This window comes from Acipenser ruthenus, chromosome 33 (assembly GCF_902713425.1).
Source record: "Acipenser ruthenus chromosome 33, fAciRut3.2 maternal haplotype, whole genome shotgun sequence".
NCBI lineage: Eukaryota > Metazoa > Chordata > Actinopteri > Acipenseriformes > Acipenseridae > Acipenser > Acipenser ruthenus.
Window position 1 is genome coordinate 7,945,404 of NC_081221.1, and position 144,179 is coordinate 8,089,582.

General features: G+C 40.6%; 2 protein-coding genes across 4 annotated transcripts; one reads left to right on the forward strand and one right to left on the reverse strand.

The window, feature by feature from the left end:
• Nucleotides 1-7,917: 7,917 nt before the first annotated feature.
• On the forward strand, nt 7,918-52,038 carry ifi35 (interferon-induced protein 35). Its single transcript, XM_059006535.1, has 11 exons — nt 7,918-7,961; nt 11,317-11,394; nt 12,600-12,648; nt 22,909-22,995; nt 23,889-24,047; nt 32,744-32,860; nt 37,416-37,560; nt 40,692-40,798; nt 44,509-44,695; nt 45,333-45,439; nt 51,524-52,038. Exons 3-11 carry the CDS (start codon nt 12,637-12,639, stop codon nt 51,719-51,721), a joined length of 1,119 nt encoding a protein of 372 aa, XP_058862518.1. The 5' UTR covers nt 7,918-7,961; nt 11,317-11,394; nt 12,600-12,636; the 3' UTR covers nt 51,722-52,038.
• Nucleotides 52,039-55,635: 3,597 nt separating this feature from the next.
• Nucleotides 55,636-98,690, reverse strand: map3k14a (mitogen-activated protein kinase kinase kinase 14a). Of its 3 annotated transcripts, none has more exons than XM_034055788.3 (16): nt 98,559-98,690; nt 72,663-72,906; nt 71,572-71,632; nt 70,807-71,008; nt 68,316-68,762; nt 67,230-67,364; nt 64,915-65,044; nt 63,356-63,487; nt 62,319-62,423; nt 61,727-61,890; nt 60,384-60,534; nt 59,806-60,138; nt 59,492-59,598; nt 57,889-58,027; nt 57,314-57,414; nt 55,636-57,090 (listed from the first exon to the last, which is right to left on the reverse strand). In XM_034055788.3, the coding sequence occupies exons 2-16, from the start codon at nt 72,886-72,888 to the stop codon at nt 56,926-56,928; spliced, it is 2,598 nt and encodes an 865-aa protein (XP_033911679.1). In that variant the 5' UTR covers nt 72,889-72,906; nt 98,559-98,690; the 3' UTR covers nt 55,636-56,925. The 3 variants fall into 3 exon arrangements, with proteins under 3 accessions (XP_033911679.1, XP_033911677.1, XP_033911678.1); XM_034055786.3 differs by having other exon boundaries at nt 68,316-68,765; XM_034055787.3 differs by lacking the exon at nt 98,559-98,690 and adding an exon at nt 90,849-91,001 and having other exon boundaries at nt 68,316-68,765.
• Nucleotides 98,691-144,179: the final 45,489 nt, after the last annotated feature.

Sequence of the window (144,179 nt, forward strand, 5' to 3'; positions counted from 1 at the left end):
CTGGACCCCCTGGCGCTCGGGACAGTAGCTCCACCCCAGGCGACGGCGGACCAGCAGCGACCCCAGGCGACGGCGGACCAGCATCCCTAGGAGAAAGCACACTGAGAGTTTCTCTAGACGATGCGGGCAGGCAGGCAACCCCAGGCGATGCGGACAGGCAGGCAACCCCAGGCGATGCGGACAGGCAGGCAACCCCAGGCGATGCGGACAGGCAGGCAACCCCAGGCGATGCGGACAGGCAGGCAACCTTGGGCGGTGCTGTGCCTCTTAGCCGCCGGGCAGTTTGTCCCTGCGCTCCCTTCAGCAGCCGGTACAGAGGCTGGGAGGGACCTCCAGCATCTTCTGCTGGCGGTGGAGGGAGAGACAGCTCCGTCTGTTCCCCCTCTGCTGGCGGTGGAGGGAGAGACAGCTCCGTCTGTTCCCCCTCTGCTGGCGGTGGAGGGAGAGACAGCTCCGTCTGTTCCCCCTCTGCTGGCGGTGGAGGGAGAGACAGCTTCGGCTGTTCCCCCTCTGCTGGCGGTGGAGGGAGAGACAACTCCGGCTGTTCCCGCTCGGGCCGTGGACGCACCGACTCCTCCCGCTCGGGCCGTGGACGCACCGACTCCTCCCGCTCGGGCCGTGGACGCACCGACTCCTCCCGCTCGGGCCGTGGACGCACCGACTCCTCCCGCTCGGGCTCCTCCCCCTCGGGCTGTGGACGTCCGGGCTCCTCCCTCTCGGGCTGCGGACGTCCGGGCTCCTCCCTCTCGGGCTGCGGACGTCCGGGCTCCTCCCTCTCGGGCTGCGGACGTCCGGGCTCCTCCCTCTCGGGCTGCGGACGTCCGGGCTCCTCCCTCTCGGGCTGCGGACGTTCGGGCTCCTCCCTCTCGGGCTGCGGACGTTCGGGCTCCTCCCTCTCGGGCTGCGGACGTTCGGGCTCCTCCCTCTCGGGCTGCGGACGTTCGGGCTCCTCCCTCTCGGGCTGCGGACGTTCGGGCTCCTCCCTCTCGGTCGACGGCAGCGGCTCCACCCCCTTTTCTTCAAGGAGGGGGATCTCCCCCCATGTCTATCGCCAAGTATGCCAGGACCATGATGGCTATCTCCTGGAGGGACCCCGAGTGGTGCTCTCTCTCCCACTCCTCCCACCTCTCCCCATCTCGATGCCACAGCATGCTGAGGGCTGTGGGGAGGTCGTGGAAGAGGTCTGCTTCGGGGTGCACCAACCACTCCCAGATCTCCCGTGATGGTGGTGAAGGTGGTGTTGGTGGGGTGGCTGCCGACGACGGGGTTGGTAGCTGCTGCTTTCTTCGCTGCCTTTGTTTATTTCCCATTCTGCGCACCGCCAAAAAACCTCCAAAAATCCAAAAATTCAAAATTAAAAAAAAAAAATACTGCTCTGAGCCTCTAGGTGGCGCTATCCCGCTTCTGACACCACGTGTGGCAGGATGACAGAGGTTTGAGGCTCAGAGACAGTGGAAGGGGCAAAATAATGATCTTTATTAAACAAAAAATAATCAAATAAATAGGCACAAGGGCCAACAAAAAGGTTCAAACAAAAATACAGAAATGTAGGCTGGGCATTCGCCTTCACTACAGTTTCTTTTTTCAAAACTAAACAGCACAGCACACCAACAAACAAACTCACCCCAAAACTCTTCTCCCTAACAAAGGGTTTCAGCTGTCTTTTATAGTCTGTGGCTGGAGCCCAATTAACTAATAATTAACAATTAAACACTTAAGGCTCCAGCCACATTCTCACATGCATTTTTACAGGGAGGAATTTAACCCCCTCCCTGCCAATCCAAAACAAACCAAGAATCACAAAAACCATAATAAAAATAGTAAAAATACAACAATAACAAAACACAAATTTATAGGGGCGAGCTAGCACCCCATCACAGAGACACAGCAAACATTATTATTATTATTATTATTTATTTCTTAGCAGACGCCCTTATCCAGGGCAACTTACAATTGTTACAACATATCACATTATTTCACATTTTACAGATATCACATTATTTTTACATACAATTACCCATTTATACAGTTGGGTTATTACTGGAGCAATCTAGGTAAAGTACCTTGCTCAAGGGTACAGCAGCAGTGTCCCCACTGGGGATTGAACCCACAACCCTCCGGTCAAGAGTCCAGAGCCCTAACCACTACTCCACACTGCTGCTGCAAACATGTGGACAAAGGTTCTCTGGTCTGATGAGACCAAAATTGAACTTTTTGGCCTTAGCGCAAAACGCTATGTGTGGCACAAAGCCAGCACTGCTCATCACCCTGAGAACACCATCCCCACGGTGAAGCATGGTGGTGGCAGCATCATATTATGGGGATGCTTTCCATCGGCAGGGACTGGAACACTGGTCAGGATCGAGGGCAAGATGGATGGAGCCAAATACAGGAAAATTCTAGAGTAAAACCTGCTGCCCTCTGCAAGAAAGCTGAAACTGGGACGGAAGTTCACCTTTCAGCATGACAACGACCCAAAGCACACAGCGAAAGCTACACTGGAGTGGCTAAGGAACAAAAAGGTAAATGTCCTTGAGTGGCCCAGTCAGAGCCCCGACCTAAATCCAATCGAAAATTTGTGGCATGACTTGAAGATTGCTGTCCATCAATGCTCCCCAAGGAACTTGACAGAGCTTGAACAGTTTTGTAAAGAAGAATGGTCAAATATTGCCAAATCTATGTGTGCAAAGTTGGTAGAGACCTATCCCAACAGACTCACAGCTGTAATTGCTGCCAAAGGTGCTTCCACCAAGTATTAACTCAGGGGGGGTGGAGACTTATCCAATTATGATCTTTCAGTTTCGTATTTTTAATATATAATTTTTTTCTCAATAAAAAATAAGTGGAAAATCACACACACACACACATACATGTTCATATATACACACACACCCCATATGGCTTTAAGTTCTAGAATTATTAATGAAAAAAAGAATGCATTCCTGCTTTTACTTCTGCTTTTGGATACCATTTTTAGTTTTTAAATATGTCAAAACAATCGTTTAAAGACCACGATCGCCTCAGATTTATTTCTGCAGCCCCGTTCACATTTGTGGTTTAAGGCGTCTTTGTGCGTTCACATATGTGACTGAAAAGCAGGCCTAAAATGTGGTGAATTGTTTTTTTTGTATGACATGATATCCTGCACTCAGAATGGAAGTGCTGTCGGGATATACAGTAATCCTTGATTTGTAACAGCTGTTTCTTACTAATATATAATTTTTCAATGCAGTACAATATCAATTTTATGGTATATATTAAAAAACAAAAACAAACAAACATATTATTGACTATTTTGACTTAATGTTATGGTGTGTAACGGGGTGACGGTCCGAGCTTACCCCCACCCACAATCACATTATTCTCCCAAGAACACGGAGATATTTAGAACGCAGAAAACAGCAACTTGCAAGTGTTCACTTATAATATTTCCTTTTGTAATGGATACTTCACTCAGATTGAAAATGACTAACAGATTGTATATACAAGGACTGACATTCACAAGCCATGCTCACAACTGACCACCTAATAATACTACTAATTACAGCCATGAGTCTATTTGGATAAGTGTCTACCAGCTTTGCACATCTGGATCCTGCAATTTTTGTCCATTCTTCTTTGCAAAATTGCTCAAGCTCCGTAAGGTTGGATGGGGACCTTTGGTGAACAGCAATTTTCAACTCTTTCCACATATTCTCAATTGGATTGAGGTCCGGGCTTTGACTGGGCCACTCCAGGACATTGACCTTTTTGTTTTTAAGCCACTCCAGTGTTTGGGGTCATTGTCCTGCTGGAAGATGAATCTTCTCCCAAGTCCCAGGTCTCTTGCAGACTTCAGCAGGTTTTCCTCCAGGATTTCTCTGTACTTTGCTGCATCCATTTTGCCCTCTATCTTCACAAGTTTTCCAGGCCCTGACGCAGAGAAGAATCCCCATAGCATGATGCTGCCACCACCATGCTTCACGGTAGGGATGGTGTTCTCAGGATGATGTGCGGTGTTGGATTTAGGTCGGCGCTCTGACTGGGCCACTCAAGGACATTTACCTTTTTGTTCCTTAGCCACTCCAGTGTAGCTTTGGCTGTGTGCTTTGGGTCGTTGTCATGCTGAAAGGTGAACTTCCATCCCAGTTTCAGCTTTCTTGCAGAGGGCAGCAGGTTTTACTCTAGAATTTTCCTGTATTTGGCTCCATCCATCTTGCCCTCGATCCTGACCAGTGTTCCAGTCCCTGCCGATGGAAAGCATCCCCATAATATGATGCTGCCACCACCATGCTTCACGGTAGGGATGGTGTTCTCAGGATGATGTGCGGTGTTAAGCTTGCGCCAAACATAGCACTTAGCGTTGAGGCCAAAAAGCTCTATTTTGGTCTCATCAGACCATAGAATCTTCTTCCACTTGGTCTCAGTCTCCTACATGCCTTCTGGCAAACTCTAGCCGGGATTTGATGTGAGTTTCCCATAAAGGCCAGTTTTGTGAAGCACCCGGGCTATTGTTGCCGTATGCACAGTGTCTCCCAGCTCAGCCGTGGAAAACTGTAACTCCTTTAGAGTGCCATAGGCCTCTTGGTGGCCTCCCTGACTAGTGCCCTTCTCGCCCGGATACTCGCCCGGAGGACAGCCTGTTCTAGACAGATTCACAGTTGTGCCATATTCTCTCCATTTCTTAATAATGGACTTTACTGTGCTCCGGCGGATATTCAATGCCTTGGAAATGTTCTTATATCCTACCCCTGATTGGTGCTTTTGAAGAACCTTATTCCGGATTTGCTTTGAATGTTCCTTTGTCTTCATGATGTAGTTTTTGTTAGGAAATGTACTAACCAACTGTGGGACCTCCCAGAGACAGGTGTATTTAACCTGAAATCATGTGAAACACCTTAATTAACACAGGTGGACTCCATTCAACTAATTATGTGACTTCTAAAGACAATTGGTTGCACCAGAGCTTATTTAGGTATGTCATAGCAAAGGGGTTAATACTTATGCAATCAATTATTTTCTGTTTTATATTTGTAATTAATTTAGAACAATTTGTAGATTTTATTTTTCACTTTGACATTATGGACTTTTTTGTGTTGATCAGTGGCAAAAACTCCTAATTAAATCAATTTTGATTCCATGTTGTAACACAATAAAATGTGGAAAAGTCCAAGGGGGGTGAATACTTTTGAGAGCCACTGTATATATATATATATATATATATATATATATATATATACACACACACTTTCATACCCACCTCCCCCAAAAAAGTCTATGGTGAAACTTCCCCCGCCATATGAAACAGTGAGATGCAAGTATCAATCACTTTACTTGTCTTTGCTACTCATGGTATCTAAAACAGTGGGCCAGTCACACCATACATTACAGCAGAAGGCCCTGTTCACTCTGCAACATTATTATACCTGGCATTAAAAAACAAGCCTGCATTGGTTCTTTATTATTATTATTATTTATTTATTTATCTTTAGCAAGCTACTGACATTTCTGAAAAAGCTCCAGTAAACTGCATGTACATGGATTTCACAAAAGTGCACAGATTAGATATTTATTGAATTGCTGGTTTTGTTAAGATACAGTTTAACCTGTGGAAATGATGCAGAACAGAAAGAAGGGTTATAGACCCGGAACCACAGAAAGAGCAGCAACGTTCTGTGAACATCCAAAGCCATGAACACATTTGGTTTAAAGAGTCACTTCCTGTGTGTTTGTTTTGTGCTGCATCATTTTCCACAAGTTACTGTGTATTGCAGAAGGGATTTTCGTTAGGATGCACTTACTATCTACTTATATGCTTGGTCTGTGTACAGTTTGTACAATTATGAATATAATTTATAAATTGGAAGGTAACATCCTCAGTATATAATACATATATAATTTCCATGTGTGTTGTATCATTTCTGTAAGAACATGTAGATTGTAAATGCAGTTTAACTATACTGTATTGTTGCTGCAAGTACAACTCTGGTTTTGTCCCTGTTTTAACTGAAATTTATAAATTAAAAAAGTGTTAAATGTACCGGTATTGTATTTGAACAACAACAATAATATATATGAATATACAATATTGTTTGTAAATACTGTAGTACAGGGGTCAAGGTAAGCTGTAAGAACAAGCACTGTTTATTTATTTTTATTCTGGGGTTTATATGGTAGCATAAGTTTTAAAATATAACATTAGAATTGAATAAAGCAATATAAACTTAAGTGATATAGACTGAATTTCCATCAGAGTACATCCTGCTCATCCACATGACTGGCTGTATATTTATATAAATACACACACTCCCATTTTTATTTAAGATGAAGGGAAAACATTCTGTTGCCCAAATGTTTTCCCTTCATTCTAAATACAAATGTGATTTGATATAATTTAATAAATGCTGTTAATAAATTAATCAAACAGCATGGTTAGCAGCAATTAAGTATTCTTTACATGTTTAATAGTTAAAAAGTACAATGCTTATATGGGAGTGTGAACAGGCCCAGGTGTTACTGGGAGGGAGAGAGATTCAAACACAGAACAGCTTTGGTTTTAGCACGATTGCGCAATTTTAATAAACAAAACACAAACAAATGAAAAGAGCCAAAATAAACAGTTTAGCAACAAAAAAAAACACTGTTCAGGCTGGGCAAAGCCTTCACTGAACTTTACAAAGACAAAATAAAATAGCACAAATAAACACTCATTTCTCATGGCTTCTCACATTCCTTCCCTAACAAGGAAAAGCTGAGCCTTATATGGCATGTGGCTGAGGGGTTATTGATTGATCATTAACCATTCAATCAACACCCCCCAGCCACATGCTCACATTGATTTGGCAGGGATTGGCTTTAACCCCATCCCTGCCAAACTTAAATAAATACCAAAAAAAACACATTTATTTAACCCACCACCAAAACACATTTATTTACAGGGCAGGAGACCAGGCGGTGCAGCGACCTGGGAGTCAGGCCCAGCAACCATAGGTCCAGATACGAAGGTCGGGTATCCAGGAGCCCAGGTGAGGGATCCAACTCCCAGGTGCCAGGCTGTAGCATAGTGGTGGTGGTCTCCTCACCAATGCCATTGAAAGTGCAGTTTTTCTTTATTTGATTTGTTATTCATAATTCTTGGTTTGTTCATTACATTTTAAAGTAAAATATTACTGCCCATTTTCATCATGACACAGCACATATGAGTCTGCCTTTAAATCACGCAGACCCTTCTTCACAAGATCTGTGACAGTATCAGGTGACAGTGCAGTTTTTTGTTTGTTTTTTTTAATTGTCCTTTGTTGTGTACGGAGCCTAGGGCGGGACATGAGCAAAAAAAAAATATTTATCTTTTGCGTACATCTTACTATCTTGTGGCCATGAGATAATATCTTGTGTGTAAGTCTTACTATCTTGTGGCCATGAGATAATATCTTGTGTTTAAGTCTTACTATCTTGTGGCCATGAGATAATATCTTGTGCGTACATCTTACTATCTTGTGGCCATGAGATAATATCTTGTGTGTAAGTCTTACTATCTTGTGTCCATGAGATAATATCTTGTGTTTAAGTCTTACTATCTTGTGGCCATGAGATAATATCTTGTGCGTACATCTTACTATCTTGTGGCCATGAGATAATATCTTGTGTGTAAGTCTTACTATCTTGTGTCCATGAGATAATATCTTGTGTTTAAGTCTTACTATCTTGTGGCCATGAGATAATATATTGTGCGTACATCTTACTATCTTGTGGCCATGAGATAATATCTTGTGTGTAAGTCTTACTATCTTGTGGCCACGGGATACCTATCTCGTGCGCACGACTTACTATCCCATGGCTACGAGATATCTCTCGTGCGCACGTTTTACTATCTTGTTGCCAAGAGCTCGGGGGCGTTGTTAAATTCACCGGTGCTCTGCATCGCTGTGTCGGAAGTGACATCACTTGGTGCTCATCGGTGCGGGGAATTTAACAACAGTTTGGTGAGTCAACATCGCTGATAATAATAATGATGATAATAGAAAGGTTGCTGCTGCGGCATGCAAGACTCTGGCTGACCTGTGCGAGCTGAAAGCTTATTGGGACAAAGGTTTAGTTAACTTCAACCGACTAATTAGGAGCTAGCTTGTTGTTACATTAAAATGTAGAAAGCAGCTAGCCTGCAACTGTAAATATTTATAAATATGAATATATTGTAGCGTGCACGGGGGCAGCAGCGGGGCGGGTAGGTGACGTAATCACACATAGACATAAGCCCGATATATGCTCCTTGCAAAGGAGCCGGCTCTTTTGTACAGCGGTATTGCCGCTATTCTTTAGTGTGAGAGGTCCTGGATACGCGCCCGCCCTCCGTCTGTGTGTGGATTGCCTCGCCCTGTGTGATGTGCCTGCCTGCATTAACCGGCATACGCTACATTGGTGTCAGAAGTGGGCACAGGTACCCCGGCACACACTCGTCGGACTGTAGCCTGGTGAGCAAGTCCGGGGTGGACTTGACGCTGGCAGGGGAGAGTGTAACCTGCACGGGGGAAGGCAGCAGCAGGGCTGATGGGTGACAATCAAACACAAAGACATAAGCCCGATATACGCTCCTTGCAAAGGAGCCGGCTCTTTTGTACAGCGGTATCAGTGCTATGCTTCAGTGCGAGAGGTCCTGGGTTCACGCCCGCCCTCCGCCTGTGTGTGGATTACCTCGCCCTGTGTGATGCGTCTGCCTGCGTTAACCGAGATCGCTACAATCTTAATGGATACACTTTCAAATACAGTTCGCAACTTTGTAACATATTTGTTTGAAGTATAAAAAGGACAAATAACATACGTTAAAAAAAAATCTGTTCTGTTCTCTCTCTCTCTCATATCGAATTCTTGTATGTCACCAGCTCAGTCGGCTACTCTGGATAAGTTGGCAAATGTGATATTGTTTATCAATATGATTATTAGTGCTATTATATATTTAAAAATACACAAATCCATATACATTTTTCAGCCATTTTGGTTTTGCTGCAGTTCATGAAGTGTAAAGGAATATCCCCTTGAAAGTGTCCTGAGGGCATCAGATGATTCGAGGGTATTTGCCATTTACTCCCACCTTTCACTTCCAGAGCTTGGCAACTCTACGAAATCAACCCACCCTGCCACTAACCCAACCCCGACCCTCACCTTAAGCAACCCCTGCCCTAGAACCTAGCCTCAAACCCAATACCTTACCCTAAACCTAACCATTAAGAATCATCTGATTCCCTCAGGACACTTTCTAGGGGATATTCCTGTGTGCTGCGCAGTTCACCGATTCTCAACCCTGGTTAATCCGCTGTTTTAGCGGTGACGCAACGGTGTATTTAACAGTTCGTTGAGCAACTCCTGGTGAATTTAACAACAGTTTGGTGAATCCTCTTTACATTGGTGCATGCAGCAGTGAATTTAACAACGCACCCCTCTATCACCGAAGTGCTGTCAGAATTGCCACTGTCATGCATATTCATGAGCAGTCAAGACTGGGTGTGGTTTGGTAGAGGGTATATTAGGCCTAGTATTATTATTGCAATCACGACTACAAACAGTACTAATGCCTCGGAGGTGTTCCACATTTAATTGTGGCAACACAGTAAAAAAAAAAAAAAATAGCAATATCTCCCTTTAGATGCTGCTTGGTAGCCATCAAAAAGTTGTCAATAAGTGATAGGGTTGGTTCCTGTAAATATGTTAATAACCAAAAGTTGTCTTTATCAGAGTTGCTAATAAGTGGCATCTATTGTATAAACTATGTATCTGTTTTTAATGTTTATCTGTACGAATTGACATAATGTCTGATGATTTGAATTGTGATATAAATTGTTTCGGACAAAATAGAGCAATACATAAAATGAAAATTAACATGGATACTAAAGTTGCAAGTCCATTATTAAAAATGTATTGCCTGTTTATTGTCTGTATCTATAATTAATAGCAACTGCTTCGTTTAAAAAGATGTATTCCTTTAAGAAGCTTGTCATAGGCTGAAATCTGTTTCATATCCTTTCTCCTTACATGTATTGTTTACGCATTATTAAAAAGTGTCTTATTAAATACAATGTCTATTATTGAAATGGTGTCTATTAAATACTTTCTATATTTATGACTTATTAAAGCGACTGCTTCATTTAAAAATATGTACTTTTACGTGTCTTAAATGATCAGCTTGTATTTATATTCTTAGCTCAGTTCTCAGTTACGATTGCAATTCATGACTGAACAGTTTTGAATACGCTAACAATAGTAGTTCTTAATGTATTTTAGTATGTTTTACTTATATCATCTTAAACTTTATATTTGACTTACGGATATCATCCTGCGGAAAAATGAAAAGGGAGATATTACTATTTTTTTTCCAATATTGCCACAACCTCCGTGGCATTATACTGTAGTACTAGTTACTACTTATCCTTGACAACCAAACCACGCCCCAGTCTTCACTGCTCATAATATGCATGACAGTGCAATTTCTGAGAGCACTTCGGCGATAAAGAGCTCTTGTCAGGCCAGAGGAAAACATCGATCGTAGAAACAACACGTATGTATTAAGGAGGATGTCTCTAAATAAATCTAGGTGAATCGTGTTAAAAAAAATGTAATCGTTTTAAATAGAGAATCCTGGAATGAAATAAGGCCGATTTTACATTATTCAGATAAGGGGATAAGTCGCTACCGGAACTCTTTGGATTCCCATGATGCACCGGTTCGACAGGGCCGGAAGAAAAGGCGTTGACTAATATATATATATATATATATATATATATATATATATATACACACACACATGCCATTAATGTCTATATATATATATACCTTAATGGCATGTGTCAGCAGCCTTATTTCCTTGGCATGCGCCATAAAACGGGAGCGTGCTCAGAAAATAGCCTTTTCATGATAATTACATACTGTTATAATTTGTTAGTGCTGCCGTTTTCTTCAGAAGACCTTGGGCAAATGTGAAATCTACTTTAAAAGTTTGATGCATTTTTTTCACGGTTCCATTGACGCCATAGAAATAATTTTCCCGAGCTCTCTCTATACAGAATCCTTTGAGCGCAGTGTGACGAGTATCTTGGTAATATCTTTGACAGTACTGTAATATCAACACCTCCATGTGACCTGTTTTGACCAATCAGAATATATTTAAAATACCCATTTCATTAAATATATATAATTTATGAAAACATATAATTTCATTGATATGTTTTATGACAAACGTTTAAACTTTTGTCTTAATTCATAATGTGAACAGAGTTTATTAATCGGGTATCATGAAATCCACCAAGTGCGGGTACTAGTTACTCGTTTCATGATCTGTGTTGGCAGGTTGTTTACCCACACTACTCTAGAAACGAAACTGAAAGAAAGAGGCTTTCGACAGGGAGGCAAAAAGGCACGCACAAGGTGAGTCGGAAAACAAATAAAAATATCGAAACAGGCAATATAGTCAAATTAGAAGTATTCGCAACAAAATAATGCTCCACATAGCCTACTTTTAAGTTCCTGTGTCGTGTGTTGTTTAATTAAAGCTGTTCAGTTCCTCGTAATCAAAACAACGCACATCTTTAGTTTCATATTAGTTGCAATTCGTATGATGTCCTTTATTCTAGGGAGGGGTTGTTTATATAGTTTTAAAATATACATTTAGAATGTACTTTAGTTTAAGGGTGTTTTAAAACGGCTTTACAATATAAACCAAATATGACACCAAACAACATTAGACGTTTCCTGAACGGTAGTACTAAGAAATAGCCAAATAAAAATACATATTTGTTTAAATATCTATCTATCAAGAGAGAGAGAGAGAGAGAGATAGATAGATAGATAGATAGTTAAACGTAAACACAGCAAAATTGGTGAATCTCATTAATCGGGCATTTTTAAAAAGTAGAGAGTTGTGAATTGATGATAGTTGTAAGCCCGGTAAATTCCACTTGACTTTTCAACACTGTAATCACACGCCTGCAGTTAAACAGTAAACGATTGGGTTTTGCTTTATCCTCCTGAGTCCCCATATTAATTTAAATTATGTTATTTTCATTTATAAATCAGTCACAGTGGGGTTGTTGGTGCTGGGACCTAGATGTGCCAAAATCTATTTAAATGTGTGGTGGGACTGAAGACGAGCAGGATATAAAGAATGTAGTATGTCAATCTGTTTAAATGTGTGGTGGGACTGAAGACGAGCAGTGTATAAAGAATGTAGTATGTCAATCTGTTTAAATGTGTGGTGGGACTGAAGACGAGCAGTGTATAAAGAATGTAGTATGTCAATCTGTTTAAATGTGTGGTGGGACTGAAGACGAGCAGTGTATAAAGAATGTAGTATGTCAATCTGTTTAAATGTGTGGTGGGACTGAAGACGAGCAGTGTATAAAGAATGTAGTATGTCAATCTGTTTAAATGTGTGGTGGGACTGAAGACGAGCAGTGTATAAAGAATGTAGTATGTCAATCTGTTTAAATGTGTGGTGGGACTGAAGACGAGCAGTGTATAAAGAATGTAGTATGTCAATCTGTTTAAATGTGTGGTGGGACTGAAGACGAGCAGGGTATAAAGAATGTAGTATGTCAATCTGTTTAAATGATGTCTCACCATTTTATTAGCAGATTAAAACTGAAGACGATTAAGGAGGCGAGCACAGTGATGTCGGACCAGGTAATTTACTAAAGATGAATGTTGAACCATTGTTAAGGTGACCAGATTTTTACTTCCTTAAACTGAGACAGTATGGAAAATAACTTCCAAGCACCGGAGAAGCTCAAGGGTTTTTATTTTCACTTTCATATAGAAAGTGAATGCAGAGACTCATGGTAATACGCAGAGTGGAATATTTTATATCAAACCCTTTTTGTGTGAAAAAATGATCTTACTGTCTTTGTAATTCCATTTCTACATAACAAGTATAGTTATTACATTACACAGTAGCAATTAAATACTGTCAAATTCCGAGATTCTGTTTTATTGCTGATTACTGCTGCAAATCTAGTCCCTTTTCTGCCTAATAAACTGCATCTCTGATTTCCACTCCATCTTGCTCTGTCTCTATGCTATCTTCCAGTATCCAGTCTTTTTCGATCTGAAAAAAGAAACAAGGACCAGGGGTCACAAATGGAGATTAGATAAAGGGGCATTCAGAACAGAAAATAGGAGGCACTTTTTTCACACAGAGAATTGGGAGGGTCTGGAACCAACTCCCCAGTAATGTTGTTGAAGCTGACACCCTGGGATCCTTCAAGAAGCTGCTTGATGAGATTCTGGGATCAATAAGCTACTAAAACCAAACGAGCAAGATGGGCTAAATGGCCTCCTCTCGTTTGTAAACTTTCTTATGTTCTTATGTTCTACTTAAATGTACTAGCAAATGTGTTCCAAGCTGCACTGAAAGGAACATTTCCTTTAAGCCTGTTATAAATTTGTTGAGGTGAGGTCACAGGGAACCTTTTGTGTATCTTGAAGAATTTAGTGAACCAGTCAAGCTACAAAGCCAGATCGGCCCCTGTTAAGCACTAACTGATTGATTGTGTTCACTGTTAAATAAATCCAAAATCATACAAGTTATATTCTACTTTTTTTGAGTGTTTTGTGCAGCGGGGAGGGAGCAAGTAGATTTTTTAAGAAAGACAAGTAGATTTTTCTAGCATTTTGTCCGTTGGACATCAAGTTGTTTTCATAAAATGCACACATATGATCATTCATCCCATGGACATTAAACTTAGTCATGCATCATATTCCACATGTAAAGTGTGTATACTGACATTTTTTCCCCTGATTTTTCCCAATGTTTCAATTAAAAACAAATTTATACCGATTTTATCCCTAATTTAATATGTAAAATAAAATTTGTTAAGATAAAAACTGAAAATGCGGAACACTATGGGCCATTCCATTCTCTAAACAGCAGAAACGTGTTTTTCATGCAGTAAGCCCCTTTACTGCGTTTGCGTTGTATGCGATGAGGACACTGAGGATCAAGGCAGCTGTGTTTTGTACATTATTTTCATCCCACAACTGCTAATTCTGAGGAGTTTACTGCTTACTTAGCAGATACACTGCATCTTGACTCTAACCACACAACAGTAGTAGGTCAGGCTGTCAGTATGACAATTGCGACGAATGGCATTGATTTCAATTGTGTGTCTTAGTTTGTAATAGACAACGTAACAGAGGGAGAAACACTAGCTGTTTACGCCTATGCTTAGTCGTATACAATGTTTTGTGGCATATTTCAATAGCGACTCGAGTTCCAACATGGATTAGCAGTGCTATTATAAAAAAAAAAAACGATAAAGTGAAAAAACCGAGAACCCAAAATACAAACAGAATTGTGATCAAATGAAAAAGCTGAAATAATAAATCAATCCAAATCAAACAATACTCAGTGACCAACAGAGACTAAATAAAAAGAAAACCCAACCACCGGTTCAAACATGTGGCAACAAGAGACGCAAACTAAGAGAAAACCAGATTAAATATTAAATTGCTACTTAATATCAACATAATTTAAAAATAAAAATTAAAATGTACAAAGTAAAAGGTAAAAAGAAACAGCAGCTGACAATTGTTCCGTCTGCAAGAACACAACAAAATGAAAGCTACAAGCAATGTCAGCGCTATGTTTAAAACAGGTCACCTCGGGGAGCTGTTTAACTCACCCTGCAATACCACTACACATTAACTAAGGATTGAACACATTACCTCAGGCAGCGTTAGGCTTCCCTACAAGTACCTGTATACATCACAATAAGTTTTAAACATTACCTCTATGAACAGTAATATCAGCACCGTCTTGCACAGTTAGCCCTACAAATACAGGCAAGTGATTATTGGCAGTTAAAATAAAACTAAAACATTGTACTGGGAAAATAAAACTGCATACCTTCAACACAGGTTAGGACTCGCTTCAACAAACAGCTAGCAACCCCAGCCTTCAACGAAATGAATGATTTTCCTGACAAAGTCGATGTGCCAGCTTATATGCACAGAAGCTGATAATGAGCGCTTGTTAAACACTCAAGTAGAAACGAGTCCCACCTGTTACACAGAGTTAAACATAAATGTTCCATTAACAATTTCTTTCTCTGCTTTGACTGTCTCGCAGGACGCTGTGATTTGGGACAAGACCCCCGCCCTCCTCCTACTGAGCGCATTTATTTTGTCCTTAGTGCTTCATTGAAGTTAATGTTCTCACTGATTCAGCACCAAAAAAACTTTCATAATTCCCCACCACTTCTTTTGCTGGTACATTTAGCTCCTGGGGCTCATTTCTATATCATGAGGTCATATGTGTAAACACGACAAGTCTTTCGACCACTTCTCATCTCCGAACACCACCGGTTCTCGCTTGTTTCTATATACTTGTCGGATCTTAATTGCTGTCGCGTTTGAATACGACAGATAGGCTAGAGCACCGTATTACCTGGCAAAAAGGTCAATTGCGCACCACAATTTTGAATGGGAAATTGCATTCACGTATGTAACTATTGATGAAGGAGACATATACTACTGTATTAAATGTCCTAAAACACATGTTCAGCTACCCTTTATGTAATTGTATATATTCCCATATAATGCAGTCGTTTGGAAGTGCACCATTCACACAGAATTCTAGCTATTACATATCGTTATAGTTAAATTGGTATATATTACCACATAGTAATTACACCTGTCAGAACACGTGTGACACATTAAAACATTTAAATGAAATGATATGAATTCCTAAGGGAATTTGTTCTATGTGTTTGGAGACGAGGGATGATGGAATTTGAAAAGTAAGCTGACCCAGTTTACAAGTGCTGTTAGATCGGTGCGAACAAAAATCAAGCTTTAAACACGTTTTCCAACAAAAGCGTCACAGCAGTCTGTTGACAGTGCTGCTCGCTAATGCTGTGCTTGTACGTACTCAACATATATATATTTTTTTCCTGAAGAGCCTCTGCGGTACGATCAACCAATTGAATATCTGCATTTTCTCTGCGGCAGCCCAATCATAAGTTAGCTGGGAGGGACATAAACTGTGTCTGTTTCAGTTGCAGGTACTGACAGTAAGTTTAACCAATAGGAGAATCAAATATCTGCCAAGTTTTACGCAGCTGTCCAACCATAAGAAACCAGAGGCAGTTCACGGTATTCTGCATGAAAACTGAAGGCGAGTGAGAAGCCAATGGGAAAGTGAAAGATCTGACATCATTCGTGAGCAGAGGCGGGGTGTTAATATGCCAGTTAAGCACTGAATTTCTCCGACTGTTATTGAGAAAAGTAATACATTTCAGTATTTCAAATTTAATTTTCTCTCTCTCTCTCTCTCTCTCTATATATATATATATATTAATTTCACCAGACAAGGGAAACACTGTAGTAGATTTAGTTACGAATCCACTTTCTCTGAATAATTGTACTGGAGATAAGCGATCTTTAAAACAGAGTAGTGTTGACAAATTGAAACAAAGCGAGACGCTATCTATCCTTGTTTATTTTAGTTTATTCATGGTTATCTGTGTAAACATGCTATTTAAAAATATTTGCATTGCATATTTTATATAAATAAAGAATAAGCGCAGCATGCACAATTACTGTCTGAGACTTGGCCTTATCAGAGTGAGCCAAGAATAACTCGCACTAAAACTCTTATATATATATATATATATATATATATATATATATATATATACACACACACAGTGCCTATAGAAAGTCTACACCCCCTTGAACTTTTTTCACATTTTGTTGTGTTGGTGCCTCAGAGTTTCATGCATATAAATGAGGATTTTTTTCCACTTATCTACATACCATAATCCACACTGTTAAGGTGAAAAAAAGTTTTTATTGAGAAAAAAATTATATATTAAAAATACGAAACTGAAAGATCATAATTGGATAAGTCTCCACCCCCCCTGAGTTAATACTTGGTGGAAGCACCTTTGGCAGCAATTACAGCTGTGAGTCTGTTGGGATAGGTCTCTACCAACTTTGCACACCTAGATTTGGCAATATTTGACCATTCTTCTTTACAAAACTGTTCAAGCTCTGTCAAGTTCCTTGGGGAGTGTTGATGGACAGCAATCTTCAGGTCATGCCACAAATTTTCGATTGGATATTAGGTCAGGGCTCTGACTGGGCCACTCAAGGACATTTACCTTTTTGTTCCTTAGCCACTCCAGTGTAGCTTTCGCTGTGTGCTTTGGGTCGTTGTCATGCTGAAAGGTGAACTTCCGTACCAGTTTCAGCTTTCTTGCAGAGGGCAGCAGGTTTTCCTCAAGGACTTCTCTGTACTTTGCTCCATTCATTTTCCCTTCTATCCTGACAAGTGCCACAGTCTTTGCCGATGAGAAACATCCCCATAACATGCTGCCACCACCATGCTTCACAGTAGGGATGGTGTTCTTTGGGTGATGCACTGTGTTGGGTTTGCGCCAAACATAACGCTTTGCATTTAAGCCAAAATGTTCAATTTTAGTTTCGTCAGACCACAAAACTTTTTGCCACATGGCTACAGAATCTACTGAGTGTTTTTTTTGCATATTTCAAACAGGATTCAAGGTGGGCTTTCTTGAGTAATGGCTTCCTTCTTGCCACCCTACCATACAGGCCAGATTTGTGGAGTGCTTGGGATATTGTTGTCACATGCACACTTTGACCAGTCTTGGCCATAAAAGCCTGTAGCTCTTGCAAAGTTGCCATTGGCCTCTTGGTAGCCTCTCTGATCAGTGTCCTTCTTGCTCGGTCATCCATTTTTGAGGGATGGCCTGATCTAGGCAGGGTCTTGGTGGTGCCATACACCTTCTACTTCTTAATAATCATCTTGCTCCAAGGGATATTCAAGGCCTTTGATATTTTTAATACCCATCCCCTGATCTGTGCCTTTCAACAACTTTGTCCTGGAGTTCTTTTGAAAGCACCTTGGTGCTCATGGTTGAGTCTTTGCTTTGAAATGCACTACCCAGCAGAGGGAACCTACAGGAACTGTTGAATTTATCCTGAAGTCATGTGAATCAATACAATTTAACACAGGTGGAGGCCACTTGGGATTCATGGCAGTGTAGCAAGGCGGAAACCATTGCTCACTAAGAAGAACAATTGGTGTGGAAGTGACAGCGTGGGAGAAGTACAGTCATGGACAAGTACAGCGAAGTTAGAAGCAGTTTGAAAGCAGGTTGACAGCTGCCGAAGCTAAACTGAACTTCCAAAAATAAATAAATAAATGAATAAACAAAACATGGTCTTCAAGCCAGTAATCTGTGACAACTGCATGATGTGGGAAATCTGAGAAAACCCAACAGAGCTCAACCAAGTGTGTGTAAAGTGCTGCACGATCCAGGACTTGCTTCACATAAGTCTGTTGGAAATGGAGCTGGAGGAAATGAGGCAGCAACAGGAGCTTGAAGAGCTGACACACCCCTAATTCATGGAAGTCTGCATCCCTAGCAGACTGAAAACCACCAGGGAGATGGAAGAGAGTCGAAAAAGCTGGGTTCAGATAGGTAGAAGCAGGGAAGAAAATAAACTTTGTCAAACACAACCGCCAGAAATCCAAACATGCAACAAATTTGAGCCACTTCAACATTTAGATGACCAAAACCAACATCAAGAGAATGAAAGGAACAACATCCAGGACCCTATAAACAGTGCTGGCCAGGCAGCAAAAAGAAGGGAGGTCATGATTGTTGGGGACTCCATATTGAGAAACGCAGCAAGTTCAGTTCGCAGTTTGGACCCCCTTACTACAACAGTGTGCTGCCTTCCAGGAGCCTCTGTCAAGCACATCACTGAGAACGTGGACAGGCTCCTAGAACGAACAGGAGATGACCCGGTAGTAGTCGTCCACATCGGTACAAACAACATTGGAAGAGACAGGCCAAGATCCCTGCAAAACAAATTCAGAGAGCTAGGAAGGAAATTAAAAGACAAGACCAAAACTGTGGTATTTTCTGGGATACTGCCGGCGCCTTGCAAAGGACCATATGGACAGCTGGAAATACAAAATCAAAATGCATGGCTGAAATCGTGGTGCACACAGGAAGGCTTCACCTTTCTTGAACATTGGAGCACATTCTACAACAAGGATTAGTGGGACGGACTGCACTTAGACAGAAAGGGAATCAATCTACTCGGAGAAAGGATCCTTGAGGAGGTCCAGAAGCATTTAAACTAGAAAGGAAGGGGGGAGAAAACAAAAAACAGAAGGGAGACCACATCAAAACAAGGGCAACAACTCAGGTAAGACACCTATTAAATGTATTTATCTCAATGCTAGAAGTCTCAGACACAAAATGTTAGAACTTGAAGCTACTGCACTAACAAGTAACTATGGGCAGCAGTGTGGAGTAGTGGTTAGGGCTCTGGACTCTTGACCGGAGGGTTGTGGGTTCAATCCCCAGTGGGGACACTGCTGCTGTACCCTTGAGCAAGGTACTTTACCTAGATTGCTCCAGTAAAAACCCAACTGTAAAATGGGTAATTGTATGTAAAAAGAATGTGTTATCTTGTAACAATTGTAAGTCGCCCTGGATAAGGGCGTCTGCTAAGAAATAAATAATAATAATAATAATAATAATTAGGACCTGGGCACCTTGCCATCATTGAAGGAACCGTGAATTCTGCTCTGTATCAGAGAATTCTACAGGAGACTGTCAGGCCATCCGTCCGTGAGCTGAAGCTGAAGCGCAGCTGGATCATGCAGGAAGACAATGATCCGAAACACACAAGCAAGTCTACATCAGAATGGTTGAAGAACAAGAAATTTAAAGTTTTGGAATGGCCTAGTCAAAGTCAAGACCTAAACCCCATTGAGATGTTGTGGCAGGACCTGAAACGAGCAGTCCATGCTCGAAAACCCACAAGTGTCACTGAGTTGAAGCAGTTCTGCATGGAGGAGTGGGCCAAAATTCCTCCACGGCGCTGTGAGAGACTAATCAATAACTACAGGAAGCATTTGGTTGCAGTTATTGCTGCTAAAGGTGGCGTCACCAGTTATTGAGTCTAAGGGGGCGATTACTTTTTCACACAGGGGCATTGGGTGTTGCATAACTTTCTTTAATAAATAAATGAAATATGTATCAATTTTTTGTGTTATTTGTTCACTCAGGGTCCCTTTTATCTAATATTAGGTTTTGATTGAAGATCTGATAACATTCAGTGTCAAAAATATGCAAAAATGCAGAAAATCAGACAGGGGGCAAATACTTTTTCACGGCACTATATATATTTATATATATATATATATATATATATATATATATATATATATACTGTATATGTCGTGGGAAGGCAGTGTTTAAGATAAGAACCTATTCAATAGTCAGCGTGCCCGCAAACAGCCAAGTAAGATCAATTTATGCCTGTGCCCATGTTACTTTGAAGACCACTGTGTTGATGAAGTTGAGAATCATAAGGTTATTTTCAAAACAACAACAAAATAATCTTTTCAGCAAAAAAGATGAAATGGACAGAGATAGTGAATAAAATGAGTGCTGTCAATACCGGGAGGACTAGAACGTGGATGCAAGCAAAAAAGAAATGGACAGATTATAGTAGCATGACCCTCAAAAAACATCAGCAGTGGGGCTAAGAGAGAGAGAGAAAACAGGTGGAGGATCCCCACCCTGCTACATTCTATCTGCAGAAGAAGAGAGAGGAATTCAAATTTTGGGGACGGCTACCACTGATGGTGTTCCAGGTGGATGTGACACTTTGCCATCTCATGTCCCAACTGATAGCAGATGAATGGAGGAGTCAGTTGATCCCAGTGGTATTTATTTTCATTTAAGTATTTAAGGACAGTAGTAGTGTCTATTACATGAGAGGGCTTAAAAGGGTATGTGTTTCATAGGTCAATGGAAAATAATGCATTATCTATATTTCGGAGGAGGGGGAGCGGGATGTCGAAGGACCCGTTACCTCCGGATTACTGTAATCTGCAGCAGTAGCACCAATACGTCCATCGAGAGTGAACGTGTGCAGCTGCAGTGCCGACATGGTGGAAACAGAGAAAGCCCCCTTCAAATAGAAAAGAGAAAATTACAAATAAAAGAAGACATTTTGGCATTGAAGCAGGAAGAGGTTGCTATACAGAAGGAGTATTTGCAGGTTTCAGCAGATACTGCTGAAAAACAGTTGATGGCAACACAGATGTTAATGTGGATGTTGATACACTCCAATCCTTCTCTCCGTGCATCTACAGGAGTTCCATCGATGCCTCCTGAAATGTCTTGTGAGAGTTCTCAGTTTTACATAAACAAAACAGTATCACTTTTGTATTCTACTTGTTCAAATTCAGAACTCACTGTTTTAATGTGTGTTTTTTTATTTTATTTTGCAGATGCATGTTACTTTCCCCCTTTATTTGTATTATGCAAAAAAAATAACGTCTTCAGTCTGTGGTCTTATGTCACGTTTATTTAGCAATGAAAGTGCTTATTTAAATATATAGTTGCATATATAGTTGCAAAAACATTCTGTATAGCCTTAACAATCCTTGTATTGCAGCAATTCAAAATAAAACTAAAACTAAATTAAGTATACTACTTTTTTGTAAGGGTACTGCATACTTTCTCCACTTTTTGTTTAACACTATGGTAATATGTGTCTAGCGACGCATTAAGGTTAAACGTATCTTTCCTGAATTAATATATGTCGAACTTGGTGCCCTTGAGAACTTTCAGAACATGTTCAGGCGGTCATGTTGTTCAAACTGCTGATCTTTGATATCTTCTAGTGTCATATTGCTCTTCTGGGCTATGTTGTGAAGTACACGTACTGCTATAATTATCTTCACACACTTTTCAGGTGAATATTGTAGAGCACAACCAGATGTGTGTAGAACTCAAGTGCATTTTTAGGGCTCCTATGCACCTGTCAATAACCTGCCTAGTTTTGGCATGGGCAGTGTTCTGTTTCTCTCCTGCTCTTGATGGTGTTTATACTGGTGTTAAAAGTCTCCCAATAGCCAGCCACCTTGGAAGCCACCTTCCTCTCCAATGTCTTTCACACCACAATTCCTCCATATTACTGCATCATGTGTGGCGCCCGGACACTTTGCTACCACGTTTGTGAATAAGAGTTGGTGGTTGCATATTATCTAAACATTCAAGGAATGGTAGATTCCTCACTCTGTTCTCCTTTGTGACAGACTCAGAACCGTACTTTTCTTTTGCGCGCCCTTTATAAATTTATATATAAATTAAGAAACGGTATCAATTGAAACTGTATCAACATTCATTTTGTGCAGTTGAACAAACCTTATTTTTCTTGTTGATTTGCTGCGATCTGCGTTTCGATACAATGTGTCTTTGTCAGGCAGTTCATTATTATGACTATTCAAGGGAACCACCCTAGCTTATATACAGGGATGATACAATCATTCAATTAACTGCACTTATCTAGACATCAATTAATTCGCATTAGACATGACATCACTATTACTATTGATTAACATTTTAAATGATCACAATAGAAATCCAATGTTTAAGATCTAGTTAAGGATTTGTTCTCTGTCAATCTGCATGGAGGCTGTGTGGTCCAGTGGTTAAAGAAAGGGGCTTGTAACAGGGAGGTTCCTGGTTCAAATCCCATCTCAGCCACTGACTCATTGTGTGACCCTGAGCAAGTCACTTAACCTCCTTGTGCTGTCTTTCAGGTGAGACGTAATTGTAAGTGACTCTGCAGCTGATGCATAGTTCACACACCCTAGTCTCTGTAAGTCGCCTTGGATAAAGGGGTCTGCTAAATAAACAAATAATAAATGGAACTGAAGAACAGCTTTTGAACTTGTAGTCAATACACCTTAAAACAGTGTTTCAGTAATTACAGTAAGATCCACTGCGAACTATTACAAATATCACAAAAAGATAAGGGAACACTTAAAAAAACTACATACTAATGTTAAATGCACAAAACTGATAATTCATGTTTTTGTTGCAGGGTTTTTCACTTCTCACTTCCATTGGGCCAGACACTTCTCCTAGGAAACATCTGGAGATGATCCAACAAGAAATAAAGAAATACAAGGTGCGTGTCTTCGGATTCCCCTGCTGCCTTGTTGTCCCTGTGCACCCTGGCCCATAGCCCAAGGTCACTCCTATCCACTTAGCAGTTTTGTGCACTGCACCCCTGCCATAACACAATGTATGTTGTCTTGTTAACATTATGCAATCCAAGATTTCAAATATAAAGGCAGGACTATCGCATCTTGTTGAAGACTTCATTTGCTTGATTGCTTACTTGCTTTTGGCAATAAGGTGTTTGGGTTTAACAGTACATTTTTAATTGTTTAGTTTATTTTTAAAGCGTTGACATGATCTAGTTTTACAGAAAAAAAGGAAAGCAAATTTATTTTTTAACCAGTGGACTAGTTCCCTAATCAGACAACAAAAAGGAGCAACATTCATACACACACAATACACTTCTCCCGTAAATCAGTATTCACTCCCGAATAGTTATTAGGAAATTATTCTGTGTTACCTTCTAATAGGGAACTAAAACTAAGTCGCCCTGGATAAGGGCGTTTGCTAAGAAACAAATAATAAATAATAATAATCCAGAACTCACAGTGCAGTAAAATATTATTTGATATTACATTGTATAATGCATTGGATGGAGTACAACTACAGTTGATTTCCCCAAGAGTAAACTACTAGGAAAAGCACAGTAAATAATGTACTTTGGGATCTAAACTGCCTCTGGGGTAGGATAGTTAATTCCAATGTTGGGTGAACTCGCTCCACAATTCCCCCCCAGACTGAAGGGGGTCCCACTTAAGTGCAATCTTGTTGCCATATTAAAGTTTAGGAGGGAATTCTGCATCACAATATCTGGAGTAAAGAGTGTTACGAGTCCTGGTCTGCTATCAGTGCACAGCAGTATGGTCCAGTCTTCCCTATATGTGGCCTTCTTCCTTGTAGGCCACTTGTGAACAGCTGGAGAACGACCAGACAGAACTGAAGGTTGCCAGGGACAACCTGCTGGAGATAACGAAGGAGTTCAAAATGCGTTCAGCAACTGTGCAACAGAGACGCCAAGAGGAAGAGCAGCTCAAAGCCAGTCAAGTAAATCTTCACAAGGTACAAGTTTTTACAAAATAATGCATGTTGGTGGATGTGTGCAGATATCATTGTATTGGTTCAGAAACTAGTATCATGTGTGTCACCCCAGATTCATGATGGATAATTAGAACAGGACTTGGACTGAATACTTGAATATTTAAAAAATCTGTACAATTCCATGTCAGCAGTCCTTGTTGCTGGCTTATTCAGGAGTTCCATCAGGATGATAGTGTAGATAGATGCCCGGAAGTACACAGTATTCTGCAATGTATGTGTGATGATATGGCCTACCCCCTTATTATTATTTATTTCTTAGCAGATGCCCTTATCCAGGGCGACTTACAATTGTTACAAGATATCACATTATTTTTACATACAATTACATTACTTTTTACACATTATTTTACATACAATTACCCATTTATACAGTTGAGTTTTTACTGGAGCAATCTAGGTAAAGTACAGCAACAGCATCCCCCACCTGGGACTGAACCCACAACCCTCCGGTCAAGAGTCTAGAGCCCTAACCACTACTCCACACTGCTGCCCTATGATCACGATTGCTGGGTTACAAAAGGAAACGGTACCACATTTTGTGCCCGGTATACAGTGCCGTGAAAAAGTATTTGCCCCCTGTCTGATTTTCTGCATTTTTGCATATTTTTGACACTGAATGTTATCAGATCTTCAACCAAAACCTAATATTAGATAAAAGGGACCCTGAGTGAACAAATAGCACAACAATTTGATACATATTTCATTTATTTATTGAAGAAAGTTATGCAACACCCAATGCCCCCGTGTGAAAAAGTAATCAACCCCTTAGACTCAATAACTGGTTACGCCACCTTTAGCAGCAATAACTGCAACCAAACGCTTCCTGTAGTTATTGATTAGTCTCTCACAGCGCCGTGGAGGAATTTTGGACCACTCCTTCATGTAGAACTGCTTAAACTGAGTGACATTTGTGGGTTTTCGAGCATGAACTGCTCGTTTCAAGCATACTTATGCTAGGCCCAGATTATGTCAGTCAGACTTGGTTTAGTTCTTGACAGGAGGTGGTTGCCTCGAGCCATTCAATAAATCTTAAATTATTGGTAGCAAACTCAAAAATTATGGTATGACAAGTCATCATGTGTCAGGCTGTACAAACCTGGACAGAAGGTTTTGTTGTTATTACCTACTTCTACCAGCAGCCTTCTCGTCAAATGGCAAGGTCCTTACGAGGTGGTGTCAAAGAAAGGTCCTGTGACATATGAACTTGCTATGCCAGACAAATGGAAAAAATTTCAAATCTTTCACATCAACATGTTGAAAGAGTGGACCACAAGGCCAGAATTGGTAGCGGATTAATTGTTGGCTCAAGCAGTTTCTGAGGAAGAAGAATCTCCATGGGAAATACTGGCCATCATCTAAAGGGAAGTCTGCTCTCCCAAAGATGGAGCACCTGACTGATCAACAGCAGGATGAGATGGAGCACATTATTCCTGAAGGTTTGTTCAAGAAAGAGCCAGGTCGCACTGAGCTCTTAAAGCATGATACCCATCTTTTGTCACCAGGTCCCTGCAGACAGATGTGTTCCCGAGTATCGGCCCGCCTAATGGCATCCCTTGTCTAGGAAATGGACGACATAATAAAAATGGGGGTATTAGAACTATCACATAGTAAATGGTGTAGTCCAGTAGTCCTAGTTCTGAAGTAAAATGGCCAACTATGCTTGTGTGTGGACTTCTCTAAGCTCAATGCCATCTCAGCCTTTGATCCATACCGATGCCTTGTGTGGACGAGTTGGTGGAAAGGCTCAGCAGGGCCACTTATCTTAGTACCCTTGACCTGTGTAAAGGTTATTGGCAAGTGCCACTAACTGAGGCAGTCAAAAAGATAACTGCCTTCAAGTCTCCCCGAGGGCTATACCAGTTTACAGTAATGGCTTTTGGCTTGCACGGGGCGGCTGCCACCTTGCAACGTCTCATGGACCAGGTGCTGCGAGGAGCTGAGGCTTACACCGCTGCTTACATAGACGACGTTGTAATCTTGAGTAACACCTGGGAAGATCACTTACAACATCTTCAAGATATCTTTCACAGAATACACCAAGCCAGACTGGTAGTTAATGCCAAAAAGTGCACACTTGTTCAACTTGAGGTGCAATACTTAGGATATGTGATTGGTGGTGGTTTGATCAAACCGCTAGTCAATAAAGTGGAGGCCATCAGGAATCGACAGCATCCAAAAACAAAGAAACAAGTGCGTTCGTTTTTAGGACTTGTCGGGTGGTACTGCGGGCTCATCCCAGATTTTTCCAAGCGTTCCACTCCACTGACTGATTTAACAAGAAAAAACTGTCTTAACAAACTTGTATGGACCAGGAATGTGACATTGCTTTTACTGACCTGCAAGAGTGCATGTGCAAGGGGCCCATACTTCAGAGTCCTGATTTTGATTTGCCTTTTACTGTGCAGACGGACGCCTCAGGAGTCGGGCTAGGCGCAGTGTTGCTGCAAGGAGCAGATGAAAAGAAGCAGCCTGTTATTTACATTAGTTGTTTCCTTGAGAAATTAGATAATCTACAGTTGAGATAGATTGCCTAGCTATCAAATGGGCCATGGACACACTGAAATACTATTTGCTAGCGAAAGACTTTGTTAGAGACCGACCACCGTGCCTTGCAGTGGCTCCATAAAATGAAAAATACTAATGCCTGCATTACTCACTGGTACCTGGCTTTCCAACCCTTCAAGTATTCAGTGAAATATTGTCCAGGGAAAACCAATGTCATCTCCGACTACTTGTCTCGTCTTCCAGATGGGGACAATGTTATGGAGCGGGGGGGGGGGGGGATGATTTAGCCTACCCCCTTATCATCACGATCGCTGGATTATAAAAGGAAACGGTACCGCGTTTTATGCCCATTACATATAATAGTTAAAAACGATATTGCAAAGAGAAATATCAGCAAAAATGGCAATGATATACATAAGGACAGAAATAATTATACTTACCAAATCCGTGGGTTTGCTGGGACGCCAGCGCTCGTCTGGATTGATCTGCAATAGAGAGAAAAAAAAACACTTGTGGAAAACAAAATAAGACATTTGAATACATCAACTGAATTAGCGGTTTCACTACATCAATGTTTATCTTGTGCAGAATGTTCTTTATTTAAAATGTTATATATGTTGGAAAATATTAACTTTATTGTTTGTTTTGAAAAAAGTGTATTCTCCATTCTCGTGTGTGTGTGTGTGTGTGTGCGCGCGTGCGCGTGGTGGCTCACCTGCTAGCAGCTGCATTACGTCATCCTTAGGGTTGGGCCCGGCATACCATGCTTGATTATATCTATGAAAGACACAACATTATTTTGATGCAGGGGCGATCAGAGAGAAAAAATTAGCAATATCGATAGAATGTGATGATATTATGAAATGTAATCTTGTGACGGTGGACGAGTGGTGACGTCAGGTCAGAAGCAGGAAGGGAAAAAAACTCTGACACCAAACAGTACTGCAGTTCAAAAGAGACGCTGCACGCTGTTTATTTTAAATACAAAAATAAAATAAATATTTTAAACACAAAACACAGTGCTCACAGAGCAAAATAAAAGTTCAAACAAAATCTCGAACACAAACAACACGATCAGGCTGGGCAATAGCCTTCACTGATCCTTTGTTTTTTTTTTAATTTTCGTTTCTCTCTCGCTCCTCTCACTCTCTCCGCTCTCGCTCCTAACACCCCACCCTGTGTGCAGAGAGCTGCAGGCTATTATGCAGGTGACCATCTCCCGATTAGCAACACCTTCTGCACGAGGTTTTTAAATTACTGTGGATGGGACTACCCATCCACGCTACTAAACAAAAACAAACATTCGGCTACACCGTCCTTTAAATACATTTCTAAATAAAATAACAAAACACCCGGCATTTCGGCGTCATATAAATATAAATACAATAATAAATCATAAAACAAAAGAAATACAAAATAATACACCGCACAGGGGCGGAGGGGGAGACCCCGTTCTAAAAATAAACAAATAATACATTTAAACAGCAGGGCTTTCTACCGCGCTGCTACAAATCTATATATATTCCTGCATATTCATGAAATGTTATTTAATGATTAGATCTGAAGTATACAGACGTGCTCAAATTTGTTGGTACCCTTACAGCTCATTGAAATAATGCTTCATTCCTCCTGAAAAGTGATGAAATTAAAAGCTATTTTATCATGTATACTTGCATGCCTTTGGTATGTCATAGAATAAAGCAAAGAAGCTGTGAAAAGAGATGAATTATTGCTTATTCTACAAATATATTCTAAAATGCCCTGGACACATTTGTTGGTACCCCTTAGAAAAGATAATAAATAATGGGATTATAGTGATATAATTAGTTTCTTTAATTAGTATCACACATGTCTCCAATCTTGTAATCAGTCATTCAGCCTATTTAAATGGAGAAATGTAGTCACTGTGCTGTTTGGTATCATTGTGTGCACCACACTGAACATGGACCAGAGAAAGCAAAGGAGAGAGTTGTCTGAGGAGATCAGAAAGAAAATAATAGACAAGCATGGTAAAGGTAAAGGCTACAAGACCATCTCCAAGCAGCTTGATGTTCCTGTGACAACAGTTGTAAATATTATTAAGAAGTTTAAGGTCCATGGAACTGTAGCCAACCTCCCTGGGCGCGGCCGCAAGAGGAAAATCGACCCCAGATTGAACAGAAGGATAGTGCGAATGGTAGAAAAAGAACCAAGGATAACTGCCAAAGAGATACAAGCTGAACTCCAAGGTGAAGGTACGTCAGTTTCTGATTGCACCATCCGTCGCTTTTTGAGCGAAAGTGGGCTCCATGGAAAAAGACCCAGGAGGACTCCACTTCTGAAAGAAAAACATAAAAAAGCCAGACTGGAATTTGCTAAAATGCATATTGACAAGCCACAATCCTCCTGGGAGAATGTCCTTTGGACAGATGAGTCAAAACTGGAGCTTTTTGGCAAGTCACATCAGCTCTATGTTCACAGACGAAAAAATGAAGCTTTCAAAGAAAAGAACACCATACCTTCAGTGAAACATGGAGGAGGCTCGGTTATGTTTTGGGGCTGCTTTGCTGCGCCTGGCACAGGGTGCCTTGAATCTGTGCAGGGCACAATGACATCTCAAGACTATCAAGGCATTCTGGAGCAAAACGTACTGCCCAGTGTCAGAAAGCTCTGTCTCAGTCGCAGGTCATGGGTACTCCAACAGGATAATGACTCAAAACACACAGCTAAAAGCACCCAAGAATGGATAAGAACAAAACATTGGACTATTCTGAAGTGGCCTTCTATGAGTCCTGATCTGAATCTTATCGAACATCTATGGAAAGAGCTGAAACTTGCAGTCTGGAGAAGGCACCCATCAAACCTGAGACAGCTGGAGCAGTTTGCTCAGGAAGAGTGGGCCAAACTACCTGTTAACAGGTGCAGAAGTCTCATTGAGAGCTACAGAAAACGTTTGATTGCAGTGATTGCCTCTAAAGGTTGTGCAACAAAATATTAGGTTAGCGGTCCCATCATTTTTGTCCATGCCATTTTCATTTGTTTTATTATTTACAATATTATGTTGAATAAAAAATCAAAAGCAAAGTCTGATTTCTATTAAATATGGAATAAACAATGGTGGATGCCAATTACTTTTGTGAGTTTCAAGTTATTTCAGAGAAAATTGTGCATTCTTCGTTTTTTGTGGAGGGGTACCAACAAATTTGAGCACGTCTGTATATACATTTGTTGTATAGGGCTATATAATCTATATAATATATACGATTATAATATATAAGATTAGACACTGGGCAGCAGTGTGGAGTAATGGTTAGGGCTCTGGACTCCTGACTAGAGGGTCGTGGGTTCAGTCCCAGGTGGGGGACACTGCTGCTGTACCCTTGAGCAAGGTACTTTAGCTAGATTGCTCCAGTAAAAGCCCAACTGTATAAATGGGTAATTGTATGTAAAAATAATGTGTAAAAAATAGTGTAATTGTATGTAAAAAAATAATGTGATATCTTGTAACAATTGTAAGTCGCCCTGGATAAGTTGTTCTCCATTCTAAACAGTATTTGAAAATAGAAATAGTATTTGGAAATTCTATTTCAAATAAAAATAGAAAGTACTAAAAATAGAAAGTACAGTACCTGTGCCCATCCCTGCTTTGACTGGCATTGGGTATAAGAATCCGGCAGTAAAAGCAATACAAAAACACCATAGCAGCAGCAGCCTGTCACCAAGCCGAAAGCTAAAACAAAGAAAGATCCAAACATGTGGCATATAAAAGCTATAACTAGAGGACACGTATAGTGTACTTGGACAATAGTCTCTCATTACTGTAAAATCTGTGACTTGATTGTATCCTCTCAGGTACTATTATGTGCTCATACACTTGATGCACTCTGCAGGGCAGCAGTGTGGAGTAGTGGTTAGGGCTCTGGACTCTGGACCGGAGGGTCGTGGGTTCAATCCCCAGTGGGGGGACACTGCTGCTGTACCCTTGAGCAAGGTACTTTACCTAGATTGCTCCAGTAAAAACCCAACTGTATTAATGGGTAATTGTATGTAAAAATAATGTGATATCATGTTACAATTGTAAGTCGCCCTGCATAAGGGTGTCTGCTAATAAATAATAATAATGTAATTACTTAAAAAGTGTATCTAATAAAAGAGAAGGCGAAACACGTCATAAGACACTGTACCATTTGCTCAACCTTGGCTTTCATCCTGAATTGTTTTCCCTGATTTATTACGTTTGTTTTGTGCTTGTACTGCCGCCATCTTCGGAAATCTATGTCTCAAAGGTTAAAAATAATAAAACTCTTACCAGTTACGAGATTACAGGTAATCAAAAACTGTTTGTATCTGAGACAAAACCCCAAACAACTTTCTAGTTGAAAGCATAACATCTGATAGAAAACCAAATTAAATGAGGTTAGAACTTGTGGTGTAATCGGGATAGATGATTGGCATTTATCTAAATCATTATTACTGGCGTACACATGTCCTAGAGTAGTTGCACTGCCTTACATAAGTTTATTATGTTGTGTGTCTTTTATTATAGAGATGTTTATTTCTGTGTTAAAAAGAGTTATTAACTTATTATCACAAAATTCCAGGAACTACTAAACTTTAAAATTAAAGTTTTTTTTTTTTTTTTTTTGCCGTGTGTTCTGTCCACATCTACACACAAAATGAGATATGCTGGAATTGTGACAAATCCTTAATGGCATGGATGTCAAGTCTCAAGGTTTACCCGTGAACGCACGGTTTTTAACAATGTTGAGAGTCTCACGGCCGTGCAATGGATTCTCACATTTGCGAAACCCTTTCTACATGATACAGCGGTAAATCTAATACAACTGTCCAAGCATATTATTTCACAGAAATAAAAGAGAAATGGACATCAATGGGAATGTAATTATTAAAGTCAAAAACTATAATGTTCTTTATGATGCCAGTGTCGGTGGTTATAAAGACAATACAAAGAAAGACGCCATATGGTAAGAAATAACAGAACAATTACAAATTGATGGTGTGTCTCTTTATTTCACCTTAATTTTGGTCAAAGTGACGGGGAGCAGCACACACTGGTTTTGTATTTCTGTAAAATGACACTTCTTTGTTTTAATAATGTTGACCAATAATAATAATCATCACATTCACACACTAACGGAAGGTTTTATTAAAACTGAAAATCAATAAAAAAAAGTATATTAAACTAATTCTCAGTATTTACAAAGAAATGTGTAAATGTATTCTTTTTCAATGATTTACATGTTAAACCAGAGATAAACATTCACTGTTAAATGTCATTTTTTTTAGTGTGTGGTGTACCCAGACTATTTATTGGTTTTATTTATTTTATTTTGTCTCCACAAAAGAAGCAAAAAGCAGACAGTGTTTTCTTTGCATGACTAGATACAGTTGTGTGTTTTTTTTATGTACTGGTGCTGTATTCGTGTCGTTTGCTTCGCTCCCGGTGTGCTTAGCTCTATAGGTCAGTGGCATAGCTGTCAGCCATGTGCAAAAATCTTAATCTGTCCCCCTGTCCCCCCCAAAACAAAATCTAGTGGTCCGAAGGTTTTTCAGCAGGGGTCTCACTGGTATGAACACTTAGGGGTTGACATGTATGCAATGGTTATTGGTTGTTTAATTTAATATTTATATAAATATCCTTAAAGTAAGTGTACCTACATGTAACAAAATAGTTCCATTCATTTTCTTAGCCATGCACATCTATTATTATATAGGTCTCGTGCAGTTTTGAAAGAAACACGTTTTAGCAAATTTTATTTTAAAACATGATAATTGTGGTATTACTGTAGGGTGTGAAATTGTCACCACCGTTTCAGTTACTTCTCTCCTGTCGATAACCAATCAACTGCTTTGAATGACATGCTTTCAAACAGTAACATTCTCTGATCCAGAAGACACTGCTGAGGTGAAATGACCCAGGGATTACAAGTGCAAACAGATAACCCAATAATAAGGCATCGAAACTGAGAGCTTCATTTAACCTAAAGTTTCAAATGAAAATACATACATTTGCTGTGTGTGTTTCTTTCAAAACTACACATTTAAGACCTATTTAGCCAAATGGAAATGCAAAACAGAGTTAGATTTGTGGAATTATTTTGTTAGCTACAGTCACTTTAATGCTGCTTATTAAAGAGCACCTTGTTTTTCAGGAGAGATTGGTGAGTGTGCAGGCAGAGCATGCTGAACTGTGCAGGGAGTCAGAGGCACTGCAGAATGAACTGGACAGAATGGAGGAGGAGAACCAGGAGCTGAGACTCCAGACCCAGGTACTAGGAAAATAAAAATATCAAAGTATCATGATTTTTCAATACTATGTGAGTGTTTTTTTTTGAGCTTTTAAAACAAAACTCTTTAAAAACAATATTAACTAAGTTTACTCATTTTACGCTTAGCGGAAGTGACCAACTACCCTACGCATTCTGGGAAAATTAAATTACTGCAGCAGTCATGGTGAATGCCGGAGAAAGAAGCTTGGTGGGGAACTATTTTGGATTTCAGCCAGATGACCACAGCAATCTGGTTGAAGGCAGACAGTCAAAATATCAAAAGTGTTTTAAAGAAGTGAAAAACAAGGAAGGAAACACCACTAATTTATTGAAACATCTTTCAGATCGCCACCCTGATCTCTGCCGAAGTTTACTTTTTTTCTTTTACTGTAGTTTCTTCTTTTAGTTTAATTTTAGGTAAGTGAATACCCAGCGCAAATATATATATATATATATATATATATATATATATATATATATAAAAGGCACAGCAAAGATAACAAATAAAACAGGAATGCGATAGAAGCTGATCAAAAGGGAGTTCATTGATGCTTGGTTTATTCAGATTTCCAGAAAGCTTTTGACAAAGTCCCGCATAAAAGATTAATTCTCAAACTGAACGCTGCAGGGATTCAAGGAAATGCATGCACTTGGATTAGGGAGTGGTTAACATGTAGAAAACAGAAAGTACTGATTAGAGGAGAAACCTCAAAATGGAGCGAGGTAACCAGTGGTGTACCACAGGGATCAGTATTAGGTCCTCTGCTATTCCTAATCTACATTAATGATTTAGATTCTGGTATAGAAAGGAAACTTGTTAAATTTGCAGACGACACAAAAATAGGAGGAGTGGCAAACACTGTTGCAGCAGCAAAGGTCATTCAAAATGATCTAAACAGCATTCAGAACTGGGCAGACACATGGCAAATGACATTTAATAGAGTTTATGTTGACTCAGAAACGTCTTCATCTACAATGTGGGGAAGCTATAAAAAAGGGCCAACAAGATGCTCAGATATATTGTGAGAAGTGTTGAATTTAAATCAAGGGAAGTAATGTTAAACCTTTACAATGCATTAGTAAGACCTCACCTAGAATATTGTGTTCAGTTCTGATCGTTACAAAAAGGATATTGCTGCTCTAGAAAGAGTGCAAAGAAGCTCAACCAGAATTATCCCGGGTTTAAAAGGCATGTCGTATGCAGACAGGCTAAAATAATTGAATCTATTCAGTCTTGAACAAAGAACACTACGCGGTGATCTGATTGAAGCATTCAAAATCTTAAAAGGTAAAGACAGTGTCGACCCAGGGGACTTTTTTTGACCTGAAAAAAGAAATAAGGACCCGGGGTCAGAAATGGAGATCAGATAAAGAGGCATCCCCAGTAACAAGAAAGTTTACAAACGAGAGGAGGCCATTCAGCCCATGAAGCTGACACCCTGGGTTCAAGAAGCTGCTTGATGAGATTCTGGAATCAGTAAGCTACTAACAACCAAACGACCATGATGATCCGAATGGCCTCCTCTCCCTAGTAAAATGTCTTATGTTCTTATTTAAGGTGCACTGGGACATTGTTTTGACTGAGACATTTGGCTTGCAAATGCTTAAACAGAATTCTGTTCTACTAGCACTTAAGAGGAAGGCATCTACATTAGTAACCTGTTTGAATTTTTCACTATTGAATTGTGTATGTTAGCAGCATTTTTAGTACTATCAGAAGCAGTTCTTTGCCAGAAATACATTTTTTTTTTATCCGCTGAACTAATTTTATTAAATTATTTGGAGGGGGTGATTTTCAAAATACCTAACACTATAAAATTGTAAAATGAACGCATATTGATTAAAATTAAGGAATGCAACATTTGTGTGTATTCCCTAATGTAACACATTACAGTGTTAATTTAAAGAAAATGATTTTACAGTGTACATGAATCAATCAGGCTAGTCTAGTTTAGCATTTATTGTCTGTGTTTACTTGTTTTACTTTCTAAAAGATTTGAGCAGTATAGATTCATGGAGATGCTATGTTGTACGTGACTTTTTAAGAACATAAGAAATGTTACAAACAAGAGGAGGTCTATTTGGCCCATCTTGGTCATTTGGTTGTTTATTGATCCAAGCAAGAACCTCATCAAGCCAGTAACTCTATCCTTAATACTGTAATGGTCTCGGTTCCTGTAGGCAGGAGTTTCTCACAGGCGGAGGTGGGACGCAAACTCTGGACCTCCCGAACTGAAGCATAGCGCCGATACCTCTGTACAGAATAGCCGGCTCCCTTGCAGGAGCATATATCGGGCTTATGTCTTTTTAGATTGCGTCACCTACCAGTCCTGACCCTTACCCCTGTGCACGCTACAATACATTAAATACTAAAATACAGGGCATGGTACATTAAATACAAACACTAAAAAACAATGCAAATACATTAAATACAGGCATAATACATTAAATAAAAGGCTAGGATGTGAATTGTAAACATTTTGGATGCGTGTGTCATACAGAATCACACTAATAAGATGGAGTGAAAAACCTGAAATAGCAATTTTATACAACAGCTAATAACAAAGCAAGAGAGAACAAGTGGGTCTTGACAGTTGATTAGAAGCGAGCGACTGTGGGAGCTACACACACTAAGGCTGGGAGAGAGTTCTAGAGAGTCGGGGCCATGAAGCTACAAGAGCGCTCTCCGAATGTGGTGCACTTTTGCTTGGGTATAACAAGCAAGCCAGAGTCAGAGGACCTCAGCTTGCGTGTAGGGACATAGCGAGCCAGCTATGTCTCTGGAGTATTTGAAGTTGGCCGAAACGCCAGAGTTCTCTTTTTATATGTAAGAAATAAAGAAAACGGTGTCTTTACACAAAATGTTGTGCTTTCTTACCAGTTTTATTTGAATTTTAGTCGGTGGCAGTGACCTTTGAATACTCTGGAACTTGTTTTCAGCATTAAAAAAAAAATTATATATATATATATATATATATATATATATATATATATATATATATATATATAAAAACAGCAAGCATTCCACCATGCTGTAGCATTGTTAACTGTGTGTTAGCCTCTTATGCACTTTGTATTTGCAAAAAAAGGAATCTGGCAGCCATTTAACATGTAATGGCCATAAGATCCAAAGTATCGTGATAGTATTGGTGTGGCAATGTGCTCCGCCCCTGTGTGCATTTCTGTGTTGTATGTTGCGTATGGTGTGTTAATTTTGGTGTATAGATATTGCTGCACGGGATATAAATGGATGTGTGCAGCACGAGTTATTTAAGATGTATAATTGTATTTAGGCACAGGATTGCACATCACTTCACGTGCATTTAAAGTATTTAATATGTGAGCACGAGGTTGCACGTAATTAATTCACGTGCAGGGATTCAAGTGAATAATTAATTAGTAATTGAATCCCAGCACAACAGTATATATATAGACACATTTCATTCACTCGGGGTGGTGTGTTCGGTGAGTGGAGAACGGATGTGGAGAGGAGGTAAAGAGAATAAAGAGAATAATTGAAGAATAATAAGTGTTTTCACTCACCGTGTTTGTCTGTTCGTTTGTCTGTATACTGTGTAGTCCGTTTTGTTTATATATTTATTTTGGCTCAAGTGCCGTGCCGTGTGTTTTTGTATGTTACAACCTTTTTATTTTGCTGTTCTGTTTATTTATTAAATGCTGAGCGAGACCATTCGCTCAGCTCCACCAAACTCCACCTCTCTCTTGTTGTTTTATTTCCTGGCTCTGGTCTGACGCCACCCACTCCGGCCGTCTTTGTGACAATTGAATATTATGACACTGTGCGTGGTATCATATCGATGCTCCCTAACTGAAGTATCGCAGAACAGAACCAGCTACACACTCCACAATATTCACACACTTTAATAATGCTTGTTGCTGTTGAAGCCTGTGTTTATTTATCCGCTCGATTTGATGTTTCTGTAATTTGTAATAATTTTTTTAATAATAAAAGCCAAATTTATTTATGTTGTGCTTCTAATTTCGTCTTTCCAACCCCAAATCACCTATGAGTGATTGACGAGTCACTTTGTCAAAACACTTTCAATAGGCAGTCTTAAGTTCTGTAAACTTGTGACCACATTGATGAGGAAGTGTGGGGAGTTTTAATAGTAAACTAATTTCACCACAGCAGTGTCTTCAGAATCAAAGCATGTTACTGGCTGAAAGCATGTCAGCCAATAGGGGAAGCAACTGATTGGTTATTGACAGGAAAGGAGCCAGTGAAGGGGTGGGGAAAGTTTCACTCGTGAACATAGTATTCTTTAACCGAGTGTAGTACCAGATATTCGTTTTTTAAATGAAAATACAGGTTTGTTAACGTGTTTCTTTCAAAATTGCATATTTGAGACCTGTAAAATGAATAGATGTGCATGGTGGAGAAATGCTATGGAACTACTTTGTTGATTTGAAAGAGAGCACCTGTTCTAAAGAGTTCCTTCTGGTAAGATACAAACATGTTTGTTTGGGTTGCTTGAGTTGCTGTACCAGTTGCTGTACCCTAATCCTTCCTGGTACCATGCTGTCATTTCTGTAGGTATCCACTGCAGTGCCTGAGAAGAAAATGGTTTTCACTGGAGTCACAGCTGTGGAGGGGTGCTCGTCTAGCTTCGATGTGAAGCCCCGAATTCTGTACCCCATTGAGGGGGGGACAGCCCTAATCACCTTTGAAGAAGAAGATGGTATGTTAACAGTTTATACACCCCCTCCCATAGCTACACTCCTAGAGTCCTGCGCGGGTCCGATCTTTACAACCCACTTCCAACCCGGACCCGCTACTACAGGACCCGACCCGAACCCGCAACCCGCTGCAACACCGTCTTCTTACCCCGCGACCCGACCCAACCCGCTTTAATAAGACCTGCAACCCGACCCGAACCCGTAAGAGTTTGTCCTTTACCTACTGTCTGCACCGACTGACTCTCTCACGCTCTCATTCACACACAGATATCTCTACCATTCTCCACAGATTGAGTTTATACAATAGGCTATACAAAGTAGTAGCTTTCTCTAGTGGTCTGGATATATTTTAACATTGTAACATTAACTATCTCTTGTGGCTGTCATTCACAAAAACATAATGACAAGCAACGAATCCAGTCACATGTTTATTATTTTCATTCGCTGCGATTCCAAAATAATTCCACACTTCTGATTTACCTTTTGAACTACATGATATAAACCCTGCGCTAGCTTTTGTTTCACCTCGTCCACAGGCATTTTTAATAACACCAAGCAGACTTGATAAAAATATCTTGTGACGTATCAAACAAGCGAGAACAACACTGCTTAGTCAGCTGACTCCTCCCTAATCGCCTCCTGCTTTAGTGCTGGAAATATTGGTACATTTACCTTCTAATATGCTATTTGGGAAAGGATTACAGACGAGTACACAGAAAACATTTTTGGTGATTCAAATTCAATTTTTATTTTACCCGCACCTGAAACGCAAACTGTGAAAAAGTTCACATTCCGACCCACTACTGCGGGTCACCCGCGGGCAAGCTACAAACCAGGAAAAGGCAGACACAGAGAAAACCAATGCCATTTAGCTGTTAAGATGTGCTCTGTTAGTGACACCGGAGCTGTACACTGCACACTGCTCATAATGATTTTCACAGTGTGCAATGGGAGTAGAGAGTGACACAGGAATGAAACTTGAGTTCCGTCCCATCAAACATTTTCCTGTCCCATCCCATCCCATCTCGTCAAAAAATCTTCAATTTAATTTTTGTTCCCATCCTGTCCCACCAGAATTTAAGATATTTAAGAAAAAGAGAAGAGACTGATTTCGTTTACCTCTCGCTGTATGACATACCTTTCAGGCAGGATATTTTTTGGGTTACCCTTTTTTCTTGTGTTTTTCATTCTCATCCTGTTCCTAGTTGAATTTTTACAATGTCATTCACTACTGCCATATTACCTATTGCAAGAACCACACAAACCGACTGCAACTGTTTTATTATGCATAATGTGTTGATAACAGAAAAAACTGTTTATTTAATCCAATTTGCTGAGGTTGACATATTTAAAATGAGTTTAGGTCTTTTACAGTTATTTTAATGGTCTTGAAGCAAGCAAGGTTGAATTGAATGGGTGGGCCAGTGACATCACTAAATGGGGTGTGTCAATTAAGAGTGTCGTTCATACAAGGGTTATAGTGTCTGTCTTGGTAAATATATGGATACCCAGAAGTCAGAGTACGTATTTGATTGGTTTAATTTTACAACATCTCATATTGATTTTTTAAATATTACAGCATCTAATATAGAAAAGCGACTGTGGGCGTGGTTAACGATTCAGGTGGTAAAGCGACTGTGGGCGTGGTTAACGATTCAGGTGGTAAAGCGACTGTGGGCGTGGTTAACGATTCAGGTGGTAAAGCGACTGTGGGCGTGGTTAACGATTCAGGTGGTAAAGCGACTGTGGGCGTGGTTAACGATTCAGGTGGTAAAGCGACTGTGGGCGTGGTTAACGATTCAGGTGGTAAAGCGACTGTGGGCGTGGTTAACGATTCAGGTGGTAAAGCGACTGTGGGCGTGGTTAACGATTCAGGTGGTAAAGTTCTTGTAGCTCATCTAAAGTTTGGTACTGTGCTTCCCGCAGCCTTCATACTTGCTCCCACCTGTTCCCGAAGCCTTGAGTTCCTCTCCCATCCGTTCCCGTGAGATTTAAAACTCTTTATTTCCGGTCCCACTCGTTCCTGCAAGTTTCATTTCCGTTTCCATCCATTCCCGCAAACATAAAGAGAAATGTATTCCTGTACCGTGGGAATCCCGCGGGGTAGAGTCCCCTCGGGTCCGATTCTTACGATCCGCTTCTGACACGGACCCACAACCCACTACAACACCGTCTTCTTACCTGCGACCCGACCCGCTTTAATAAGATCTGCAACCCACCCCGAACCGGCAAGTTTTTGTTCTTTACCTACTGCCTGTGTCAACTGACTCTCTCACACTCTCACATTCACACACAGATACCTCTACGATTCTCCACAGATTGAGTTTATACAATAGGCGATACAGCATGGTAGCTTTCTCTAGTGATCTGGATATATTTTAACATGGTAACATATTAACTACTTTACTATAAACACCTGTCTGTTCCTTTTGTGCCACCAGTTGAAAGGGAGCTTCATCTGTGCTTTCGCAGAGATGTACCAGTTTTGTGGCTGTCGTTCACAAAAACATGATTCCAAAAGAATTCCACACTTGTGATTTACCTCTCGAACTATTATCCACTACATGATATAAACCCTGCGCTATTTTTTGTTTCACCTGTTCACAAACATTTTTAATATCACCAAGCAGATGTGATAAAAAGATCTTGCGACGTATCAAACAAGCGAGAACAACACTGCTTAGTCAGCTGACTCCTCCCTAATGCCTCCTGCTTTAGTGCTGGAAATACCAGTACATTTACCTTCTAATACGTTAGTTGGGAGATGGTTATAGACGAATACGCTGAAAGGACAGAAAACGTTTTTGGTGATTCAAATTCAGACCCGAAAATTACATTTTTTTGACCTGCACCCGAACCGCAAACCACGAAAAAGTTCACATTTCGACCCGATCCCGTCCTAATGTCACTTTCTAAATGGGAGTCTAATTCAGCCCCTACTGGTCACGTCTCACATCACAGCTCCTCTCTGCAAGTGTGCTAGGGGACCCTCAACTGGCTGTTATTTATGATTGCTTTCAATGATACAGACTGCATGCTTTGACATTCGATCTGATATGACCTACTGGGGTTGTTTTTATTCCCAAAAATTCCCATTTCTAGTTTGATTATTTGTTTTTGTCTTTGCTTGCAGTTGCCCAGAAGGTGCTGGAAATAAAGTTCCACAAGATCAAACTTGGTGAATGTTATATCACAGTTGAGGCCCGTCCTGTGCAGTTGCTTGTGCCCAGCGACATTGAGGTAAAGACTCAACTGGCAGCATTTTATTGCATATCAAATATACCATTTTAAATGATAAGTAGTTGTTTTATTTATGTCATGTTTATAATCATTCCGGTTCTAGGTTCTGATAAATCAATTTTCTCTAATACTTACTGGTTCCTGTGACCTTTCAACTCTGCTGGTCCAGCCTGGTCTATAGTAGTAGTATGAAGCAGGTTGAGTCAACAGTTGAAAGGTCACCAAATACTTAAAGGTCTGGCACCAGATTATATAAAGGAGCTTCTCGTCACATATGTACCTTCTCATGATTTAAGATCAGCTGATGCAGGCCTTCTGTGCCTCCACAAGTGAGCACAAAAAGGAAGGAAGGGAGAGAGAGCACTTGTAGTCCCTGTGCTCCCAGACTGTGGAATGCACTGCTACATCAGTTGATGATTTTAACTCAAAATTGAAAGCTTACTTTTTTAGATTAGTTTGTGCTTCTCTATAATCCCTATACAAATGTATTATATTTAGATTTTCTTCTGTTTTTTTATATTCACCTTTTTCAACTGAATTCTAAACTCTGTTTTTCTTTCATTTCTATACAAATGTATTATATTTGTTTTTTTCTTCTGTTTTGTCCTGTACAGCGCTTTTGATGTACTTTTAGTTTGAAAGGCGCTATATTTAAAGTATTGATTGAATTCTTTGGATTACGGAAGTACTCAATAGGCAACTAGGATTCTAGAGGCTCGGATAACCACGAAGGGGCTTGAGAAAACATTTTTGTAAATTGTGTAAGACATAAAATCTGCACCTTTTGTGTCCATATCCAAGACTGCATAACAGTGATGTCTCCGGGGTTTCCGAAAAACATACTATAGACTGAAGAGGTTAAATGTCTAAGAGACACAAATGGCAAAATCATAGATGAAGAAAAAAAATAGCAAATATATTAAATAATTACTTTTCACAGGTTTTTACAAAGGAGGACACAGACAACATGCCCCACATGTCGACCTGTTCCTATCCAGTTTTAAATAACTTTAGCATAACAGAGGCAGAAGTGTTAAAGGGACTAGGAGCTCTTAAAATAAACAAATCCCCTGGGCCAGATGAGATCCTCCCAATAGTACTCAAAGAAATGAAAGAAGTTATTTACAAACCGCTAACAAAGATCATGCAACAGTCTCTTGACACAGGGGTTGTACCGACAGACTGGAAAATAGCAAACGTAATACCGATCCACAAAAAGGGAGACAAAACCGAACCAGGTAACTACAGACCAGTAAGCCTGACTTCTATTATATGTAAACTTATGGAAACTATAATAAGATCCAAAATGGAAAATTACCTGTATGGTAACAATATCCTGGGAGACAGTCAGCATGGTTTTAGGAAAGGGAGATCGTGTCTAACTAACCTACTTGACTTTTTTGAGGATGCAACATTGAAAATGGATAACTGCAAAGCATACGACATGGTCTATTTAGATTTCCAGAAAGCTTTTGACAAAGTCCCGCATAAAAGATTAATTCTCAAACTGAACGCAGTAGGGATTCAAGGAAATGCATGCACATGGATTAGGGAGTGGTTAACAGGTAGAAAACAGAAAGTACTAGAGAAGAGGAGAAACCTCAAAATGGAGCGAGGTAACCAGTGGTGTACCACAGGGATCAGTATTAGGTCCTCTGCTATTCCTAATCTACATTAATGATTTAGACTCTGGTATAGTAAGCAAACTTGTTAAATTTGCAGACGACACAAAAATAGGAGGAGTGGCAAACACTGTTGAAGCACCAAAGGTCATTCAAAATGATCTAGACAGCATTCAAAATTGGGCAGACACATAGCAAATGACATTTAATAGAGATGGGTGTAAAGTACTGCACGCAGGCAATAAAAATGTGCATTATAAATATCATATGGGAGATACTGAAATTGAAGAAGGGAACTATGAAAAAGACCTAGGAGTTTATGTTGACTCAGAAATGTCTTCATCTAGACAATGTGGGGAAGCTATAAAAAAGGCCAACAAGGTGCTCGGATATATTGTGAGAAGTGTTGAATTTAAATCAAGGGAAGTAATGTTAAAACTCTACAATGCATTAGTAAGACCTCACCTAGAATATTGTGTTCAGTTCTGGTCACCTCGTTACAAAAAGGATATTGCTGCTCTAGAGTGCAAAGAAGAGCAACCAGAATTATCCCGGGTTTAAAAGGCATGTCGTATGCAGACAGGCTAAAAGAATTGAATCTATTCAGTCTTGAACAAAGAAGACTATGCGGCGATCTGATTCAAACATTCAAAATCCTAAAAGGTATAGACAATGTCAACCCGGGGGACTTCTTTGACTTGAAAAAAAAAAAGGACCAGGGGTCATAAATGGAGATTAGATAAAGGGGCATTCAAAACAGAAAATAGGAGGCACTTTTTTACACAGAGAATTGTGAGGGTCTGGAACCAACTCCCCAGTAATGTTGTTGAAGCTGACACCCTGGGATCCTTCAAGACGCTGCTTGATGAGATTCTGGGATCAATAAGCTACTAACAACCAAACGAGCAAGATGGGCTGAATGGCCTCCTCTCGTTTGTAAACTTTCTTATGTTCTTATGTTCTAATCATTGAGGACTTCCCCTTATAAAAGCAAAGTGTAACAAAGCACAGTGAAAGCATGGTAAAGCACAGGTAAGCATTGTAAAATACAGATAGGTATGGTAAAGCATATTAAAAAAACATGGCAAGCCATGGTAATCTACAATAAATGCATAGACTAGTATAACCATGGGAAAACTTACCATGTAGATTTACTGTGGTAAACTTTAAGGAAGATGTGACACAAATACAATGATTCTTGGTTGTAAATCTCCCTCCCAACCTGTGAGGGCGCTAAGCAGCAAGAACAGAGTTCCCTGGACGGACTGGCCTGACAGTTCTTTCCCAGGTTTCAAGGGAAGTCGGCCAGCTAGGAAGGGAGCGAGGCTCTGTTGCAATAACGCATTAACCCAGAAGGGAAACAACGTGGCAGCCGCAGATTGGAGAGGTGGTTACACTCGTTTAACAAGGGGTCATGTGTGATAGCATAAAAGGGTACAGAGAATCACAATCTGTTCCTTCGCATTGGTTTATTGTGAGTAGAACCGAGAAGGACTGTAATAACCTAACCAGAAACTAAATCGTGAGTTGTGGTTTGTTTGTTTGTAATTGTCTCGTCTTGTCTTGTACGTTACTAGACAGCTAACACAGTTCCGGAGCTGTCGCCAAGGGCCAGCACTAAACCGGACAGCACTGCACCATTGTCACAAATATAAACTTGTATCACCCACCACAAGCACTACTGCACGCACCCAGGACTGGTGTCCGTGTCTGTATTATTGTGGGGCGGATATTGTTTGTTATTTGGGACTGCCTTGTCTTGTGTTATTTACCCCGTGCTGTACACATTGGTGTGCATTGCCGGGGAATTATTGTTTCCTTGCCAGACCTGAAAACTCCAATAAAAACATTTCCAAACCGGATTACAATTATCTCTGTCTGCTTCTTTCACGCACTGCATCATTCCTGCACCTGTTGCCACTCAGCCACTTTGCCACAGGAGGTCACATATACCTCCAGTATGGGACACAATTATACCAAGCTTTTGCTACAGTCCCAAATTTCTATGATTTATTTTGTTTCTTGAATAAAAAATAAAATACTGTATATGTGTGGTAAATCTTAATGTTTTTTTAATGTATTTCTTAGGTGGAAACTCACGTGTGTGACAAACGCATTTTAATATCAGACCTTCCCAAGATCGGCATGGAGGACCAGCTCTTAGACAAGCTTGAGATTTATTTCCAGAAAAAGAGGAATGGAGGCGGGGATGTGGACATGACAGAAATGCTGCCAGATTCAGGAAACGTTGTTGTGACGTTCGTGGAGGATACAAGTAGGTTGTGAAGGCACACAGAACACTGCATAGATCTGCTGCTGGTGCTTGTTTTGGCTGGGTTCAGACATGGTTCTTATATCATCTCCATTTAATTTTATGTAGTATAGTTACTCAATCATAACTTCAATCAAAAATATAAGGTTAAACTACTTTAGTTTATTATTGTTTTTAGTTCTATCTAGAGAACAGCTTTACCAGTGATGAAGCTTTAGTGCAAGCTGCTGAGTATCAGAATCTGGAGATGTGTGGAAAAACCTGTATGAGAAGGGCAGACAGACTTCTCCCAGTGTATTTGTTTTAAAGGGGAAAATAGTCTGTTCAATATGAAATGAAACTTATCAAGTTCAAGGGCAAAGGCATTTTTTTAATGAAATGATTTTTTAATGATATAAAACTAGAAAAAAACAACTTTGTTGCAATTAGGAGCAGGTAAATGATTGTTCTTAGCAAAGCCTTGCTATCTTTTTAAAGCTTTTTCAAGATTTCGGTTCCTTCGTCCACACACGTTGCTAAATTGAGCCCAGAATATTAAATAAAGTTATCTTGCTTGCATAATTAGTTATTTCTTTCTGTCTTTGTAACATGACAACTGTTCTGGTTGTAAAATCAACAGTATTTTCTGTCACAAATTCAGTTGCGAAAGGTTTGACAAGCAAGGAATACCACGACATAAAGATGTTTGATAAGACGTATCGTGTGAAGGTGACCCCATTCCTAAATGGAGAGATCAAACATTTAAAGGTATGTGGTTAAATGATTGGCTTTTTTAGAGTTTCAGTATTTCCAGATAATATTTTACCAACCTAAATACTGTTGACTGATGCCAGCTGATCAGTTTTCACTGGAACACATCATCACATAACGTATTCCAAAGATGTAAAACAATGTTTGCTTTAGACACTAGAAAAAATCAGCAAAAAAAGAATGCTGTTTCTATTGTGTTGACACTAGGCGATCGTGAACAAATATATAGGGCCTAATTTTGATAAACACCAGTCAGAAACATGTCAGTGTGTGTGTGTGTGTATATATATATATATATATATATATATATATATATATATATATATATATATATATATATATATATATATATATATATATATATATATATATGTATGATATACACACACTGAGTGTACAAAACATTAGGAACACCTTCCTAATATTGAGTTGCACCCCCTTTTGCTCTCAGAACAGCCTCAATTCGTCGGGGCATGGACTCTACAAGGTGTCGAAAGCGTTCCACAGGGATTCTGGCCCATGTTGACTCCAATGCTTCCCACAGTTGTGTCAAGTTGACTGGTAGTGGATCTCTACTCCGAATAGCTTGTTCCATCTCATCCCACAGATGCTTAATTGGATTGAGATCTGGTGACTGGGAAGGCCACTGCAGTAAGCTGAATTCACTGTCATGTTCGTGGAACAATTCCTGGACAATCCTAGCCTTGTGGCATGGGGCATTATCCTGCTGAAAAAATCCATTAGCAGATGGATACACTGCTGCCATGAAGGGATGCACCTCATTGGCAATGATGTTCAGATATCCTGTGGCATTCAAACGTTGCTCCACTTTTATCAAGGGGCCCAATGTGTGCCATGAAAACACACCTGCAATGTTGACACGCAGCATGATGGATGCATGTACTCATGTGGTTTTCTCCATACCCTAGTCCTCCCATCAGCGTGAAACAGCAGGAACCAGGATTCATCAGACCAGCCAATGTTTTTCCAATCCTCCAGTGTCCAGTGTTTTCGTTCCTTAGCCCACTGCAACCGCAGTTTCTTGTGTTTTGCTGAAAGAAGTGGAACTCTGTTAGGTCGTCGACTGCCATACCCCATTCGTGTCAAGGTACGACGAGTTGTGCATTCTTTTATGGGTCTTTCGGCACCAATGTTGTACTGGACTGTCAGTTGACTAACTGTAGCCCGTCTGTTGCTCTGCACAATTCGTGTCAGCCTCCTTTGGCTTCTTTCATCAATGAGCTGTTTTCGACAACTGGCCTACCGTTGGCTGGATGTCCTTTGGGTGGTGGACCATCCTTGATATACACAGGAAACTGTTGAGCCTGAAAAACCCAGCAGCGTTGCAGTTCTTGACACACTCAAACCGGCGCGCCTGGCATCTACTACCATACCCTGTTCAAAGGCACTTAAATCTTTTGTCTTGCCCATTTACCCTCTAAATGGCACACATACACAATCCATGTCTCAATTGTGTCAAGGCTTAAAAATCCTTCTTTAACCTGTCTCCCCTTCATCTACACTGATTGAAGTGAATTTAACAGGTTACATCAATAAGGGATCATAGCTTTCACCTGGATTCACCTCATCAGTCTATTTCATGGAAAGAGCAGGTGTTCCTAATGTTTTTTGTACACTCAGTGTGTGTATATATATATATATATATATATATATATATATATATATATAGTGGTTTGCAGAAGTATTCACCCCCCTGCAAAGTTTTCACATTTTGTTGGCACCTGAGCGTACTCCATGATGCTTTCAAATTAGACTTTACATGTTGAATCTACACAAACTACTCCACATTGATAAAGTAAAAAAAAATGCATATAGAATATAGATAAGTAAGATTTACAGGGAAAAACACATTAATCTCAGTTACATAAGTATTCAACCCCTTTGCTACTGCAGCCTTAAATCAGCTCGGGTGCAAATTATTTGTTTGAAAGGTCACAAAATTAGTGAAATGGTTCAGCCTGTGTGTACTCAAAGTGGTATAACTTGTAGATAATTTCCCTCAGGTATATAAAGACTTTCAAGTTGCAACTCTCACAGTGATCCAACAAAGCAACCATGAAGACCAAGGAGCTTTCAAAACAAGTCAGAGATAAAGTGGTAAAGAGGCACAGAGCAGGAGAAGGGTACAAGAAAATTTCAAAGGTGCTGATTATCCCTCTCAGCACAGTGAAGTCCATCATTAAGAAGTGGAAGATGCATCAGACCACCCAGACACTACCCCAGATAAGGTCGCCCTCCCAAACTGTGCAGCCGGGCAAGCAGGAAACTGGTACGGGATGTCATTCTGAAGCCAACAATGACCTTGAGAGATCTGCAATGTTCTGTGTCAGAGATGGGAGTCAGTGTTCACACAACAACAATAAGCTGGTCCCTACACAAAGCTAGCCTGTATGGACGGGTGGCAAGAAAGAAGCTATTACTAAAAAAGCCACATCTTAAAGCACGTATGGAGTTTGCGAAAAAGCATGTAGATGATACTGCAGAAATGTGGAAAAAGGTTTTGTGGTCAGACAAGACAAAAATTGAACTTTCCAGTTTAAATTTCAAGCGTTACGTCTGGCGCAAGCCCAACACTGCACATCACCCAGTCAACACCATCCCAGCTGTCAAGCATGGTGGTGGCAGCATCATGTTATGGGGATGCTTCTCTTCAGCAGGGACTGGGAAGCTTGGTCAGGATAGAGGGGAGAATGGATGATACAAAGTACAGGCGAATCCATGAGGAAAACCTGTTTGAGTCAGCCAAGACTCTGAAACTGGGGAGGAAATTCACATTTCAGCAGGACAATGACCCGAAGCACAAAACCAAAGCCACACTGGAGTGGTTGAACAAGAAGATTAATGTTCTTGAGTGGCCCAGTCAAAGTCCTGACTTGAATCCAATTGAACATTTATGGCGAGACTTGAAGATTGCAGTCCATCGACGTTCCCCAACAAACTTATCAGAACTGGAGCAATTTTCCCATGAAGAATGGGCAAAAATTTCACTATCCTACTGTGCAAAGCTAGTAGAGACCTATCCCAAAAGACTCATAGCAGTAATTGCTGCAAAAGGTGCTTCTACCAAGTACTGACTTAAGGGGCTGAATACTTATGCAACCAGTAAATTTCATTTTGTACATTTTCTTTGCAAGTTTTGCTGACATTTAACCTCCTCCTTATATAACAGTGTTCAGTTTAACCACTACAGCTTTGAATAAAAAAAGTTTGTTTGAAAAACTGTTCAGAAATTATTTGTAATTCAACAAAATATGACATTATTGGTAGGGGGTGAATACTTCTGCAAACCACTGTGTATATACAGGTAGTGGACAAAAAAAATGGAAACACCAATGTAAAGTCACTTAATAGGGCATTGGGCCACTATGGTATCCCGCTCTGTGGAGTGGCTGCTCGCGCCCCAGGTTGAAATTTGCAGTCAATTGATCTACAGTTGCTCGCCTGTTTTGCCTTGCACTTCGAATTAATGCACGGATATCACGATCCTGGAGTATGCGCTTCCACCCACTGTTGCCCTTTGCTGATGATGTCTTTCCCTCGGAGTTCCATGCCGACATCACCTTAGACACCGTTGTTCGTGAAACATCAGCAAGTTGAGCTGTCTTGGTCACTGAAGCTCCTGCCAAACGCGCCCCAACAATCACCCCTCTTTCAAAGTCACTGAGGTCTCTTGTAGCCATGCTAGCCATAATTATAGGCAACCAGGCCTGTCCAGCATTTTTATACATGACCCTAAGCATGCTGGGATGTTATTTAATTAACACCCTAGCATGCTTAATTAGCTTAATTAACGCATGAGCCACACCTGTGTGGAAGCCCTTGCTTTCAATATACTTGGTGTCCCTCATTTACCCAGGTGTTTCTATTTTTTTTTTCCACTATATATATATATATATATATATATATATATATATTAGCTCAAAGAGCTAAATATGTAGAAGAGAACCTTCAGAATACCAAAGCATTCCAAATGACAGCATGTTGTTTTAAATACTTGTGTGAATGACCTGATATACAGTGCACTCCATTTATAAGAGTCACTGATATAAGAATCAACCGCATATAGCGATCAAAACCACTGGGACAAAATCATTCCTATACTAACCATGCTAAAATACTCTGCTTGTAAGAATCAAGCAATCCGTTTATAAGAATCATTTCAGGGCAAACTGACTGCATGTAATACTGTACTGCATCAAGTGCAATGATGTGTACAGCCACTGTTTTTGATCACATCTCACGTCATTAGGCACGTACACAGCGTGGATCGTGCAATGATGCAGGAAACACTGCATTGTTTGTAATTAGACAGTGAGTGTGCCACTTCTTTGTGCAGTTATGTTTTTTTGGGTTCTCTGAAAGTGAATTTGTTTCAGTAAAGTGAATACACATTCATTGAATACATACTGAGTACAGCAGTATTATTGTGTGATAAGCATGTAGAGGGAGTGGGATTGCAGAGCTTTGCATCTCTGCTTAGTGAAAAACTGTGAGATTTGCATCGCAAGTGAAAATAAGCAAGCCACAGATGCTCAAATGCAGTGGTAGTCCTGACAGTGAAATACTGTACTGTAATGTCATTTTAATTCAAAGGCCATTACACGTAACACCACACTGCAGATAAACTAGGCACCCTCACGAGACGATCGCTTCTCAAGTATACTGTAGTAAAATAGGATTCTGCAGCTTTGAGTGAACATAATCGTCATCATATAACAAGTTGCTTACCCACGAGGACTTGTTTTGATTGTTTTGATGTATTGTCCTCAGTGACTGAGCACCATTGACATCTGTATACTGTATTTAAACTGCTGATGGCACACTTTTGCTAATTGTAATGTGACAGAGTGGCAGAGGCCAGTGTAAATGATCAGACTGGAGTCTTGATTTACAGTTTAAAGCCGGTGTTAGTTTTATTTTTCTTACAGTGCGGTGGGGAAACAACCGCTAATAAAATAAAATAAAACAAACAAAATAAAGCTCGGACGGATAAACCTTTTAACCAACTAAACAAATACAAATCAAAACAGTTCATACGTTTCCCCCGGAACTACACATACACTGTGACTACTTATTTGCACAGATAGTACTGGAACAAACAGATATCTTACTCACGAGTTGGTTTTGGTTTCTTTCTCATACTTGTGCTTCCTCAATGCACACACACTTCCACTTCCTTACTCCTCTATACCCCATCACAAAGCTATCGACTAAGCCCTTTCTATCAAGGTGTCATTAACTCTAACAAGCTGTTAACCAATTGACCATTATCCTTAATTCGTTAAGGAAACAACTGTGGGTTTTCCGGAGGTGTGCATACATGTGGGAACTCATGAGATCTAGTGGTCAACCCATTACACTGCAAGGAACAAAGCTCTTGTACTCAAACTAACATACTGATTCTGCAGCACTTCACCACAGTAATCCTATCGGTCCGCTTATAAGAATCAACCGCTTATAAGAATCAACCGCTTATAAGAATGAGATCTGGGACGGATGTGATTCTTATAAACGGAGTGCACTGTATAATCAAATATGTCATGCCAAATTTGGTTTCTTTTCCTGCAGGATATTTTTTCAGGACTTTTAAACCAAAATAAAAAAACCATTTTTTCTGAAAAGTAAATAACACTTAATGTTACAAAGCAATAAACAAACAGTTTAAGACTTAGTGAACTATGCCTAAATTGTTGCTTTGTTACTAGTAACATTAACAGTTTTAATTGAACCCCACAAAAGTTTCACATTTATTCAGCTGATCGTTAGAGTTGTGCTACATTCTTGCAAGCCTTCATACTGGAGCTGGGCCTCTCCACAGCAGCGCCTTGGTGTGGTGCTTCAGTGGAGATTGCTACCCATTAAGTTTCTATATAATGTATAAGGTAAAGGTGCACTGTAGGTTCTCATGAAATCCAGTGGATTTTTACCGTGCTTTCTCATTCTGCATTACAGAAGAAAGATAGTGGATTTGGATCCTCGCTCCTCCCTTTCTGTACCAGTGCAGGGTTCTTCACTGCAGTGTTCAGTGTAGTTTTCCTGATGCTCGCTGTGTTTTCACAGGCACGTACCTCGGTTTCTAAGAAGACTGTTCAGCTGGTGGGAATCCCAGACATCTTGGATGAAGAAAACCTGCAGGATAACCTGGAGATCCACTTCCAGAAGCCCAGCAGTGGAGGGGGAGAGGTGGATGCCTTTGTCTACATCCCCCTGGGCAAGAAGGCTGTGGGGATCTTCGAGGAGGACACCAGCTCTGAGTGACCCATCCCAGACCCAGCAGGAGAGACACAGCTCTTACAGTGTTCTCTACATCCTCATTGTTTATATTGTACTTAAATGGTTTGGATTTAAATTTTGAAAATTGTAACCATTACTCTTACTCTTAAAGGTGAAGTTGAATCCTGAATTGGAGGCTGTTTTCCAGTCCTTTATGAAGAGCAACTTCAATGTATCTGCAGGAAAGGGGATAGAATCAGGGCATATCACTGGCTTAGAGAGCTGTTTGAATTTATTTCAACTACAGATTATAACTGCTGTTCAACTGTCTTAAAGCTAATAAATCAATTTGCTATTTCTTATATTGTTTTTGGTTAAGGACCCCATTTCACATAAAACCTGTATGTCATTTCTTCTTTTCTAAGCTTGTGAATGTTAGACGTTTGTGATGTCAAGAATGTGGCAAGGCATTCATGCCCTGTAAAGCAAATGGCAGCAGTGTCGGTTGCAGTCCATTAACATATAAATTACATTTTAGAACATTAATAAAAATGTCAAGCAATTTTAACACAAATAGAGCACAAATAGCAAAGTCTACAAAGCTATATGTTAACAAATAGAGCCCTTGACATTGACAGATACATTTTACTTCAGCTGTTCAATTCAAATCAGTCATCGTTCTACCCCAGATACTAGTAAAATAAAATAGCACCGTGTGAAAAACGATTGTTTACTATGAACACGTACAAGGTCATATTTACAACATACTTAGGCCTTCTGAATTACAGTACGTGAAAAACATTTTTGGGACAGTTAATGATATAAATATACATTTAAAGAGCAAGTAGCGGGGTTCTGAAAAGTATAGTGTTACACGTCCCCACGTTTTGCTACAACTGTTTAAGTAACATACCTGTAATTTTTCTTTTCATTATTAACATCATGACAACTTTAAAGTCTGTTCCAAAGCTCTTTTCAAAATGGCCGCTCAAGTGTACACTGATAGTGTAAGGATTATTGCCCATATTGTTAAACAGGTAACACAGCAATAACGATCCATGATGTGGTACAGAACAGAAAATCCAGAGCACTTGTTACGGTTTAAAAAAACGTTTTCACAGTTTGTTGTGTTACAACCTGAAATCTTGATGCTTAAATTGGATTTTTTTTTCCTTTGACTTACACAACCTACTCAACACTTTCAATGTGTGAACAAATGGGGGGGGGGGGGGGCGACAAATCAATTAAAAATAAAAACCTGAAAAGTCTTCATTAGATAAGTATTCACCCCCTTTGCTATGACACTCCTAAATAAGCTCAGGTGCAACCAATTGCCTTCAGAATTCACACAATAAGTTAAATGGAGTCCATCTGTGTGCAATAAAAGTGCTTCACATGATTTCAGATTAAATACACCTGTCTCTGTAAGGTCCCACAGTTGGGTAGTGCATTCAAAGCAAAGATACTATCATGAAGTGGGGGGACCAAGGAGCTTTCAAAACAACTCCGGGATAAAGTTGTGGAAAGGCACAGATCAGGGGAGGGGTATAAAAAGATTTCAAAGGCATTGAATATCCCTTGGAGCACAATCAAGCCGATCATTAAGAAGTGGAAGGTATACGGCACCACCCAGAATCTACTTAGCGCAGGCTGTCCTCCCAAACTGAGCAGCCGGGTAAGAAGGGCATTGGTCAGAGAAGCCAGCAAGAGGCCAATGACAACTCTGAAAGACCTATAGTGTTCCATGTTCCAGATGGGAGAAACTGTCCATGTGTCAACAATAGCTCAGGTACTCCACAAATCTGGCCTCTATGGAAGAGTGGCAAGAAGGAAGCCATTTCTGAAAAAAAAAGCCCATGTAAAATCCCGCTTGGAATTTGCAAAAAGGCATGTGGGAGACTGAAAAGATGTGGCAAAAGGTTCTGTGGTCCGATGAACGAAAAATTGAACTATTTGGCCTAAATGCAAAGCGTTATGTCTGGCGCAAACCCAACACAGCACATCACCCAGGTAACACCATCCCTCCTGTGAAGCATGGTGATGGCAGCATCATTATTATTATTATTATTTATTTATTAGCAGATGCCCTTATCCAGGGCGACTTACAGTCATAAACAAAAAATAGATTTCAAGAATCACAGTACAAGTATTAGTACAATTACGAGCAAGATAAAATACAATGACTGCAGTTCTAGTAAGTACAAGTATATTACAAAATACGAATCAATATCAGAGCAGATAACAGTGTCAGTGATAGTTACATCAGGATATGATTAAATGCAAAATACTACAGATTGAATAACACTTGTGGCAGGTGACAGTACAGTACTCTAAAGTACAGGATTAAATGCAGTAAAATAGGGAGCAGATAAGTGCAAGTAAAGCGCATTAAGGAAGAGTGTCCAGAGGGAAAAAAGAGGAGTTCTACAGGTGCTGTCTGAAGAGGTGAGTCTTGAGGAGGCACCAGAAGGTGGTCAGGGACTGGGCAGTCCTGACATCTGTAGGAAGGTCATTTCACCACTGCGGGGCGAGGGTGCAGAAAGAGCGGGCTCTGGAGGCAGGGGAGCGTAGAAGAGGTACAGCCAGTCTTCTAGTAGAGGAGGAGCGGAGAGGTCGAGTGGGGGTGTAGGGAGAGATGAGTGTCTCGAGGTAGCTGGGTGCAGTCTGGTCAAGGCACCTGTAGGCGAGTACAAGAGTCTTGAACTGGATGTGAGCGGTGATCAGGAGCCAGTGGAGTGAGCGGAGCAGTGGAGTTGCGTGGGAGAAGCGAGGCAGAGAGAACACCAGGCGAGCAGCGGAGCTCTGGATGAAAGCATCATACTATGGGGATGCTTTTCATTGGAAGGGACTGGGAAGCTTGTCAGGGTAGACGGCAAAATGGATGGAGCTAAATACAGGCAAATCCTTGAGGAAAACCTGCTTCAGTCTGCAAAAGACCTAAGACTGGGACGGAGATTCACCTTTCAGCAGGACAATGACCCCAAGCACACAGCAAAAGCGACACTGGAGTGGCTTAAAAACAAGAAAGTGAATGTCCTAGAGTGGCCAAGACTTGAATCCGATTGAGAATCTGTGGCACGACTTGAAGATTGCTGTCCACCAACGATCCCCATCCAACTTGACAGAGCTTGAACAATTTTGCCAAGAAAAATGGGCAAATATTGCATGATCCAGATGTGCAAAACTGGTAGACTTACCCCAACAGACTCACAGCTGTAATTGCTGCCAACGGTGGTTCTACCAAGTATTGACTAAGGGGGGTGAATACTTATCTAACCAAGACATTTAAGTTTTTTTATTTTTCATTAACTGTTGTTTCACAATAAACATTCTCTTGCCTCTTCAAAGTGTTGAGTAGGTTGTGTAAATCAAAGGGAAAAAAATTCCATTTAAATTAATCAAGATTTCAGGTTGTAACACAACAAACTGTGAAAACATCCAAGGGGGGTGAATACTTACTATAGGCACTGTATTTTCATTTTAAAATATGACATCTGGTACTACACTAGATAAAAGAAAGTTCTCAGTTTGCTAGCCTTGTCTTCCAGGATGTCTGTTCCTACTTTACTTCCTAGATCATTTCACCCCAGCAGTGTCTGTGGGGTGAAAGCATGTTACTGGCTGCAGTGCCATTCATTAGGGGAAGCGGCTGGTTGGTTACTGACAGGGTATGAAGGCCCTGAATGGATGGGGACACTATCACTCCAGCAAGACCAGATATCCTGTTTTAAAACTAAAATACATGTTTGCTAAAACTTTTCAAAACTACATATTTGTAATAAATGGGGATGCATGGTAGGGAAAATATATGGAATCATTAAGATTGCCTCAAACGATGTACCAGCATTACAATCTATTGAACTAACACGGCCATTTCTGAGCCATTGATGGAATTTCTCACAAAAAACATGCTTCACATTAAAGCCCCACACTTAATAACTTCACATCAACAAAAGAAATGTTTGCAGAATTGCTTTTATTTTTATTTAGCTCAACATGTATGCTGCTCACCAGAACATCTTTGTAAAAGAGATGGGGATTTATGAATGGGTCCTATATTTCTGAAATCTTTGTAACCGGTAAGGAAGTGAGTTCTAGTGAAGGTTGCTAGATTGCCAGCAATGCAGACTGCAGTCCTCATTTAATCCATAGAGTAGGTATGGCGTGGACTGCAGGATGCCTTTTTTCCCTTTTGGCACAGTGCCACAGCACCAAAACCCTGCCCTGAAGGAACTACCTCCTACAGGACTGGAGGGCAGATCAGTCTCCAGCCCGCTTGCCCCCCCTCCTAGGACTCTTTACCCTACAACGCTTACACCAGATCTCCATAGTATATTTGCAGTCATTCTGCATTACCATGCTTTTTCATGTTTTACTATTCGTGTTTTACTATGGTTTATCAATGACTTCCCATGCTTTCACTGTTCTTTAAATATATACATTATTACACTTTGCTATGCTTTTACTGTAGTAAACTTTTCTAAGTGCTGCTACTGATCTAGAAAGCCATTTCAGGGGCAGAAAGGCTATTCCATTTCTAAAAATATAATCTAATTTCCAAGGGCATCCTGGTGGCAGATTGTTTAAAAATATCAATGCATACATACATACATACATACATACACACAGAGAGAGTTCAGATACAGTGAAACAGAGAAAAATCGTGGTTTAAATAAACATAGGTACAAAACAATGTTGAAATAGACGGGTATTTAAGCACAACTAGAATTCATGTGATCATATGTACTGTGTTAATGTTCTTATTATTTACCTGTGTTCTATATACAGTAGACTCTCACAGATTGACCTATAGTCTGAACAGTGTTACCAGAATGAAATGCAGGCTGATAGCAGCTGTAGAAACTTCAACATAAGATTCTATGGTGGGTATTGTATGTACTGTAACATGTTAAAACAGCTGTTATGATGAATTGTAAGTATGAAAAACATAACAACAAAGACTAGACCAGATATTTTTTGGATGGTACAGACTGCGACCAGTATTTCTCTCTGTTGTAGGGTAAAATGAGAAGAACACCGCGGCAGTAAGTTTAAGATACAGAATTATGTTCTGAACAGTTAAGATGAGCAATACGGAAAGTAGAAAGTTCACACTACAAACATATTTTGGCAAATACAATACTTTTAGATACAGCTTCTCATATTATATAAATATGCTTCTCAATTTTTTGCTCCAAATCAAAAATCAAGGATGCGAGCTCATGGAGGCTTGCAGGATGCGGCCCTGCTCACTCCCGGATCTCCAGCTGGCCCTTTTTGACGCGCCAGGTCCAGACAAGGCTGCAGTCTGGAGCAGGGGTGCAGCGCAGATCGATTCCTGAATCTGGGATCTCCTCATCGCAGGACACTGGGTACCCCTCCACTGTCACCAGGCTGAATGCAGCCTCCGAGATCTGGGGGGCAGAAGAGCAGGAGCCACGGTTAGCACGCAGCCTCTCTATTGAATCAGTTACTTCTGATAACTTGTGTGTCCCTCTTATATCAAATATCCTTTGTTTACAGCATTGCAGTGCCCCTTTTAAAACCCCAGTTTTGGAAACATTAAAACATGAAGTCTGAATTTGTAAGAGGAAGGTGCACATCTTCAAGTGGGGGGTCCCTCCCCTTTCTACCCACCTGTTCGCTGATCCCCGTGGCGATGCGCCCCAACAGCACTTTGGGGGCCTCCCTGATACGCAGCCACTCCCCGTCGAACCCCTGGATATGCACGTCCACACCTGAGTGAAAACACATGGTTACGCTTTCACAGGATATTACTGGCATCAGAGCCTCTCACACCCCTCAGAACCCTTTACAGGATATAACTGGCATCAGAGTCTCTCACACCCCTCAAGACCCTTTACAGGACATAACTGGCATCAGAGTCTCTCACACCCCCCAAAACCCTTTACAGGATATAACTGGCATCAGAGTCTCTCACACCCCTCAAGACCCTTTACAGGACATAACTGGAATCAGAGCCTCTCACACCCCTCAAGACCCTTTACAGGACATAACTGGAATCCGAGCCTCTCACACCCCTCAAAAACCTTTACAGGATATAACTGGCATCAGAGCCTCTCACACCCCTCAAGACCCTTTACAGGATATAACTGGAATCAGAGCCTCTCACACCCCTCAAGACCCTTTACAGGAATATAACTGGCATCAGAGCCTCTCACACCCCCCAAAACTGTTGAAAAGTGGCTGACCGTTGAAGCAGCTGGGTGGGCCGGAGCAGGGTCCGAGCCAGCTCTCGATGCTGAAGCTGTGTCCGTCTGGCTGGCTGTTGAAGGAGAAGATCCCCGAACTCAGATCATCCCTGAGACTGAGAGAGCCCTTCCCAGAGTCCTGGAGAGACGAGGAACACCATCAGCAGCCTAGACTAAACTGACACGGCATCTCACACTGCCGTTTCACGCCACAATTAAATAAGAATTTATGGTGCTGCCATAGCTATAGTTTATAATGGCAGCACTATCATTTTTATTTAAGTTTCTAACTTTCTGACTTTTTTAAAACGTGAACTTCCTTTATAAAATGACTTATTCTGAAATAACTGCTCAAATTTTATATGCCGTGAATTAATTTTGTTTAAAATAAAAAAAAGGTAAATTATTACAAAACAAACTAAATCTTTGGTTGGTAGTATGATACATTTCAACTTGGATAAATGCAGTGTAGTTCTCTTTAAAAATAAATCATTTAGAAGGGTGCAGTGTAAAAAATGTTGTTTTTTTATGTATTTTTAAAAAAGTGATACAGTTTCTAGTCTCAACATTTTCATGATGGCACTGCTATCCTTAACTTCAAAAAGTACCAAACATACACAGTGCAACTGTTATAAAGGTAACTGAAAATTTTGTCCTTTGTATGCAATGTTAGCAGTAAATAATTGTACCCAGTTAAAATTTTTCTTTTTTCTTTTTAAGAAACATTAAGGATAGCAGGTCAGACTGTGTGGTATACAGTTTATTATAATAGTTCCATACATTTTCCATGCACATCCATTCATTATATAGGTTTCAAATGTGCAGTTTTGAAACATGATATCTGGTTCTACACTGGGTTAAAGAAATCTGTTTGTAAGCTATGCTTTTAGACTGTCTTGCACTTTCTGGGAAACCTGTAGTGAAATTGTCCCGACCCTTTCAGTGGCTTCTATTCCCTACTGACCGACATGCTTTCAGCCAGTAACATGCTTTGACCCAGAAGACACTGCTGGGTGAAATGACTAAAGATGCAAAGCAGTAACTTCCTAGAAGGCAAGACAAGCAAACACATACATTATTTAACCTAGTGTAGTACCAGAGATCTGTCTCACCATAAAAAAATCCTGTTTGCTATAACATGTGTTCCTTTTAAAAAAAACCATGTCAGACCTGAAGCTAATGGGTAAGATTTATGGAATGACTTTGTTAGCTGCAATGGGCCATATTTTCATAGCACCTACTTCAGTCTAATTGACTCCCATTTTTGAAAGCGGGAAAACACCTAATAAAATTAGACAAAACTAGAATCAAACAACTATGTTATATATGTCAAGGACTCTTGAGGTGTTTCATTTTGAATATTAACATGCTTTTATCTCCTTTCAAAAAACAGGAGTTAATTAAAGAATGGAGGAAATGCTTTGGAAATATGGCACAATTACTTAAAGCTGAATGGATATCAAACTCAGTTGTCCCTGGTAATCTGGATCCTGTGCTGATTTGTAGGCACTGCATCCTGCGTAGGGGTAATAAAGCACCAAGGCAGTGGGGCGCCCTGTCCACACCGTGCTGCTGTGCTCGGTTGAGTGGTGTAGAGACTGACCTTGTCACCAGGGTCCCAGTGGGAGTAGCACTCACTGCTCAGGCAGGACAAGAGCTGCTCCTGGAGTTCAGGGGAGTGTGGCTGAGACAGACTGCTCAGGAAGAAGTCTGAACAAACACAAAACACAAAACCATTAACCCTTGTCACTCCTTCTGTTTACACTGATCAACTTGGATTACATGCTGAAACACACAAATATGTCCATATGGTGTAGCTGTGTAGCGAAGAGCACAATTTGAACCTCTGATTTAAAATATACTTTGCTTATTCTCTCATGTTTAATTCAATTTGCAGGGGTAGCGAAGCCCGCTCACCTCTTTCGAGTTGCTGTAGCTCCTGCTCGGAGACACTTGCATTGCGCTCTTGGCGGCTCAGTTTTTGCAATAGTAGGGGTGTGGGGGTGAGGGAGGAAAGGGGGCGGGGCGATTCAGAAACACACTCCTCCCCTTCTGCCACCTTCCTCCAGGGGCTCACCCACTCTAGCTCTGACTTCTCCTCCAATGCCAGGGCTTCATCCTGCAGAGGGGCAGGGCCAAGCTCGCCCGAGGGCGGGGCCTGTGATTCACTGCTCCCAGGTTTCTCTGTGATTGGTTCAAAGTTTGCTGGCTCCTGATAGGGTCCTTTCAAGGGACTTCTTAGGCCACCCACTGCCGGCACAAGGAGAGATGAGTATTACATTAGAGGATAATATTATTATTTACAGTGAGAACAAGCTATATTATGTTCTTAGATCTCTAGCTCCTTAATATTGAGCACTAGTCTGAACACTCCATTCCCAGCTGTCCAGCGCTGTCATTACCCTGTACATTAATAATGAGCACCACTAAACACTTTCATTCCCAGCTGTCCAGTACTGTAAAATTGAACCATACTGTTCAGGAGAATTAATGACCTTGTTTTAGTGCTTCTTTGACCTTTGCCCTCAGCTCTGCAGCCAAAGCCCTTTTGATTGGATCCTTCTCTAAACCCATCTTGATGACATCAGCAGTGCAAGGGTTACAAGTGGCTGGGATTTCCTTAATGGGTGGGGGTTCATTGGCAATCTGTGGGGAAAGAGGTTGTCAGATGATTCCAAATAATATAAGGAATAAAGGAAACCAAACTACATAATAAGGCTGTAATTTGAGGGGTTTTAGTGACAGAAATCACGAGAGTGCTAGCCAAAAACCCAAGACGTGATGACGTGTATGTTTATTATTTACAGGGTCGCATGTGCAGTCTTATTATCTTACAGCAGTTGCGCAACAATTATAAATAATAAGACTGCAAACTCCTGTAGTATATACAGATGCAAATGTTTACTACTAATTACAATATGAATACTACTACTACTACTACCACTGCTACTAATAATAATATTAATAGTAACTCTACATTTTATAATTCGCTGTAATCAACTTTGCAGCTATATATTAAATTAACGATTTTCAATATGTCTGTTACTTGTCCATATAAGCACTGTTCTTGCGTATAAAACAGTGAAATGCTAATTTTGGTTGCTTTTCCATTTGCCTCTCTCTCTACAAGCTTTTTGGGAGTCCTGGTGCAGGGATCCAAGCTACAACCACCAGGTTTGGGTCTTCAGGGGTCTTAATCACTAACTCATTTGCATTGGCAGTGAAGCCTGCTCACCTCTCTCAAGTTGCAAAGTAATAAAATGTCAGAGGCAGTGAGAGTTACTCATTCAGGAGCCGCGTAAGAGGGATTTCCACTGCTGTGCAGTTCAGTGGTTACTCAACATTTGCATTTATTTGGGTTTCCTCCGTTGTGAGATCAAGATAGCAGAATTACTTTACTTTTTGTTTGTTTTTAGTGTTTCCCTTGACCTGATAAATAGAGACAAGGAACAGAGCACTCTTGTTTCTGACCTGTGACCCCGCAATAAAAGGACGATTTCTGACAAACTCTGTTAATTTTTTTCTTTCTACAGACCTAAAAAGAACTTGCTAACAGTGTCCTATGAAATAAAGTGTAAATGAACACATAGACATTACATTTTCTTCTTTCTGTTTATTCATATTAATAAATGGTAGTATAAATAAATGACAGCCCTTCTGACCCATATCAAAGTTTACTGCAATATTTTTTCACCCTATTTTTATACTTTTCTCATGGTTCTACTGCATTCACCATAATTTACCTTGGGTTGCCATGCTTTTAAATATGGTTTGCCATACCTCTCTGTGCTTTCCACGCTTTATAATCTCTCATTGCCTTCACTATGGGGAGACTCACCTTGAGGCAGAGTGGGTGGGTGTAGTAGCGGGTCCAGGGATGGCAGCCGTTCAGCATGTGCAGCATCATGCAGCAGCTGCTCCACACGTCAGCCTGGGAGCTGCACCCCTCGCCAAGCACCACCTCGGGGGCCATGTGTGTCTCAGTACCCTGCAGCCCGGCCCCTGCACAAACACACAGCACAACACACTGAAACCCTGGCGCAGAGGCTTCGGATAAGCATGACATTTTATTGTTACGTAGTTCTTTGCTAACAGATCTCTACGGTCTGTGGACTATTGACGGCATCTTATATAAGTTAATGCATCATGTCTTTCTTATTATATAAAAGATGTGCTCTTGTGTGGTTTGGTGAGTTCTGTCAGCTCAAACTCTGCGAAATGATGTCTGTTATAATAGACACTCCTACACACAACATATTAACTTAAAAATCACAAAAACTCATATTGTAGCCAGGGCTACTATTAAGCATGAAAACATGTGTTGTTGTTTTATTACCTTCAGAAGGATGACATGAGGTGGTTGAATTCTCATCTGAGATTTCTAATAATTATCCAGTGTATTAAGTTAGGGATGCAGTGTGGTAACTGACCTGTAGGGGGCACCTGGCTCTTTCCGTTGAGACCCAGCTTCTCTGAGTGCCCGAAGTCACAGAGGAATGCCTTCTCCCCGTCCTGGGACAGCAGCACATTGTCAGCTAGAGTGGGAGGGGGGGGACAGTGAGTGCCAAAAACATATGAGGGACAGGGGACTGTCAGTTCCATCTAATGGCTATTGGATGGGCCTATGTGAGTTTTGGTTGAAAACCTTGGCATTGTTAAAAGAGTGAACAGCTTCAAATATTATTGCTTTTTGTAATGCTTGCTGTAGTTATGAATTCTGTTGCCCCAGTGTTGAATCATTTTCCCCTTTGCTGATTTGAACTGTCTTCCATGTAAATTCAGAGGGCTATGGAATGCTAACTTCTAGAAAGTGAGATTCTGGTTAACCTCCTCTACACTATGAAAACTATACTGTACTTAGAAAAAGTATCACAATAGAACACATAGTACTCATGCAATAACAATACACGAAAAGGCTCTAAAATATTTCTTCATATCAGTGCTATTGCAATGTATATATTATTTTGTAAATTTGTATTATAAGATCAAGCAGGTGGTATTGAAATATAGTTCTGAAAATCAACTGTCGGCATGAGTGCAGTAGATAAGAATAGCCGAGACGGACCAAAATTGTAACAATAGATTAATTTGTTCAATAAATATACCAATTATTTCCAACTGTAGTATTTTACATATTGGTGGAAATAAAACACCACACAATATTTACAAAATGGTTAATACCGAATGTTTGTCTAGGAACATGATTGATATAAACATTAATGCATATACTGTAAGGAAACCACAGAATTTATCCTGTAACACATCAGTAAAAGCCCAGCTAAGTATAATAATAAAGCACAGTGAAAGCATGGTAAAGCGCAGAGAGGTATGTCAGGGAAGCATATTAAAAACATGGCAAACTATGGTTCATGCATTGGAAACCTGCACATTTACCATGGTAAACTTTTACATCAGGGTTTGATTGCTGATACTGATCTCCCCCTCCGAAAGGACTGAGCAAACTCACCCTTGACGTCTCTGTGCAGCACCCTGCGGGAGTGCAGGTGCTCCAGGGCTTCGAGCACCTGTTCCTGGTAGAAGAGAGCTCTGTCCTGGGGCAGCCGGCCACTCTCTCTGATCAGCTGAGCCAGCGAGCCGCCTGTGGGAGGGACCGAGAGGGAGAGGAGGGGGTCAGAGAAGCCTCCCCACTTACTGGACAGCACATTGCAAACAGCTATACTGCTCCAGCCCGACTGACTTCTGGAAATCAGCTGACATGGATTTCATGTGTTTTGTGTTGTTCAGCTATATTACTGAACTGAAACTGTTATTATTGTAAGACAGGAGTCTATTCACAAAACTGTTTAAAATCTTTTTTTTAGGAATGTTTGTATTTATATACATTATCTTAGATTAAATAGCGCTTTAAAATATATGAATAACTGAATCTACCCTCTAATAAAAGAGTTTCATGAACTGCAAACCTGATTTAAGAAGTGTGACAGAGAGAGCCCTGTCGCTGGTTGTTGCGCATATGTGTGCAGCTGGGACATGGAACAGGAGACGTGTTGCTGGCAACCAACCAACTGAGCAGTTAAGCTAGCCTGGCACTGAGCTGGATGGGAGGTCCGGATTGGCTGGGGGGCGTGCCCGTGGAGGCTGTGCGGAGCTCAAAACAGATCGAGGTGGCTGCACCGCCATGCTACACAGACGGGTGCTGTGTTTACATTGAGGAGGAGAGAGTCCGCTCCGCAGGATTAACTATGACGGAACCCTTCAACTGCAAGACGGTGCTCGTGAAGGCATTGCCCAGCCCAGGCCGTTTGAAGAGGCAGAAGTAGCCGTGAGTATGACGGGACTCCGGGAGCCCAGAAGTAGGTTAGTTTAGGGGAGGTATTGCTGGTACCCTAGTGTCAGCACTTGTGTTAATGCTCTGTGTTTGCCTCAGTATTACTCAGTGATGACCCACACATGTAACACTTCCCCCTGTTACAAGAAGTCAAAACATTTTTGTGAAAAAGCCTCCTCAGACTCATGGTTTTGCAGCAAGCTATTTCCCCCTAACTGTCCCCTAAATTAATATCCCAATATCAAGCGATATATTTTGTTTATCCTCATTATGGGTGATGTACAATATTCCAAAATTGTTCTTTGGAATTATTCCAATAATTCCAAACAACAGCATTGTACTAGCATAAAAAGTACATATACAATATGTGCTTTAAAATACATTATATTTTGTTGTGTTTAAACTTTAGCATTAAACACCTTTAAATGTTTAAACTTTAACATATTCGGTGTCTGTAACCAATCAGAAAAGCCACCATTCACTTTTTATAAATGACTACAACTGCAGCATTTGATTATACATGGAAATATTTGAGGTGAATTCAATTTGCCAACACTCAACACTTACTACTCACTTACTATGTTAACACAAAGTCAACACCTATATTTATCCTGCATATTTTTGCCAACATTTAAACGTTTAGGCAAAATTTGAAACCTTTAAAGTGTACAATGTTACACCCCAGGTAGTTCATCCCAAAGGTCTATAATGGGCCTGGGTCTGGTTCCAGGGCTCACCTTTCTTGAGCTCCATGAAGAGTGTGACGAAGGCATCCTCCCTGACTGCCCCGTAGAGCTGGACAATCCGAGAGGAGTTCAGAGCACTCCACGAGCTCACCTCCTCACTGCGAAACCTGTCCAGAGGGATCTAAACACACACACACAATGACAACGGTTTAGATTTTTTCAATGTCTTTACATGTTGGAAGTTATTGGGAGTATCATAATGGGGGGGATATATCTGTGTCTGTATGTCACGTTTAAAGTTTTACATTAATCTTATACCATATAATTAGGGCATCTGATTTTTGTTTTTAACAGATAAACACGATAAAACACTCCAATACAAAAAAATGAAATCGGTGTACAGCCAATAAACAGCGGAAAAATACTGGAAATGGTTACTCAGTTCACGTTCACTGACCCCTTTCTCCGTGAAAAAAAAAAAAAACCCTTTCCTAGTGCAGCTGGGCAATGTCCCATCTTCCTGACTTGTATCTCGCATCTATTCGTTCTGAATACTTAAATCCACCCCAACTACTGAGTGAGTGGCAGCAAATTCCTAAATTTCTCTTGGAGACTCTGCAGAAGGGGAGGATTGTACATACTTGAGAGATTTAAAACGAGATTACAATTAAAAACGGAGGACTGTTCTTGCAGCCAAAACAATAATTTCATACAGTATATAAAAAGCGAAAGCCGGAAAAAAACCGATTTTGCAGTATCTACATAACTCGAAAATAAACACAGAAAAATGAATTTAATAAACACAAATAACAGAAGCCCTATATATATATATATTGTAAATCAATAGAATATTCTTTACCATGAAACTAGCATCGCATTTGCTTATCTAATGACATTTAAGTCTTAAATAACACTGAACCCATTTTCATTAAACAATGTATTGCTATTTCTTATTTGATGCTATTCTGTACATACTATTGATATACGTCCCAGGCATCATTTTTTTCATCACACTGATAGCTGTATTCTGGATTTACAGTGTTGATGCAGTGTATTACCCTGACCGAGTGTTGATGCAGTGTATTACCCTGACCGAGTGTTGATGCAGTGTATTACCCTGACCGAGTGTTGATGCAGTGTATTACCCTGACCGAGTGTTGATGCAGTGTATTACCCTGACCGAGTGTTGATGCAGTGTATTACCCTGACAGTGTTGATGCAGTGTATTACCCTGACTGAGTGTTGATGCAGTGTATTACCCTGACTGAGTGTTGATGCAGTGTATTACCCTGACTGAGTGTTGATGCAGTGTATTACCCTGACTGAGTGTTGATGCAGTGTATTACCCTGACCGAGTGTTGATGCAGTGTATTACCCTGACTGAGTGTTGATGCAGTGTATTACCCTGACTGAGTGTTGATGCAGTGTATTACCCTGACCGAGTGTTGATGCAGTGTATTACCCTGACTGAGTGTTGATGCAGTGTATTACCCTGACAGTGTTGATGCAGTGTATTACCCTGACTGAGTGTTGATGCAGTGTATTACCCTGACAGTGTTGATGCAGTGTATTACCCTGACAGTGTTGATGCAGTGTATTACCCTGACAGTGTTGATGCAGTGTATTACCCTGACAGTGTTGATGCAGTGTATTACCCTGACAGTGTTGATGCAGTGTATTACCCTGACCGAGTGTTGATGCAGTGTATTACCCTGACCGAGTGTTGATGCAGTGTATTACCCTGACCGAGTGTTGATGCAGTGTATTACCCTGACTGAGTGTTGATGCAGTGTATTACCCTGACAGTGTTGATGCAGTGTATTACCCTGACCGAGTGTTGATGCAGTGTATTACCCTGACCGAGTGTTGATGCAGTGTATTACCCTGACCGAGTGTTGATGCAGTGTATTACCCTGACCGAGTGTTGATGCAGTGTATTACCCTGACCGAGTGTTGATGCAGTGTATTACCCTGACCGAGTGTTGATGCAGTGTATTACCCTGACCGAGTGTTGATGCAGTGTATTACCCTGACCGAGTGTTGATGCAGTGTATTACCCTGACTGAGTGTTGATGCAGTGTATTACCCTGACAGTGTTGATGCAGTGTATTACCCTGACTGAGTGTTGATGCAGTGTATTACCCTGACTGAGTGCTGATGCAGTGTATTACCCTGACAGTGTTGATGCAGTGTATTACCCTGACAGTGTTGATGCAGTGTATTACCCTGACAGTGTTGATGCAGTGTATTACCCTGACAGTGTTGATGCAGTGTATTACCCTGACTGAGTGTTGATGCAGTGTATTACCCTGACTGAGTGTTGATGCAGTGTATTACCCTGACTGAGTGTTGATGCAGTGTATTACCCTCTTAGCTGCGCACTGGAATCCCGTGCTGTTGTCCTTCACGCAGTACACCTCGCCGAAGGCACCGTTCTGTATGTGGCTGCAGACTGTGTACTCATGGCCCTCCTTATACTCATAGTTCACTGGTTTCAGGTTCTGAGGGGAGCAGAAAGAGCACAAGTTCACCTTCCACTTCACTTCTAAACACATTCTTCCATACAGTGCTTGTCAGCCAGGCTGAGGACAAGTCATTGGCTGTTACTAAAGTTAATTTGGATGGACTAAATTAGCATTAAACTGTTCATGACTGTTGCTAAAGTAACCAGTAGAACAGTAATTGTAAAGCAGCTATCAAAACAGACTTACTTTAAAGATACACTTCTAAAAAAGACTCCTAAAAGTTTGCTTTGTGTGACACACAATTATACAGACCACACATAAGGTTCCTTTAGAAATGTTTTCTATGATAAATTTGCATGGCAGTTCATGTTACTTTTCCCTTGCTTATACCTTGTATTAGCAGTGCTTACAAATACTTTACAGTGCTTGTTTGGGCTTTACCTTAATTTCACTATGCTTATACCCTACTACACTTTGCTATGCTTTCACCAGTATGCAATACAACTGTAACTACTGTAGTAGCTGTATCCAGTATTTGACAGCAAATATAAGGCCCATCTTGCTTGTTTGGTTGTTAGTAGCTTATTGATCCCAGAATCTCATCAAGCAGCTTCTTGAAAGATCCCAGGGTGTCAGCTTCAACAACATTACTGGGGAGTTGGCTCCAGACCCTCACAATTCTCTGTGTAAAAAAGTGCCTCCTATTTTCTGGGTCGACATTGTCAATACCTTTTAGAATTTTGAATGCTTGAATCAGATCACCGCGTAGTCTTCTTTGTTCAAGACTGAATAGATTTAATTCTTTTAGCCTGTCTGCATACAACATGTCTTTTAAACCCGGGATAATTCTGGTTGCTCTTCTTTGCACTGTTTCTAGAGCAGCAATATCCTTTTTGTAACAAGGTGACCAGAACTGAACACAATATTCTAGAATAAATGATATAGCTGCTTTGTACTGGATGAAGTAAGTACACTGTGCTGGCTCACCTCATTGAGCAGCACCCCCTCGTTGCAGCCTCCACTCTCCCACTCCTCCTCCTCACTGCAGGCCTCGCTCTTCACCTGCTGGAAGAAGGGGCCCAAGTGCTTGGCCTCCTCCTGACTCACACTGCCTCGCAGGGCCTGTACAGCCAGGTCCTGGCCCTGGAGGCTCTCCTTGGGGGAGGAAGAGCGTGGGTAGCAATCCCCATCACTGGAGAGCTTGAGGCTATGGAGGAGAGGGTTGGTGAAGGGCACCCCCGGCAGGAGCAGCCAGGGCTCCAGGAAAGGCTCGCCCCTGTATGATTCCTCTGTGTCCCTGACTGGCACCCCCGGCTCGATGGTGGGCAGCCCTGGCACCTCTGTCTCCTGCACTCCCGAACTCTGGGGGGCACAGTTGTTGTTGCTGTTGTTGCTCCTGCTGCTACAGAAGCTGCTGTACTCGCTATCATCCTCCTGCTGAGAGGGGGAGAGGGGGAGTGAGGGATAGGACACACACTGAGGGGGGACAGACAGGGAGACAAAACTGAGGGACATGAACTTGTGAACTGCTGTTGGGGCCTCTATTTAAAAGTCTTTCCAAGCATGCATACAAGCATGGAGAAATACACTTAAAACCAGGTCAATGGAAAGTATGGATCAATACAGTTATATACCAAAACAAATTTTAAGTGCTTTGTACATAAAGTGTAAAGAAATAAAGGAAATAAGTAAAATGTATAACGTGTTTAAAATGTACATAAACTGGTTTAGTATCAAAGTTCAGGACATTTCGGACAATATGTCCTTCAATGGGAAATTGGTAGCTGGAAAGTTCTAGAAATTCAATGAAGATCACAGGACCGAAACGCCATTAGTTAGTTTTAAGTAGTTTTTTTATTTTTTTTTAAATGTGACGTGTCATCTTTTCTATCTAGGTGTAAAGTAAATTCATGTTTAGTTTACTTTTATCTTCAGGAGAGTGATAGCACCATTCAATGTTTTTTTTTTTTTTTTAATTCTTTAACAATGAAATATTTAATGTTTAATTAAATGTTTGTTTAGCAAAATATATATATATATAATTAAAAAAAAAAAAAAAATTGTTATATATAAAAATATTTATATTTGTGTGTGGCTGAAATGTTCCTATCATACTAAAGTAAGTTATCGCTGGAAATTTGCACGATGATTTTGCAGTTTTCCAATAGTTCTCCTGTGCATTTACCATGTTTTTAAAATGCTCTACCATGCCTCACTTCTTCAATATGCAGCATTACATTTGCAATGCATATTTCTATGGTAAACATGTACTCACTGTTTTTGTGATTGGGGTTCAGTAAATAACGCAGCAGGGGTGAGTAGCACTGCAGATAAAATGTGATTGTGTTTCTTTTGCATGCATGTTTGTTTTAAATCCACGATAACAATACGCTAATTTGATTGTCATACAATCTGTGTAATACATATATTAACGGAAATAATTAATATGGTTTCAATACTGATATATAGACTATATTACAACTTAAAAAAATTATAGAGATAATTTCCAGTCAACTTTATTGAGAAGGGGTCATACAAATCCTGTTCAATTTTTCTGTTCAATTTTTACACATAAAAATAAATCACAAGATAATTGTGTGACTAGTCACATATACAATAATGCATATATTCATTTTATTTTAATATTTGTACCACTAAAAATAATATTTGTATATAATCACCACATACTGCACCTTATCCAGTTCAAAGACATAGTGCCCAAAATATTATTATTATTATTTATTTCTTAGCTGACGCCCTTATCCAGGGCGACTTGCAATTGTTACAAGATATCACATTATTTTTATATACAATTACCCATTTATACAGTTGGGTTTTTACTGGAGCAATCTAGGTAAAGTACCTTGCTCAAGGGTATAGCAGCAGGAGATTGAACCCACGACCCTCCGGTCAAGAGTCCAGAGCCCTAACCACTACTCCACACTGCTGCCCATCCTGAACTTTATGTACATTTTAAACTTGACTTTCCTTTTGTAGATAGATAGATAGATAGATAGATAGATAGATAGAACTGACTGATTGAATAGGGTATAAACAGATGATCTGCCAGATATCGTGGATGTGCAGGAAATCGGAATGTTTTACTTTAAACAAACAGCCGATATTACTAAAAGGGGTGATTATAAATCAATGTTTGAAGACATTAGGAACTGTTTGTTTTTACTGGATAACATTATAGTGCTTGAAACTAAGCTTCTTTTGAAGTCTGAGTGCCAAGATTTGAACTTAGAATATTGCTTCTAGTAATAATTAAAAGGTCTCTTCTGTACCTGTGCTGGCCACAAAATATCAAAAAGTACAGTCATCATTTTTAGTTATGAATAATGCCTGCTGATCTTGGAATCTGCAAAGAGTCAGTTTTACTCAATGTAAAGAGAATTTCTCGTACAAAAATCTTGTATGATTTTCCTGGATTTCCTGCACATATCGACTGATCAGCTGACGGAGTGTTTGGTACCTGTGCCTGGATGGGTGCTGGGGGGCAGCTCTCTTGCTCTGGGATGCTGGAGCACTCCCTCTCCCTCTCTCCTCTCCTCCGCTCCCACTTTCTGCGCTTCTTGTGTCTCCGGCGGGTGCGGCGCCGGCCAGGCCCTTCCCCCCGACAGGCTGAGGCGCCCCTGGCAGAAAAGTTCGCCACATTGTTGTGGTCTGACTGAGGCCTACAAGACAGAACACAGCACCGTCACACAGGGCTTTGGAACTCTTGTTGAGATCAGACAGACAGAGGTTGAACCCCCTGGGTATGTTAGTGAAACCTGCCTCTGGTACTGTGAACCCTGGGTATGTTAGCAAAACTTGCCTCTGGTACTGTGAACCCTGGGTATGTTAAACCTGCCTCTGGTACTGTGAACCCCGGGTATGTTAGTGAAACCTGCCTCTGGTACTGTGAACCCTGGGTATGTTAAACCTGCCTCTGGTACTGTGAACCCTGGGTATGTTAGCGAAACATGTCTCTGGTACTGTGAAACCTGGGTATGTTAAACCTGCCTCTGGTACTGTGAACCCTGGGTATGTTAGTGAAACCTGCCTCTGGTACTGACTACAAGTTCGACTACTACTACAAAGGTTTATGCTTACTAATTGTATACTGTATTTGCATAGCAAATACTACTGTTGTTAGTCTAAAACATTTCCACAATGTATAAAGATGGATAAAACAGACAGACAGACAAGCACGTAATAAAACAGTCATCTGTAACTAAGAATAGAGAGGACTCTGTACCTTAAGCATCTAATGAAGCCACCTTCAGAACAGGTAGGGCTGAACTCCTGTTTTCCCTCACCTGGAGAAAGAGAGACAATGAGTTAAATGAGGGGTGAGGCAGTCACCTATTTACCTGAGCGTTGTGAAGCTGCATAGTAGTGGCTGGTTTCACAGACATTAGGTAGTCTAGAATGTTAGATTTAATGAATTTAAGGCCTTTAGTCTTGTTGTTTTCTACTGTATTTCTAGTTCGGTGTTAGATAGGTTAAAAAATGGATTATGGTTTACTGTACAATTATACATTTGGATAACAATTCCATTACCCATACTGTGCTATAATACCCTTCTCTGTGACATACTGTATATTAGGAATTTTTTATTTTATTTATAAAATTCACAAAAAAAACACACTCTGCACTTTACTGTTATGCTTATTATTGTGCTTCACTATAGTTGTGTGGATTTCTCTTAGTCAGTGTAGCAGGGCTGGAGACCTTCACATAAGGAGTGATTACTTATTGTAAATAAGAGTGTTGTGATTGTATAAATAACAATGAGACTGGTTTTAATGGGGAACCTGGCGCTCTGTGTGTAGCAGCCTGCCTGTGGGAACAAGCAGCATGTGTGTGTTAACCAGCCCTACAGGCTCCTAATCAGCAGGTGGGCGTGGTGCAGCAGAGCGCCAGGAATAAAAGGGTTCCAAATTATACAGTGTCTAGAATTAAAAAAGCCATGTCGGAGCATCGGTCCATCAGTGATTGTGTGTATTTTCCGAGGTTGGAGTTGGGTCGACTACCCGAGGGACAGGGAGTTAGTTTCGGGATAGCAGATCCCACCCAGTATAGCAGACACTGTTTATTTAGCTTTTTGTACGCTGGACTGTATGTCCCACGTGAGCTACCATTGCTGGTAGCGTCACGTGGGGTTCCTGTATGTACGTCTCTGTAAATAAACCTGTGGGCAAGTCAATCCCAACCTTCCCATCTTGGTCTCCTGTCAAACAAGCAGCGAACATGCATCCACATCCTCATCATATTTGCAGTCCCCTGTTACAGTGAGATAATCTAGCTGACCCCTGAACGCCCCCCTCCCATCTCTTGGTCACTCACACTCTGCCTGGGCGATGACGGACACACAGTACTTCTCCTCAGTCTTGTCCACTTGCTTGGCAGTGCCCTCTGTCAGCACCTTATTCAGCTGGGTGATGTGACAGACCCCCTTCTTCACCACCACCTCCTCCTCCCCTTCAACACCAGGGCCTGGGACTCCCACATTCTTCTGGGGCCACATGAAGGGCATGGTCGACTGCATGGGACAGTGTCTCAGCACCGCCATTGGGGTTTAAGAACAAACCTGGCAACAGAATACAATACTTGAATCAGATCTGCTGCATGCAGCCTGACTACAGTATATACCGAGTTTGTCTACTTTAACAGTAATACAACTCATTTCAAACCACTTAATATCTCTTTGGGAAATAAAAACATCCGATTAGAAGGTTTCCATGTAAGTAAGAATATAAAGTAGAACAACATGCCCTTCAGAACATTGCTAATGTTTACTGCTTTCACATGTTTTGTGTAATAGACTGAATAAGAGTTCCACAGCAAAACACTCATATTACTTACTTAGGATCAAGCTGGTGTTAAATGTTTAGAATTTTCCATGTATCTGGAAAACCACTTATCTAATTGTGATGACACTTGGTATTCCCAAATAAAACATTTTCCAGGATACGCCTCAATACCTAACCCTAACACTAACATTCATTTATCAGGAATATCCCATATTTTAATATATGTCCAATATCTGTAATTTTTTTCAATCCAGAATTGATTTATCTTCAAATGGATTTAACAGGAAATATTTTGGTTTATAAATGTAGCTAAATCTGTCGTCCCAATATAGAATAGAACATCTCCTGTAGTGAATGGATACATGCATCTAATACAATTCTACCATTAGGAGGAGGCAGTCTGTTTTTTAAAGTAAAATTGTGGAAACAAAAAGATTTATGAAGACCACTGGTTAAGAGTTTTAAAACAGTTTTTTCAATATATGCAAGTCTCCTGTGCAAAATATACAACACTCAAAACCATTGGCAAGATGTATATATACTGTAGCTGTTAACATCAATATATGAATTATACAGCAGCATATGTACCGCAGAAAGCTACTGCAATTGTCTTTTATATTGAAAATTAAGTCTTTTCCATGCATACATATAAATGTAGTGTCCATTATGGAGGCTACATGATGGCTCCAAGTGGATAACACAGAATGATCACTGGGTGAGAGGAGACAAACACTAAAGCACTACAGATCAGATTTACTCACAACTTATATTTGAGTTACCCACAAAGAACCATTGTGCTTTCTGTTTATACCATACTTAATTAACCATGTACTCATTATGATAGATTTAATGAAGTCATTTATTTTTGTTTTATGGGTTAAACATTGCTAATTCACAGCTGCTGTGACATCACTTCTAGCTAGCCATTGAAATATGATATATAAATATCTAAACAAGTGTGTAGTATAAATTAAAATAATTAAATATATACTTTGCATGAGTTTTCCCAACTGATGACACATGTTGCAACATTTAACATTGCATAAATTAAAAAAGTAATTAAGTCTGTCAACACTAAGTCAACATATTAAAAAAAAAAACTGTCAATAAGTACGGCTTGTGATGGGCAGGATCATCTAGAAAAAGATTTATCAAAGTCTGAAAGACAATCTATCCATACTAGAGAAAACTACTAGCAAACAAAGCAGGAGTTTAATTAAAAACTTCGCAGCTGTTTCACATACAATTATGAAAACTGTACTTTTCCTTTTCCATGACAGGGCTTGAGTCCTGGGTTTCAGAACTACTCAATTAAGTGTATTATTGAAATGATCAGGAGAGGGAAGTTTGAGGTGGAATAAATTGTTCATTCCTTATAGTTGTACCTACAGACTTAGAAGTGACTTATTCAGAAACACTCAATAGTGCTAAATTAAGAAGTACTGTATCAAGAAACAAATTCAATTCAATGACAAACAATTTGACAAAGTATTTTTCAATGTCTTCAAGTCCATACATTTATCTGTGACCGATTCATTCTGCGATGCGTGCGATCAGTCCAGAGCAGACTTACCAGGGAGCTGAATGTTTAAACTCCAGGACTGCATGCAGGTATAGTGTGAGTTTTAAGCCCTGCCTTGGAAAACCTGGCACACCTTAAAGAACTAACCAAAACAAGTTTCATTTTATTCAGATATCCTGCAGTAACTTGAACTAGAAACTAAAAATACTCTAAATTAACAGTTAACTAAAGAAAGCACATAAAAATAAACACCGCAAGAACTTAAGTTCACCGCAAGAACTTAAATAAAAGTTACTAACCAGAGGAGGCTATTCAGCCCATCAGCCCCTAGAACCTCATCTAGTCAACTTGTAAAGGATCTCATTGATTCAGCATTCGGCTTGGTAAACCATTCCATACCGTCACCACTCTCTGTGTAAAGAAAGGTCTCTTACCTTCTGCCCTACTGTATCTCTCCACTTCATTTCTAACTGTGTCCCCTGGTCCTGGCTCTTTGAGTGTTGCTTAAAGTAATTGCTAGGGTTAACTTTGTTGTCCCCTTTTAGGATTATACAAACTTCATTCAAGTCTCATACCCTTCTTTATTCTAGGCTAAACAGATCCAGATCCTTAACCTGTGTCTGGAACTCATTCCTTAGCCCTGGGATTTGTCTGGTTGCTGTTCGCTCCGCTCTCTTCCAGAGCTGTGGAGTGTTCTTTGTTTTTACTGCAGGATCCAAAAGTGAATCTTCATCATGATCTACACTTTTCATTATAACCAAGCATTGTTTGCCTTTTAAATTGCCGGACCAGTTCTAGTTCGGTCCTCCCCATTTGGTATTTCAATCCTACATTTGTGACACACATTGTAAACATTCAGTTTAATTTGCCAACTAACCTTATCCAATAACCTACCTCGGATTAAACACCTTCATTGTGCAGTCTCCTAAGGAGAATGGAGAGTCGCAATTTCCCAACTAAGCTGCTGCTTCTCCTGTGCTGGTGAACCTTTTGTGAGCGTGTGGTTGCGCTGCAGTATAAATCCCACCAGAACAGCAGCATCAGAGAGAATTTAATGACTAACAAAACCAACTCAGGGGGTACACAAGGAAGTAACGAGATACTGACATTTAAAGGCTGCTCTTGTTTGGATTCTGTGGTTAAGCACTAATTGCAGAGTGTTTGGGTTAGTTCCTCTTATCCACCTATACAGTAAACACATGCTTTTATTCCATTGTTCTTGTTCTAATACTATGTCAGCCTTATATATTTCACTCTCAAGTGTTAACACAAAACCAGAACCCCTTGATAGAAATACAGTTGTCCCGCGTTATACTGCCCCCCTATATAATGCCACCCTCGCATACCTCCATCTATTCTCTCTGAACAAATGTCACCAATATAAAAACAGTGCTATTTTTACCCGTTATATCGCCACCCCGCTGTCCGCCATCCGCCAACTTCCCAAGCCAAGCAAACGTAAATATAAGCATCGTAGTTTCCCTCATTGTAGCACCAGCGAAATAATCATGGCCAATTAAAACAACAAAGTTATGCAGTTAATCTTTGACTCACTGTCCTAATACGTTGTTAACTGAACGTTCATACCAATGTCATCAACACTCCCGCTCCCAAAGCAAAACTGAATGTACAAAATGGCGAGTCGACCCTACATTTAACACCAGAGCAAAAAAATCTGCATGTATGCATCTGAAAATAAGAAAGCAAGACATCGCAAATGTTTTCTCGCCTAAGTGAGGCATATACTGTTAATCGAAGGACAATTGGAGACACTCTAATGGAAAAAAACAAATGGCTCACCTTGATGGAACGGGTCGATTTGTTTAACCTGAAAAAGGCTTGACACAGTCGAAAATAAGTGACTTTTATAAACCACAGTAAAAAAAAAGAATGGTAAGAGGTTTGTTTGTTTCCGTGCAAGTTTTGCACAAATGAAGGCTGACTTAAACTAAAGCATCAGTTTTGTAAACAAGAATAGGTTTTTTTTTTACTTTTCGTTTTAAAAAAGTGTTTGCCTGTACATATTCAATGTTTTTTTTTTTAACTAATTAAAAAAGAATGCTGTTGAGCTTAAATTGCTTTGTGGAATAAATAGATGGCATCGTTCAATGGGGGATCGTATTCAGCAGGCTTACAGTCGTGCCACAACCAGTAAAGTTCAAATGACCAATATAGTAAAAAATGGTACGCTTTATTTTTATGGAATTGTTGTTTGGGTGATTTGACACTAAATCAGTGTTTATTTTTTATTATTATTTTTTGAAGTATAAACTGTTCCTCAAAAGTAACCATGTATGTTTCATACAGATGGGAAAAGATGATAAAACGTCACTAGTAGACCTACTGTTGTTTAAGAACTAGTACTGTAGTTTTAAAAAAAGATTCATGTTTTATTAAAATGACCTAGAGATACAGTAATTGTATAACAAAAAAATAAAACGGTTGAATTTATTGCAAACATAAAAGATTGTGTGTGTGTGTGTATAGTTGTTTTGGACCCTCAATATAACGCCACCCTCGCTTATTGCCCATTTTTGCCCATGGCCCTTACCAGGCGGTATAAAGTGGGTTGACTGTACATTATACTATTAACAGGGTTTAAAGGCACCTGTGCTGTAGGCAGCTGTGGTCTGTTGAAGAAGTTTATAACTATTATCTTATCAGCGACTGTCTCCCTGTGTGACTCAACACCTGTTTGGAAATCATACAATGACTTGTATTGTATGGCAAACAAAAGATAATAATCACCCTCAGACAATCAAGGTTCATCAGATGTGTTTAATTCTGAGAAGAATGTACTGTTCATGATACATAAACCACACAGCTGCCACATGATTAAAAGCCTTGTTTTTTTCAGAAATGGCACTGGGCAACATAAACATACAAGTTGTACTACAATAACATTATATGTGTAATTATTTTGTGAGTAATATATACTACTATAGCCACGACCTTTACTCTTGCAGCTTATCTCCAGAATGTACTTTATCTTCTTCAAACTACTGGCTTGGATTTCATGTGTTTATAACATTGGCAGCAGTGGAGAGGTGGAATGTTTTAGGGTGGGATTTCATATTGACCAATTTGGTTTCTATTAACGTTTCTGGTCACAAACTGGATCGGCTATGGACTGGTACCTGTAATTGCTAATCTGCATTGAACGGCTGGATTGCACCGTTTCATTTTACTTTTGGTCATTGTAATTGATTGTATGTATTGTATTAAGTCGTTACATCAATATTGTTCATTTGTTTCTGTGGTTGCTAATTATATGTTGCCTTTGCTGCCATTGGGCTTTCTTAGCCTGGTCACCATTCTAAATGAGAACTTGACCTCAATTGGTTTCTTAAATAAAGGAATTGACTGATTGATTGATCCTGATATTTAAAAAAAATCTATATAGGTCCACTTACACTACACAACTATTCAATGGATTGGTTTACATGCAGTTTAGAGACTCCACTGTCGTGAGAATGTGACGTAGGGATGTGCATTTTGGTACATTTTTATGAACTTTTAAATACTATGCAGTGTCAATGTTTAAACCATATCTACACACACACACACACACACACACACACACACACACACACACACACACACACACACACACTTTATATTTTATTCTGATGTATATTGACAGCCCTGGTTAGTATTTTTTAAGCAAAGAAACCCTAAATAAGCAAATAACGTTTTAACATCGAAAGACTTAACTACAAAGTAAAAAAAAATGTCCTCTTCAATCAAACAATGGTTGTAATTACAGTTGTCAGATAGAGCTACATAATAAACACATTTTTGGATAGTATAATATTTTTAGAATAGTTTGTAATCAATAATTTATTTTTTTTTTAAATACGTAACTTAAATACTTTCACTCTGGAAAAGGGAGTTAACAGGGATAAAATAGCACAAGATTTTGGAATTGGATAGAGCACTGTGACCAGCGCTCCAGATAAGGTTTTGGGTCTGGGAGTAACTTACCCTTTAATTTTAACAATGTGTTCGTCCCAGCACTAATTTCAGTGTGCAAGCACATTTTAATCTAGTGCTGCTGATCAAGCTTGAATCGCACGTTTGCCCCTAGTAAATTTTGGTGACAGTCTCAATGGGTATTTCCTGGTTAAATAAATACATAAATAGATACATTTTAAACAATTTTATTTACAGTTAATGATAATAATAATGGCATCAGTAATAAAACCAATTTAAATTAGTTGGATGTAGTAAGAGATTAACTAATATTTTTTTTAAATCGCAAGATTAATCGCAGTTAAGTTTTTGAATTGCTTGACAGTGCTAATGTTAACATTAAATTCTTAAACTAAGTGAACTTAACTCAAGTTAAAACTTCAGTATAAAGCTATATAGGTAAATAAAATAAGGAAATTAATTAATAAGTTATAAGTTTGCCTCTGACGATGGTTCCAGTTGGATTTGTAGCTGGACTGGGGTGTTTACTCTTCAAACTGTGTAGCTTTGAAATGTTCTTATTCTTACTGTGATTGGCTGCAAAGACAACAGGGCTAGCCAGAGATTGGATAATGTTTGTTGGGTTGTTTTTTCTTGTGTACAGTTTCCTAGTAACTGAAGACATTGTATTCTGGGAGATGTAGTTGTTAGTGGAAGTTTTAGGGAAGGCAGACAAGCTATGCATATTTTTATTCATTAAATTTAAATTTAGTGCGTATTTCGGATTTTTTATTGCGTAAAAACAGCAGGTAGGCAGCTTATCTGGACCACTGACTGTGACTGATATTAAGGCCTTGTCCATACTACATAAATCAAACTCGAGAACTGTACTCAAAACGTGATCATGCACTTTTGTACTCCAAAATGTATTAGATTAGCATAACTGGGAATTCATGCCAGTGTCCTCCTATATTATTGCTGCAGGCTACACAACTGTATAACTTGGCAAAGCTTTGCCTTACACTTCCAACCAATTCAGAGGATGCAGAACGTGCAGTCTCAATATATGGGCAAGTCCACACCAGACAGAGAATGTTAGCAGCAACTGCTGGGGGATGTTGCAAGCTTGCCTTTAATAAATATGCACTCTGTTTTAGTAAGAAAGCAAGTACACTATTTTTAGGTTTTTATAGTGCTCTGAAATATTGTCTACTTAGGTTTATTTAATGTTTAAACAGGTCCGCGAAATCCTAAATTTATTCCATAACCTACCCGAGAAAAATACGTACATTTAAGTAGACCCCTAATTATATGTGTATAATATGTATATAAATATATATGAAATAAAACAAATATTTGTGTAACGCTGAGTCTGTCTGGGTTTTTCTTTTGTTTCCCTTACTTTTTTGTCATTATATCTTTTGATGACTAAATGAGGTAGGCTGCACTTGCAGATCATCAACATAACCTAAAAACTTCTTGTAAAGCCAGTTCAAGAAAGCTGCAAGATATCACTATGTTGCGCAAGGCCAGACTGGAACAATGACAGATTAATTTAAATAGACCCTCCCATATTTAATATTATTTAATATTAATTAGGTCATTTGAATTTTGAAGGAGAATTATTCTCCCTAAAAAACTACTAATTGCCAAAAAGGAACTACCAAAATAGCGTGGCAAAAAGGTGAGAGTTATTTTTTATTTTTATTTTATCATGTAAGCCAACATATCTTTTTATATTGTGTTTGTATAAACATAACCCACAAATATTGTAATTACATGACTGTTAAATAGTAGACTACTCAAAATCCAATTATGGGGTATATTTTATAGAACAACAGACAATTTTAAATGTATAAACCTGACATTTTGTCACCTCTTTCAAGTATATATTTGTATTGTGTTCAGTAATGTAAATTAAGATTGTCAATACTGTAAATATCCCCAGGGGGGGAAAACTATAGAATAATTTATTTTGAGTCGAATGGTGTCAGTACTGAGATCTGCCACTCTTAAATCCTAAAAATGTGTCATTCTGATCTCTCTAACCAGGCCACACTGCCTCCCATCCCAGTTCTCAGCTCTAACCATGGCCACACTGCCTCCAGTACTCAACTCTACCCACGAGGCCACACTGTCTGTCTCCAAGTCCATACAGTACCCCAGTCCTTAGCTAAAACTACTAGGCCACACTTCCTGTCTCCTAGTCTCCAGCTCTAACCACTAGGCCACACAGCCTCCCAGTCCTTAACACCAGAAGCCCCGCAGCAGTCATTTTGGCGGTTTTTGGTTTTAAAATGTAATTTTCTCCAGTCGTGTAACACATATGAGGCTGCGCGTTCATGTACCTTTGTGTCCGTATGTATTAAATATTCTCACAAAGCAAGAAACGCAGGAGTGCAGAAATAAAGGAGATATATTACATTATACCTAAAAGCCCCGGAAGCAGTCACATTGACGGCCACACAGAAAATAATTGTATTTTGATTATACAGAACGGTATTCTACTTTATTATTTTTATTTACCAGTCCGCAATGTGTTTAGCTGTAATCAGATTAGTTTCTACTCTCTGCCTGAGTGAATGACTGACAGTCTATTGTTTTCAATCAGCCTTTTGAAGGCTGACGCCTGCTTGCCAGCTGCGCTGCTTTGGTCAGTCAATTAGCTAGTGAAAATAAATAAGGCTGTGGAGTTTTACAACGCAACGAACGAAGTGCGTTGTGGATGTACTGGATCAAATGGCACGGCTGTATTCTGTCAATGGTGGTACTCGCAGGTGGCCTGTGTCTGTTTTTTATGTTTTGGACCTGGCAGCCATCAACGCTTTGGTTTTGTACAAGGAGTGCACCGGCAACACAATCACTCAGAGGGACATCATTTTGCAGCTAGCCCTGGAGCTACGGCAGAAACATTTTGATAAGAGACACGAAAGCCGGCTGGCAAATGCCCCTCAACCTTCAGCCAGCGCTGCGCGCACTGGCACACAGAATAAAAGACAATGCCAGGTTGCTAAATGCAATAAAAACAGAACTTTTGATGTCTGCACCCGTTGTGAAAAGGCAGTCTGTGGCAAATGCACTGGTACAGTTGAAAAGCGTGTTTTCTGAGTAGATTGTACTTAGAAAGCTGTAACTCTGAACAGACAGACAGAGCCTTTGAACTCAAAGCACTTTCACGTTGCATAAGTTATGTTATTTTTGTTTTATGCTATTGTTATTTATGTTTTATAATTTTATATGTGTATACAGCTTTCTACACCTGTTTACACAGAAGTTTATTGCGTAATGTTTATGTATATGTGCTCTTTTTGAAAAAAATAAGAAAAAAGTTTAATTTTTAATGTAAATACAGTGTTTCTGCTCTGAAAATGTTATGTATGATGTTCATAAATAAAAATATTAAGTTGTATCTGATTGCTTGTTTTTCATTTTCATATCGAAGCCGTTTTAAAATGGAGCCGCACATTTTGCGGGTGCGGCGGTAGTATGTAGTCCGAAATCTCAGCAGTTCTAGTGTTAAACCTGTTTTACTATGAATAAAATTACTTTTAAACAGCATGTGTAAAATAAACAGCGCGTGTGAAAATAAATTGGACCTGACGCGCCTGACAAGTGCTGAATAAATGGACCGCAAAGGGTTAAAGGGATACTATATGCCCTCTAAATATCAATTTTCTACCTGTTTCACACCCTTTTTGTTCGCTGTCATTTTCCGATGCTGTTTCTGCTTACATCATTATGTTAGCTATTGCTGAATTTCTAAAAGGCTGTCCCCTATTTCCAAAAACTTTAGGTGTCAACCAGCTAGAAGTTTTTAAAACCGCAGCCACAAAATGACAGATTAAAAATATAATAATAATAATGTATTGGAATGTAGGTTAACAATCAAATCCTGAAGCAACACAAGATGTTAAAATATGTTGACTGTAACGCCAAGGAAGAATTGTAACCCGCTGGGCCAAAAACATGTACTCTTCAAATTCCTAACTGCTTTCAGTATATGTGGAATAAGAAGGTTGTGTCTATGCTACAAGTATGTTTTTTATTATTATTATTATTATTATTATTATTATTATTATTATTATTATAAAAGCATCATATATTGGGAAATGTAGTTGAGTAGGGTAATCTGTAGTAGATTTACTACTAGTATTTTGAAAATGTATTCCACTAAACATTTTGATTGGATATTCTTTATATCATTAACACTAGAACCGACTTTTCCTAAATATATGAATTAAATATCCTGACGGTGTTTGATAGCCAGAATTGCAAAAATGATGAAGTTATAAACAGTTCTACCTAGAACCGCCACGTGGGTCAATGTGACCCATGCATTACAATACATGTCTTTTTTTTAATATAAGGTATGATATTCTATTTTTAATTTTTTTTTGTAAATGCAGTAAACAAGACACGTCTCCTCTTCCAAGCACACATTTTTTTTTAGTTTTTATTTTATTTTATTTCAAGTCTCTTTGTTTATAGACTGACTACGAGACAGAGATTGCTATGATTGTGGATTTGTCAAGATGCAAACTCAGTGAAAGCCTAGCTGCTCAATGTACCTGGAGACGACAGTCATTCGTTTTGTTCCAGAAATGCAACTGGGAATATATCAGAAGGAAATATTTAATCTTGAAAGCAGTCATTTTGATTGGAATACGGCAAGCTGCACTCTGATGCAAACAGCAAACTGAAATGACAGGTAGGATAACAACTTATGTGCTCAATATGAAACGTGTGTTATATATTATTTTTTATATTACTTTTAGAAAAAAAAAAAACCTTTTGGTTTTACAGGTTTGTATATACCAGTTTACACGTGTTTACACAATAGTGTTCAAAGGAACTGCGTCTGTGTTTACAACACAGCTCCTGGATGCAGACACAGTCAGCTGGCAGACGCGTACACTCCTCGATAGAGTACAATGCTGCCGTCATACTGGGAGTAGTGTTATATATTTTTTTATGTAGTATTAGAAACAATGATTTTGGTTTTATAATTTTGTGTGTACATGTACCCGTTTACACCTGTACACGGGTATATGTACGTACCCGTTTCTTTTGAAATGTGTATTTTATTTATTTGTAGTCGTGCTGTATATGCGCTCATTTTAAAAATAAAGCCTTTTATGTTTAATTTTCCATTTAAATACGGTGTTTCTGCGATGCAAATGTTAGATATGATGTTCATGAATAAGACTTTTCAGTTGTATCCGATAGTATGTCTTTCATTTTCATAACGAAGCAGTTTAGAAATGTATGGGTAAAATACATGACCTACGTGGTGGTTCTAGTGTTAACCAAAGTCTTAGACTAGGCATTTTGGAAATTGAATTCTGCAGTGCTATTTTCTCCTCGCAACTCCAGTTTTCTGTGTTTATTTTATTTTATTTTTTTGTTCTACAGTCAGCCAAGAACATTAATCTAGAACGAGAAAAGGCCATTCGGCCCACCTGTGCTCGCTCTGCTACTGTGGTCCGTTAGCACTCACGAAAGGAAAAAAAAACCCCTAACCAAGTTAGTAGAGGAAATTGAGTTAATTCATCATGTGACTTCACTCACAGGTCTCTACTGAAATTCATCAAGGAGACTGCACCAACGAAGAAAAAAAAAGCAACGTTTCAGCAAGACAGAGCTAAAACATTTGCTGATTATCTACATGAGGTTGGTGGATACTATTTTGCAAATGTTGCTGGCATTCGATTGATCATGTACGAGTGAATACCATTAAAGATCATATTGCCAGTCGTAAACATGTAGAGAACAAGAAATCAAAAAAGACGTCAACAAGAAATGGCAAAGCACTGCATTCTTCTGAAACACTTAGACCCGAGGTACTGCGCTCAAGCGGGGCTCTCCCCAAGTAAGCAAGCTAAATTAATTGCGTAGTTTATTTCTTTCAACTCTACCTGCATTTAATAAAGGTATAATTAGCAATGTTAAACCATGACCGTTTTGTAATTAAATTATATTATCTAACGATGAAGAAACAAGCTAAAAGCTATTTTTCTAGCTATACATTCCTTAAAGGAAATTGATCACTTTACTGTGTAAAGGACGCAGTCGCTACATTACACAGCGTTTGTTTCATAAAGACATTCTGTTTAGAGACACACCTCATTACATTTAGCAAATATCAAGGCAGAATTAGCAAAGAAACAATTGGGAGGATTTATTATGCGTTTATATTAAAAGGCGCGCTATTTAAATTACAATCTGGTGATACACAGCAGAGAACCTGTGTAGCAACGAGTCAGTCAACAGGGTTAGACTCCTACAGAAAATGTGAGTGGACTCTATAGAGTTACAAAATGTGGAGCAACAGTGCACATGTTCCTATGCGCAAGGGGTCTGGGACCTATCGGGCCTCCAGTGGGGTCCAGGGGCAAAGTCCCTAGGGATCTGTTCACATTTACAGTGCCAGTGCAATCAATTCTACACCTAAAAAGATGAAGATATTAATTGGGGAGCCTGTGTCCATGAAAAATCATACTTTTAATTGGATAGAAAAATGTTTATTTGCGTGTAAAGAATTATATTATGAGAAGACTTTAACTACGTTTTAGGCCAACAATAAATCAGTATAATAATTAGAATTAGTATGCTAAACTGTAAAATGCAGCCAGTCTCACTGTTGATACCCACATGAAACCATTTGGAAAACAATCTGATTAATCACATCTCCTAACTGGTCCCAAAGAAAATAGTTTAAACATTTAAAATAAAAAAAACAGTTATAGTTGGCGCCGCCTAATCGGGATACTGATAATCAGGATTTCTGCTTAAATGGGATACGGTCCTACCCAATGGCAATTATGTTGTTTAATTGGGACGTCACTTCATTTAATTGGGATACAGTATTTTCAAATGATGAACGGAGATCGCTTTTCAGAGCAAGAGACAGGTTCGCATAGCACAGTGCAGTGAGTACGTGATTACACTGTGACTTGTGTAAATTGCTTAAACCACGTTGAGCTCTTGAAGGAGCTGGAGTCTCCTGTGGTTTCTCAGGCTGCTGTGGCAAAGAAAGTTGGCGTAGCAACATCGTAGGTGCCTCGCCTTGTGATAAGATGTGATTTCATTCTTTTTCATTTCATATAGAAATAAAAAACAGCGATTCATTTTGTTCAGGAATAAAAAAAAAAAAAGCGGCGGTGACTGTACTACATACACTAAGGGCCTGGTTTTCAGAATGGGTATTTTAATAGAGAAAATAGAGGTCCCAATGCATTTTCATTGTGAGATTTTTTTTTACCACCTAATTATACATACATCTTTAATTTCAACACAGGGGGTTTAATTTGTCCTACTCGCAAAGTACTTCGATTTCTGCTTATGGCTGATTCAATTAAAACGGCAAGTGATTTTACAGTTCCTTAGCAGGCCAATTAGTCACATTTCAATAGTCTGGACTCCCAGTTAACTGGAAAACAATGAGACAGCGCACATGACGTCACAACAATGGGAAAAAAGAAAGGAAAAATACGTTCTTAGCCACCAAAGTTGAGCTTTTGGTCGATGATATTTTAGCACATAAAACTGTTCTTTTCAGCAAAAGGTCTGGAGCCGCTGCTAAATTTAAAATACGGAAGGATATAACCAAAAAATAAACGCCACCTCTTCCATAAAAAGTCCAAAAAAAGATTCTGGGACCTAAAGCACAGAAAAGCCCTAGTCTCTGTAAGTTGCTTTGGATAAAAGCACCTGCTAAAATCTAAATACTACTACTACTAATAATAATACAGCGTGCCTACAGAAAAGGAAAACCCTTCATTTATTTCAATATCGCAATGTATTCTCTGATGCAATATTCATATTGATATTCTTTACATGCAATATCTGAATCAGAGGTTGCTTTTCTGTTCAGGCGTTCCTGAAACGCACATGCCCAAAATTTTGCGTCCCATCCATCAAATACACATTTTAAAACAAATGCTAAGAAACTCCAGGGATGTGCACTTTGGTGCATTTCTATGAATGTTTAAACTCTATGGCATGTTGTTTTGTCCAGCAGCTTTCACACACAGTACATCTTGCCGTCTCGATAAACAAGCCATGGATACTTCATCTCCCATTCAAAATGATAAGAACGTGCATTTCGTTAGCGTTTTTGTGCATCACTACTACTTGCAGCTGATTCTGTCACTGTAACTCGTAGTCAGAAGTAGATGGATAGAAGATAGATGCAGATGAGCAATCTTCTTCATGGGAATCCCCTGAAGATGCTGACTGCTTAACTAAAAAACTTCCGATTGACAACTGACTTGCTGTCAGTGTACACTCTGCACCAAGTATTCATTTGTATGCTTAAAAAAATCTGTAAGGGCATACATGTTAAACTAGTGCATAAAATAACAAAAGCACAACGTTAAAATACAGTGCATGAGGGATTCTATCGTATTAATTTCCAATGTTCGTTGCGCTGCTAGGAACTGTAACCGAACTATTCTAATAGCATTAGTGTGTGTACGCATTCAGCCCGACTAAACATGAAACGGTACTTGAGTGTGGACGCTTTGAGCTGGATTAATTAAAACGTTTTTGAGTAGGATTCACGGGATCGGTTATGTAGTGTAGACAGGGCCTAAAAGTAAATTCCTTAATATTGCTGGCCAAACCAAATATGAGGCTTACTGCTACCACCTACAGCTGGAGTGTATCTTAATCATGCTGTTACATTGCAGAACAGGTTTTTTTTTAAACAAGCAAGTATTTTACAGTCATTCCTGCAGTGTCATCTATCTGGTGTCGCAAAGGTGTTTTGCAACCTGTTTTTCACTTTGCCCTTTTTGAAAATCAGGCTGGTATAATGTTTAAAACATTTTTAGGATTAGATCATGATTATTTAAAACATATATCATCCACAACTAACAAGGCCTTAACGTCACGTATTCACTGTAATGAAGAACATCCTTCCTTTCGATCATTGGTATATTTATTATTATTATTAGTCGTAGTAGTCGTAGTCATAGTAGCAGTAGTCGTAGTAATAATAATAATAATAATAATCATAATAATAATAATAATAATAATAACGGTCATCATAATCTCTATGTTAGATAGTGTCTTTCATTATAAGGATCCTAAAGCTCTTAAGAAAAATTCATAAAACAAAAGACCACACAACTACAGGACGCAAATAAAAACTAAAACTTAAAACAATCTAACATGGCCTCTCACTTGTGCTCTTTTTACATACAATATAGTATCCCAAGGGCTTTTACAATAAAGACCATACAGACATCATCAAAGATCACAGGAATAAGAAACAAGCAAACAGAATGCATATCATTTAAAAAAGAAAAAAAAACACAAAGAAAATCGGACAAAATAGCAGGTCACAAATTAAAAATAATACAACAAAATATATGCAATAAAATAAAAAACACTGATAAACTTTCACAATTACTTTCAGCAAATTGAAAGATCTTGCAAGGAATGCAGGATCGATGAAGGAGGCAGTGCCTGTTCTGGAGCAAAAGCTGTTTTTCATCGAGTCTGTTGCCAGTTTTGGAAGAAAAAAAACCAAGGTAAGCGTTACACTAGTTTTCACTTAGTTTACTTTAGAAATGTCAACTGAATAAACAGTGCTGTTACATTAACGGGCTGGTACTACAGAGGGTTAAAAGTACAGCACACCCCACTTATTACAAGGTGTAAAACACCAGATATTCTGTATTATTGTAAAGTGTAGCAGACCCTGATATTCTGTATTATTGTAAAGTGTAGCAGACCCTGATATTCTGTATTATTGTAAAGTGTAGCAGATCCTGATATTCTGTATTATTGTAAAGTGTAGCAGACCCTGATATTCTGTATTATTGTAAAGTGTAGCAGACCCTGATATTCTGTATTATTGTAAAGTGTAGCAGACCCTGATATTCTGTATTATTGTAAAGTGTAGCAGACCCTGATATTCTGTATTATTGTAATGTATAGGAGACCCTGATATTCTGTATTATTGTAAAGTGTAGCAGACCCTGATATTCTGTATTATTGTAAAGTGTAGCAGACCCTGATATTCTGTATTATTGTAAAGTGTAGCAGATCCTGATATTCTGTATTATTGTAAAGTGTAGCAGACCCTGATATTCTGTATTATTGTAAAGTGTAGCAGACCCTGATATTCTGTATTATTGTAAAGTGTAGCAGACCCTGATATTCTGTATTATTGTAATGTATAGGAGACCCTGATATTCTGTATTATTGTAAAGTGTAGCAGACCCTGATATTCTGTATTATTGTAATGTATAGGAGACCCTGAAATTGATACGACCCTCTGAAAATTCTTTGTATAAGATGTGTAACAGATGGAAATGACATCATATTAAGATAAGCCACAGTACACTCCTGAAATATAACTATTGGTTGGATTCTCAAAGCTACTCCCAACTGTTATTGGCATTTTCTTTTGTCTGAATCTAGCCCTATATATCATAAAACTAGCACAGGGTGCTGTAAGATACAAGCTGTTTTTCAATCACTCGTGTGTCGAACCTCTGACCTCTGTGGGATGCATATCAGCTTGCACCCTATACCATATTCTATATGCATTGCTCAGAAAAATAGCATTCAATGAAGGAAAAAGCTGACATACCCAAGAACCATAACTAAATATGTCTACAATTCAAGCTCACAGTGGATAGAAATCCTGGCTAACCAGTTAAAAATACCTTCAAATAACAACACTGAAGGTGCAGCCATCTTAGGTGTCCTCCAGGAAGCAGAAGCTGAAGTTTAGAGGGACCTGCTACTTTCCACCATACAGGCCAATTTCATTCGAGAAAATAAATGTGGTCCCGCTTTATTTTACTAGTATTTTTTCAGCTACCATACTAACATGTTTACAAATGTTTGTTAATGGTTAAGTAATATATATATATATACTTGCCTAACTAAATATTCATTAACACATTTGTTTTTAAACTAGTTTTTGACAGTTTTGACTAAAAAGGGACTTGTAAAACAAGATGTTAAATAAACATATAGTACATCATGTCACAATGTCATTTTTCTCTGCGTTTCAAACCTGTAATTCTTAACGTAACAAAACTAGGAAGAAACAGCTTAAGTAGGTAAGAATATGTTTGCAGAAACTGGTACATAAATGACCTTTGCTAGGTACAGATGTAGCTATTCATTTCTCAGCTCACACATTCTGGTCTAAATCTTATTGAAAGTGAAAATAAGTTTATCAAGAAATATGCTGGATAAAGGACAACATCTCAATTCAGTATTCATTTAGTTATCCGAGTGCATATATGTTTATTTCTGTAATACATAAAGTAAAGGTACACATGCAATTTGTATACATGCCAACATACATGCAGGAAGAGAGACAGCCAACAGACAGAAAGGTGTGTCGAGTACAACAACAAGGCAGACCTGATGGACAGACAGATAGACAGAAAGAAAATAGGTTGATTGCTGGACATACAGATTGACAACTAGGCTGTGCAAGCTGGGCAGGTAAACTAACTTGGTAACTTCTTGAAGTAAACACAGTCCAACCTTTCATAGTTTCACTGCATCCTTTACAAATTTTAAACCCCGGTTTGGGAAGGTTCTGCAAAGACAACCGTCAATGCAGCGTCAGAAGCTCGGAATTGTATTTCTCTGACCGCACCCCTGCACACTGTACACCCGGGTCTGTGACTGACCGCACCCCTGCAGAGTGTACACCGGGGTCTGTGACTGACCGCACCCCTGCAGTGTACACCGGGGTCTGTGACTGACCGCACCCCTGCAGTGTACACCGGGGTCTGTGACTGACCGCACCCCTGCAGTGTACACCCGGGTCTGTGACTGACCGCACCCCTGCAGTGTACACCCGGGTCTGTGACTGACTACACCGCTGCACAGTGTACACCCGGGTCTGTGACTGACCGCACCGCTGCACAGTGTACACCCGGGTCTGTGACTGACCTTCGTATTTCTCTGACCCCTGCACAGTGTACACCGGGGTCTGTGACTGACCACACCCCTGCACAGTGTACACCGGGGTCTGTGACTGATCTTCGTATTTCTCGGACCACACCCCTGCAAAGTGTACACCCGGGTCTGTGACTGACCTTCATATGTCTCTATTTATACCTGCTCCTCCAGCCAATACCTCACAAAAGGAGAATTTTGTTCAGCTTTCGCGATGGCGCACTATTATTTTTTCTTGCTTGTACTTCCTGCTGCACTGCTTAGCAACAACAAAAAAACACCAACAGGAAAAGAACAGAACACTTTGTCGAGAACAAATTTGAATTAAACAAAATAAAACAAACATACCAAGAAATACTTAAAAGAGATCCCCCACGCTGGTTTTTAACAAGTTTTAAAAATCGAAAAACAAAAAAATATTTGCTGCAGGATAATCCTCTCTTCTCTCTCTTCACTCACTTCCTCTCTCTCTCTCTCTCTCTCTCTCTCTCTCTCTCTCTCTCTCTCTCTCTCTCTCTCTCTCTCTCTCTCTCTCTCTCCTCTGCCTCTTTCTCACTCCCTCCCACGCAGAGGGTTCTGGGCATTTAGCCAAAACCAACAAACACACTGAAAACGCAGCTCTCTGATTGGACAACAGTGTTTGTGATTTGCGGGAAAGCTTAATCGTTTCCCGACTCTAGCAGGTCGCTGCAGGCTTTCTGTCAAAGTCTTAAACTGCTCTGACCACAAGCAATTACAGATGATCTGAGCAATGAAATATCAGATTAGGAACTCCTTTACTAAAAGGATTGGTTCCAAGACCGCCAATGAACAAACAGATTTCACTGACTGCTTACTTTATCCGGAAGAATACTTATTTTATGTGATCCTTTAGTAATATCGTCCCATCAAGTCACACCAGTTGTCCCCACTACAGAGATCTAATTTAATACCATTTTTTTTTTTTTTATGTACCTGGTGTTTTAGATGCTACTGTGCTGGTATGCTATTCCGTGCAGTTAAAATTCTTCCACTCAGCTTCTCTTTATGCATGCACGTCCTACTCTCTGTGTTAAGTTTGTACTGACAGGTTATCTATATCATTTAGGATTCAATAAACCTCAATTAAAGAGATTTAGTTCTTGCCCTTCTGCATACCAAAAGGACATGTAGCCCTGGACAGAGTCCAAAGACGAGCACCAGGCCTTAGAGGACTGAGCTACAAAGAATGGCTGAATGAACTGAATCTATTTAGCCTGGAACAAAGAAGAATAAGGGAGGACTAAAAAGGAGTTGACATAGTTAACGGCAGTTAGAAATGAAGTTGAAATAGACAGAGCGGTGAGGGTATGGAATGAGTTACCTAGTCATGCTGTTGAGGCAGAATCACTTGGATTATTTAAGATCCAATTTGACAACATTTTGAGATCAGTCAGCTACTTGGATCCGGACAAGCTTAGATGGACTGATATTCTAAGATTGTCTGCATCATTTCGGCTTAGGCTGTGCTTGTATGTGGGCGTGTATGTGTGTGAGCAAGTTACTAGCTACGTCACAGCCTGCTTGGCTGTTGAAGTTGCTGCTTGGTATGTGAGGAGATAGGCGTTGTCATATTTCAATGGCCCTGCTAGCCACATGAATGCAGTGAAAGCTTTTGAATTGTGTTTTGTGCTTAGACACTTTCTGATTTCTGTTTAATATCTGTGTACTTAATAAAATACTGCTATTGATTGTACATTCCTTGTCTCTAGCGTGGGTATGTGTGTTCATAGTAAATCCTCGATCTTTGTAACACTTAAATTTAATATTTTTAATAAGAGAACTAATCAACGCAGATAAACTCTAAATCATCAATTATTGAATTGTTCCTACATGTCTTTAAAAATATATATACAAAATGTTATGTAATATAGATTTTAAATTATTCTTTGCGAGGCCAATTATTTTATCTCATCCTTGACCTTTATTATATTAAAGGGAAATAAATCTAACATTATTTACAACAAAATGACCCTTTACCTACTTTAATAAAGACAAGTGCTGAAAGCATTCTTACTCCAGTACTGCGCCTGCCTTTGTAATCTTCCTGGTCTGTGACGTCACCCACCGAGCCATCCTGCTACATACGTTTCAACTTCTCATTTCATAGGATTGCAGTACAGTGTTTGGCATTTCTGATGACGTCACCCAAAATTGGTCTGGGAGAAATCTGGATGTGACGCGAAGCAATGCCCTAGTGTGCGAGGGTACACAGAAATCCATTTTATCAAAAAGTTGTTATTGTAAAAGCGCTTTGGGATACTATATTGTATGTAAAAAGGGCACAAGTGACAGGCTATGTCAGAAACGTACTCCTACCAATCCGTCATTTTTCGCACTGTGGATCCACAGCGAGGCCACCAGACCTATAGTGCCGGAGGACAACACAGATCTGGCGGCTCCACTGCAGAACCACAGGCGATGCTTTATCGGGACGCCTCGGGAGAAGTAAATATATCCCGAATAAGCGGCTGTCCCAATTAAACGAGAGGCAGTTAAGACGACCAGTCACACTTTCTTGTTTATAAATGAAAAGAAAAAGAATGAAATGACATCACATTATGATTTAAGGGCTATTCACACTATAGTATTTATTCGCTGCGTTTTCTAGGTTAAAAAATCAATCCCATGGAATTGCATACTACCTTTCATACTTGAGCGTAATTGCTGCAAAAAAAAATCGAAACAGGTTTGATTATTGGATTTTTTAAAATCATCTCGTCTCACGACACAGGGCAAGATCTGTAACGGCAGTGTGTCACACAACACTGCCCTTTACACTGAAATAATATAAGCAGTGAGGAAGTGGACAAACAACTGGAACATTTTGACGCCAAAATAAACAGACAGACAAAACGACTAACACTAAACAAACGGTGCACGGACAGACAAACACGGTGAGTGAAAACACTATTTTTACGTTACGTTCTTTTACTTTATTTCTCCTCCTCTCTCTCCCGTTCTCCACTCACCGAACACCCAACCCTGACTGAATGAAATGTGCGTCTATATATACTATTGTGCTGGGATTCAATTACTAATTAATTATTCACTTGAATCCCAGCACGTGAATTAATTCTGTGCAACCCCGTGCTCACATATTACATTTAACCAGCACGTGAAGTGATTTGTGCTCTCCTCGTGCCTAAATACAAATCTACACTTTTAAATACACGTGAAACACAGACCCGTTTATATCCCGTGTACCAATGACTATACACCAACATTAACACACGCAACACGCAACACACAAATGCACACAGGGGCGGGGCGCATTGCCACAGTTATGTTTAAGCAAGGGGTAGAAGTTTAAATAATTAGAAACTTTAAATATCACTGATTGTTAACAACTGAAAGCTTTGCCCCTGGACCCCACTGGAGGCCTGATGGGTCCCCGACCCCTTGCGCATAGGAACATGTGCAGCGTTGCTCCACATTGCGTAACCCTATAGAGTCCACTCAGTATTTTCTGTAGGAGTCTAACCCTGATCAGATCCCACTGGAATCAGTCTGTCCGATCTGAGGGTTAGTCTGGACCATCAGATCCCACTGGAGTCAGTCTCAGACAAGCATAAATACAGCTTTCGTTGCAGGTTTAGGAGAAAGAAAGTCAGGTGAAAAATATTTTCACTTGTAAATGATGTTGTTTCTGTGTAACTGGCTCTGAGCCTGAGGGACAATATTTTCTGACTGATTCCAGAGAATTAGAGTCAAATAAAGTCAGTTTGTGAACACTAGATCTAACTGAAAGTAAAATGGGCAAAACTTAGACTGCAAACAAGCCAAAGGGAAGGGAAGCTAAACAAAAACATAAAAAATATTTTTGTACCTATATTTCCTTTAAGCAAAAGAGAATATAAATAGTTGAAAAACAGCTTTTACATTACAAATCATATACTGTACTCAAAATCCACTTGTTTTGAAAACCTGTTCTTACTGCAGCTATACCTTATTTTATGTGATGGTAACGCAGACGCTTGTATACAAAGACAGACAGCTGCCACCCTATACCCCAGATCAGCTATTCTCATTACTTGTGATAAAGAACGCCTGAGCTGTTTCTTTAGATACACTGTTTCTTCAAATATATCATAGGTATAGAAATAGGGACATTATTACAATTTAGAATATTGTGTGACGCCAGTTCTTAACTGGTTAATAACATTTCAATTATATTGTTAAATGCCACGCAATCCTCCACCCCTCCCGAAACTACATAGATCCTCTTTTCAAAACAGTTCCACTTCCTCTTTTTACTTCTTCTATTTAGGCCACTCCCCTGTCCTCAGGAAACCTTACTCTCGGTGTGGGGGTGGGGGTGGGGTTGTATGTGTGTCAGCCCAGTCTAGGCCCGTCAGCTACAGGCCCATCTAAATGCAGTCTGGAAGGACCAACTCCTTTTCCAGATACAGTCTGATGCTCAAAATACTGTACAGAGATGCATTAACACTCAGTGCTGAGAAACTGGCAGGCAGTGTGGTCTGAACTCAGAAAGTTGGAGGCTGTGTGCTTTCATGATAAGAAACAAGGGCTGGGCGGCACCGTATAAAAGAAAGATACAACAGTACAGTACTAATACTGCTGTATTTTGAAATGTGCACACTGTAACCTGGCTTTGTGGTTAGAGCTGAGTGGAATGGAGGCAGTGTGTCAGGGTGGTAAGATCTCAAGAATAGGTGATAAGCAGTGTGGCCTAGTGGTTAGAGTTTAGGGACTGGGAGGTAAGCAGTATGGCCTAGTGGTTAAAGATAACCACTAGGAGGTCACTACAGGAAGACACTGGATTCATGTCTAATACATTTTCTTTATCTGAAATTAATGTTATCAAGTAATGCGCTGATATTATTCTCAAAACCACTTTGAGGCCATCATTAGGTGCGATAGAAATGCTAATTGTTGGAATCTGGGGTGCAATAAGAGTCTTAACAGTCTTCAATCTTAATACAAAAATGATTTTTAAAAAAATACTAACTTACCGGTACTTGATTTGCACAACAGAAACTGACATCTCTATGAAAAATGGGTGTTAGTCAGAAACTCAAAAACAAAGCAATCAACAGATGAGTCAGAGATGCATCAGGAAAGCTGCTTTAAAATGTCACAGAGTTCCCTCTTGAAGACACAGCTGCCTTTTCAAGCAAACTTCTAAAGAAAGCAGAACTGCTGTGACTAAGGACCGCTTTTGTGCTCTTTTGTGTTTTTCTGTTCGTTTCTGCAGAAGAGGTGGAAAGTTTAGAACTGAATTTGTGTCATTACACAGTGCTGGCGTTCGCTTATATAATGTTGCTGATTTAGCCTATGTTACACACAGTATGTCCAACATGCAACTAGAACTGAAGAGCAGCTCCTGAACTGCCCCTAACATAGACTACATAAAAAATACAAAAACACAAACATAAAAAACACATTATTTCAGTAATACAAACATAAAAACAGCAAGAGAACAGTATGAAACATGAAGAGATTCTATTTGAAGCTACTTACTTACTTTGAGTGGCTAAACTTTGTATCAGTAAACTAAAGCATACATATTTAACCCTTTCAGTCCTGAATTAATTTTGTCGAGCTGAAGAATAAACTCCTTTATTGAGTATAAATGATATTTTTTTTTCTTTTTTTTACATAAATTGAAACATTACCTCAGACTGGGACCTAGGAGTCCCGTGAGGTTCCACCGTGATTTCCGATGGCATATGTTAACATACATCGCTAAGATAAGGCAGGACCTTGCCAGGACTCAAAGGATTAAACTTGACGCCCCCTGCAGAATTGTGTTCTAGATAAGATTTTTAACAGGTACTAGGTAAGACATCTTTAAGCCTTGGTTTATCCACCTATATGATGCTGGGATTGGAGGGTTTGGGTTCTCATACACAGGCAAGCAATGACTCACACACCTACTCACATACATAGCATTCAAGCTGCCTGAGCACACACTTCAACACTGCTATATTTTTAGAAAGCTGTGTGTTGCTCTGCTATCTCTGTAGCCGTGGTACCTCACATGGCTGGAATATTGTGACAGCAATAGAATTACACTGGGCAGCAGCCACTACCCTTGAATACCTCTCTTAAAAGATGCAAAACCTCCAAGCGAATTGCTGCTGTACATCTGGACAACCTCAGCAACAGGTGTGTCCAAGCTACTGACTGACCCCTGGAGGTGAGACCCAGACTGGCTCGTCTCTGCCCAACCAGTAGGGGGCACTAAAGCTTAATGAAGTCAAATATCTCCAGTCCATTTTCCTCTCTAACCTACAGGGGGTGCACTAGACACAGTCAGAATTTGAGTGATTTGTTTTAAATAAAGTGTAAAATCACAGTAAATTCTTTGAAATAAAAATGGACTGTCTCCTATCCTTCCTGACAATGTTGGTCATAATGTAAACAAGGGAAGTGTGAACATCTGCGCTCAATTTCCTTTTTCGAGAGCTAGAATACATCCAACTATAACAACACTATTCAAAGAGTGTGTATACTATCAATACGGGCAGAGGTAAAACCACAGACGTCGATTCCGGGGCTCAAGCACCAATGGGAAAAAATAAGCGGGTACTCAGCACCCGCCCCACACCAGGTTTTGTTTATGCGATAAAGGTGACTAATGACCTGTCATGTTAAAAACCTTGCCCTGAAATCAAACATAAAAAATGGCTAAAATTAAAAGGTTCCGCCTAGTCTAAATACATTTCCCAGTCCATGACGGTACAGTTCCGTCAAACTGCAGTGTGGATGCTTCACAATCAGACTGTAGCTGTTAAAAAGTAAGGCGTTAAAGTCGAGCAAGTAATGGAGTTTTATGCGAATGACTTTGATGTGCAAAGATTAAAACTTCATGGAGACATGCTGTGGATAGAACTCAGCAGAAAAATACCCCAGTATTCCGTGTTCATGATGTCATCGCATTTGTAAAAAGGAAATGAATACTTGCAGAATATAACCTGAGTACTGCAAATGTGAAGTTGGCATTTGAAATAACTCATAAGAACATAAGAAAGTTTACAAACGAGAGGAGGCCATTCAGCCCATCTTGCTCGTTTGGTTGTTAGTAGCATTAGGCATAGCTGTGGAAGAAACCAAGGTGTCAGGCGGATTTATAATAATAATAATAATAATAATAATAATAATAATAATAATAATAAATACTATATAATTAATATTAGATGACTAGTAGAGTTTTAACAACATCCTCAGAGAAAGTTACAAGTAACTTCTATTAACTGATACTATTTTATACTATGTGTCCGAGTGCTATCCATCACTTTCCTGTTTAGAATGTATTAGGAAGGTTTAGAATGAGTGTGTTTGGTTTTAATGTATAGTCAATAATCCAATTTGATCTCAATGAATACTTCAATGACCCTCGCTCAGAAAGACAGACAGGACAGAACGTTAACGTAAAGGAAACGACGCAGAACCGCAGACCAGAAAGACATACATCTTACTTGTATTTAATGTATTTTTAAGTTATGATTAACCTTCATAAAAAGCCATATCTTTTCAGAAACACGTGCATATCATGGTGAGAACAAAAAAATGCACATCCTAAAAAAAAAAGATAAAAACAACACTACAGACTTGGTTTTCAATGTTATTTTTGAATGCACACTATTATTTATTTATGTATTTATTTATTGCATTTATATAGCGCTTTTTATAATAGTATCGCAAAGCACTGTACAGTACATAGCAGAAAAAAAGAACAAACCACATTACATTTGTATAGCACGTCACACATACAAATGCCATAATCAGACCATTTAAATAACCGTACATACATAGCCTAATACAAAAGCAGCAATTCTAAAGTTACATTAAAACCAACTGTGAAGTGCACCTAGTTTGCTCTGCTGTTATTTCATTTCAGAACTTTTCAAAATTTGAAGCAGCGCACCACGGCCCACTTCTACACTTAATCAAAGCCCTCCGCCATTTCAACAATACATCCACCGTCTTCCAGAAAAAATATTTACTTCACACACCAAAGCCTAATTTAAGTACACAACCCGTTTAAAAATGTGAATGAGATGTTTGACTCACCACAATTTATTTTGGATTCGCTGGTAGTATGAAGCTGGTTCGAAGGGGAATTCTCCCGTTTCGCGGACCAAATGTAGAAACTGTACACAAAATGTCTGTATGGTAGTGCATTCGAATCGGATTACATCATTTTCCTTCATTTAAACCATGTGATAGATAAGAAACCGAAACTAAACCAGACTACATTTTGGAAACGGGGTTCACAGACAACGGCTTACTGTAGTTGCACGGTTTACTTTAGTGCAAAGAGCGTTTAATGTTAACAAGGAGACAGCACCGGGTCCTACAGACAGTACTTCATTTAAAAGCATTTTTACTATTATTATTTGTTTAGTTAGCAGACGCCTTTCTCCAAGGCGATTTACAGAGACTAGAGAAGCATGACGTCGCCGAGACGCATTGCGTTTAGGAAAAAGCATTTATAGTCATTACATATAATTTGTTAAAAGATACTGGAAACTGTAGTACTGTACTTTTAGTTGCCACACTTAGAGAGAAATATGATAGAAATATCTAAATTCCGTTTCTATTGAATAAACATGAACATGAACAGTAGCGCAAACACACTTAATGTAGCATTCTAAATCTTACAGTGTTTAAATACAATGTTTAGTTTCTATAAAATACCTGTTGCGTTGCTGTGTTGTCATTATGTATAGTATGTCTGCTTGTGGCCCCTGAAACTTTTTCATGACCTCCAGTTTGAGAATCACCGATTAATTTCAATGTGGAGTATCCCATTCAAGGCTCTTGATGGATTCATAGACAAGTGCAGTCTAAATGCAAAGAAATTGATGTTAAACATGACACGTGTAATTATCATAAACATACTGAAGCTGTTGTCTCAGTTAGATTATTATTTTTTTAATTATAGCTCTTTAAGAATTCTCTAGCCATCAGTATGACTCTTGTTGCCAAAAAGTTTGGAAACATTTCTTATTCTATACTCTGTACATACTGCAGATATTTGTGATGGTCATGAACTTTATCATGATGGGGATAGCTCTAATTTTGAATGAACAGCTGTAGGGGGTGTATGTTACTGGCAGTGTGGGAAAAGTGTAAGTGAACTTGATGGTGACAATAGGAAGCACTGGCTTCATCTGAATCAACTCTTTCAACACTACAGTTTTATCAACCTGTACCCCACTAGGATAAGCCACACCTGGATTGCAACAACTACCTTCTGCTTGAGTGGTTATCCTGGGATTACCCCTAAAATATATGGGTGATGCAATCCAAGAGGATTCAGCAATACTATAAATTGCTCTTATAAAAACCAGGTGTGCCCTGGCAAGGGAACGTTACCACAGAACTGATAACAAATGATATAGTTTCAATATCTGAAAATGAAATACAAATATGAATTGTCTATAAATGGATTTGTTTACTGTCACACTGTTGAGGGGGGCTATGTATCCTATCCTGTGCACACAGATCTGCAGTGTTTAAAAGGTTACTGAAAATAAAGTCTGACCAATTAAACGAGTGGTTCCCAACCCTGGTCCTGAGGACCCCCTGTGTCTGCTGGTTTTGAGGAGATCCAGAAGCATTTAAACTAGAAAGGAAGGGGGGAGAAAACAAAAAAACAGAAGGGAGACCACATCAAAACAAGGGCAACAACTCAGGTAAGACAACTATAAAATGTATTTATCTTAATGCTAGAAGTCTCAGAAACAAAATGTTAGAACTTCAAGCTACTGCACTAACAAGTAACTACGATGTGATAGGTGTTACAGAAACTTGGTTGTCTGAGAGTGATGGAGATGAATATAATATTAGTGGGTACATACTGTATAGGAAAGACAGGCAGGACAGAAGAGGCAGAGGGGTAGCGCTATACATAAGAAATAGTCTTGAAGCCCAAGTGTTAAATCAGGACAAAGAAAACAATGCAGAATCAATATGGGTCAGAATAATGGACACATATTCAAAGGACATAATAATAGGAGCATGCTATAGACTGCCAAATTCAGATGCTGAGCAAAATAATCTGTTATACAATGACATTCGAAATGTGTGTAGAAAAGGAGAAGTCATACTAATGGGGGATTTCAACTTCCCCCATATAAAATGGGAGAAACAGTGGGGAGCACGACGGACGAAATTGAAATGGTGGAAATGACAAATGACTGCTTCCTAACGCAATTTGTCAAGGCACCGACTAGAGGGGAGGCATGCCTTGATTTAGTCTTTTCAAATAACGAAGACAGAATAACTAAAACAGAGGTCAGAGAGCCATTGGCAAACTCAGACCACAACATGGTCTCATTTGAAGTATTTTTTAAAACCCCAAAAGTAATGACTAAAGCTAAGGTTTACAATTTTAGAAAAGCAAACTATGAAGGTATGAAACAGAGACTAACAGAAGTAGATTGGAGTAAAATAGAGAAAACATCCACAGAAAAAGGATGGCTGTTTTTAAAAATGTAGTACTAGATGCGCAAAACAATTACATCCCAAAAGTAGACAAATCTAAATCTAAAACAACATGGCCAAAATGGTTTAATAGATCAATTAAAAAAAAATATTCAGCGAAAAAAGGCACTTTACAGAGCGTTTAAAAGGGACCAAAAACAAAGTACACAGAAAGAGTAATTGGAACTGCAAACACAAGTCAAAAAGGAAGTTAGAAAGGCCAAGAGAGAGATAGAAATCAATATTGCTAAGGGGGCTAAAACCAATTCCAAAATGTTTTTCCAATATTATAACAGCAAGAGAACATTCAAAGAGGAGTAAATGTCTAAGAGACACAAATGGCAAAATCATAGACGAAGAAAAAAAATAGCAAATATATTAAATGATTACTTTTCACAGGTTTTTACAAAGGAGGACACGGACAACATGCCCCACATGTTGACCTGTTCCTATCCAATTTTAAATAACTTTAGCATAACAGAGGCAGAAGTGTTAAAGGGACTAGGAGCTCTTAAAATAAACAAATCCCCTGGGCCAGATGAGATCCTCCCAATAGTACTCAAAGAAATGAAAGAAGTTATTTACAAACCGCTAACCAAGATCATGTAACAGTCTCTTGACATAGGGGTTGTACCGACAGACTGGAAAATTGCAAAGTTAATACCGATCCACAAAAAGGGAGACAAAACCGAACCAGGTAACTACAGACCAGTAAGCCTGACTTCTATTATATGTAAACTTATGGAAACTATAATAAGATCCAAAATGGAAAATTACCTATATGGTAACAATATCCTGGGAGACAGTCAGCATGGTTTTAGGAAAGGGAGATCATGTCTAACTAAACTGCTTGACTTTTTTGAGGATGTAACATTGAAAATGGATAATTGCAAATGGTTTATTTAGATTTCCAGAAAGCTTTTGACAAAGTCCTGCATAAAAGATTAATTCTCAAACTGAACAGAGTAGGGATTCAAGGAAATGCATGCACATGGATTAGGGAGTGGTTAACATGTAGAAAACAGAAAGTACTGATTAGAGGAGAAAGCTCAAAATGGAGCGAGGTAACCAGTGGTGTACCTCAGGGATCAGTATTAGGTCCTCTGCTATTCCTAATCTACATTAATGATTTAGATTCTGGTATAGTAAGCAAACTTGTTACATTTGCAGACGACACAAAAATAGGAGGAGTGGCAAACACTGTTGCAGCAGCAAAGGTCATTCAAAATGATCTAGACAGCATTCAGAACTGGGCAGACACATGGCAAATGACATTTAAGAGAGAAAAGTGTAAAATATTGCATGCAGGCAATAAAAATGTGCATTATAAATATCATATGGGAGATACTGAAATTGAAGAAGGGAACTATGAAAAAGACCTAGGAGTTTATGTTGACTCAGAAATGTCTTCATCTAGACAATGTGGGGAAGCTATAATAAAGGCTAACAAGATGCTTGGATATATTGTGAGAAGTGTTGAATTTAAATCAATGGAAGTAATGTTAAAACTTTACAATGCATTTAAAAGGCATGTCGTATGCAGACAGGCTAAAATAATTGAATCTATTCAGTCTTGAACAAAGAAGACTACACGGCAATCTGATTCAAACATTCAAAATCCTAAAAGGTACAGACAGTGTCGACCCAGGGGACTTCTTTGACCTGAAAAAAGAAACAAGGACCAGGGGTCACAAATGGAGATCAGATAAAGGGGCATTCAGAACAGAAAATAGGAGGCACTTCTTTAGACAGAGAATTGTGAAGGTCTGGAACCAACTCCCCAGTAATGTTGTTGAAGCTGACACCCTGGGATCCTTCAAGAAGCTGCTTGATGAGATTCTGGGATCAATAAGCTACTAACAACCAAACGAGCAAGATGGGCTGAATGGCCTCCTCACGTTTGTAAACTTTCTTATGTTCTTCTTATGTTCTTATGTTCTTAATTCTTGGAGTGAAAATACCTTCTCACTCAATGCAATCTGTTGAGGTTAAAAAGTAAGCCTAAAATCTGATTGTAAGTTACAGGAGGCAACCATGAAAAACAAAAATGCTTCTGTTTACTTTAAAAAGTAATATACTAAAAGTATGATTCGGTCAAAATAGTACAGCCCCGAGCCAGATTCAGTTATGTTGCAGGGCTGGGGTTTCACGGCTTGGTTCCGGCTCGGCTCGGGTATTTGCTAGTGTAAATACACCTGTACCGTGAGGGTGTGGAGCCCTCACGGTACGGGTGTGCTAGTGTAAACGGGGTAAGAGGGTGCCTTTCGTCTGGCTGAGGAGATCCATGCGCAGCGGGAGCTCCCAGGGCTGGTCCTGCAGCAGCTGGCAGAGGTTCGAAAACCAAGTTCTCCTGGGCCGTTTGGGGCCACCAGGAGAACAGTCTCTTCCTCTCTCCTGACCTTCTCGAGGAAGGCAGGGAGCAGCGGTATAGGCAGGAAAGTGTATAAAGGCGCTTTGGGCCATTCATGCGCTAGGGCATCGACGCCAAGTGGACCTCCGCAGCTGCGGAGGGAGAACCACAGGGGGCAATGGGTCGTCTCTGCTGTGGCAAAGAGGTCGACCTGGGCTTCCCTGAAGCGTTACCAAATGCACTGCACCACCTGAGGGTGCAGTCACCGTTCTGATGGGTGAGGACCCTCCCTGGAGAGGAGGTCCGCCGCCCAGTTCACCACTCCCGGGAGATGTACAGACCGGAGGGACAGTAGCAGTAGGTGCCTCTGTTCCCAGATCAGTAGGCGAAAGGCTATGCGGTGTAACCCCGGGGACCGAAGCCCTCCCTGATGGTTCACGTACGCAACACTGACATGTTGTCCGTGTGGACAAGGACATGTTTGTTGCAGAGCACAGGGAGAAAATGTTGCGGCGCGAGGTGGACTGCTGTCAGCTCTAGCACATTTATGTGCAGGGACGTCCAGCGGCCCGACCAGGATCCACAGACTCCTCTGACTGCCCAGACCGCCCCCCAACCAGAGTTGGATGCATCTGTCGTCACCACTTGATGGTTGTAAATAACTCCCATCCTTACGCCTTCGCTCAGGTGAGGAGCTTGCCTCCACCAGCGTAGCGCTGTCCAGCACAGACGAGACACTGTCAGCTGACTGTGTCTTTCGCACTTGTGGTGTAGCCGAAAGGCATTGAAGCGGACGCATGTGAAGTAACCCCAGTTGGATGGCTGAGGACGCTGCGACCATCAGACCCAGTAGTTTCTGGCATAACACTAATTGCACTGTGGACCCTGGATGAAAAAGGGCCAGGCAGTTGCGAATAGCAGCTACCCTGTCATCCGACAGGTAGGCTCGCATTGCAAGGGAATCCAGACGGAGACCCAAATAAACCATACTCTGCACCAGTGTTAATTGCATTGTTGAGGGTGAGACCCAACCTCGACAGATGGTCCGTCACAATCGTCGTGTGGGCCACTGCTCCTTCCTGGGACTGGGAACAAATCAGCCAGTCGTCCAAGTAATTCATCACCCTGATCCCTTGCAGCAGCAAGAGAGCTAGGATGGCATCCATGCACTTTGAAAACGTGCAGGGGGCTAAGGAGAGGCCGAATGGCAGCACGGAGAACTCGGAGACGCTCCCCTGAAAGGCGAAGCTGAGATATTTCCTGTGCACTGGACGGATAGGAACGTGAAAATATGCATCCTTCAGGTCCACCAGTCGCCCTGCCAGACAGACTGGAGGATGTGGCGATGTGTGACCATCTGGAACCTCCTCTCCCTCAAGAACCCGTTGAGGTGTCTCAGGTCTAGGATGGGGCGAAGGCTGCCGTCCTTCTTTGGCACCAAGAAATACCTCGAGTAGAACCCCTCTTTTTGAGAGGTGTGTTCTACGAGACGGATAGCTTGTTTTTGAAGTAGTGATTCTACCTCTTGTTTGAGGGCCAAGACCTGGAGAGGGTCGTTCACGGTTGTGACCGTGATCCCTCGAAAGGGAGGAGGTCCCGAGTGGAATTGCAGTGCGTAGCCAGAGTGTACGGTGGCGAGCACCCAGGAGTCTGAGGTGCAGTTGCGCCAGTAGTGCAGATGGTGTTGTGCGTGCGGGTGGGTCTGAGGTCGCAAGCCTTCAGGGCCCCTGCTTGGGCTGCTGAGGCTGGGACGTAGGCTGCCTTGGAGGCTGCCTGGGGCGGTTCTGGTGGAACTGTCTCCCTGGGCGCTGGCGCGCTGGGGTCCCATGTCCAGTGTCCCCCCGTGCTTGTTGCTGGCTCCTTGCCGCGGAGGCCTGAAGGCGGTGCCTCAGGTCAACCCGTGGTGCTGTAGGAATCGGGATAGTCCGGGTTACCGTGGTAACTGCCAGATGCATCGCTGCCACCTGTCGGGATGCCGCTCGCTCTCTGTGAGAGCATTGCAGGATCTTCTCTACCGCTGGTCCAAAAGTATGGCCAGGGAGATAGGCGCGTTCAATAAGGCGGACTTGTCCGCATCCGGGACCCTCTCCTGGGACAGCCACAGCTGTCTGGGCGCCACCACTAAGCCTGCCAGGCTTCTGCCCAGGACTTGCCCTTGGAACCCCGATATTTGCAATAAAGTGCTCGAGACTGCGCGTCGCTCTGAAGCTAGCGGCTCAGGAAGGGTAGAGCGCAGCATGCCGTCCAGGTAGGTCGTCAAGAGGCCTCCTGTGTTTGCAAGGCATGTCACCTGCTCTTCAGCCGCATAAGCCTTTTTCAGGTGGGCTTCTGTGATCCTGCATTGGCCGTTATTGCATACAGGATCCTTGAATAGACCTCCTACCACCTCTGCTCCCTCCATGGAGGCAAGTGCGGCTGCGTCCACGCTGGACGCCGAGTCCGGGTGTTACCAAGAGGATTTGACCTCCTCCAGGAAGTCTGGGAATGCCAGAAAGGGCTGGGGGGTCGAAGTCTGCGCTGGTCTGAAAACAGACCTGCGCTGCTCGGAACTTGCCTTCCAGGGTACCTGGAGGAAGTTGGCGGCCCTTTCCATCAGTGCCCGAACCGAGTTCGAGGGTGCTGGAATCTCAGGTTCCGAGGCAAGCTCGGAGATGAGGGCCGTTACCTGAGTCAATTCTGGGTCCTGAGTCTCCATTCGCAAGAAGGACTCCTCATCCCAGGAAGCGTATCCTATTCCTCCTTGATCATCACCACGTCTTGTTACTCAACCTCTGTAGCAACCACTGGCGAAGCCGGGGTATGCTCTCTGGCAGGCGCTGGTGGAGCTGGGGCAGGCAGAGAGGGACCTGCTGCCTGCTTAAGTGCTTGAGTATCTGGGCCATTTGGCCCTTTAACTCAACAATATCCCTCGCCTGGTCCACATTTCTAGCTCTCTTTCTGCCCCTCGAGGGAGATCTAGAGCGATTGCGGTGGGGCTGTGAAGCCTGTGCAGAAGGAATACTTTGTGCAGGGCTTGGAGGGTAGGGAGAGGAGGCCTGGGATCCCAAGGCTGACGATGACTCTCCTAGGTGGCTGCAGGGTTCTCGTCTGAGAAAAGTGCCAGTCTTTTTTGTAGGGTGCTCTCCTTGGACCCACCGCAAAAGGAGCAGTACGACCTGTCTGCCAAAGCACCTCACACACAAAGTGTGTTTGTTCTGCGGAGGCTCAAAAAACCTCGAGGCGTCAAAGCGCAGAGGGGTGGAGTCCTTGAGGCACTGAGGGAGTCGAAGCGCTGAGGTACCGAGGCTCTGGGGCAGCGTGCCACCAAAGGCGCCGCTGCACAGGCTTGAAAAACCTCGAGGCGTGTAGCCCTCTAGGTACCGAGGATGCTGAAGCACCAAGGTACCGAGTCTCTGGGACAGTGTGGCACCAAGGGCGCCACTGCACAGGGCTCGAAAGGCCTCGAGGCGTCGAAGCGTGTAACTCTCGAGGCACCGAGGATGCCGACACACCGAGGCGCCGAGGCTATCTAGGCTCTGAGACACCGAGGACCCGAGGGTACCGCAGGCATCGAGGCCTAGACACGGGGGCGCTGAAGCACCGAGCACCAAGTACAGAGGGCAAAGCACCAAGGTATTGGGCTGCGTGTTTGTGTCTGGGCTGCTTGCAGTCACACAACCAGGAAAAAAGCATAGCTTGCAATGGTGTGGAGCGTAGTCTGCAGACAGTTGCAGTGCAGTCACACAACCAGTGCAGTGAGAAGCTTGCAGTGGAGTGGAGCACCCAAGATGGCGTCCGGACCACGTGGAGCCCTCAGCCAGTGCAACATGTAGCTTGCAGCGGGGTAGTACAGTCACGAACCTAGAGAAGGGAGAGAACACACCTGATGGGTGAGTGGTGATGCGCGCGGTCTGCTCAACAGTAATGCCAAGGCATAATGGAGGAAGTGTGGGGTTATTTATTCATTTTTAAAAGAGACACTCGGCAGCGTGTAGCAGTAAAAACAATAATAATCGGTGGCCTGTAGGGGCACTAGGCCGCACAAACCGAGTGGGAGTACTGAGGTCATCCAGAGCCCTTGAGTAAACAGTGGCTGCAGAGTGAGGCTGGACTCGCTGGAGGGTTGTGTCTTCCATCTCTCCTTTTGTTTTTGCAGCTGCAAGAGCAGAGGAAAAAACAGAAGGAACGTGCAGCAAGCTGCAGAGGTTAGAAAGCAGGCTACAATCGGCAAGCGATGTATGCTGATGTAGAAAGATATATATATATATTTTTTTTTAAACGAAACACAGTTGCGTAGCATTAGCTCAGCCTTTAGTCGCCGAGTTTCTGAACCCTGGGAAGTGGCAAGCCTACTTCCAGCAATTAATTGCAAGGGAACTCACAAAAACTCAAAGAAGGAGCTCTAAAGTGTCAATCACAACTGGAAAAAAAGGTTTATAGTAATACTCACCACTTTACCTACCTGTCTGTGAAAGGCAAAATAGCTCTTTATTCATGAGAGCCAGCAATTTTGGACAGCACTTCGACAATAAAGAGCTCTTGTCAGGCCAAGTGAAAACATTGATCGTAGAAATAATAACACGTATGTGTTAAGGAGGGGTGTCTCTAAATAAATCCAGGTGAATCTTGCTAACAAATTCAATCGTTTTCAAAAGAGAAAGCTTTGAATAGGAAATGAAGCAGACTTTACATTATAAAGATAGGATAAAAGTCGCCACCAGAACCCTTTGGATTCGCATGATGCACCGCATCGGCGGGGACGGAAAAAAGGGGGAGTTGACTGTCTTGTGTATATAGAAGATCTTTGCTGTCCATCTGTTAGGTGACTTTCTGCCATATTCCCGCTTTGATTCCTCCTACAAATGTCACCAACATGCAACCACTCCTTCCCTTCTATCAGCAATGCAAGGTGCTGGACGCATGCGCTGTTAAATACTCATCGTTTGTTCCCCCAATCACAGCCTGTCCTGTGACCTCTGTGACATATTTTTGACAGTGATTTCACACTCTATCCAACTCATAATTTTGTGAGTTGTACTCGTAACTTTTTGAGTTGTAGTCGTGTTTTTGAGTTGTACTCGTATTTTTGAGTTGTACTCGTGTTTTTGAGTTGTACTCGTGTTTTTGAGTTGTACTCGTTTTTGAGTTGTACTCGTGTTTTTGAGTTGTACTCGTATTTTTGAGTTGTACTCGTATTTTTGAGTTGTACTCGTGTTTTTGAGTTGTACTCGTGTTTTTGAGTTGTACTCGTGTTTTTGAGTTGTACTCGTATTTTTGAGTTGTACTCGTATTTTTGATTTGTATTTGTATTTTTGATTTGTACTCGTATTTTTGAGTTGTACTCGTGTTTTTGAGTTGTACTCGTATTTTTGAGTTGTACTTGTATTTTTGAGTTGTACTCGTGTTTTTGAGTTGTACTCGTGTTTTTGAGTTGTACTCGTATTTTTGAGTTGTACTTGTATTTTTGAGTTGTACTCGTGTTTTTGAGTTGTACTCGTATTTTTGAGTTGTACTCGTATTTTTGAGTTGTGCTCGTATTTTTGAGTTGTACTCGTGTTTTTGAGTTGTACTCGTATTTTTGATTTGTATTTGTATTTTTGAGTTGTACTCGTATTTTTGAGTTGTACTCGTATTTTTGATTTGTATTTGTATTTTTGAGTTGTACTCGTATTTTTGAGTTGTACTCGTTTTTTTGATTTGTATTTGTATTTTTGAGTTGTACTCGTATTTTTGAGTTGTACTCGTGTTTTTGAGTTGTACTCGTATTTTTGATTTGTACCTGTAATTACAAGTACAAATTCTTTTTACGCTTACGAATATTTTTGACAATGATCTCCCTCCATAAATAACAAAAAGAAAATGTAATTGTAACAAATTTAGCTTAATTATGAATGCACTGCAGCTCATATAAATTACTACAAATCTCTCTCATTCTATAATTTACATTCCAATGAACTGATTAAATTTCTGTCGTCTAAGGTTGCTGCAGCTTTTCGGTTCGAGCCGCAGGTTAAAATCTTGCTGACTGATATTTGTGCTTGCTAATTGCGTGATTACACCGTGTAACAATTTTTTTTTTTTTCGTTCCTGGGTAGTAAGTGTTATTTCCTAATTGCTTATGCCTCCAAAGTATAGAAAATGGCTATTATTCCCCACAAACTTTGCTTTTGTGACCAGGACAGTGATATTTTGACATTTACCTATTTTCCAGAACATTCCAGATAGATTCAGTGCTGAGTAAACTTGGAGTAACTTCTAGAACTTTCTAGAACTTTCCAGTAATATAAATAGTAGTATAAATACAGGGGCCTTAAGCCCACCAGTTCAGTTTAGTTCCAGCTGCCTAAGTGGATACATATCTGCATTTTTCTGAGATGGAATCAAGGTCATAGGAGACTTCAAAATGGTGGCATTCCTGATGGGTCTCCAAGGTGGTTTTACCAAGTTTCCCTGCTATCTTTGCCTTTGGGACAGCAGGGACACCAAGGCGCACTACCACAGGCGGGACTGGCCACAGTGGACCGAGTTCTCTGTGGGGAGGAACAACGTCAAGTGGGAGCCACTGGTGGACCCCCGGAAGGTGCTGATGCCACCACTGCACATCAAATTGGGCCTTATGAAACAATTTGTCAGAGCTCTAGATAAGGAGTCGGCAGCCTTCAAGTACCTTCAAGACTTCTTCCCTAAGCTGTCTGAGGCAAAGGTCAATGCCGGAGTCTTCGTCGGACCACAGATAAAGAAGATCCTGGAGTGCAATGAATTCCCCAAGAAGCTCACTAGTAAGGAGAAAGCGGCTTGGAACAGCTTTGTCGCAGTGGTTCGGGGCTTCCTGGGCAATCACAAGGCCGAAAACTATGTGGAGCTGGGTGAGACTCTGGTGAAGAACTACGGCACAATGGGCTGTAGGATGTCCCTCAAAGTCCATATCCTTGATGCTCATCTTGATAAATTCAAGGAGAACATGGGAGCGTACTCGGAGGAGCAAGGCGAGCGCTTCCACCAGGATATACTGGACTTTGAACGCCGCTACCAAGGACAGTATAACGAGAACATGATGGGAGACTACATTTGGGGGCTGATTCGTGAAACTGATTTACAGTATAATCGTAAATCTCGAAAAACTACTCACTTCTAAATCTTTTGTAGTCATTTTTGTATTACTTTAGTATAAATACATGTTAATTTGGATTCATATGTTGTTTTTTTCTGACTTCGTGAATGAAAAGACACAAATTCGCCCGTTTTCTCATTGGAAGTAGGTAAATTTCAAAATATCACTGTCCTGGTCACAAAAGCAAAGTTTGTGGGGAATAATAGCCATTTTCTATACTTTTGAGGCATAAGCAATTAGGAAATAACACTTACTACCCAGGAACAAAAATTGTGTTACATAGTGTTATAGCACATTTTAACTGCTAGTCTGTGGCAGGCTGGCTTGCAGTGGTGAGGTGTGGTGACGTCACGGACCAGGAAGTAACTGAACCACAACAATGGATGGGCGGGTGAAACCGAATGCAACGGCGTTCAGCTGATTTTATTAATAAACAAAACAAAAGATTTAAACAAAACAACAAAACAGAAACCAAAGGGCACGAGGGTCAAACAAACCAGACAAACAAACAAGTAAGTGTTGTGCTGGCTAATCCAGCACGTTTTAGCAATTGCTAAGTCTGTCTCTATCTCCCCGTACCTCCTCTCTGTACACCCACCCCTGCAGCACGGACAGCTGCAGGTTCTTATACTCTGGCCGAGGGGTTAACTAGCTGTTAATTATCTTATTACCCCTCGGCCACAGTCTGCACGCGTTTGGTAAGGATGCGCGACTGTCAGCTAGTATCAGTAGCTGATCAGTCACGCATCCACACAGGGTTTTTAAATTATAAACAATAACAAAAGACGCGACGCTTTTATCCGCGCCGCAAACAAAAATACAAATAATAATAAATAGGGACGGGACACTCCCCACATAGTGTAATACATATATATATATATATATATATATATATATATATATATATATATATATATATATATATATATATATTGTAAAATAGCGGGTTATGAGAAACAGCAGGGAGGGGGTTAAAACCTCCCTGCGAGAGAATGTACCTTGGTTTGGTTGTTTGCTTTATTGTTTAAATTGTTTAATTGTTTTATTGTTAATTGTCATCCGCGCCTGGGCGTTATTGGAAATTAAGCCCAGGTGCGGGGGTTTAAAAAGAGAGCAAGCAGTCTGCTCGAGGCTGCTGAATGGGATGAGGCAGAAAGGAGTGCTTTGCTTCCTGGCAGTCCCGAGGAAGCAGGTACAGTGCAAACCCGTGTGGTGAAGTTTTTGGAACAGGGAAACGGCTTAGCCGTCCTGTGATAGTTAGGTTCCTGCGTGTGTAGTTAAGGCTCAGAGAGCTAGGTGTTTATTTTGTGTACTTTGTTTTCTGTTGTGTTTATTAAAAAAAATAGCGCGTGAGCGCTGGAAAAATCCTTTTCTCGTGTCTGGGTCGCATTCTTAAAGGGGCAACGAACCCGAGTGGGTGCAAGTCGTTTACAATATATATATATATATATACAGTGCCTTGCGAAAGTATTCGGCCCCCTTGAACTTTGCGACCTTTTGCCACATTTCAGGCTTCAAACATAAAGATATGAAACTGTAATTTTTTGTGAAGAATCAACAACAAGTGGGACACAATCATGAAGTGGAACGAAATTTATTGGATATTTCAAACTTTTTTAACAAATAAAAAACTGAAAAATTGGGCGTGCAAAATTATTCAGCCCCTTTACTTTCAGTGCAGCAAACTCTCTCCAGAAGTTCAGTGAGGATCTCTGAATGATCCAATGTTGACCTAAATGACTAATGATGATAAATAGAATCCACCTGTGTGTAATCAAGTCTCCGTATAAATGCACCTGCACTGTGATAGTCTCAGAGGTCCGTTTAAAGCGCAGAGAGCATCATGAAGAACAAGGAACACACCAGGCAGGTCCGAGATACTGTTGTGGAGAAGTTTAAAGCCGGATTTGGATACAAAAAGATTTCCCAAGCTTTAAACATCCCAAGGAGCACTGTGCAAGCGATAATATTGAAATGGAAGGAGTATCAGACCACTGCAAATCTACCAAGACCTGGCCGTCCCTCTAAACTTTCAGCTCATACAAGGAGAAGACTGATCAGAGATGCAGCCAAGAGGCCCATGATCACTCTGGATGAACTGCAGAGATCTACAGCTGAGGTGGGAGACTCTGTCCATAGGACAACAATCAGTCGTATACTGCACAAATCTGGCCTTTATGGAAGAGTGGCAAGAAGAAAGCCATTTCTTAAAGATATCCATAAAAAGTGTCGTTTACAGTTTGCCACAAGCCACCTGGGAGACACACCAAACATGTGGAAGAAGGTGCTCTGGTCAGATGAAACCAAAATCGAACTTTTTGGCAACAATGCAAAACGTTATGTTTGGCGTAAAAGCAACACAGCTCATCACCCTGAACACACCATCCCCACTGTCAAACATGGTGGTGGCAGCATCATGGTTTGGGCCTGCTTTTCTTCAGCAGGGACAGGGAAGATGGTTAAAATTGATGGGAAGATGGATGGAGCCAAATACAGGACCATTCTGGAAGAAAACCTGATGGAGTCTGCAAAAGACCTGAGACTGGGACGGAGATTTGTCTTCCAACAAGACAATGATCCAAAACATAAAGCAAAATCTACAATGGAATGGTTCACAAATAAACATATCCAGGTGTTAGAATGGCCAAGTCAAAGTCCAGACCTGAATCCAATCGAGAATCTGTGGAAAGAACTGAAAACTGCTGTTCACAAATGCTCTCCATCCAACCTCACTGAGCTCGAGCTGTTTTGCAAGGAGGAATGGGCAAAAATGTCAGTCTCTCGATGTGCAAAACTGATAGAGACATACCCCAAGCGACTTACAGCTGTAATCGCAGCAAAAGGTGGCGCTACAAAGTATTAACTTAAGGGGGCTGAATAATTTTGCACGCCCAATTTTTCAGTTTTTTATTTGTTAAAAAAGTTTGAAATATCCAATAAATTTCGTTCCACTTCATGATTGTGTCCCACTTGTTGTTGATTTTTCACAAAAAATTACAGTTTCATATCTTTATGTTTGAAGCCTGAAATGTGGCAAAAGGTCGCAAAGTTCAAGGGGGCCGAATACTTTCGCAAGGCACTGTATATATATGTGAGTGTTTATTGTATTGTGTTGTTATACCTGGCTAAATAAAGGTAAAATAAATAAATATATATATATATATATATATATATATATATATATATATATATATATATATATATATATATATATATACATATTATGTGAAAGAAACAACCTGAACCTGAACCCCTAGATTTTTTTTTTATTTAAATTTTTAATTAAAGTTGTATGATGTAGAAATAATTACAATTCAGCTAGCAGAGCATTCAGCTTTCTATTTACCTTTCGCGTGCGTGGGAGTATGGGAGTGTCTACTGAACTATGTAAACAAATTGATCATGTGCTACGACAAGGCGGCAAAGCAGACTTGCTTTGCATTCATATCTATGTAAAGGCCAGCCCTGATCTTGCAATTGCAGGCCCTGGGCCACATCGAAATGGTGGCCTAAATCTAGGCCGGCCCTGGGTTGCCTTTTCTTTTTTGGAGCGTTCACAGATGAGAAAAGGCAGTCCTAAATCACAAGTGTGAGTAGGGTCTATGTCACTCATATGGTTGGCTCAGCACTTGCCATTTGGGGAAACCTGGAACTGGTACTGTTTGCAATGTTTTACACATTTTTTTTTACTAGTCAGTGCAGTACATTCAGAACAGTGCTGCTGTGGTGTTTTGACCCCTCTAGTGGAGTAATCCAGTATTGCGTTTTATTGCAATGCATATTAATAAGAAAGACCAACTGTGAAAAGTATTGGTAATGCTTTATATTGCGTGGCATAAGTAAGTAATGAATTAATAACTGCCAGTACACCACTTAATTGCCTTGTGTAAAATACTGAACAATATTATTATTATTATTATTATTTATTTCTTAGCAGATGCCCTTATCCAGGGCGACTTACAATCGTAAGCAAATGCTGGCAATTTTTCTAGCAATGATGTAATTTTTATAATCATTCCGAGATGGACAGTAGTGGTGTAACAATGCACTAATGTCACAATACCTATTGAGATATGCAGGTTGCGATACAATATGTATCACATATTTTGCACAAATTCTGTTAAGTACTTATAAGGCCCTTCATGGTTTTGGGCCTTTATATATACAGGAAGTGTTGCACCTTATGCTCAGAGTCTCACCCTGAGATCAATGAATGCTAAACTTTTGGTAGTTCGTAGAAGTCGTCTAAAATCAGGAGGGGCAAGGGCCTTTAGTTATGCTCTTTGCCTTTGGAACTCTGTCCCAATCAGGGCTCTCCAAAACATGTTCCCATTGAGGTCCAGGAAGGGTCATCTAAAAAAACTGAAGGTCCCAGAGGAAATTTTGGGGGTCCAAGTGAAAATGTTGGAGGTCCCAATAAAGTACCAAATCTTAATGTTATGGTACACAAATCCATTGTTTTCTTCATTTATTACAATTTTGAAATTGTCTTAACAATAACAATTAAAAAGAAAAACAGCTAAAAGCCAGTTTCTTTGAGATGCCATTTTGGCGCACTGATTTATTAAATACACAAGGGGGTGCTTTTATGCTGTGGCTTGAATGACAACAGTTCCAGTGTTTACCAGCAATGGTACAGTTCTTTCAGCATGCACAGGTGCTAGAAAATAAAGTACAAAACAAAAAGCGAAAGTAAAAGAGAAAATAAACACCATTAATAAAACTACAAAATAAATGTGGGGAAAACCGCGTCTCAGTAATTTCTTCTATAACCATATTCCCACTCTCGGGGAAGACTTACAATGTTCATTAAACATTGCTGTTACATTTGTTAGGTTATATTGGATATGTGTTAATGCCAAATTAACATTATTAAGCACTGTTTTCTTTTCTTGGCCAAGAATTATCCCCATTTCAGGGAGCGGTCTTGTTGGTGGACAGGCTTGGTGTCGTTACAGGTTGTTAACGTTATATTTTTTAAAACCTCTTTATATGTACAGTTATGGTTATCTGTCTTGGTTATGTTAGACCATTCACGTAGTTCGAAACACTGTATTAATGTGTAGTTTCCTCCTAGTTCCTTTTGCCATACCCATGCCCGCGTTTCCGTGTTCGGCCATATGGTCAGGTTATATTTACATACATCTTACATATTGTAAGCCATTTCTACTAAATGCCATTCCAGACCACTTCCCGTGATTTGAAACTGTTAGGGTTACCTTCTTTTGACAGTTACTAGTATCCCTCTCCCTGGAATCAAAATTTTTCCTGTCTTTATGTACCCATATGCAAGTGTTTATTGTGAAATCCAATGGTTCTCGTGGGGGGCATGCCATTGTTATGTTATCATAGTACAAACCATGTATTTGTATCCTAGAAAATATGACAATGTTATTGTTACGGCTTTCTACTTGTACTTGTTTACCATGCTCATTTCGAGGGTCCTGCCAGACAGTGGGTTCCCGTGATCTTGCTTCCTTTTTGCTGTTGTGTTGCCATTTCATGAGTCCAGTGTGGATTGTGGGTGTTATTTCTAGCTTCACATATTGTCCTTTCTTTATGCACCCAGTTTGTGTAATTGGGGTGGTCAGAGGGTCCCACCTGGCTGCTACTATCACTATGGTCCAGCCGAACCACAGCCATAGCGTCGTCATCATGTGTTTATTTTCGTGTCTTCTGTATCTAGTGCTTCTGCCAAATAACAAATGTAGTACAGTTAGTTACCAGTTATGTCTCTGATTTTCAGGTTTTTAAATGGCAGCTGTATACTAGCCACTCTTACTTTTGCTAGTCCATACCGCTTGGCCTGTGAGACATGATACCAGGTTAATGCCTGTTTCCTGCCTTTTACCCCAGAGCATGGTCCCATTACTTCAATCACTGTATATGGGCTCATCCTTCGTGGTCCAAAAGCTGAGCTTTTTGCAAAGTTTTTAATCATAACTTCATCACCGATTTCAAACTTAGCTTCAGTGTTATGCTTTTCCCATTGCTTATCATTATTTAAGTCTGATTGTCTCTGTTGCAGTATTGCATCTTGTTTTAAAACATGTAACTGTTCATTCACTCATGAACTGTTGTTGTGTTAATTTTGTCATTTGTCCAATTAGTGGACTCCCTACTGGGTCCATTGGTAATTGCATCACCCTGCTAGTCATTAATTCGTATGGACTGATCCCAGTTGCTTTTGAGGGTGTGGCTCTTAATTTCATCAGAACCACTGGCAATTGTTCCGGCCAATTTTTGCCGCTCTGTAGTATAATTTTTGTGATGGATTCTTTCAGCGTGCGATTCATAGTTCCACCATCCCGGAGCTCTGGGGATGATGGGGAATATGAAAACGCTGCTGCATTCCAGTTATTTGGCACAGGTGTTTCATAATTGTACCTGTAAAATGTGTGCCTTGATCTGAATCAATTTGTAATGGCATGCCCCATAGGGACAACAGTTTGGTCTATAGCAGTCATGCTATTGTCAATGCATCATTAGTCTCTGTCGGAAATACTTTTACCCATTTACTAAACCTGTCTATAATTACTAATAAATATTGCAGTCCTCTTTTTGCCATTGGCAATGGTCCAGTAAAGTCAATTTGAATGTGCTTCCAGGGACCCTGGGTGATTCTGGTCTAGCTAGCTTACCTTTACCTCCTTTACCGGTATCTACGCTTGCACATACAGTGCATTCACTACAGTACTGTTCAATATCATTCTTCATGCCTTGCCACCAAGTGGCGTTACACCAACACAGTGGTCGCCTCAGCACCACTATGACCGACCTCGTGATACATCTGCATCACTTCTTTTTGTAATGGTTGCGGTGTGACCCATTGATCCCCATGCATCACCAGTCCCTGCTGTACTGTGACATTTGTGTTTTGTTTCAGTTGTGGTATCAGTTCTCCATCTGGCTGCCACAACGTTATTTGTAGCTTCTGCAGTGTGTCTGCTGTTTTAGCGGATGCCACTATTATTGCTACCGAGATAAAACATTTTACAGCGGTTTCTGTTTTTGTGTTCTCTGTGTCTGTGTCTGTTCCTGTTTCTGCTTGTGTGTCTAACACCCCCTCCGTGGCTACTGGCTTAGTGAGCAAGTCAACCACAGCGTTCTGGCTTTCTTCCCAGTTTGGGTTAGTGCTCTGGTGTGCTTTAACCTTGACAACTGACAGTGTATGTTTAAGATTTTTATGTGTTAGAATTTTGTTCCAAATATCCTTAGTTGTGCACCCTTTGTATTCTTAAAATAAATATTGTTTTATATTTCTGACACGTTGTGTGAATGTCAATTATTGTCAAGGGAATCCGAGTCTTACGTGATCCTGAGCTTAAATAAGGGTTATCTTATTTTTTACATTTTGACGTCCCTGTGTGGGCGACTAGAGACTACTAATTTATATTTAAATAAATTGTATACCTAATTCACAACAACACCATGATTGACAAGTGGATTCCTACAGGGTTTTCTGACCTCCCCCCCTCCCACAAGCCCACGCATGCGCTTGACAGCCAGCACATATCTCCCCTATCACAGTCTCACATAAAAGTTCCCAGACTAACTTGCTATGTACCCAACATCAGAACTACCATTAATTCTGCCAAGAATCAACAAGTAGACCCTTGTAACGTTCATTTTCCTCTTACCAATAATAAGTCAGCCTTCGTCAGGTAATCTTCAATCAAAAGAGTTTTATTCAGGAATAAAGCAAATAAAAAGACAGTACAGGACGAAATCACAGGATAATACTGTAAGCAAGGTTACAGGCCTCAATAGGTGGAGACATTAATATACTGGGCAGGTTACTGTCCACTGGGAGTGGAAATCTACCTATGAGTCAGGCCCCCCTTTAATGGAGGCGTGCCAGCAGGTGCCCTGTGATGCGTCACCAAAAGCACAGCGCTCCATCCTTTTAGCTGATTTTGACCATAGGTGCGAACCACTTTTAGCTGGGTTGATTGTGGTTTGCACCTATGATCAAAATCAGCTTTTTAAGTAGACACAACTCATGCATAAACAAGGGTCATCCGCCCAAGGTCACAACTGCTCTTTGAGTCATAACAAAACACTTTCTTATCATGGCTGTCACGCATGAAGGCACATTGGGCTGTGTGCAAAGTTATAGACATTACAAGGACAGGGCAACGCTAAGCAGTAGATTTAAAAAGCCTTACATTACCCCTTTCAGGACCAAGCATTTTTCAGAGGGATGCTCCCTCAGGACCAGGTGTTTTTTGGCTGTATTTGGCTCTTCCTATAAAAATTCACTAAAAATACATTTTTTACAGTAGCATCTTGAAATGGTTCCTTTTTTTCCAGAACACTCTGGGGAACATTATAAACCATATAAACTTTTTGCTTTTTTTTTCAACACACAATATATATATTAAATGTAAAGTATTTTTTATTATGTATTCTGCTTAGAGATATAAAAATGTATAAAAATGTGTTATTCTATGACCCGAGGGACTTTACAATACTTTCTGAAAGTTTTGTGAAAAATATTGATGTTTGGGCAAATTACAAGACATTGTTTCACCTGAGTGATTGCAGTGACATAATACATGTTTATTCACAGGGTCTTTATTAGCAATAATGGACACTACTCTTGATTATTTTCTTAAAATAAATTAGTGCTGGGTCAAACACAGGATTTTCATGTGTGGATATTCGCTCATAATTTAAATATTTGTTTGTTTTTCAAAAAGTAATAAAAGCCATTATACTGCTCAGAACGCAGGCAGAGATAGCATAGTAGCAGGGGCAGGGAGCAGTGTGTGTGTGTGCCTTTATTTTAAAGCAAGACGTTGCACTATGAAAACATGTTAAAGTAATAAAAATATCCCAGGAGGAAATACATTGTGTCAGCTTTAATTTACCCCAGTGAATTAACTACAAAACAAAAGGATGCCAAATAGCAGTTCAAGTTAAATGTTGTTTTGTTTATTCCAAAAATAAATAGTAAATAAAGTTGACAATGCACTTTTTTTTCAGTTTTTTTTTCATTCCTTGCCATCGCCGTTTCTTCACAGTAAACGGTGGCCTTCGACACGTTTTCATACAGTAATAACATGAGGTTTGTATGTGCCTTTTTGTAGCTGAACAAGCAAACAAAAACTGAAATTTAACTTTAACACTTCAAATAAAACAAACGTGGAAATGGCGTTGTAAAACGAAGGGGAAAAAACTCACCATTTTGGTTCTTGTTTATTACATTCCACGTAACAGAAAGTTGCTATATAAAAATAATTTAAAAAATAAACCCCTACCTACTGTTTTAAATAGACTGAATAACCCAAACAGTAGGCCTACAGTGCCTTGCGAAAGTATTCGGCCCCCTTGAACTTTGCAACCTTTTGCCACATTTCAGGCTTCAAACATAAAGATATGAAACTGTAATTCTTTGTGAAGAATCAACAACAAGTGGGACACAATCATGAAGTGGAACGAAATTTATTGGATATTTCAAACTTTTTTAACAAATAAAAAACTGAAAAATTGGGCGTGCAAAATTATTCAGCCCCCTTAAGTTAATACTTTGTAGCGCCACCTTTTGCTGCGATTACAGCTGTAAGTCGCTTGGGGTATGTCTCTATCATTTTGTATTTGCACATCGAGAGACTGAAATTTTTGCCCATTCCTCCTTGCAAAACAGCTCGAGCTCAGTGAGTTTGGATGGAGAGCATTTGTGAACAGCAGTTTTCAGTTCTTTCCACAGATTCTCGATTGGATTCAGGTCTGGACTTTGACTTGGCCATTCTAACACCTGGATATGTTTATTTGTGAACCATTCCATTGTAGATTTTGCTTTATGTTTTGGATCATTGTCTTGTTGGAAGACAAATCTCCGTCCCAGTCTCAGGTCTTTTGCAGACTCCATCAGGTTTTCTTCCAAAATGGTCCTGTATTTGGCTCCATCCATCTTCCCATCAATTTTAACCATCTTCCCTGTCCCTGCTGAAGAAAAGCAGGCCCAAACCATGATGCTGCCACCACCATGTTTGACAGTGGGGATGGTGTGTTCAGGGTGATGAGCTGTGTTGCTTTTACGCCAAACATAACGTTTTGCATTGTTGCCAAAAAGTTCGATTTTGGTTTCATCTGACCAGAGCACCTTCTTCCACATGTTTGGTGTGTCTCCCAGGTGGCTTGTGGCAAACTGTAAACGACACTTTTTATGGATATCTTTAAGAAATGGCTTTCTTCTTGCCACTCTTCCATAAAGGCCAGATTTGTGCAGTATACGACTGATTGTTGTCCTATGGACAGAGTCTCCCACCTCAGCTGTAGATCTCTGCAGTTCATCCAGAGTGATCATGGGCCTCTTGGCTGCATCTCTGATCAGTCTTCTCCTTGTATGAGCTGAAAGTTTAGAGGGACGGCCAGGTCTTGGTAGATTTGCAGTGGTCTGATACTCCTTCCATTTCAATATTATCGCTTGCACAGTGCTCCTTGGGATGTTTAAAGCTTGGGAAATCTTTTTGTATCCAAATCCGGCTTTAAACTTCTCCACAACAGTATCTCGGACCTGCCTGGTGTGTTCCTTGTTCTTCATGATGCTCTCTGCGCTTTAAACGGACCTCTGAGACTATCACAGTGCAGGTGCATTTATACGGAGACTTGATTACACACAGGTGGATTCTATTTATCATCATTAGTCATTTAGGTCAACATTGGATCATTCAGAGATCCTCACTGAACTTCTGGAGAGAGTTTGCTGCACTGAAAGTAAAGGGGCTGAATAATTTTGCACGCCCAATTTTTCAGTTTTTTATTTGTTAAAAAAGTTTGAAATATCCAATAAATTTCGTTCCACTTCATGATTGTGTCCCACTTGTTGTTGATTCTTCACAAAAAATTACAGTTTCATATCTTTATGTTTGAAGCCTGAAATGTGGCAAAAGGTCGCAAAGTTCAAGGGGGCCGAATACTTTCGCAAGGCACTGTATATATATATATATATATTGTAAACGACTTGCACCCACTCGGGTTCGTTGCCCCTTTAAGAATGCGACCCAGACACGAGAAAAGGATTTTTCCAGCGCTCACGCGCTATTTTTTTTAATAAACACAACAGAAAACAAAGTACACAAAATAAACACCTAGCTCTCTGAGCCTTAACTACACACGCAGGAACCTAACTATCACAGGACGGCTAAGCCGTTTCCCTGTTCCAAAAACTTCACCACACGGGTTTGCACTGTACCTGCTTCCTCGGGACTGCCAGGAAGCAAAGCACTCCTTTCTGCCTCATCCCATTCAGCAGCCTCGAGCAGACTGCTTGCTCTCTTTTTAAACCCCCGCACCTGGGCTTAATTTCCAATAACGCCCAGGCGCGGATGACAATTAACAATAAAACAATTAAACAATTTAAACAATAAAGCAAACAACCAAACCAAGGTACATTCTCTCGCAGGGAGGTTTTAACCACCTCCCTGCTGTTTCTCATAACCCGCTATTTTACAATATATATATATATATATATGTATTACACTATGTGGGGAGTGTCCCGTCCCTATTTATTATTATTTGTATTTTTGTTTGCGGCGCGGATAAAAGCGTCGCGTCTTTTGTTATTGTTTATAATTTAAATTCCATTTCAATATTCTCGCTTGCACAGTGCTCCTTGGGATGTTTAAAGCTTGGGAAATCTTTTTGTATCCAAATCCGGCTTTAAACTTCTCCACAACAGTATCTCGGACCTGCCTGGTGTGTTCCTTGTTCTTCATGATGCTCTCTGCGCTTTAAACGGACCTCTGAGACTATCACAGTGCAGGTGCATTTATACAGAGACTTGATTACACACAGGTGGATTCTATTTATCATCATTAGTCATTTAGGTCAACATTGGATCATTCAGAGATCCTCACTGAACTGCTGGAGAGAGTTTGCTGCACTGAAAGTAAAGGGGCTGAATAATTTTGCACGCCCAATTTTTCAGTTTTTTATTTGTTAAAAAAGTTTGAAATCTCCAATAAATTTCGTTCCACTTCATGATTGTGTCCCACTTGTTGTTGATTCTTCACAAAAAATTACAGTTTCATATCTTTATGTTTGAAGCCTGAAATGTGGCAAAAGGTCGCAAAGTTAAAGGGGGCCGAATACTTTCGCAAGGCACTGTATATTTAAATCAGAAAGTATTTATTTAAACTCAACTAAGTAATGGAACTAATGCAATTCCTTATCGAAATGTAATTCCACCATGGTACCGCTACATTTAAAATATTCATTCAACATGTGATAACATGTTTGTTCATAAATATGTATGCTAGCACCCTGCCTTTTCACTGCATTTTTAAATGCTGTACAATTTTGAAGAAATTAACTAAGAAGTAATAACATAATAAGGGATAACATCCAACAAGGTTTTAAAAAAAAGAAAAATATACTGGGTTCATTTCATTAAACAGTGGCATTAGTTAGCCATGTGTGTTTATATACCATTTTGTGTTAAAGGACATGTTCCACTAGTTAACACGAGAAGTACGCAAGGTAGTGATAATCTATTACAAAAAGAAAACAGATAGTTAAATGAATGCACCTCAAGATCGTATTTCGTCTATTACTCGTACTGCTAAAACAAGGAAGACGTTATTTGGATCATGGTAACGTTATAGCTAGCTTTTTACTCCTGGTTTTTTTTGTAGTCAAATTTGTATAAAGTCATAATTATCTACCTATTATTTGTTAATTAGTGTCGGTGAAACCAGGGTTAACATTATTTCACTGGGCTCCTACGAGGGCTTGAGAGTAAAGAAAGGCGTGTGGGGCAGCGAGCATGAAGCATGCGAGTGCTTGAGTGACAATAGTGTTAGACATAGGACAGGCTTTTAGGATTTTTAATGTTTGAATCAGATTGCCGAGTAGTCTTCTTTGTTCAAGACTGAATAGATTCAATTTTTTAGCCTGTCTGCATACGACATGCCTTTTAAACCCGGGATAATTCTGGTTGCTCTTCTTTGCTCTCTTTCTAGAGCAGCAATATCCTTTTTGTAACGAGGTGACCAGAACTGAACACAATATTCTAGGTGAGGTCTTACTAATGCATTGTAAAGTTTTAACATTACTTCCCTTGATTTAAATTCAACACTTCTAACAATATATCCGAGCATCTTGTTGGCCTTTTTTATAGCTTCCCCACATTGTCTAGATGAAGACATTTCTGAGTCAATATAAACTCCTAGGTCTTTTTTGTAATTCCCTTCTTCCATTTCAGTATCTCCCATATGATATTTATAATGCACATTTTTATTGCCTGCATGCAATATTTTACACTTTTCTCTCTTAAATGTCATTTGCCATGTGTCTGCCCAGTTCTGAATGCTGTCTAGATCATTTTGAATGACCTTTGCTGCTGCAACAGTGTTTGCCACTCCTCCTATTTTTGTGTCGTCTGCAAATGTAACAAGTTTGCTTACCAAGGGCGTAGGTTTGGTTTGAACATTGGTGGGGACACAATTTTTTAGGGGGGTTCGGGGGCATGCCCCCCCGGGAAGAAATTTTTTAGGAGACAGCTGTTAAATGGTAACTTCTGGTGGCTTGAAATGAATGCTGGACATGAATCGAGGACAATCTGATTGACATGAAGTTGGCTGGTATACACTTAAAACACTATGATAGTGTCCCTCCTGGAAGCTGGTTTGACATCCCTGCTACAGAATTACTAATAACCTGAATTATAACCTATCCCAGCCTTACTGTAAGCTACCAATACCCCTGGCGCTACAAGCATGAGCACATGCACGCTCACGTGCTCTGCCTGCCTCTCCTGTGTCTGTGCTGCTGCTCGAACCTGGGTGCATTGCTTCTTTCACCTGATAAAATAATAAACTGATGCATGTCATATAGAGAGAAAATATATGGCTATGCTAACTTCATTTGCTGAGTATTACTATACAGCATTAGCCTACTATCATATCACAATGTGCCTCAAACAATAATATATCTCAAAACTGAGTCTAACACTTTCACTGTTATAATCACTAAGCCATTACAGACCTCACCTGAGACCCTGTTGCTCCACCTGCCTCTGTACTGCTTTTACCAGGTTGCACTGCTTCACTCGCCTGATAAAATGATAAATTGATGCATGCTGTTTAGAGAGAAAGTATGACTCTGCTAACTTCATTAGTAAATTATTTTTACATTTGCTATGAGAATCATTATCAATTGTGTTTATTACTTAATAACATTTTCCTACTTACACTTTGACTTTTTGTAAAAAAAACTTCCTTATGTCCATCTTTCTTTTTTTGGTTGCTATTATGCTTTAGTCACCTAAAGCCAAATTGAAGTGATTAGCTAACATTAGTTGGACGACGATATCAAAACATGCTCACGCACACTCACACTCTCTCTCTCTCTCACACACACACACACACATAATGATTTAGCTGTGAAACAAGCTAGCTAGCCACCAAGGACGTGGGGTTAGCAGCTAGCAATGGGTCGCTAACGTAATAGGTAGGTAGGTAGGTCGGTAGGTTTATTCACTCAAACTATGTTGCTGACGAGCTGACAATACCTTCAGCCCCGGCACCTGGCTTTCATTCAGTCAGTGGCTCACACTCATATCAGACTGACCGGCAAGCGGCAACATCAGATGAGCGTCTTTCCAGAGTCCAGCCTAAGCCAGCGGTTCTCAACCTTTTTTTACTCACGCCCCACTGAAATGTATTTGTATATCTGTCGTCGTCGTCCCCCGCCCCCTTTAATTTGACTTTTTAATATATATATTTTATTACTGCCTATATAATATAGTGCATTTATTTAGCCGCCTGGATAGTCACACTGTCCATTCAATCAAATACATATGTTCGTGTTCGCTTTTTACACACACGATACAAAAATATCAAGCAAGGAGTAAGTTAGTTACAAAGGGAGGAAGGAGGAGGATAGAAATAATGTGACAATGCATTAACCAACAAACACAAACTAAATATCGAATTAAACTGATTATATTTATTCTTATTTTTTTTAATAAATGTGAAAATTGTGGCACAATATACACCGTTTAAGAATGACTAGATTTTTTTTTTATTTTAAACCCGGAGATTTACCTTTCACTCCCGAGTCCTTGTGCACTTTCGCACTTCAAAGAAAACAACACACTCTGCTGGTCCCTGACCTCAGCCACGCATTGAGTCCGTGTTACAGTGAAGCATTATGGAAGGGCCTAAGCCAATCAAATTAGCGTTTTATTTTATTTGTTTTTTTGGAGGAGGGAGGAGTAACGAGGAGGGGCTTGAGAGAGTTAACCCTTTGTGGAGCAGATAAAATGACTTGACAAAAGACGTTTCAGATTTATCAAAATTATTGGTAGGGACAATTCAACGTTCCCTTGACATTGGTAGGGACATGTCCCTACCGTCCCTAGCTAAATCTACGCCGGTGTTGCTTACTATACCAGAATCTAAATCATTAATGTAGATTAGGAATAGCAGAGGACCTAATACTGATCCCTGTGGTACACCACTGGTTACCTCCCTCCATTTTGAGGTTTCTCCTCTAATCAGTACTTTCTGTTTTCTACATGTTAACCACTCCCTAATCCATGTGCATGCATTTCCTTGAATCCCTACTCTGTTCAGTTTGAGAATTAATCTTTTATGCGGGACTTTGTCAAAAGCTTTCTGGAAATCTAAATAAACCATTTGCAATTATCCATTTTCAATGTTACATCCTCAAAAAAGTCAAGCAGTTTAGTTAGACATGATCTCCCTTTCCTAAAACCATGCTGACTGTCTCCCAGGATATTATTAACTTTGCAATTTTCCAGTCTGTCGGTACAACCCCTGTGTCAAGAGACTGTTACATGATCTTGGTTAGCGGTTTGTAAATAACTTCTTTCATTTCTTTGAGTACTATTGGGAGGATCTCATCCGGCCCAGGGGATTTGTTTATTGTAAGAGCTCCTAGTCCCTTTAACACTTCTGCCTCTGTTATGCTAAAGTTATTTAAAACTGGATAGGAACAGCTCGACATGTGGGGCATGCTGTCCGTGTCCTCCTTTGTAAAAACCTGTGAAAAGTAATCATTTAATATATTTGCTATTTTTTTTTCTTCGTCTATGATTTTGCCATTTGTGTCTCTTTAGACATTTAACCTCCTCTTTGAATGTTCTCTTGCTATTATAATATTGGAAAAACATTTTGGAATTGGTTTTAGCCCCCTTAGCAATATTCTGTCTTCGTTATTTGAAAAGATTAAATCAAGGCATGCCTCCCCTCTAGTCGGTGCCTTGACAAATTCTGTCAGGAAGCAGTCATTTGTCATTTCCACCATTTCAATTTCGACTGTTGTGCCCCCCGTCGGGTTTTCCCATTTTGTACGGGGGAAGTTGAAATCCCCCATTAGTATGGCTTCTCCTTTTCTACATGCATTTCGAATGTCATTGTATAACAGATTATTTTGCTCAGCGTCTGAATTTGGCAGTGTGAAAGGGTTCTTTCTCGTGGGTGCGTGCATTCGCTGCTGAGTGACAGGCAGGAGACCAAGACAGGTTGAAACTGACACGCCCCGCAGGCACGCAGGATTTATTTACACAAACACACACACAAAACAGCTCACGTGACACTACCAACCATGGCAGCAGTGTGGAGTAGTGGTTAGGGCTCTGGACTCCTGACTGGAGGGTCGTGGGTTCAATCCCAGGTGGGGGGACACTGCTGCTGTACCCTTGAGCAAGGTACTTTACCTAGATTGCTCCAGTAAAAACCCAGCTGTATAAATGGGTAATTGTATGTAAAATAATGTGATATCTGTATAATGTGAAATAATGTATAATGTGATATCTTGTAACAATTGTAAGTCGCCCTGGATAAGGGCGTCTGCTAAGAAATAAATAATAATAATAATAATAATAATCTACCATCCCCGAACTAATTTATGTATCAACACAAACCCTGACTCCGGCCGTCGGCAGGTTTGGCAGCTTCTTTTGGCTCCGATCCCTTTTCACCATCACGGCGATCGGAGGATTTCAGCAACTTATTTCTCTCACTATGCTCGGGTAGCGTGGACGATCTTCAGTCCGTTGTCTGTGGCTTTGCAGCAGCCCTGAGGTGAACAAACAGGACCTCTTTATACCTGACGCCGTGCTGGAACACACCTACCTGCTGATCATCCACAGCTGGCAATCACACACAGCAGGCAGGCTATCCCAGGAGCGTCAGGTACTGCAATAAATTAAATAACAATTACAAACATTTACACAATATTATTTACAATGTATACACACACAAACCCCCTCTTCATGTGCAGGGCTCCTGCCCTGCTACAGGCGGTCTATAGCATGCTCCTCTTATTATGCCCTTTGAATTTTTGTCCATTATTCTGACCCATATTGATTCTGCATTGTTTTCTTTGTCCTGATTTAACACCTGGGCTTCAAGACTATTTCTTATGTATAGCGGTACCCCTCCGCCTCGTCTGTCCTGCCTGTCTTTCCTATACAGTTTGTACCCACTAATATTATATTCGTCTCCATCACTCTCAGACAACCAAGTTTCTGTAACACCTATCACGTCGTAGTTACTTGTTAGTGCAGTAGCTTGAAGTTCTAACATTTTGTGTCTGAGACTTCTAGCATTAAGATAAATACATTTAATAGTTGTCCTACCTGAGTTGTTGCCCTTGTTTTGATGTGGTCTCCCTTCTGTTTCTTTGTTTTCTCCCCCCTTCCTTTCTAGTTTAAATGCTTCTGGACCTCCTCAAGGATCCTTTCTCAGAGTAGATTGGTTCCCTTTTTGTTTAAGTGCAGTCCGTCCCACCTATATAGATAGTCCTTGCTGTAGAATGTGCTGTAATGTTCAAGAAAGGTGAAGCCTTCCTGTGTGCACCACGATTTCAGCCATGCATTTTGATTTTGTATTTCCAGCTGTCCATATGGTCCTTTGCAAGGTGCCGGCAGTATCCCAGAAAATACCACAGTTTTGGTCTTTTAATTTCCTTCCTAGCTCTCTGAATTTGTTTTGCAGGGATCTTGGCCGGTCTCTTCCAATGTTGTTTGTACCGATGTGGACGACTACTACCGAGTCGTCTCCTGTTCGTTCTAGGAGCCTGTCCACTTTCTCAGTGGTGTGCTTGACAGAGGCTCCTGGAATGCAGCACAGTGTTGTAGTAAGGGGGTCCAAACTGCGAACTGAACTTGCTGTGTTTCTCAATATGGAGTCCCCAATAATCATGACCTCCCTTCTTTTTGCTGCCTGGCCAGCACTGTTTATAGGGTCCTGGATGTTGTTCCTTTCATTCTCTTGATGCTGGTTTTAGTCATCTAAATGTTGAAGTGGCTCAAATTTGTTGGATGTTTGGATTTCTGGTGGTTGTGTTTGACAAAGTTTCTTTTTTTCCCTGCTTCTGCCTATCTGAACCCAGCTGTTTTGAGTCTCTTCCATCTCCCTGGTGGCTTTCAGTCTGCTAGGGGTGCAGACTTCCATGAATTGTGGGTGTGTCAGCTCTTCAAGCTCCTGTTGCTGCCTCATTTCCTCCAGCTCCATTTCTAACAGACTTACTCGTTGAAGCAAGTCCTGGATCGTGCAGCACTTTACACACACTTGGTTGAGCTCTGTTGGGTTTTCTCGGATTTTCCACATCATGCAGTTGTCACAGATTACTGGCTTGAAGGCCATGTTTTTTTGCATGATAGGTGATAATGATATTGAATTCCAGCTAGATAAGATTTGATGGTTCCCAGGGAGAGATGCAGTTTGTGTTTTGCATGAACGAGAAAAAAAGAATGAAATCCTGGTTGAAGGGAGAAAGGGAGATGTGGTGTTGCTTACAGAAGGTTGTGAAAGTGGAACAGCTGGTTAAATAGGAGGAGCGGGTAGAGGGAGTGAGGGCATTCGCCATATAATCTTGAGCCGAAGACAGAAGATTGCAGATGGATGAATTTAGTTGAAAACGCGTTCACTGAATGAAGGAATGGGCAGCGAGAAAGGTTGACCTGAGGGAACCAGATGTCTGAATTGAGTGATCTGTAAATGAGAAAGAGCATCAGCAGTGTTATTAGTGATACCTGGAAGGTGTTTTCAAAATAAAATGATTGATAACTGAAATCCAGACTAGCCGGCAAAGAAGTTGCATTTCGAGGGCTCAGAACAAGAGGGGCGTAAGTGACATTTTTGTCAGAATGGCATATTATATATCAAATTAAAGCTCTTGATGAGATCTATCTAGTGTCAAAAGGACCCAACTGAACTCACAAACTGCATTGAATAAAGTGAGAAAGTAATAAAGACACAACTGCAAAATCTAGGTAAAGACGGGAGTGTTGCATTGTGGGATGGCTGAGTGACAGCAGATCAGTCAAAATGGCTGAAAAAAGCTGTAAAACAAAGCTTTGTGTAAAACAATATCTAACTTTTGAGGATATTTTAAATTGAGGATTCAAGCAATGAATTCACTACAGAATAAGAACCAGACCATGTCAATTGTAGAAAATCTTGTAAATTATATTTTACAGTAGTATTTTTTTAAGTATAATTTATGAAATATGACTGTATATATGAACATTTATATTTTAAAGATACATATTGATTTATTAATTGTTATTAAATCGATGAAAAACAAGTCTGGGATAGAACTAGTGAAGAAAACCACACTTATCTGCAATGGGTATTCAGGTCAGTGTGTTATTATAGGAAATCTAACTTTTAAGCAAAATGTCTGGTGCTATTCTTACTCTTTGAAGTTTCAAATTAAAAAATATTTTAAACTTTAATTTTCTTCAAAATTATAATGATACTGTGCATGTACTGATAAATGGCAATTGAACACAAACAATCAAAATCTTATTTTTGCTCTCCTGTAAAATTATGAAAATGTCACTGTGACAGAGATCGAATGATTTTTGGTGTCAGATCTCCCTTCGACCTGCGAGAGCGCTGTGTAAAGGGAACAGAGTACCCTGGACTAAATGGCATGACAGTTTATTCCCAGGGTTAAGTGGCAGTCGGCCATCTAGAAAAGGGGCGGAGCTACGGTAACCAAACTCAATGACCCGGACGGGAAACGGCGTGACAGACGCGGATTGGAGGAGCGGATGTGCTGGTTAACCAAGGGGTCATGAGGGAGGGTATAAATAGGGGATGTAGTGAAAGTGATCTGTTCCTTTGTAAATGGTTAGAACAACCTAGAAGGAGAACCCTGTGATAAGAAAATGTCAGTGTTGTGTTTGTTTGTTTGTCTAGTAAAAACTATTTGTTTGTTATTTAGACTACTAACATGATCCAGAGCTGTAGCCGAAGGCCAGCATCAAACCCAGACACCAGCACTTCCCTTGTTTTACGGAGAACTGTCTTTGCACCACGAGCACTAATTCACTTACTGAAGTACCTGTGTGTGTGTTTTGTGTTACGTGTGGGTGTGGGTGTAAAAAGAGCGGGACTTTTGGTTGCGGTTCAAACCCGGGGATTACAGATAAGTGATACACGCCACTGTATCACTTTTCATCATTATTGTTTACAGTTGTTTGCCGTCAGGCTCTGGACAATTACTAATCAATAAACACCCTTGCACCTGGATATCGTTGTCTGTCTGTTTCTTCAGCACTTCTGTATTACCTTCACCTGCACACACTTACCCACTTTGCCACACGTGGTTGCCAGAACTGGGATGGACTACGCAGCATTGTCAGTGCTGCTGATGCAGCTGGACAGCAGACGGGAGGCCGAAGAAAGACAGAGAGAAGAGAGGTACACAGCGTTGATCGAGAGGGTCAAGCTGGCAATACTGCCCACGGCATCAACAGGACCCGTAATGTTGGCCCCAAAAGCGAGGACGCACAAAATGACGGCGGTGGATGATACAGAAGCTTACCTGGTTGCATTTGAGCGGCTGGCTACCACCGCGTCATGGCCCAGAGAGTTCTGCGCAAGCCAACTGGGACATTGACTGATCGGGGAGGCACAGGCAACCTACCAGACCATGGCTGACAACGATGCCGCTCAGTACGACCTGGTGAAGCTAGCCGTCTCAACATTACGGAGGAAACCCACTGTGTAAGGCTCCGGGAGTACAAGAGGTCCCCGGATACATGCCCCAGGGTGGTCGCACGAAAGCTGTGTAACCACATGGTACATTGACTCAACCTCGTCCAGAAGACCAGCCTGCAGATGGGAGAGGCAATTGTGATTGAGCAGTTTTGCCATGTGGTCGGCACCGAGACCCAAGTGTGGATATGGCGCCACAACCCCGACGCCCTGGACAAGGCAGTGAAACTCACAGAGGACTTTAAGGACTCCCTGGTGTCTGCCCAGACCGGCCTACTCACCACTCCATTCCAGCGGAGCAACCGATTACCACCTCCTCTCTCTGCTCCACCACCACTGGGACTGGGTCCACGACCTCCTAGACCACTGGCCCCAGTGGGCAACCTTGCCTCCCCTCCATGGAGACCAAGGTTGACCCCCAAATGGGGTAGAGGTGCTGCCCCTGCCCCGTTGCCATACCAACAACGGGACAGATATCTAACCACTGTTCCCTCCTTCCCCCCTACCTGTTTTAGATGCCACTAACCGGGACATCAGGCCCATCTGCAATGAAGTGTGACGTGGCAGCATGCAATCTGGCATCAGAAGCGGGTAAGTGTGGGGAAAATGGTCAGGAGGAGCCTTATATTGTCAATGTAATTTTGGTAAATGTGAAAACCCATGCATTAGTGGACCCAGGGTGTGGTCAGGCCTTAATTAGAACATCTCTAATGGCAGTCCCGACCACACACATAAACGTGTCAGAAAAGAACGAAAGGTAAACGATTGCTAATGTTTTTCACTTTCAAACTGAAATGATTTCCCCCCTGTTCCGTCCAAGAAAAACAAATAAAGAGAGACGGATGAGGAAATGGGAGGGAGCATTAATGAGACAAGGCTGGGGTCTGTTGGGAATGCAGTGTGACAGAGAGGGCAAGGTTACTGGGCCATCTAGGGCAGATGCAACTCCCGCCCCTCTCAATATACCTGACATGTGGCACTCAAGCACGGACATAGTGTGGGGCCAAAACAACGACCCCTCACTGGTGCACACTTGGGGACAGGTCCGGTCTATTGAAGGTAAGGATGTTGAAGGCGCTGGGGTGCTAGTATTTCCACATTTCATTACAAGGGGCAATTACTGTATAGGGTAAACCTTGCCACGGGCACAGGACAGCCTCTAACACAATTATTGGTTCCCCCGACTTACGATTGTAAGTCGCCCTGGATAAGGTCGTCTGCTAAGAAATAAATAATAATAATAATAATAATCCCTTTTGCGGGGCACCTCGGAGCTGACAAGACAAGGAAACTGATATTGGCTCGATGTTATTGGGTAGGACTTCATAAAGATGTGTCGAAATATGTAGCCACATGTCCAGACTGCCAGCGAGTAGCGCCAGGTCGAGTGCGCCCCGTCTCTTTGGTTCCTCTGCCGATTAAAAAGGGAAACAAAACCGAACCAGGTAACTACAGACCAATAAGCCTGACTTCTATTATATGTAAACTTATGGAAACTATAATAAGATCCAAAATGGAAAATTACCTATATGGTAACAATATCCTGGGAGACAGTCAGCATGGTTTTAGGAAAGGGAGAGCATGTCTAACTAACCTGCTTGATTTTTTTGAGGATGCAACATCGACAATGGATAATTCGACAGTTGTAAATCCTATTGGGTGGTGTGTGCCGCTGTCAGCTATGTAGCTATGAAACATATAACCTCGCTGACCGATTTCGGACACAATGGCAAATTCGGTAACACCTCAAAAAAAAAAAAAAAAACAGATGCAAAATATAGAGACGAATGGGAGAAGGATTTTACATGGGAGAACAAAGTTCATGACAATATTTTCAAAGCCCGGTGCACTGTGTGCAGTTTGTGACCTTAGACAGCATGAAGCGGGAGAAGGCCATGCTCATAACATGGCCTTCGAACAAGGAGATCCAATCAGGCTAGTCAATCGTTCTTTGTTCCAGAGAGATCACCTGAAGCTGATAAGGTAGGCAGGATACTGTACTTCTCCTTGTATAATTTATTCCTCTAGCTAGAGCGAATACAATTCTATTAGCTAACGTTAGATAGCTAATGTTACCCACCACAATTTCTAGCCATTCACGGACCCAAGCACAAAGTTATGATTTTCTTCTGTAATGCAGTCTCCGGTCTCTTTTTTTGCTTTCTTGTGGACTTTAAGTGTAATTATTTTAATTAATTACGCATTGGACAGTGTTGTTCTTGTGTAGTTTTGACTTTTGATCATTTACGAAATACATTTTCTGGGTCGCTCTCACAACTCAAAGCGCACCACCAATTACACTTAACGTTTTAAATGGACTTTATGCACTCATAATCCGTTCATCATTCTAAGTGTATTTTCTTGATGTGTGGTATGTAAATAGCGTTTTAATGTATCGATCATTTTCTGGGTTCTTATAATCTAATATGTAGCCTATTTATATATTTGCATTTTAATAGTATGTATTGAACGTGTTGCTGTTATTATTTGCATTACACAATTTGTATTTAAATATTGAAATAAATAGCTAGTATTACTTAATGCAGCTAGAGTGAAGTTTTATTCCTTATTCATTATTATATATATATATATGTATTGAAATAATATTTATATACTCACATATTTTAATACTTAAGATAAAATAATTGCCAGATACATATTTTAATACAGAATCAGTTGTTTATTAGCCTATTTCATGTTATTTCTATTAAGTTACATATTTAGTGTAAGAGGTTTTTAATAACATAGGCTACTTTATTAATAGGTCACAGCTGGTGAGTTGGCTACCACACAATGAAGCACAACTTGAGCTACAACAGTACAGACTGTGCTTTGAAACTGGCACAGAAAATGTTTAGTGATTCATACATCTGTAAAAGACTTGCCTGTGGGAGAACAAAAACAGAGTCACTTGTGAAGGATGTGCTTGCTCCAAAAGCGGTAGCTGACGTCATCCAGACCTTATCATCCACCAATGGGAATGAGAGGCCACTTTCCTTTTCTATACAAACGGATGCCTCAAACCAAGGGAACAGGAAAATGAAATGATTGATTTTGTGGAAAATCCAGATTAATCTGCAGATGGCATTGTGAAATGCATAACCAGCTCACTGGAGGGGTTTGGATTATCTCTGAACTCAGTTTCAGCTTTTAGTGCCGACAACACACATGTCAACTATGGTGTCCATACCTCTACACTGAACTGAGTACACAAAAACAATATCTTCTTCAAGGAAACTGCCATGCATACATTGTGCACAATGCTGTCAGGCATGGTATAGATGAGCTTTCAGTTAATGTTGAAAATGTAGTGCTTAAAGTCTACAGCCACTTTTCAATTTCTGCAAAAAGTAGAGAAACGCTGAAAGAATTCTTTGAATTTATGGAAGTAGAATGGCGAGAAATACTCTGGCATGTCCCAACTAGATGGTTGTCCCTCAATCCAGCAATATGTAGATTGCTACAAAGTTTGGACAGCCATCAAATCCTACTTCTAGGTGAAGGCTGACCAAAGCAGATCAGAAATGCACTGAAACTACCTGAAGATGTAAACAAGGTGCAAGAAGACCCAAATGTGGTTGAAGTGTACCTACTCTTCTGCAGTAATATTCTTTGCATTTTTGAGGAGGCAGTTAAAAAATTGGAAGGAAACAACACAGCTGCAACATAACTGAACACCATCATGGAAACTCTGCGGAGTAAGCTACTCAGGAGAAAGGAGGATGAATTCTATGGCTACCTTACCAAGCAGAAGATGCAACACCTTCCTCCATCTGCAGCAGATAATGCAAGAAAAGACTTCTAGCCTTTTTCAACATTGCAATTGCCTACCTCGAGAAATGGTTCAGCTTCTCTGAGGACAGCTGGTTTTTCTCTCTCCAGCCTCTGTCCCTCCACACTGCAGGACAGTTGAGATATTCCAACATGGAGAGAGTGGTCGAGAAACTCAATCTTGTCAATAGATTGCAAGTCAACATGGATGAGCTCTATGATGAGTTCACCACAGTCAAGGCCATTTTGGAGAAGCTTGAAGGAACAGAAGACTGGAAGCTACAGAACACAGCTCTCAAATGGAAGACTGTGTTTCAGACTGACAGCATTCCAAACATGCTATCTGTGCTGTCATTTGTCCTCAGCATACCTGCATCAACAGCATATGTGGAACGCATATTTTCACACATGCAAAACATATGGAGTGACAGCCGAAACAGGTGTTCAGTAGAGCTTATCAAAAGTGAGCTCCTTGTGAGCCTTAATTTTGATGTGGGGTGTTGTGACAGAGAGAGAAAGAATTCGAACTGTAAATCTTCCTCCCGATCAGAAAACGTGCTGGGTAAGGTTGATAGTATGCTTCCTCTAGATGGACTGCCTTGACGGTAGGCGGAAACCAGAAGGTGACCATATTAGGGGGAGCATGTAGCTGCAAGTAAGGACGATTCCATTGCAATCAGCTGCGGGGCGGCCATTGGAGAAACCATGGCGACGGGTTGATTGCTGGGAGGAGGTTTTGGGTATGAAGGGGAAGCAGCTACGTCAGTACGCAGCCGGAGCTTGTGTTTGTTATTTTGTGTTTTTTGTCTCTGACAGAGGAGGAGTGAGAATCGGGAGCTGCAACCGCGGAGCCAGCACTAGACCCAGAGCACGTCCCTCACAACACAGCACAGCACAGCACCAGCACTCACCACGACCCCGGAGGAAAAGAGCACAGTTTTGTGCACGGAGGATTGTGGTTTAGGAATATTATTTATTTGTTGTTCAGGACTGTAAAATCTGCCGTGTTCCCCCGATACCATCGCTGGTAAAGGGGTGGTTTATTGCTATTATTTTTGGTTTTTGTTAGAATAAAAGCACAGACCTTTTGGGAGAACTCTTGTCTGGACATTGCCTTATAGTTGCACCACTCACATCCTGTTCACAGGTGTGCAGACTTCCACACCTTGATCATAGAGGACAAATCTCTCCGTGCTGCTGCAAGAAGCAACCAAAAATATGCATGGAGAAGGAAATAAAGAACTTAATGGCTGCCAATAAAGATTCAATATATGTTGGTACCATCCATGTTTAGACACAACAGCATTGTTATTAGCTCATCATAAGCAATCTGTAAATCAGTAATAATTTCTACTTTACTAACAATTTCTAAATTCACATATCTTAGTCATTTTGACAACCAATTCTGATTCTGTAAAGAACATAAGAACATAAGAAAGTTTACAAACGAGAAGAGGCCATTCAGCCCATCTTGCTCGTTTGGTTGTTAGTAGCTTATTAATCCCAGAATCTCATCAAGCAGCTTCTTGAAGGATCCCAGGGTGTCAGCTTCAACAACATTACTGGGGAGTTGGTTCCATACCCTCACAATTCTCTGTGTAAAAATGTGCCTCCTATTTTCTGTTCTAATCTCCATTTGTGACCCCTGGTCCTTGTTTCATTTTTCAGTCAAAAAAGTCCCCTGGGTCGACTTTGTCTGTACCTTTTAGGATTTTGAATGTTTGAATCAGATCGCCGCGTAGTCTTCTTTGTTCAAGACTGAATAGATTAAATTATTTTAGCCTGTCTGCATACGACATGCCTTTAAAAACTGGTTGCTCTTCTTTGCACTCTTTCTAGAGCAGCAATATCCTTTTTCTAACGAGGTGACCAGAATTGAACACAATATTCTAGGTGAGGTCTTACTAATGCATTGTAGAGTTTTAACATTACTTCCCTTGATTTAAATTCAACACTTCTCACAATATATCCGAGCATCTTGTTGGCTTCCCCACATTATCTAGATGAAGACATTTCTGAGTCAACATAAACTCCTAGGTCTTTTTCATAGTTCCCTTCTTCAATTTCAGTATCTCCCATATGATATTTATAATGCACATTTTTATTGCCTGCATGCAATACTTTACACTTCTCTCTCTTAAATGTCATTTGCCATGTGTCTGCCCAGTTCTGAATGCTGTCTAGATCATTTTGAATGACCTTTTCTGCTGCAACAGTGTTTGCCACTCCTCCTATTTTTGTGTCGTCTGCAAATGTAACAGGTTTGCTTACTATACCAGAATCTAAATCGTTCAGTTTGAGAATTAATTTTTTATGCAGGACTTTGTCAAAAGCTTTCTGGAAATCAAAATAAACCATGTTGTATGCTTTGCAATTATCCATTGTCAATGTTGCATCCTCAAAAAAGTCAAGCAGGTTAGTTAGACACGATCTCCCTTTCCTAAAACCATGCTGACTGTCTCCCAGGATATTGTTACCATATAGGTAATTTTCCATTTTGGATCTTATTATAGTTTCCATAAGTTTACATATAATAGAAGTCAGGCTTATTTGTCTGTAGTTACCTGGTTCGGTTTTGTCTCCCTTTTTGTGGATCGGTATTACATTTGCAATTTTCCAGTCTGTCGGTACAACGCCTGTGTCAAGAGACTGTTGCATGATCTTGGTTAGCGGTTTGTAAATAACTTCTTTCATTTCTTTGAGTACTATTGGGAGGATCTCATCCAGCCCAGGGGATTTGTTTATTTTAAGAGCTCCTAGTCCCTTTAACACTTCTGCCTCTGTTATGCTAAAGTTATTTAAAATTGGATAGGAACAGGTCGGCATGTGGGGCATGTTGTCCGTGTCCTCCTTTGTAAAAACTTGTGAAAAGTAATCATTTAATATATTTGCTATTTTTTTTTCTTCATCTATGATTTTGCCATTTGTGTGTCTTAGACATTTAACCTCCTCTTTGAATGTTCTCTTGCTGTTATAATATTGGAAAAACATTTTGGAACTGGTTTTAGCCCCCTTAGCAATGTTGATTTCTATCTCTCTCTTGGCCTTTCTAACTTCCTTTTTGACTTGTGTTTGCAGTTCCAAGTACTCTTTCTGTGTACTTTGTTTTTGGTCCCTTTTAAACGCTCTGTAAAGTGCCTTTTTTTGCTGAATATTTTTTAAATTGATCTATTAAACCATTTTGGCCATTTTGTTTTAGATTTAGATTTGTCTACTTTTGGGATGTAATTGTTTTGCGCATCTAGTACTACATTTTTAAAAACAGCCATCCTTTTTCTGTGGATGTTAACTTCTGTTAGTCTCTGTTTCATAGCTTCATAGTTTGCTTTTCTAAAATTGTAAACCTTAGCTTTAGTCATTACTTTTGGGGTTTTAAAAAATACAAACTCTGAGCTGAGAATTGATCAGAATTAGTATATGCAGAGAGTTTACGAAGAACAAAATATATATTTTTTATTTATCTTTTGCTTTATGCAGCGAATTCATTCTGGCATGTGACTTCCTGTCAGCAGAAATTTCATCGGGAACCACGGCAGGTTGAATGTCCACTGCTTAATTTGAAATGGCTTTGTGGTATTTATTTTAAAGAGGAAATTTATTTTAAAGGGAACTTGTAATTCCACATAGTTCTAGGTCTTTCATTGCGATTTGTTTGTATTGAATGTGTGTGAAATCCTGACATTTGTTTGAATTGCCAAGAATCTACAAAAGTGCCCTGGAACTAATGTTATATATAATAAATGTTTTTGGCCATTAGAAAAGGTAAAAAGCCTATGATGCTTTCATTTGTCAAAATATCTTAAAATACATTAACTAATAATTATGTTTTAAGAGGTCTACTGTATCTGTGAGAGTAAAAAAATAAAAATGTGTGGGTGGGGGGGCATAGGTGTTGCGTGGCGCTGCCTTAGAGTCTGTTCCTTATTTTTGAGGTCATGAGGTGGCAACTCTACAAGTGACATTTAATAGAGAAAAGTGTAAGGTACTGCATGCAGGTAATAAATATGTACATTATAAATATCATATGGGAGATACTGAAATTGAAGAAGGGAACTATGAAAAAGACCTAGGAGTTTATGTTGACTCAGAAATGTCTTCATCTAGACAATGTGGGGAAGCTATAAAAAAGGCCAACAGGATGCTCGGAGATATTGTGAAAAGTGTTGAATTTAAATCAAGGGAAGTAATGTGAAAACTTTACAATGCATTAGTAAGACCTCACCTAGAATATTATGTTCAGTTCTGGTCACCTTGTTACAAAAAGAATATTGCTGCTCTAAAAAGAGTGCAAAGAAGAGTGACCAGAATTATTCTGGGTTTAAAAGGCATGTCATATGCAGACAGGCTTAAAGAATTAAATCTATTCAGTCTTGAACAAAGAAGACTACGTGGCAATCTGATTCAAGTATTCAGAATTCTATAAGGTATTGACAATGTCGACCCAAGGGACTTTTTCAATCTGAAAAAAGAAACAAGGACCAGGGGTCACAAGTGGAGATTAGATAAAGGGGCATTCAGAACAGAAAATAGGAGGCACTTTTTTACATTGAGAATTGTGGGAATCTGGAACCAACTCCCCAGTAATGTTGTTGAAGCTGACACCCTAGGATCCTTCAAGAAGCTGTTTGATGAGATTCTGGGATGAATAAGCTACTAACAACCAAACAAGCAAGATGGGCCAATTGGCCTCTTGGTTGTAAACGTTCTTATGTTCTTTTGTGCTTAAGTTTATTGAGGAGTTCAATTATGTTTTTTCTGACCTGCCCGGTAGAACTAACCTTGTTGACTATACCATTATCTCTCCCCCAGGTGTCACGGTGCGAGAGGGACCTTATCGGATCCCAGAAAGTCGACGAAGTGGCGTTCGCAAAGAGGTATGGGCGATGCTCGAACTTGGGGTGATTGAGCCTTCCAGGAGCGAGATAGTGGTGCAGTCCAATTGTGATAGTGGCCAAAAAGGATGGCACCAACCGCTTCTGCGTTGATTTCCGTAAGGTAACCGCTATTGCCAAGTTCGATGCGTACCCCATGCCTCGGGTCGAGGAGCTTCTAGATAGACTGGGGACTGCTAGGTTTATCTCCACTTTAGACCTGTCGAAAGGATACTGGCAGATCCCATTAACCACATCACATCGTGAATATGCGGCAGCATATATCGACGATGTGGTTATTTACAGCTCCACCTGGCGAGAGCATTTGGTTAGGATCATGGCCGTCCTTCAGTCTCTAAGGGTAGCCCAGCTGACAGCTAACTTGAGAAAATGTGCGTTTGCCAAGACAGAGACACAATATTTGGGATTTATAATGGGGAATGGAAGGGTGAAACCCGTTGTCACCAAAGTCCAGGCTTTGGTGGACATGGCAATCTCCAAAACCAAGGCTCAGATGAGGTCTCTACTGGGGTTAGCCAGTTATTACTGAACATTTATCCCAGAGTATGCCACAGTGATCAATCCCTTAGTTGACCTCACCAGAAAGAGCGCGCCAAATTTAATTAAGTGGTCAGTAGAATGTCAGGGGGCGTTTGATATTGTTAAGCAGAGACTCTGCGAGACCCCCACTCTCAACACTCCAGACTTCACTAAGAGATTCATCCTCCACACCGATGCGTCGGATGTTGGTTTGGGTGCATTCTTGTCCCAAACAGTAGACTGAGTAGAAAATTCCGTCCTGTACATCGGTAAAAAAAATGCTGCCTCGGGAGCGCAACTACTCCGTAGTCGCAAAGGAGTGTTTGGCCATTAAATGGGCCACTCACTCTTTAAGATACTAACTGCTGGGCCATTCATTTGATCTTGTCACTGACCACGCTCCACTCAAGTGGTTAAGCCCAATGAAGAACTGCAATGCCCGGATAACTCCGTGGTATCTGGCATTGCAGCCCTTCATGTACCACTTGGTACACCGTGTGGGGAAAGACCACCAAAATGCAGATTATTCCCGGGTGGGATATGTGAGAGAGATCGAATGATTCTTGGTGTTGGATCTCCCTTCTGACCTGCGAGGGCGCTGTGTAAAGGGAACAGAGTACCCTGGACTAAATGACATGACAGTTTATTCCCAGGGTTAGGTGAAAGTCAGCCAACTAGAAAAGGGGCGGTGCTACAGTATCTGCACTCAATAACCCGGATGGGAAACACTGTGGTATCCGCGGATTGGAGGAGCGGATGCGCTTGTTAACCGAGGAGTCATGAGGGAGGGTATAAATAGGGGATGTAGTGAAAGTGATCTATTCCTTTGTAAATGGTTAGAACAACCTAGAAGGAGAACCCTGTGATAAGAAAATGTCAGTGTTGTGTTTGTTTGTTTGTCTAGTAAAAGCTAACACGATCTGGAGCTGTAGCCAAAAGCCAGCATCAAAACCGGACACCAGCACTTCCCTTGTTTCATGGAGAACTGTCTTTGCACCACGAGCACTAATTCACTCACTGAAGTACCTGTGTATGTGTTTTGTGTTACGTGTGGGTGCGGGAATTACAGATAAGTGATATACACCGCTATATTACTTTTCATCATTATTCTTTACAGTTGTTTGCCGTCAGGCTCTGGACAATTACTAATCAATAAACACCCTTGCACCTGGATATCATTGTCTGTCTGTTTCTGCACGGCTGTATTACCTTCACCTGCACACACTTACCCACTTTGCCACAGTCACTTACACCGCTCTGGTTCTAAGCCCTCTATTTGATTTCTGGTGGCCAGATATCTGAGAACCATTGATTAAGAAAAATTCCACCAAAACCGATAGAAGAAGCAGCCGTATGAAGTGAGAGGTCGTGGGGGCACTATGAAATCATTGTAATCAGAGAAAGGCTGTTCCAGTGCTGTAGGAGAGAGGACCACCTCCTAATGTCTTTCCTGGCTTCAGCTGTAATATTAATGTGAGAGTTGAGATTTTTAGCTGTTGTAGAGAGAGCAAGAAGAAATAAATGTGTTACCTTGAGGAATGATGCAAATTGCAAAATTGAAATGTCCCAGGAGTGAAAGAAGGTTCTGTTTAGAAAAGGAATAGTTGATCTCAAAGGATTGAATGAGAGAGTGAAGAGGGTTCATCAGGAGGTAGTCAGGCTTCAAATCAGATAGTAACCAAAGTTATTCCTAGGAACTCGAGAGTTAACTGGACCGATGGTTTTCTCCTCTGAGAGGGGGGCATCGACTGCCGAGAAGAGAGACCTGAGTTCTCCCTCAGACTGCTAAAACAAATACTGATGGGGTCTGCCCACGGTTTTCCCCGCTAACCCTGTTTTCTTTCTTTTCTCTTTTATTTCTCTTTGGGTTTTCCTCCCCGGCTGTGTTCTGGATCGGGACCAGTGCGTCCGCACGTCTTTTTTCTCTCAAAGGGGCAGACCTGAGGGAATAGCAGAATGTTATTTTATAGGGCTAGCAATCCCCCCAAGACCCGCCTCTCAGCCATTCAGAGGGAAGGAAAGCCCGCACACCCACTCTCCCACCTCTCCGTGTCACTGCCATGACTGACAGGCGAATATTGACGGGCTTCCTGCTGATGTACAGGACCAGGTGCTCACTTCCCCTCACCTCCTGAGACAGCACTGCCCCGAGACCTGTCTCTGACGCATCCGTCTGCAGGGTGAACCTCTTACCGAAATCCGGACTGCACAGCACTGGCTTACTACACAGTCTCCGCTTCAGAGCGAGAAAGGCCCTCTGGCACGGCTCCATCCACTGAACCGTATTTGGGGCAGCCTTCCTGGTGAGGTCTGTCAAGGGAGCAGCAAGCGTGGCGAAGCTCGGAATGAACTTCCTGAAATAGCCCAATAGTCCCAAGAAAGAGCGCACCTGGGTTTTGGTCGTAGGGACCGGCCAGTCAGCCAAGGCTTTCATCTTAGCAATCAGCGGTCTGATATGGCCACTCCCTACTCGATACCCCAAATACTCAGACTCACTCTTCCCAATGGCACATTTCCTTGGGTTAGCAGTGAGCCCAGCCTCCCGCAAGGATTGCAATACCGCCGCTACCTTACACAGATGACTCGGCCAATCCTCACTGTGGATAACCACATCATCTATGTAAGCAGCAGCATACTGCTGATGGGGCCGCAAAACGCGATCCATCATCCGCTGGAAAGTGGCTGGTGCTCCGTGCAACCCAAAGGGCATGGTCCTAAATTGGTACAACCCGAAGAGTCAAAAACGCCGTCCTGTCTCTGGATTCTGGGGTTAGGGGTATCTGCCAGTACCCCTTCGTTAAATCCAGTGTCGTCATAAAATGAGCCGTGCCTAGACGCTCCAGCAACTCATCTACCCGGGGCATGGAATAAGCATCAAACTTTGATTTCTCATTAACTCACCTGAAGTCAATGCAAAACCGAGTTGACCCGTCTGGCTTATCCACTAAAACAACAGGACTGTTCCAGTCACTTTGGGACTCTTCTATTACCCCCAGTCTAAGCATTTCAATTTCCGTCATTATTACCTGTCTTTTACGTTCAGGTATACGGTATGGCCTCTGGCGAACTGGCGCCCCCGGCTCAATGTCAATGTGATGATGGGCTACTCGAGTCTGCCCCGGGACTGGAGAAAACACATCAGGAAATTCCATCACCAGAGCTCGAGCACCTTCTGTGCTGGTGTCAGATTCTCTGCAATCTGTACCGACCCTTTTCTCCCCATCACAGAAAGATCAGGTCCCAGATCTGGGACGTCATCTGCTTGCGCCACTACCAATGCCTCCGGTTGCAGCCAGGGCTTTAAGAGGTTTATATGATAAATGTTTTTCTCTCTCCGTTGCTCCGGCTGGCAGATCTCATAGTCCACCTTCCCAACCCAGCGTATAGCCTCAAAGGGTCCTTGACACTTAGCCAGAAGTTTCGACTCAGAACTGGGTAATAATAGAAGTACTTTATCCCCTGACTGAAATGTGCATAACCGGGCTCCTCTGTTTTATTGTGTCTCCTGTCTGTGCTGAGCCTGCTGCAAATTGTCATGCGCCCATTTTCCTACAGACTCAAGACGTTTGCGCAGGTCCAACACATACCGGACTG

Excerpts from the sequence above, each read along its gene's own strand:
- ifi35 (XM_059006535.1), top strand. Across the intron at positions 22,996-23,888 it reads AAGAAATAAAGAAATACAAG|GCCACTTGTGAACAGCTGGA; the intron begins GTGCGTGTCTTC and ends TCTTCCTTGTAG. Across the intron at positions 32,861-37,415 it reads AGCTGAGACTCCAGACCCAG|GTATCCACTGCAGTGCCTGA; the intron begins GTACTAGGAAAA and ends TCATTTCTGTAG.
- map3k14a (XM_034055786.3), bottom strand. The coding sequence starts at position 72,888 with ATGGCGGTGCTGAGACACTGTCCCATGCAGTCGACCATGCCCTTCATG. Across the intron at positions 67,365-68,315 it reads AGGGGGTGCTGCTCAATGAG|AACCTGAAACCAGTGAACTA; the intron begins GTGAGCCAGCAC and ends TGCTCCCCTCAG. Across the intron at positions 65,045-67,229 it reads TCCAGTGCGCAGCTAAGAGG|ATCCCTCTGGACAGGTTTCG; the intron begins GTAATACACTGC and ends GTGTGTGTTTAG.